The 144,179-nt window shown below is 37.7% G+C and overlaps 5 protein-coding genes, 4 long non-coding RNA genes and 3 pseudogenes across 10 annotated transcripts in view; 10 read left to right on the top strand and 2 right to left on the bottom strand.

The window, feature by feature from the left end:
• Nucleotides 1–1,922, top strand: part of LOC143887516 (double-stranded RNA-binding protein 1-like) — a 21,645-nt gene extending 19,723 nt beyond the window's left edge. Inside the window, exons 6-8 of the mRNA XM_077391598.1 lie at nucleotides 441–623; nucleotides 878–970; nucleotides 1,297–1,922. Of these exons, the coding sequence (XP_077247713.1) occupies nucleotides 441–623; nucleotides 878–970; nucleotides 1,297–1,670 (650 nt within the window). The 3' untranslated portion in view covers nucleotides 1,671–1,922. The remainder of the gene's footprint in view (nucleotides 1–440; nucleotides 624–877; nucleotides 971–1,296) is intronic.
• Nucleotides 1,923–16,761: 14,839 nt separating this feature from the next.
• LOC143887005 (uncharacterized) lies at nucleotides 16,762–26,547 on the top strand. The gene is made up of 3 exons (XR_013253976.1): nucleotides 16,762–16,853; nucleotides 25,637–26,102; nucleotides 26,196–26,547. It is a non-coding gene; the product is annotated as an uncharacterized LOC143887005 (long non-coding RNA).
• A 16,629-nt stretch (nucleotides 26,548–43,176) lies between these two features.
• On the top strand, nucleotides 43,177–45,578 carry LOC143887004 (putative F-box protein At5g55150). Its single transcript, XM_077391132.1, has 3 exons — nucleotides 43,177–43,389; nucleotides 44,220–44,672; nucleotides 44,768–45,578. The coding sequence occupies exons 1-3, from the start codon at nucleotides 43,244–43,246 to the stop codon at nucleotides 45,471–45,473; spliced, it is 1,305 nt and encodes a 434-aa protein (XP_077247247.1). The 5' UTR covers nucleotides 43,177–43,243; the 3' UTR covers nucleotides 45,474–45,578.
• Nucleotides 45,579–62,503: 16,925 nt separating this feature from the next.
• Nucleotides 62,504–64,181, top strand: LOC143887996 (protein FAR1-RELATED SEQUENCE 5-like). Its single transcript, XM_077392261.1, has 2 exons — nucleotides 62,504–64,021; nucleotides 64,113–64,181. Exons 1-2 carry the CDS (start codon nucleotides 62,504–62,506, stop codon nucleotides 64,179–64,181), a joined length of 1,587 nt encoding a protein of 528 aa, XP_077248376.1.
• A 1,762-nt stretch (nucleotides 64,182–65,943) lies between these two features.
• On the bottom strand, nucleotides 65,944–68,049 carry LOC143887486 (uncharacterized). Its single transcript, XR_013254200.1, has 3 exons — nucleotides 67,850–68,049; nucleotides 66,426–66,589; nucleotides 65,944–66,340 (listed from the first exon to the last, which is right to left on the bottom strand). It is a non-coding gene; the product is annotated as an uncharacterized LOC143887486 (long non-coding RNA).
• Nucleotides 68,050–69,017: 968 nt separating this feature from the next.
• LOC143887493 (uncharacterized) lies at nucleotides 69,018–71,622 on the top strand. The gene is made up of 3 exons (XR_013254205.1): nucleotides 69,018–69,094; nucleotides 69,418–69,512; nucleotides 71,195–71,622. It is a non-coding gene; the product is annotated as an uncharacterized LOC143887493 (long non-coding RNA).
• A 3,735-nt stretch (nucleotides 71,623–75,357) lies between these two features.
• LOC143887991 (phosphoglucan phosphatase DSP4, amyloplastic-like) lies at nucleotides 75,358–104,877 on the top strand. Its single transcript, XM_077392255.1, has 7 exons — nucleotides 75,358–75,460; nucleotides 75,751–75,920; nucleotides 95,046–95,102; nucleotides 97,797–97,892; nucleotides 101,756–101,815; nucleotides 104,071–104,178; nucleotides 104,411–104,877. The coding sequence occupies exons 1-7, from the start codon at nucleotides 75,358–75,360 to the stop codon at nucleotides 104,543–104,545; spliced, it is 729 nt and encodes a 242-aa protein (XP_077248370.1). The 3' UTR covers nucleotides 104,546–104,877.
• Nucleotides 104,878–107,696: 2,819 nt separating this feature from the next.
• LOC143887003 (uncharacterized) lies at nucleotides 107,697–108,405 on the bottom strand. Its single transcript, XR_013253975.1, has 2 exons — nucleotides 108,199–108,405; nucleotides 107,697–108,084 (listed from the first exon to the last, which is right to left on the bottom strand). It is a non-coding gene; the product is annotated as an uncharacterized LOC143887003 (long non-coding RNA).
• A 446-nt stretch (nucleotides 108,406–108,851) lies between these two features.
• On the top strand, nucleotides 108,852–111,728 carry LOC143887002 (flotillin-like protein 4; annotated as a pseudogene). The gene is made up of 2 exons (XR_013253974.1): nucleotides 108,852–110,016; nucleotides 111,219–111,728. The product of XR_013253974.1 is annotated as a flotillin-like protein 4 (transcript).
• Nucleotides 111,729–112,893: 1,165 nt separating this feature from the next.
• LOC143887001 (flotillin-like protein 4 pseudogene) lies at nucleotides 112,894–116,164 on the top strand (annotated as a pseudogene).
• Nucleotides 116,165–117,194: 1,030 nt separating this feature from the next.
• On the top strand, nucleotides 117,195–119,715 carry LOC143887988 (flotillin-like protein 4 pseudogene; annotated as a pseudogene).
• A 6,591-nt stretch (nucleotides 119,716–126,306) lies between these two features.
• LOC143887985 (blue copper protein 1a-like) lies at nucleotides 126,307–127,096 on the top strand. The gene is made up of 2 exons (XM_077392246.1): nucleotides 126,307–126,436; nucleotides 126,801–127,096. The coding sequence occupies exons 1-2, from the start codon at nucleotides 126,307–126,309 to the stop codon at nucleotides 127,094–127,096; spliced, it is 426 nt and encodes a 141-aa protein (XP_077248361.1).
• Nucleotides 127,097–144,179: the final 17,083 nt, after the last annotated feature.

Below are 144,179 nucleotides of genomic sequence, written 5' to 3'. Positions count from 1 at the left end.
TAGCCGATCCACAGAGTTTCTAGTAGTTTTCCTTAAAAAAAACACTTAAAAATTTACAAAAAAATGGCATTGATTAGCGGGGCGTAGCGGGGCGGGGCGGGGCGGGGCGGGGCGGGGACAACTCCATCCCCTTCCCCTTCCCCTCCCCGCACCGGGGAATTTTTATAATCCCCTTCCCCTTCCCCTTCCCCTTTCAAATCGGGGAATCCCCTCCTCAAACGGGGCGGGGCGGGGCGGATCCCCGCTTTTTCGGGTGAAATTGCCAGCCCTAATTGAGTACTGTCAACAAAAACCAATCTGTTTAAAAAAGAAGAAGAAATAATCGATGCGAAGCAAAAACCAATCTGATAAACCAGAGCTTATAGGGCCTAATGGTTTTGCTTGAATGTGCTGCAATTGAAAAAAGTGTTGCTATACTTACTGTGTCTTATCTTTTTCAGGTAGATTGAATGCGACCACTGCATGTTCTTCTATGAATTGCCAACCACAGGAAGCTTTTGAGTGCACTTCTTCCACCTCACACCCGATCATCACCGTTGATTTGTTGCAGAGCCCTGAGCCCCGAGCTAAGTCCTTGATGACTCCAAACTCTGGAGCTGAGGATGACACTGAAGAAAAAACAGGTGACATCTTGCTCTACGACCAAATGCAATGCATGTTGCTTGGAATTCCTAATCCCATGTATGGATATGGTGGTCAATGTGTACATGTTATGCTTTTCGGGTCAAACCTAGGTGAATGCTGCTCAGGGAGCTTAGGTGGTAGGGACCATAAGGCACTGTAATTCATTGGATTGCTGCTATGAATTGTTATAAATATGCATCAGCTTAATCTGCATTTTTGCGATATGATTAATAATGGTATCTGTAACTCTCAGATGAAGATCAAGATGATGGTTCATCCAAACCAGACGCAAAGGCTGCACCAAAATGCTCGGGCTTATCGTCCTCATCATTCATCTCTCGTCTGGGTATGAGCATGTTGAGACAGTCGCTGTAATTAATTGCATTGCTGATATGAATTATTATAAGAGGAACGCTAAACTCAGGGGCGCCCTTGCAAAAAACAGCTCAAAGTACGCCCCCATTGGCTGCACGTGACCAAAATGCATTTAATACTCTTGGACTTGCAGCCATTATAAATGCAGTTTGGTCACGTGCAGCCAATGGGGGGTGCCCTTCAAGTTGTTTTTTGCTTGCACCCTTGAGTTTAGCGTATCTCTTATTATAAATATTGAACAGCATAATCTGCATTTACTTACGCAATATGATTTATCATGGCATCCATAATTCTCAGATGAAGATAAAGAAGACCCTACACCCAACAAAATCTTGGACAGTCGCAAAACCACCACTGATCATTTGCCTCCCCCAAAACCAGATGCCAAGGGTACCCCAAAATGCTCAGAATTATCCTCATCTGATGTTACTTATGCACGCCTACGGGACCCATTCCCAGTGGAACCTTCTTGTGAGGATGGAATTTCATCATCTTCGACCCCTTCTGAATGCTCTGATGGTCCCACCGGAAACTGGGGTTCTTCATTACTCTGCAACAGGATCAGGGTGTACCCACGCGTAGCTGACATGGTATTGCCTGAAGGTGCTACCCCATTGCCCATTGACGACAACATGTGGGTTGCCGTTAGCTTGGAATTCCCAAACTCATGAAGGTAATCTCTAATTACACCATCATCTTTAATATAATCGTATTAAAGAGTGTTCTATTCATAAGCCAAGAACATCAGTCTCAATTCAAAAACAAAATCAGGTTCAAGTCTTTTTGAACCTTGGGGTGTTTGGACTTGTTATGCTGTCCTAACTAACGATGTTGAAGCTCGTGAATTTTAGTTTAGGGGATACATGATGGTCAGCACACTGAGAATTTAGTATATTTCGCTTTCTCTGAGTATGTTTTCACTACTTTTAGAAGGATTTGAATGGTTTTACTAAACCCAATAGAAGACAATGCAACATTATACCAAACTAATGGCTAGAAGTGAACCATGAACTGCGAACCCGAACCAAGTACCAGATTTTAAACTGCTGATGATATATCATAGGACTTGCTTTATTGACAAAATTAGTGGCATTGTTGTTATCCGGCAAAGGTTGGATCTCTGGTATGGTGCTGGTATGGTATGTTTTACGAAAATTCAGCTGTCTCCCCCAGCTGAACCACATAGCCAAGAGAAACAATGAATAATAATGTATAATAGTAGCCTCATTAGACCATACATCTCTTTTAATATATCCAGATAATTTGTAAGAGCGTATTTTCGAAAATATCCTAATATTTTACAATTTTTTGATAAAATGACAAAATCTCAAAATTTTACCTATTTCAGTTGATATTTTCATGTCTTTTGTTGGGATTTGCTAAGCGATTTTGCCGAAAGCTATTTTGCAGCTAACTTTTCATAACAGAACAGCCACATCAGATGAATTGAATGGGTAAGACAAAATCTGTTAAAAATTGAGCTTATGTGGCTGTTCTTTCGTGCAAAAGTCAGCCCCTCTAGCAACTCCCTTTAATTTTTATCATAAAAATATCCCTATAAATTCACGATATTTTTTGTTTTCCCAATTTTTTCTTAAATTTCATACTTTTTTATATTTTATAATTGTTTCCTGATTTAAACCCAAAAATTGAATAGTGCAAAAGGTGAAGTAATTACATTTTCAGTCTGAATTTACGGATGGTTGGTAGTCTCAATTCTATTAATCCACTCTTTTCAGTGCTACACTTTGCAAAAATCAACCAATTGGAGCGCCCTTCATTCTATCATTCCTCATAAATTAAACTTCCAACTATGTCGGTTCAAGTTACCTTTTTTCATATGTAACCAAACAATGGAAAAGCAAGAAATTCTGGAATTTTTTTTTTTTTTTAATCTTTTCTGCTATCTTAGTTCCATTTCTTTTTAGACCTGAAAATTTGCCCTGAGGCCCGGGCGGTCCTTAAATTTTTTTTTATTAGGTAAGTAGATGATACAAAAGATTTAATAAACACGGAAAGCTATTGGGTGCTTAAGAGGGAAGAAGAAGAGAAATTAGAAATCAAGAACACAACTTAGAGAAGAAGAAAATGGGAGCAAAGCTCAACCCAATTAATATTCCATCAATTACATAAGTTTATCAACATCGAAAATTCCCTCTAAAGATGGTTTTTAACTCGTTAAATAAAAGAAAACCAAAACAAATTCGTTCAAGATCCTCCACTAGCTAGCTTAGGGACTAACATAACATTAATTGCATTAGAACTCACTAACTTTGACTGTTTTGGGAACCCACAGACACAGTCCACAAAAACTGCCATAACTTTCTGCTCTCTTATCCAATTTTCAAGCACAAATACTTGTTGGAAAGATCTCAAAGAGACCTACAACTTTGTAGTTTACCACTTTCCATAATTCTTCCATTTAGAAGCTCAAAAATCAGGTTTAAAACGGGCCAGCAACATTAATGAGGGACTGCACTTTGGAACTCCACCAAAACCACCTAGGCATGACATGACTGCCATGTTGGCACTGCATCATAGCGAATCTATTACATCCGCTCGCAACTCTAGGGGCTGTTTGTTTTGGATTTTGAGAAACAATGGTGAGTCCAAAACTCATTATTGGACCCAATATGGGTCCAAAACTGATTATTGGGTACAATAATCAGTTTTGGATTCGCAATCAATCAATTCTCATTCTCATTCATAATCAATCAATTCTCATTCTCAAGAGCATTGCCTCAATGCTGTTGGATCAAGTATCAAGCATGGGATGATGAGTACGTCTTTATACAGCCCTTCGCCATATAATTTCTCACATCCATTATTTTAAATTGTAAACCACATTATTGCCCGTTTTCTTGGAAAGGATAAATCAGTTCGATTCGATTAAGGGTGATCTATGACTGAGATTTATCCCTTTAAAAGAGATTTGATGTGTTTTAAAACTTAATAAAATAATCATTTCAGCATTTGTTTTTCTCCTAAGTCTTTTTCTTTCGACATAAAATGAGCGAAAAACATGTTTTACACATATTTTCAACTTAAATATGGGTGTAAATGTTTTTGAAGTCCATTGAAATTGTCAAAGATTATTGAAACTGATATAAAGATGCCTTATAACTTGAGTTCTTATATGGTGTAAGTACATTGGAGCCCACTTTGTAGGATGATCGAAACCGTTCATTTGTTGGGCACAAAGTTGAGTTGCCCGACATATGAACGGTTTGGATCATCCTATGAAGTGGTCCCACTGTACTTTTTGAAAAAATATTAGATTTTCTTATTAGCATTCTTGGCCAATGCTATGCATAGGTGTAAAGTAATGACCCAACCCCATCAAAACATAAAACAGGAGGTGCAAAATGGTGGGCCCCACCCTATGCATAGGCTTGGGTTTGAGATCGTGGGACCCGCACATCAAAACACGAGGTAAATTGTCCGCCCCACCTGATGCATGGGTTTGAGTGGAGCTCATGTGACCCACCCTATCAAAACATGGGCCTTAGCATATGGATGGATTTGGGTGGAGATGGTGGGGCTGCCCACTCATGAGCCATGCTAAACATGATGTGTATGTAAAAAAGAGAATTTATATGATGGGTGGCCGAGAAAACACGTGAAGTCTGAAAAGTTTGGTACGGCTCACTTCATATGATGATCCAAACCGTCCATCTGTTAGGCCAGAACTTAAATAGGTTAGTATATATTATAGGAGGAATGATTGATGCAAGGAAATGCCCTTGAATAGATCCACGTCATTTTAAAAGTTGGTTGAGAAACTGAATTTGATTGCAATCAATGACGTGGATCTATTCAAAGGCCCAGGCCCTTGCATAAAGAGGGCCCTTGCATCTATCATTCCTCTGATGAGATCATTCCTTTAAGAGGGGAGAAACCTGGGACATCAACAAGCCACCATCATAGAAACCCCATAGATACTAATACATCAGCTTCTTCAGACCAACTTTTTTGTTGTTGTTGTTGTTGTTGGGTAAGCTGGGGTTAGGCAAGACCCCTACCAGATATCATTAAAAAGAGATTCTAGAAGATCAAGAAATTGATTCTCTCTCCTACAACTCCAGAATCCATTTATTAGGTGGGTGAAATGCCTTCCTTAGCAAATCCCTTCATAAAATTACCAAAATAACTTAGATCTAATAAAATGACCAAAATACTTTTATATCATAAGAAAATAACAAAAATATCATCGCCCTATCAATATCTCATGGGAAATTATCAAAGTACGCCATATCATAAAATGACCAAAGTACCCTTAACTCGTGGATAATGTCCCAAATACCAAAGTACCCTATCTTACAGAAAACTGCCAAATAGAAATAAGTGTTTCCCTATCGTATAGAAAAGGACCAAAGTCCCTCCACATCATAGAAAATTATGAGCATTTTGGTCATTTTCCATGTGATAGGGGCTCTCTGGTCATTTTATGTGACAAGGGGCTCTCTAGTCATTGTTTATTTTCCGACGCAATGGGAAAAAATAAAACACTGGAATTGACCAAATCGTTATGTTTAGGTTAATATTAAGGATCAATTACCAATGGGGGACAAAATCTATGTGGAATTATCAACAGGACCCATGCTTTTTGAAATTATCAACGAGGGACAAAAGAGGTCTTGTCATTAAAAGCTGGACGAAAATGCCCTTTTCTTAAGCAACACGTTCTCCTTTTCCACTTTTCCCTCTTCTCTTCTTTCCCTCTTTTTTTTTTTTTTTTTTTACTTTTTCATTTTCAACTTTGTTTTTTTTACCTTACCAGTCATCTTCTTCATTGTTTAGCCACCATTGGAGGTGGGAAAACTCAAAAATTTGAAACGTGAGTTCATTCCCATCTATCTCTCAATATCTAGGTTTTGTTTTTCATTTGTTTTAGCGTTTTGCACTTCTTCTTCTCCCTTTCAATGGAGGATGAGGAAGATGAATCGTAGGGTAGAAAGAAAAAACCGTGAGAAAAAACGAGTGATAAAAAACAGAAAGTAAAAACATATTCATAAGGGACTTCATAAGCCCATTCGGAATTTGGTAACCCCATTTTGATACTGGATAACCCCAACCCCAATGACTTGAAAACTCCCCTCCAAAACTCCAGTACCCTTGGGCAATTTTAAGGGACTTGATAAGCCCATTCGTAAATTGGTAACCCCATTTTGATATTAGATAACCCTAATCCCAAATACTTGAAAACCCCGTTCCAAAATTCTAGTACCCTCCGCCAATTTTCAGGAACTTAATAAGCCCATTCGGAAATTGGTAACCCCATTATGATACTTGATAACCCCAATCCCAGAGACTTGAAAACCCCATTCCAAAACTCCACTACCCTTGGCTAATTTTCAAGGACTTGATAAGCCCATTCAGAAATTGGTAACCCCATTTTTGATACTAGATAACCCCAATCCCAGAGACTTGAAAACCCCCTTCCAAAACTCACCCCATTCGGAAATTGGTAACCCGATTTTTATACTAGATAACCCCAATCCTAGAGATTTGAAAACCCCCTTCCAAAACTCCAGTACCTTCGGCCAATTTTCAACCACTTGATAAGCCCCTTCAAAAATTGGTAACCCTACTTTTGAGAGTTACTAACCCCCTTCCAGAGAGTTGATAAACCTCTTCAGCTACAAAACCCCTTGCCTATAGCAACTCTTCTAATGGCATTACAATTCTGCTCATGATAGAAATAACAAAAGAAATGGATGTTGTTTTTATTAAATGTGCTTCATATATTACATCCCAATTTGTGTATTACAAAAAAGAAAATTTTTGAGTAAATCAAAAAATGTGTAGCCATCAATGTATTACATCAACTTTTTCTTATACAACCACTTGTCTTCCAAAAAAGTGAGTGAAGCCATCCATGAATTATCTCCAGAACTCACCCCAAAATACAAATCGCTTAAACCCTAAACAAGATAAATCAGAAATAAATGAATGAAAAATAGTGCAGAACCCTAAAAAAAAAAGAAAAACAAAACCTAAATACAAAGAGATAAATGGTAAGAACTCAACATTCAAGTTTTCAATATTTGCCAGCAACAATGGTGGCTGAACAAAGAGAAAGATGACTTGTAGGGTAAAAAATAAAAAAAAGGTGATAATGGAAAAGCAAAAGAAGAGGGAAGAAGGAAAAAACATGGTCAAAATGTGTTGTAAATACCAAAAGGCATTTTCGTCCAGCTTTTACTGATAAGACCTCTTTTGTCCTTCGTTGATAAGTTTTGAAAAGCATGGGTTTTGAAAAGCATGGGTCTGTTGATAATTTTGCCTACTGTTTGTCCCCCATTGGTAATTGTTGCTAATATTAACTAGTCCCGCAAAACTCTTCCCCACCAAATACTAAAAAATGTATGTGGAATTGATCAAATCGTTGGTCAATTCCACTCTCGTCTTCATTTTCCAAACGAAATCCTTTTTTGGAAGTCTTTTCATATATATAGTTTAGTTCAAGATTTACAAGTCCTACAAAACTCTTCTTCTCCCTCTGTTTCCAAAAACTCTTACCCCAATCTCTGTCTTACGCTTTCACAAGAATTCCAAGAGAAAGCCAAGGTGAGTTCCGTTTCCTCCATTAGAACCTCTTTTTTTTAATGGTGTCTACTATTTTAGTTACCATAAAACCCTAACCCAATTTCCCTAAGATACACAAAAGAAACAAAAAACAAAAAACCCCAAAAACCCAAAGCCCTCCAACAAAATAAATCTCTGTATTATTTTTTCTTTTATGCTCTGGTGTTTACTTTGGCATTCTTATGTGTTTCTTTTATTTCACCTGGTTGATCTTGTGCACAATATTTCGTTGATTTCTCTAGTTGAAGTTCTAAACGTGACCAGCAAAGTCATAGACCCCATACACAGTATTCAAAACTTTTTCTCAACCCACAATCTTTTCATGAAACTTTAAATCCATATGTATAAATAATGGTTTTGGTGGACAAAGTTTGCTTGTTATTATAGTTCTAATATAGAACAATATGCAGTTCCTTTTCAGTTTTCATGTAAAGAAAAGAAGGCCTTTTCCAAATTTTCATCCTTTCAATAACATTTGATCATGAGCTGTCTCTGTTTCTTTGAATGTAAAATGGACTCAAAAGAAATTTTATGCTCATTTTTAGTCTAAAAATGGGTGTAAAAGTTGTTTTTATACCCATTTTATGTTGAAAGAAACATAGCCCAAATTAAAACTTAATTGTTGTGGTCCACTATGGCCGAATTTCGGACTAATGCTTTATATTATTTAAAAAAAAAGCAGATTTTTGAGTTAAAATGTTTGTGATTTCGCCAATTCGGGCCGAAATAAAAAATTTTGGGCGAAATTACCGAAATTTCGGCAAAATCCTGTAACGTTTCAGGTATAGTAGATTTCTGTTTCCGTCGAAATTTAAAACCATGCACATGATGAACACATATTACTTCAGTTACATATATAATTTTTAAAGAGTATCTAAAGAGTCTCTAAATCTCCCACTTCGACATGTTGGAATTTGGTGACTTCAAACGGACATTTACCTATTTTTTCGACGTCATTTGGAAAATTTTCCTAGACGGAAAAGAACCAACAGGTAAAAAGGCACTTCTCACGAAAAAAAATGACCAAAATATCATCAAATAAAAGATAACCAAAATACCCCTGTCTCATAGAAAATGACAAAAAGATTTGCATCTCACGATAAATAGTTAAAGTGCTCCATCGTATAAGAAATATCTAAACTACTCATATAGCATGAAAATGATGAAAATACCCTTGTCTAGTGAAATTATATGATGTCTAAGATACTTACTAAATGCCTTATGTAATGGTTCCTAGCAAATCTCTCAATACTAAAGTAATACATTAACGGACATAATTCCCTTATCCCATGAAAGCAGCTGAAAATATAAAATATCCATATCTCACAAAAAATGTATCATATCTCATAGAAATTGACAAAAATATTCATATATCATGAGAAATTATCAAAGTGCGACATCATATGACAATGGTGTAAAATACTCAGTTCTGATAAAAATGATGAAAACACCCTTAAATCGTAAAATTATATGGTGTGTGCGCATACATGCATATAATGGGTGCACACCCTTCATATTTGATCTAACAAATGCCTTCTATAAAGTCCATTTCTGTTGGATGAAATATAGAGGGCACCGCCTTGGTTAGGAGCAGGTATGCCCAGAGACCATATAAAAACTCTCCTTATCTCATAGAAAACGACCAAAATATCCTTTTCTTGTGGAAAAATGGCGACTATACCTCAATCTAATAGAAAATTTTGAAAATATTCGTATCTCATGAAAAATCATCAAATTACACATTTTTATGAAATAAATCAAAATACCACCATCATGAATAATGTCAAAATGCCCTTATCATTTATGAAATTACCAAAATACCCTTGAGTGAGTAGAAAATGACCAAAATACTTTTATATCGTAAAAAAATAACAAAAATATCTATATCTCAGGAGAAATTATCAAAGTATCCCATTTCATAAAAATACTAGTGTACCCCTAATAAAAATTGACCAAAGTACCCTTTAACTCATAGAAAATGACCAAAATACCCCAATTGCATTATAATTTACCAGAATATTCCTACCTAATAGGAAAAGACTTAAATACTCTATCGTATAGAAAATGACCAAAACAGTATTATCGAATAGAAAATAACCGAAGTCCCTCTAAATCATGGGTATGTTGGTCATTTTCCATGAGATAAGGGCATTCTGGCTGTTTTATGTGTAAGTGTTTTTTGTTTATTTTCATGAGATAGGGTTGGTTTGGTCAACTTTCATGAGATGGGAGATCACCTTCATCGCAATCGATGCCATGGGAACCTAAGTCGAGAGGATGACATTGGAGAAGGGAAATATAAATGATCTTGGTAAGGTTTTCTCCACAAAACGAGAATACCCATTTTCTGTAGTCATGGTCTTCTTGGTAGGGCTGCAACTCGGGTCGGGCGGGTCGGGTTTTGGAGAACCCAACCCTACCCGAGAAATATCTCGGGTCGGGTCGGGTCGGGTTTTTTTTTCGGAAAACCCACGATTCCTAAACCCGGCCCTACCCATGATAAATCTCGGGTCGGTTCGGGTCGGGTCGGGTTTTTTCACGTTCACGCAAATTTTTAAGGAAAATTCTTGTTTGGCAAGGCAACTCAACTCATAGAAGCAGAAATTACACTCACATTACACTTGAATCAAACAATGATGTAATTACACTCACATCACACTTAATCAAACAATGTTGTAATCAAACAATGTTGTAATTACAATCAAACAATGCTGAATCAAACACTTGAATCAACTCAACTCATAGAAGCAGAAATTACACTCACATACAGTAACAGTGGGTGCGTGGGTTTTTACTTTTAACTTTGGGATAATTACATCTACACCCCCTCTAGTTTCTGACACATCCACTTCCACCCCTATAGTTTAAAACGTGACAAATACACCCCTGTAGTTTCAATTTGTTTAAGGTTTGCCCCCTCAGCTGAAGGTTCGTCCATAGATTGAAGGGTTAGGATGATCCGATGGAGCTGATTTTTTGGGCACACCATATCTATGTCAGGACCCATCAAATGAACGCTTTGGATCATCCAAATAATGTGGGCCCCTACCCGAATCCAAACACTACCAAAAAATCATCCAAATAATGTGGGCCCACATTGTTTGGATGATCCAAAGCATTCATTTGATGGGTCCTGACATAGTTAGGGTGTGCCCAAAAAATTAGCTCCATCGGATCATCCTAACCCTTCAATCTATGGACGAACCTTCAGCTGAGGGGGTCTACCTTAAACAAATTGAAACTACAAGGATGTATTTGTCACGTTTTAAACTATAGGGGTGGAAGTGGATGTGTCAGAAACTAGAGGGGGTGTAAATGTAATTATCCCTTTAACTTTTAACTAACAATAGAAAAAAATGTACATACTATAACTTATGTAACTCGGGTCGGGTCGGGTCGGGCCCCTTCAAACCCGGCTCGACCCGAGATTCATGCGGGCTTTTGAATGCTGAACCCGGCTCGACCCGAAACCCATGAAACCTAAACCCGACCCAGGCTATTTTCGGGTCGGGTCGATGCGGGTCGGGTTTTACCCGGCTCGAGTTGCAGCCCTACTTCTTGGGGTGAGCTAAGAGCGTGTAAGAGAGATACAAAGGAGTGGAAGTCAAAGGAACAGTCTTACACAGGAGGATTCCCTTTGGAATCTCTACATTGTCCATTGATTTGCTCATTAGCATAAGTTTTATATGTTTTCATTAGTATTAATGATGTGGGGGTAGCTTCGTTATTTCATTAGTGCTCTTGTCCTTCTTCTTTTAGGTCATTTTTGTTAAGGTTAGATACGTCATTTGTCATTGTAATTGACTATAAATAGCAGCTTTCTTTCCATATACTGATTTTATTTGAATTTTGAAGGGAAAATTTAGATCTCTGATCCAACTTTGAAATTGGGAGGGAATTTCGTCTTTGAGAAGAAGAAAATTCCATGTATTGGAAATTCGTAAAAGCAAGTGGAATCTGGGATGAGATTTCAGGCTCCTTCCTCTTTTGCCTTCATCCTCTTCATTGAGTTCAAGGAAGTCACCAATCTTTGATTTTGGCATCTCCTTGCCAAAGTAAATCTCTTTTACGTTGTTAAAAATCTAAATGAAGTAGCTCTTGAAGTTGTTATAACAAGTCGTGCAAGCTTTAAGCCTAGTTTGGATTGTTTCCTACAAGCGAAAAAGATAATTGGAATCGACCCTATTCAATTTTTGTTTAGAAGGACCTTTTATTTATAATGGTGTCCCTCTAAATTAACCAAAATCATATAATTTCCTTCTAAAAAGTGGAAAGAAAAAATTGTCCCGAGAAAATTTCTTTTGGAAACTAGACCCTTGCTATTGTCTAAGGCCTAGAAGTGAGGAAAATTCCGACAGACATCAATTTGTAAACTCTTACTTTGGAAACTAGACCCTTGCTATTGTCTAAGGCCTAGAATTGAGGAAAATTCCCACAGCCATCAATTTGTAAACTCTTACTTTCTGGTCACTTTATTAGCCTTCAAAAGTTTCCTTCTATAAAGTCACGGGTTTGCTCCCTGTTGACGAGTGTTCGAATCCCGCCCCCGACTTACCTGGTACATGTGGTGAGTGGGTCGTTGCGTGTATCCGTAGGGACTAGTCCTACTCTCGAAGGGCGTGGGGACATCCTACGTCATCAAAAAAAAAAAAGTAGCCTAGCTTCATAATTGTTCTTAATGACTTATGTCATACAAAACTTTAAGTGGACTGTTTCATTTAGTTGAAAATATCAAATATGGACATTCTACAAGTTATAATGTTTGAGGGCTGTGAAAGTAGTTTCCTACACTATCTGCTCCACAGGCACATTTTCCATTAGATTGTGAACGGGAGGTCTCTAGTTTTTCACAATCTCAATTGTTGCTGCCATAGAGATTTTCCAGTTGAACCACACCCCCTGGGCATTATTTTGTGGCGAACAACCTTTCGAGTCCATCCTTGCAACACTCAAGCTTTCTTCAGGGGTTACCGAGATCTTCTACAAGGGAATTTCACCATCCTCGAAGGTACACCAGAGTTGCAGACATCTTCCCCGAGGGAATTTTACCATCCTCGAGGGCACACTGGGGTTACCACACCCCGTAGGACTGTCAATCGGGCCAAGCTTGGGTGGGCCTGAGGTGCTCAAGCTCAGCCCATGTCTATACAACAGGCTATGAGCCGAGTTCGGGCCTGACTAAATTAGAAAATTTGCTTGCCCAAAGTCAGCCCAAACTCCACAGCTGGCTTCGAGCCGAATTCGGGCTTGCCCATCCCCTCTTATTTTCTGCACGAGAAAAGACTAGAAGGCAAGCATTAGGGAGCTGTACACCCCCTCCCCCCAACACACAAACACAGAGAAGGAATCGAAGGATTACCTTTACCGAAGCCAAAGCCCAAAGGTGTAGAGAGAACAAAGCATATGGTCGTGTCTTTGGAGGTGGGGAGAGGCGCTCGAACTGATAGCATTAATTGTGTATTTGTGCCTTGCATGCTTGCTGCTTGGGAATGACTAAACTAGAGAGCCAGAGATAGGCAGCTGCTTTGGAAAATGAACAACTGTAAATGATTCGTTGAGACTCATTTAAAGATCATCTTAAGGGTGATCCTTGGGCTACCTCTATTCTGTTAATGTTTAAGTACCTATTTAATTAATATCTACTGTTATTTTTAAGGGCATAAAAAATCCTGAAAAATTATATAGTAAATATATTATCGGGCCCGGGCCTATAACAGGCTGGACGACCCTTGATCTCAGCCAAATTAGAGTTCGGGCTTCAACTTTTGACCAAGCTTGGTCTGGCTTGTTCTCATTTTAATTATGGGCGGGCTTTTAGCGGCCCAAACGGGCAGGCTTCGAGCTTGCCCATCTCGATTGACAGTCCTAACGCTCCGGCTCTAATACCACTTGTTGGGACTCTGGTAGATCTCACCCTTAAAAGCTAGCCGTTAAGGGGAGGGTGCCCACATCCTTACAAGTCCATCCACACCCTCCAACTTTTCCCATGTGGGATCTTTGCTTTTGCTTGGAACCCCTTGAAATTTCAGTTTCACTACCGGTTTTGCCCCCCTCCCAAACCGAAATTTCGAAATTTTGCTCGAAATCCCTTATAGCCCGTAAAAATTTTGGTTTTTTGGAATATAAAATTTCCACCGAAATGTACGAAATTTCGACCTAAATTTCGGAAATTTTGGTAATTTAGGTCGAAGTTTAATATACAATTAAAAAAAAAATAAAATCTGAGTAGGACATTTCGGTCGAACTTTGACCGAAATTTCATGATTTTCTGGAATTTCGTTTGAAATTTCCGAAATTTCATCCAAAATTTTGCGAAAAAGTGATTTTTTTTTAAAATTTTAAACCCATTTTCGAAATTTGAAGCCATATCTGAATGAGTAATTCTCACCACAATATCACAACTCACAAGTGACATGTGCCGGCCCATAGATTTAGGAAAATCACCAAAAGTAGATTTTTTTGTGTACACATGTCACATTTTCATTGCAGATCCCATGGGTCTCCTATCATTTTCCTATCTTAAATCCACCGCCTATGGTTATTTTCGAAGGGGTAAAACTTACTTACATTGTCGCCCAACAAATGAACGGTTTGAATCATTCTATGAAGTGGGCTCTCCATTAGTTTTTTGAAAAAAAACCAGACAACATATGTTGTGTGGCTGCATAGTCCACCATTTTACGGGAAGGATTGTATGGCCCACTTCACAGGATGATCCAAACCGTTCATTTGTTTGGCCACAATGTAGATAGGTTGTGCCCCAAAACTCATTTCCATTCAAGGATCCTAACCTATAGAGGTTGTCCCTTTATTGATCACAGGGTTAGTATCATCCTATGAAAATGATTTTTGGGGCAAAACTTACACTGTGGCCCAATAAATGAATGATCTGGATCATCCCATGAAAATGGGTTTCAAACGTTATTGTGGCCCAATAAATGAATGATCTGGATCATCCCATGAAAATGGGTTTCAAACTTTTTTTGGAAAATACATACTGCCACAAACCATATAATCAAACCTCTATAGATCGGACGGCTAGGATCATCCTATGGAAATGATTTTTGGGGCAAAACCTATTTACATTGTGGCCCATCAAATGGACGGTTTGGATCATCCTATCGTGTGTGGGCTGTGCAGTCCATTTTCACAAATAAGGGGTGAATATGGTAATAGAAGGGGTGAATTTATCATTGCCCAAACTCTCCCAACCCCCCAAAACGGTTTATGTGAAAATTTATCACAAGAATTGAGGATAAAATCACTCCTTTAACGTCTTCCTTTGCCTTTTTACCCAATTTTCTCTCAAAATCTCTGAAATTTCAGGCGAAATTTTCAAAATTTCGGTTGAGATTTTGTCAGATTTCATCGAAATTTTGACCTTGGAATTAAATAATATATATTCTCTCGAAATCCCATTAATTTCGGATGAAATTAGAAAATACCGAAATTTCGGGCGAAATTAACAAAATGTCGCCCGAAATAATATACCGTTTCGATTATGTGTAATTTCGGTGTTGTTCGGATATCGGTCGAAATTTAAAACCATGCCCCCAACAAGTACAAGTACAAAGATAGGGCCAAATCATCCACCCATTCACCCACTTACATGACACAAGCAATAACCAACACAACTCTAAAATGCATACTCACAACCACATAATAATTATTTACTAACTAACCTTATGTACATCACTAAGATGAACATATCACTGTCCCCTAGTTGAAAAAGGTCAATACAAAAAAAGAGGCTATGTCTACATTATTTAACTAAAGAAGGAAAAGCAATCTCCCCCGAAATTGTCCAGTTGAAGGGGAGCGAATTTATCAGGTCCCTTATAAAAATTTCAAGGGTTCATGCAAGCTGGAACCTTGCATTTGAAGGTAAAATTATATTAAAAGTCTCTAAACAGTTATTAACAACCAATCTAGAAAGTGTTTAATTAAGGCCCTGTTTGGATTGCGGGAAAAACATTTCTGATGGAAATCTTTTTCTTGGATTTTTTTGTTTACACGATTTAGTAAGAAATGATAGGACCATAGTTAATTTCAAGGAATAAAAATTGAATAGGGTTGTTTCAAATCATTCTTTTATGCGTGTGAAAAAAGTAGAAAATTTTAGAAATATTTTTCCTTCACAAACTTTTCCAGAAAATTACTGCAATCCAAACATCTAAGTGAAGAGTTTTTTTTTTTTAAACAACAGAATTTGAGTTTTCTACATGATAGAGGGCCCTCATAAATAGTCCATGTCCAAGACAATGTGGGTCGTTGGATGATCCTAAACCGATCCTTCAATTTCGGCGCGATTTATTTTTTTCATTTTTTTCCAATACATAAGATACGCGAATTTTAGAATCTTGGATTTCCTCAAAATTGTAGATGGAAGACGAGAGAAGAAAGAGAACAGCCGTCGTTTTCTTATTTCTCGCCCTTCTTTCCGACAGTAAGAGAGCAGGAGATCGTCCCATGTTTCCAGATTTTAAAAATCTCAGAATGGGGAAGAGATTTTTAAAACCTGTATTTCTTACTTAAAATCCAAGAAACGCTATCAGGACAACATACAACAGCTTGATCATAAACCCTCTTTTAAACTATTTTCAAACTAAAACCTTGATCCTAAAATCCTCGTATCCAAACGGCCTGGAAACTTTTTTTTTTTTTTTTTTTTTAAACCAGAAAATCCTAAGAAGTGTTTGTCATGTTAAAAATGAATTTTAGCGTTTCAATAAAAAGAAGCAATGAGCTCTGTTTGGTTGCCAGTAAATTTTTTATCCTAGGGAGTTTTTAATCCAAATAGTGAAGTCAACTGGATTTGCTAGGTTTTTTTTTTTCTTACAATTCCTAAAATTCCCTCCAAAATTTAGGGATGTCATTACCAAATATGGGAAGGGAGGAGAGAGAGGGAAGAAAGAGAGAGAGAAAGAGAGAGAACATCATTCCCTAGGGAAGAAAAAGATAGGACAAGGTGTCAATGTCACCACAGAAGCAATCATTACAAGAGTGAGATTAAAAAATTTCTAGTGTTAAAAAGCAACCAAACATGCGACGACAAAAAGTTTACTAAAAACTTCCTCGGACAAAATTTTTACTCGCAACCCGACAGAGCATGAAGGAACGAATTGCTTTATCTAAAGGACTCTTACTTAACACGTCTCCTCAATACCCCCTCGTCCCTATCTCTCATGTCTCTCCCCTCTCCTAAAAAACACCCTCTTCTCTTCTAAAAAACCCCACTGAACTCCTCCAGCAGTCTAACAGGCCAGGTAAAGTCCCTTCTACCTCCCTCTCTTCCTCACACTCTCAGTCCCTTATAATCCTTTCAACTCTTCTCTCTTTTTTTATTTTTATGTTGTTACAATTCCTCTTTTACAAACCCAGTTCGATTCTTCATGCCCGAGCCAACAATGTTACAATTTGGTGATTCCTGTTCATTGAAACAACTTCCAATACCTGCAAGCATCACAAATTGGCTTTCATCAATACCCTCCTTCTTCAGATTTTTCACATTCCCATTCCTTTTGCTATTGTTTTTCTTCAGATTGAGGGAATTTTAGGGCATCCTGAATTTGATATTTTCTTATATTTTTTTTGTTGAATTGATGCCATCTTTAAGGCTTTTATCTGTGATTTTGATTAGTTGGTATTGTTTATGTTAGTTTGCATGTGGGTTCTTAATTTTATGTAATACTGCTCCAAGTAAAAGAACGATAGGTTTTCATACAATTTCTCCTCCCTTAGGACAATGAACACTTGTCTGAGGTGAAACATATGTTCATTCGTGGTGCGACTGTGTATTGAAATATCATCAAATTTTTTGACCAAGAATCTCTCTATGAACGGCCAAAGCACTTGGGTCGTAATTCTCTTGGAGGTGCTAGGTGCATGGATCAAACCAAAGGCATGACCAACCACTCATATTGTTGGAAAAATCCATATCTTAAGAACCCCAAATATTATGATTCTTAAGATGGTTGGATAAAATGGATGGATCAGATTTCTACAGATCTTATAAAAAAATAATGAAGAAATGATATATGGCTTAGTCGAACCCAAAACAGAAAGTCGAAGTTTAAACAAGTTATTTGAACCCAAACAATGTTACTTGACCTCAAAATAGTGCAACTCGAAGCCAAAAATCCATGCACTGTAAATCAAACCATAATTGAATTAAAACATGGAAAATAAATTGCACCTATCTCTTTTGATAAAAACCATTTGGAAAAAAAACTAGATTCGAAGAGAGAAGGCTGAGTCGGGCCACATGGTCACTCTCCTTAAGAATCGTATTTGCCCCCTACTGGTGCAGTCAGGATCCGTGAATCGATTCTCTAAGATAAAACAATAAAATATGGCTCAATTCCACGTGCACTCGCTGACTGGTCCACCCAGAACCACCTTAGAACTGTGCTCAGATACAGAAGAAACGGATGGAAGGAGATGAAATAAATCTCTTTCTTTTTCTGTTGGCAAAAGCCACCTCAAAAAGTCTGTCCAGATTCTTAAGCTCACAGAATTGTAGTTTAGCAAAGATGTTTCTTCCCTTTATAAAGACCCACTAATGTGACTGTTGGGAGGGAAAAGCCACCATTAAAGCCATGAAACGTTTCTCTCCCAACATTCACATTTGTGACTGTTGGAGATGAAACAGTTTTTTAACTTTAATGGGTGTTATCACAATTGTTTGGGGTGTCAATATAAAAAACGTTTATGCAATTAATGGGGTGTTCATAACAAAACGTGTGGTAAAAAATTAAACCGTTTTGGTAATTAAAAATATCTATTTTCATTTAAACCCAAACCCAAACCTGGACCTCAGACCACGGGCCACGGCTCGGCTCGGCGTGCGCGCGCGCGTGTTTTTACACATGGCTTGTGCTCTTCTAAGAGCTTAGGATCCAACAAATTCTAAAGCCCCTTGAAGGCCCAAGCTTTTCTCCAACTCTTCATCTTATATGGATGAGAAGCATTTCCTTTTAAAGCGATGTGGGACTATTATTTTGCCATTGGTTTAGAGAATACAACAAGCATTCACACTCCTAGGTTTTGGGTTCAAGTCCCCAAAAAAGCACTCAAAAGTCACTAGCTTTTGAAATAAGAGGGAATCCAAATTTTGAATCGTTCCCTCCAAATTTTAAAGACAAGGCAAAAGCCAATTTTGACTATTCAAATTCTTTAAAATTTCCATCAATCCCCCATAAGATTCAAAATACAGTTAGAATTTGAAAACGGAAGCATCTGAGCACATTAGAAAAATAGAGTGAATTCATACCGGTGTCTTTTGAACTTCAACCGATATTTAGGATAAACAGATTACGTTACTGAGTACGGGTAGAATTAGACTCCTTCAACCTTTCATCGTAGGTATAACTGGCTAACCTGTTACCCACACCCTACCTTCGATTCTTTGGTGATTCATTCACAGTATTGGAACATTTTGGCCTTGTTGCCCCCTTGGTTCTCATGAATGTTTTAGAGAATTACCCGTTAAATTCTCATAGGAAGCGGCCTCACCTCCACATTCACCTAGGTCAGTCATCAAGTGTGCACTGCAAGTAACACATCACCCAATTCAGGTTATGAACTAATTAAGAGTCTCAAACTCATCCTACCGCATTTGCAGTGAACACTATCCTTCAACATTTTGCATCCAGGAGTAGGGGGTGATAGTGTTAACAAACCATCCGGTGACTTGTTAGTACCCATTGAACCTAATTCCAGGGATCTCCTTTCACATAGGTTGGGTGTCCATCACTAATGGTTAATGCCTCGGGCTTTAACTCCATTCCTTTCAGATGGCTTATACACCACTTTATGTGGCTTTACTAGAGGATCTGCAGACTCCTCTCCGACCTTACAAAGTCGAGTGTTATTGCCCCTTATATGCTCTACCAACTTATGCCTTAGGAAAACATGCCCTTTTTGCCATTTAAGGTCTTACATTTGGCCTTGGCTAAAGAATTTTTGGCAGTCACTATATAAAATTACCGAGGGAACTGGTCTTGGCCATAACAGCTCATCTGCGATAAAAAATATAACTTGAGCCATTTGGCTCCACCTCCTGCTATGGATATGGCTATAATCTTTCTATCATAATGGGCCTTTTACAACACATTTGTTTAACATATTCTCATGAAATCGATCCACCACTTAAGATGAATAAGTACCCACCCACTGGTATACCTGGATTCTCTTAATTAGAGATCCAATTAGCACAACCTAGCCTTCTTGAACAACAGGACCCCCACAATTTGAACAATTACCTCTCAATTCTGAGTTACAAGGTACTATCCATCCCAATCTGATGTACACAAGTACCTCCATGAAATACTTCGGAGCTCGATCGCGTCGGACTCTGCAGCCACTCTGTCGGCCAACGCCTTTGTCTTTGCACAGTAGAAGAGGCAGATCTTCTTTGAACTCTTAGAAGAAGAGGGATTCAAAGAAGCTGCTGCCATTGTAGTAGCAATGGAGTTATGAGTGAATTGAATATGATCTCTGGTTTCTGATATGCTATTCAAATGCCATTGCCTACAGTTTTCGAAGCTCGATAACTCTGATCGAATCTGATTTTTCGATCTCATAAAACAGAGCTCTGATTTTCAAAGAATATGTACATGTGATGGGGTTTTTAGGGTTTGGAGGAGGTGAGATTCAAGGCTAGGGTTTCCAAAGTGAGACGCACGTGACGAAGTTGCCGCCATTTGCTCCTTCCTTGACTGCGGAGAATCATTTTCTTCTGCACGGAAAGATTCAAAATTTGGATTCCCTCTTATTTCAAAAGCTAGTGACTTTTGAGTGTGACTTGAACCCAAGACCTAGGAGTGTGTGTGCTTGTTGTGTTCTCTAAACCAATGGCAAAATAATAGTCCCACATTGCTTTGAAAGGAAATGCTTCTCATCCATATAAGATGGAGAGTTGGAGAAAGGCTTGGGCCTTCAAGGGGCTTTAGAATTTATTGGATCCTAGGCTTTTAGAAGAGCACAAGCCCATGTGTAAAAATACACGCGCGCGCCGGGCCGGGCCGTGGCCGTGGCCCGAGGTCCGGGTTTGGGTTTAAATGAAAAAAGATCTTTTTAATTCCCAAAACGGTTTAATCTTTTACCCCACGTTTTGTTATGAACACCCCATTAATTGCATAAACGTTTTTTATATTGACACCTCAAACGGTTGTGATAATAACACCCATTAAAGTTGAAAAATCGTTTCATCTCCAACGGTCACAAATGTGAATGTTGGGAGATAAACGTTTCATAGCTTTAATGGTGGCTTTTCCCTCTCCAACAGTCACATCCGTGGGTCTTTATAAGTGGAAGAAACATCTTTGCTAAAATACAATTCTGTGAGCTTAAGAATCTGGACAGACGTTTTGGGGTGGCTTTTGCCAACAGAAAAAGAAAGAGATTTAGACAGAAAAAGGGTTTTGTTTTTCTGGTTTTACTTCATCTCCTTCTATCCGTTCCTTCCGTGTCTGAGCATAGTTTTAAGATGGTTCTGGGTGGACCAGTCAGCAAGTGCACGTGGACTGGAGCCATATTTGGCTGTTTTATCTTGGAGCGCCGATTCGCGGATCCCGGCGGCACCGGTAGGGGGCAAATACGATTCTTAAGGAGAGTGACCATGTGGCACGATTCAGCCTTCTCTCTTTGAATTTGGTTTTTTCCAAATGGTTTTCATCAAAAGAGATAAGTGCAATCTATTTTCCATGTTTTATTTCAATTATGGTTTGATTTACAGTACATGGATTTTTGGCTTCGAGTTGCACTATTTTGAGGTCGAGTAACATGTTTTGGGTTCAAATAACTTGTTTTAACTTCGACTTTCTGTTTTGGGTTCAACTAAGCCATATATCATTTCTTCATTATTTGTTTGTAAGATCTGTAGAAATCTGATCCGTCAATTTTATCCAACAATCTTAAGAATCATAATATTTGGGCTTCTTAAGATATGGCTTTTCCAACACATATAAATCATCCTTTGTCTTGAAGGCGATTTTCCATTCGCCCCTTGCTCGATGCGGATTTGTTGGTACTGCTCTTCAAATAAGTTTTCGAGAAAATCTCGGAGTCGGCCATCATGTCGATCATGTCGTCAAGTCTAGGTATTGGAAACCTATATATAATCGTAATCTTATTAATAGTTTGACTATCTCTGAACATATGCCAATTTCCGTCCTCCTTTGGCATAAGTAATGCAGGTACAACACATGGGCTACGGCTTTCTCTGATAAAGCCCTTTCACAACAGTTCAGCAATTAGCTTCTTTAATTCGGTGTGCTCGATGGAGTTCAACCTGTAACGAGGATGATTAGGGAGGGTTGATCATGGGACTAAATCAATAGCATGATATTGATTCTGGGACTAAATCAATAGCGTGCTAAATATCATGCATAGGAGGAAGTTCATCTTAGATTTCTTCAGTAATAACGTAAAGATTCATCAATTAGTGGTACAACCTCTTTCGGAATTTCAACAAGCGATTCTTGTGGAACATCCTTGTTTTTTTCACCACTAGAGCATATATAACCTCAGACTCTTTACACTCAAATTCAAATTGTTTCTGATTGAGATGATGAAGGGGCTTCTTTGAATTCCCATTTGGTTTGAGGTTTTTCTTCTTCTCTTGCCTTCATCTCTTTAGGTTGACAAGGAAACAACCTTATCTTTTTCCTGTCATGATAAAAACGTAAGTATTTAGTGTACCATAATGGATGACATCTCAATGAAACAACCAGGACCTACTGAGGATGGTATGGGCTGTATCCATGGTTAGGACATCCCACTAAATACAGTCCTTGAAGATATCAAATTGCAATGGTACAATGCATCTTTTAGTTACCGGAACAGTATGATCAACCCAAGCAACCTTATATGGACGGGGATGGGGTTCGGGCTTAAGTCCCATTCTAGACATTGTGCTGTGGGACACAACATTCGTCCAACTTCCATTGTCTATGATCACCCTACAATTCTTATCCCCATGTTTGGTGTAGGTGTAGAACATGTTGGTTCTCCTCCGGTCATCTTTGCCTTTAGGTTGTGAGACCATGCACCATACCACGCTCACTCTGGGAAGATCCTCTCCAGTTTCCTGATTGTCTTCATCCCTAATTCTCTCATCAGGTATATAGTTTTTTTTTCTCCTTGTTCCTCGTCTATCTTTTCAACTTCTACAAGTAGATTGCGAGTAGGACATTGATAGGCATAATGGCGTGCGCCTTGACATTTAAAGTACACTGGCTACCCTTCTTTCTTAGAATTTCCAGTCGCCACTCCCTTTCCTTTTTTTTTATCCCTTAACTTTTCTTTCGTCTCATCCCAATGAACTATAAGTGGTTGTCCTATCTTTAGCATTTGTCGCTCCAAATTGATCCAGAATAACTTGGAATGACCCGTGAGTTTCATTTTCGCAAACCTAACCTATCGATCTTCAGACATCTCATCCAGTCCAGGAAAACTTTAGGGTCAAGTCGACCATCAAAAGAAGGGACTTCGACTTTAACCTTCTTAGTGTTGTCTTGATGTAGGGACACCCAGTGCTAGTGACTTGGCTGAGGCAATGGCCGAAGGATTCCGACACGTGGATCACCCGAAGCAAGTCCGGTGCTCTGAAAGTCTCCAAAAGCAAGGCAAGAGGACAGTACGAGGACCCAGTCCAGAGTTAGCATGAAACAGGTCATGTTACCACTTATGTCATTCATGTCTTGGACTAGTTTAGTCCTTTCTGCTGTAAATGAGCTAGCCTACCTATGTAAGAGGGGATTTTTTTCTTTTTTAGGGTTTCTTTACGTCATGTTTAGGGGCTAATGACGTTTTTGGTTTTTTTTTTGGAGGAAAACTGTTTGCTCGTTGGAGCAGCTGATATCAGTAATGGTGAGTTGTCTATGAAGGACCGTTCATTGCAGGCTAGAGTGCTAGCCTTTTGATCCATCTTCGGGTCTAGAAACACTAGGCTAGTGAGTTATGTAAAGCAAGCTCTATATTGTGCCATACTTCCGGTACCATCTGATCCTATTTGTATTGCTCGGTAATGATACTATCATCTCTTACTAGTAGTATGACATATATTTCCAAAAGTGGGCTTCTATTTTCTAGGGGAGCAGGCAGTGTTGGCAAATGGCCCCTTGGAGGAAAAAAGTAGGATATTGTGGACTATTTCATTCCTTGCAGTATGGGGTTGTTGTGGAAAGAGATGAATGCTAGAATATTTAAGGGGGGGGGGGGGGGGGGGGGGGTCGTGAAGAGCGTCCCTTACTTATCTACTAGGGTGTTGGCTCTAACTATCTTTTGGGCTAAATCCATTCAAAGCTTCAGTTTTGTCTCTGCTTTTGACTTGTGGAACAGATGGAGGGAGGTTTGTTCTAGTTCGGATCAAGACCTTCGATCGTTGAGGCTTGGGGGACCTCCAGTTATTGGTTTCCTTAAGTTTAATTTTGACAGATCAAGTTTTGGAAATCCGGGTCCGGCTGGAATTGGGGGGTGTCCTTAGGGATGAAGAGGGAGTGGTGAGGTGGGCCTTTGCGGGTCCTATTGGTGTCACAGACGCTAGTGAGGCGGAGGTGTATGCGCGGTTCACCTAGGAATGAAACTTCTAGTGAGAGAAGATCTAAATTGTGTGGTGGTTGAGCTCTTTCTCTTCATGGAGGGTCGCACACTCTTGGAGAGAAGCAAATGCGGTAGCTGACCTCTTATCTAAGAGATCCTTCTACTATAAAGGAGAAGACACCCAATGCCGCTTTCTCCCCCTCCTTTACTTGATTCTCTCCACTCGGACAGAATTGGCACTGAATATATCAGATTGTAGTCTGATTGCGATTCTCTCCTTGGCGCAACTGATGATGCTGGGAATGGGCAGATCTGCTTCAGAGAAGAATGTGACTGGGCCTGATTTTTTGTTTTCATCTTGTTTTTATGTCACTGTAAGCATAGACATGCTATTTTCCTTGTTCTTGGAGATCCTTTGATCTCTTGGCTTCTTTCTTGCTGGGAGCTTGTTCCCTTTCTGCTGGCCTTTGAACCTCCTTGAGTTCTTGTAATCTCTTTCTTTTTTAATGCATCTGTTGGGGGTCTGCCTAACCTCAGCTTGCTCATCAAAAAAAGAAAAAAAAAAGAAAAAATTGGCTATCCGGTTCTCATATTTTGCCTTGGAGATTTGCAGATCCTTTCAATGAGTTGAAAGACATAGTGGGCATCTCCTCTGTCTCCTTCCACCATATTAGGAGATCTACTAATGGTAAGGCAGATAAACTTGCTAGGGCCGGGGTTTGAATGGAGGCATTTGAGCAGTTCGACTCCCTACCGCAGTACCGCCTTGATTTTCTCTTCCCTATGTTGTATTGTTACTTTATTGTATAGCTTTGTGGTATCTTTTCCTTGTATTTGTTCTTGACCATGTCTGTCTTTTCCCTAGTGAAATCTTTGACGATTCAAAAAAAAAATAAAAAATCAAGTAGTTCCGGTGTAGGTCATTCTATTATGCGCAATGTCATATGTCCCTTATGAATCTGTAATGGCTATGGTGCAAGTCAATGTTGTCAATGTCTTCTTAAAAAACCAATATAATCCCACATACTTTCATATAATTACTTTATAATGGGCACACGTGTGTAGATTTTCTTCTGTAGTGAATGAGTATGGCCTGCATGCCCATATATTTTATCCGTGTTTCCTCAATCACATAAGGGTGACAATCTTTAAGAGCCTTCTTCATTCAAACTCTAGCAGAACATTCCCGGTAACACATGTTGGGCCAAATATCCATCGACAGGTCTCATTGTCTTTGTCTTCGTCTAATTAGGTCAATATGCATTCTTGACACAACACTCACTGTGGAAACATATGTACCAACAAACTAATAGGATTTTAAATAATTCCACCATTCACTTGATGCTCATATACTACTGCAGTTATCTATATAATTTTTTGGGAATACCTGAAGGGGCTCCAAATTTCCTTCGCATCTGTACATATATTACAGCAGTTACATATTTTTTTGAATGATACTGCAGTTACATATTGTCTCTCATAATTCTTTTTCTTCTTTTCTTAGATTCCAATCCAATCAATAGCAAGAAGATACACAAGAACAGTGACATGGATAAGTGGTCTGAACTTCCAAATGACCTCTTAGTGATTGTCTTGGATTGTTTACCTCTCTTCATCGATTATATCCGGGTTGGTGCTGTGTGCTCATCCTGGTATCAGGTCACCAAGGAAAATCGCAACTGGTTGGACTTTCAAGACCAACTTCCACTTGTGATGCTCCCTGATAAAGAGCGTACTGAAACACGTAGCTTCTATAGTATCACTAAAAATAAGGTTTACGATATTCAATTACCAGAATTTCATGGAAAATGGTGTTTAGTGTCTTCTAAAGGATGGGTGGTCACGGTAGATGAGAGCAATAACGTTCATCTATTAAACCCCTTCACAAGTACCCAAATTCAGCTTCCCTCACTTGATAAATTTCCTGACAACCAAAATACTACTGATCCAGAAGTACCAAGGAACTACAGGTAATTGTCAATACTTTTTTATCGGTAAATTCTATTTCAACACTAGACTATGTTGTTACAATTTTCACTAATTAGCTGAAATTTTCCTTAAAGGTATATTGTCAAGACTGTTTTATCAGCAAATCCTATTTCAACAGAAGACTACATCATTGTTACCATTGTCACTTATGATTGGTAATTGTCCTTCTATAAACCCGGGGATGGAAAATGGACTACTCTAAACAATGAATTGATTCATTATGAAGATGTCATATCTTACAAGGAAAAATTCTATGCAATCACCAATCACAATGCCGTTGTGACTTATGACTTTGCGTCCAATGATTTTCCCAAATTTTCCATACTTACACATCCATTTGAAGAAGAAACTGCTGACAGGAGGTATTTAGTGGAATCTTCTGGGAGGTTGTTGAAGGTTTTAAGATATTATGAATGGAATCCTGATCATATGAACGATGACGATGGAAATGTAGTCCAACCTTGTCCAGAATGGGCTTATAAAACGGATTGGTTTGATGTTTTTGAATTGGACGAAAAGACAGGAAAGTGGATCGAGATTGAAAGCTTAGGCAATCAAATTTTGTTCTTGGGATATGGTAACTCTCTCTCTCTCTCTCTCAGCTTCTGACTTTCCCCAGTGCAAGGGAAATTGCATCTACTTCACAGACAATTGGGACGATTTACCAACGTGGGGTCTTGACAATGGCGTTTTCAACTTGGAGGATAAGAGTGTAAAACCATTTTATCCCAGTTCTTCGACTTGGATTACGAAGCCTATTTGGGTCCCTCCATATTTTAGTAAGTGAATACCATTTAATTATGATTAGCTTCCCCTTTATTCTTAGTTTGCCAAGTAGTATTTTGATCATAATGTAACCATAGGTACTAGGTTTGAATTCTTTAATAATTTTGTGAGCCAATTGTTAAAGTAGCTTATTTATTTTCTAAATAGGGATTAACTAGGCAATTTCGCCCTTGACTTTTGCAAGCGATAACAGCCACCTCATATGAATTAAATGAATCTGAAACTTTTCTTTCATGGAAACATTGAAGCTGGTCGTAATTTTAGAACTTTGTGAATTTTAGTCAATTCATGTGAAAAACACATACAAATCACATTTATTTAATAAAATTTCTAATTGTACTTTCAATTTGGTAGATATAGATTTAATAAGAAATGCCAAGGCCTCTCCGAATTTGAGTTTATTCATGTAATGTATTATTTGTAGGGTGTATGAAATTGTCCATTAAAATTGATGAGTTGTGATTGAGGTTTTTGTAAGTTGCATTCTAGATTTTTGCTTTTTGTCTAAAACATATAAATATCATCCCATTAGATCCTTTTTGTTTTGAATTTTGAAAATTGATTTTGATCCAGGACTCAAAATTACGTTCAGGCCATGTTTGGAAATGTTGAAAAAAATATTCTAATGGAATATTTGTGGGGCCAATTGTGGGAAATAGGTGGTAAGGGCAAACTTGAGAGGTGGGAGTGAGTGAAGAAAACAAAATACCAATTTCATGTAGGTATTACTTTCTCACTCACTCCCAGCTACTCTAGTTTGTATTAAAAGTGGTAGTGTTTTCTTCTCACTCCAACCTCTCAAGTTTGCCCCTCTCCCACCTATCTCTCACAATTGGCCCCACAATTATTCCATGGTTGCCAAACATGGCCATAATTTTGAGTCCAATGATAAGTTTTCGAATCAAAATTATATCTCAGAATCTTAAACAAGCTGAGCCTTAATATGCCCCTAGTACCTTGACGAATGCAATGTAATGTACTGAGCTAAACTTTTTTTGTTTGTTTGAACAACCATTTATTCGCTGAGGACACAGCACCGTACACATGAACAGGCCACCATGTGTTTGATGATCAATGGCCTAGAGACTGATGATGACCTAGATCACCATCATTAAAGTATTATTAGTGGGAATTTAGATATGGGTTTTGCTAAGGAGTGCCCTTAAGGTGTATCATTTCACTTCCTTTTGAGAGTTTTATACATGTTTTGAGGCTTTGTTATCAGAGTTTTTATATGGTGTCCCACCGTCAAGTACAGTCAAAATGGTACCACCCTTGACATTTGATCCAAGAACAGCACACTTTTTAAGATGCTGTTGTTGGATTAAATATCAAGGGTGGTACGTTTGACGTGCCACCTTGACAGGACTTCACGGTCGGCCACTATATGATTTCTCTTGTTATCAAAACATGTGTAAAATTAACTTTCCAATGCACCTTAATGGGCACTCATTAGCAAAAGTGAGATATCCATTCAACATTCAACACTAAACCAAGATCATTTACTCTCAGATCATGTTTCTACCAAATAATAAATGCTAATGTTTTGGTCCGTCCTAAGCGTAAGGTGAAAGACAACAACAATCGGCGGTTAAATTTTCTTTTGGTGGGATCCTAAACGGATCTGATTGTATAAACAAGCCAAAATGGGGCCGTAAAAGTGACCGGCCTCTAAAGCTCTTTTTGTACTTTTTTAAGTAAAAATTTAGAAATCCTAAGTAGCAATTTCTCCCCCGTAAGGTAACTCCAGCTTCTCAACTGAAATCCTATCATCCAATTCCTATAAAACCAACCAAAAGTCCCAGTCCTATGACTCAAATGCACAGACCATTGGGTGGGGGCACATTTTTGGGGGATCCAAAGCATTCATTTGGAAGGCCCTTCCATGGATAGGGTGTGTACCAAAAATCAGCCCTTTAGGATCATCCTAACCCTGCCATTTGTGGAGGGAAAAAATGGGCAAAAATAGTGTCTGCCCTTTTCCCCTCCAACTTTGATTGGGTTAGGATGATCCTATAGAGCTGATTTTTGGTACACACCCTTTCCATGGATGGGCCTTCCAAATGAATGCTTTGGATCCCCAAAAAAATGTGGCCCCAATATGGTTTGTGCAACCATACACATATAGCTTATCTGTGCAGCTGCACACAAACCATTTCCTCTAAAAGAAAACCCAAAAAGAAAATAAACCATACAAATGTCGAATATCAACCAAAATCCATAAAATCTCAGACCTTGTCTCCATGGAGTCGCACGGTGGGGATTCCCTTGTTAACCGGGAACTATTGCCCTATTACAAGGGAAACAAGTGATCCCTCTTTGACATGAAGCTCGATGAAATTTCTCCAGGAACTCATCAGATTCGAGCATGGACAGTTCGACATCTTCTCGCTAATCACCATAGATGAGTGCCTAAACATATTTTGCGGAGGAGATCGATGTTGAAATCTACCTCCTTTTCGATGAATTTCACCGCCCCAAGACTAAAGAGGGAAGTCATTGACACACCTTTTTCTTGAAGCATACTTATGGGAAAGAATAGAAGAGGAAAAGAGAATGAAGAGAAAGGAAGAAAGTTGTGATAGCCCCCATAAATGAGAAATTTACTTTATTGAAAAGGAAAATCATGTCTAAAGAGAGTTTTCTACTTTCGCTATTTTATGCAAAAAAATTATCCTAGAATTTAAAAATCACCATTAAAATAGTTAACCAAACATTGAATTTTTCATCTTATGGGAAAAATTATTTCTAAGAAACATTTGCTAAATACATAAAATCTCAAACCTTGGCCCTCGCTTTTTACAGCAAACACAACATCATGAAGATCCATACAACAAAAGTCAGCAAATGCTCTACCAGAAGCCATTTTTGGGAACCGGAACCACCTTTCAGTCATCAGAAACCACCTTTTGGAAACCGAAAAACCGCTTTGGCTACCAAGAACAACCTTCCTAAATCCAAAAACCACTTGTCAAGCAACCCAGACGCCCAAGCCAAGATTTGACAACTTCAAGGGACCCGGAACCCATTTTCAGGATCCGAAAACCAGTTTTGGTCACCAGAAACCACTTTCTGGGAACCAGAAACCAATCCCGGTTATCAATAAATGTTCCTTAAAATTCAAGGAATATTTTTGGTCACCACCAGCATTTCATTAGGAATAAAAAACCACTCACCAGTCTCCAAAAACAAGAAAACAACTACAAAAAGTTATTTTCAGGTCTCCAAAAACCATAAGGAGCCGTTTGGATACGCGGATTTTAGAATCCTGGATTTCCTCAAAATTGTAGTTGGGAGACAAGAGAAGAAAGAGGGCAACCGTAGTTTTCTGATTTCTAGCCCTTCTTTTCGACTGCAAGAGAGCTGGCGATCGTCCCATGTTTCCAGGTTTTAGAAATCGCAGGATGCCTGGAAAATTTCTAAAACCTAGTTTTCTTACTTAAAATCTAAGAAACACTGCCATGACAGCATACCAGCAGCTTGATCATGACCCTATTTTACACTGTTTTCAAACCAAAACCTGGATTCTAAAATCTGCATATCCAAACAGCCCCTAAAGTAACTACAAAAAGTTACATTTCACACCTTCGATCAATTTTCCGGAAACTGGACATCAATTTGGGATTTCGAAACTGATCTCCAATTTTATGATTTCAAATACTAAGAAGTAAGCCGATTGAAAAACAACTTACGGGCAGTAGAGAGGGTGTCCCCGGGATGAAAAGGGGTGGATATATCAGCTCCCTAATAAAAATAGTAGTATACCCCTAGTGAAAATGACTAAAGTACCCTTAACTCGTGGAAAATGTCCCAAAAACTTCAATTACATTAAAATTACCAGAATACCTGTAAGCCCAAGGATGTTCCTAGGTTAATCATTCACCTTACCTTCTTGTTTTGATGCTAGCAAACTAAATTTATTAGCATTTATGGACTGACGTGTTGCTTTGAGGTGTTGTGTTGTATATAAGAATTTCATGTCACAATCGCTATTATACAACTCTTCACAACACATGACTTGGGGATCAAGGATCAAAGGAACCAAGAACTTGTACCTACATTGGAGTCATCTTCATTTGAAGATGCTCAAGTAAAGAAGCTCATCATGAAGATCCCACAAGTTCCTAAGCAAGTGTCAAGAAGGAGCTGGAGTTGAACATGCCATGGTGACACCTCATGTACCTCAACATGCATTGAGGATTGGAGGACAAGTCACAAGAGCCAAGATGTTCACCCAAGCAGAAGAAGTCCAAGAAAGTGCAAAGGAGCCAAGACATTCCAAGAAAACTCAAGATTCTTATTTTTAGAATGTATTTGGAGTCCTCTTGATTTTATGTAAAATGCAATTTCAAAAGGTTTTCAAATGGTTTTCATACTTAATTTTTTACACCTTTGAAAACAATACACACATCCAAAAATGTGTTTGAAAACCTTGGACTTAAGCCCAAAGACCATAGCCCAAAAGTCCCTGATATTTAAAGTTAAAATGGAATTTTTACCAGGGCCGGTCGACCGGGGTAGGTCGGGCGACTGCGGGATGGAAGCTGGAAATCCAAGCCATCTCGAATTTTCTCGGGCTGGTCGACCGTGGATATGTGTCTGTTTCAAAACAGAACAATCCTACATGGTTTGGGAGGGCGACCGTCGTGGGTTGGTCGACCAAGATAAGTTTTTGAGCCAAATTTTTTTGAGCAAACAGTAAGCCCTCGCCGGGCGACCGCCATGTGGCCGGTCGACCTCAACGGTAAGAAATTCGAAAATAGAATAGGGCGCCAGATAGGGGCGGGTGACCGCTGTAGCTCGGTCGACCGCCGCGGTCGAGCAAACTAGCCGTTGGGGCATTTTCTGCTTGACTTTTTCAAGCCGTTTATTTACAGTTTTATCCCAAACGGTCAAATTTCCAAATACACTATATATACATGATTAAAACCTGTCTCTACAAGCTTTTGAATATTAGAGAAAAGATCAAATCCCATTTCTCTTTGAGCTTCAACATTTTATTTCAAAAGCTAAAAACCTCTTTGATTTTCCATTTCTACATGTTATCAGGAAGTACTCCATAGGGCTTTACATTTGTATATTCTTGGAGTGAATGTGAGCTATCAATATTGTAATCCGCCTATTAAGAGGCAAGAGAGTTTTTTTTTTCTTTGTTCTTCATGTGAGGGTCTCCTCTTGGGCCCGTAAATAAAGGTGAAGTCAAGGTTCTCCGATTCGGCCTGTGAAGAAAGGTGAATCATGTGCGATGGTGTGTCACCTCGCCAAGGCTTCGTGAGAAGGGCTTCACTTTGGCCCTTGAGAATGGAAAAGCAGGGGTTTGTTCCCTTTGGAGATGAAGGAGTCGGGTGTACGTCTTCATAATTTTAGTGGAGATCCCAAGGAGGTAAACTTGGAAGAATGGAGTAGGTCAAGTTATGACCGAACCACTATAAATCTTGTGCCTTGTGGATGCTTGCTCTCTTCTCTCTCTCTCTCGCACGTGTGGTGATTGGTAATCTCTAACCTTACTTATGTTTATGCTTTAATTGAACAAGGGTTAGTGAATGCACTTAAGTTAAATGTCTAAATTGCATTATAATATCTATTTGAACAAGGGTTAGCTAAATATGCATGATTAGAAAGTCTAAACCCTAGATTTTATTGATATATCTATTTGAACAAGGGTTAGACTAATTAGTGCTTAATTAAATTGATTAATTTTTAATCTCCCTTAATTAAGCCTAAAATTTCTAATTGACCAATTCACCCCCCTCTTAGATTGTTACACCTGTATTTCATTTGGTATCAGCTTAGGCTTAAAGAGGTTTTAAATCTTAAAAATCTCTAAGAGAAAAGATCTGTGACAATCCATATGGATTTTGAGAAAGGCGGATCCACCTTAATTCCGCCATTCTTTGATGTAATGAATTATGGAGCTTGGAAAAGCAAAACAGCAAGCCTATCTCAAATCCATAGATAATGACATTTTAGATGCCATTAAAGAAGGAATTTCTTTTTTAAGGAAATGCACTGAAGGTGATATAAAATTGTTTTCCTTGAACTCAAAGGCAATGATCTTATTGTGTTGTGGTTTAACTCCTAACATTTTTAACAATATTTCAAATTGCATCAATGCAAAAGATATTTGGACTTCATTAGAAAACACTTGTGAGAAAAATGTTTCTCTTTTCAAATGATAAAATTTCTAGACAAAAAGAGATTTCTGAAAAATCTTTTGCAAACGAAAATTCTTTGAAACATTCTATTTCCGATTTTGAAATTCAAATTGAAAATCTTAAATTGGAAATAAATGAAAGTTTGAAAAGAATTGAGAAATTAAGTCAATTGAGCATATTTTTTATAAAAAAAAATGTTGACTTATTTCAAAGATGCAATGCCTTTGAGAAAGAAATTAAAAGCCTTGAATCACAAACATTGAACTTGTTTAAAATATAAATATGTTTGTGAAAATAAAGAACAAATGAAAGAAGAACTCTCCATTAAGAATCAAAGACTTCATGAAGAAAAAGATAAACAACCTTCAAAGTCTTATGATTCTAATTGCTTCTCTTCTACCAATCATAATTATTGTGGTAGAGTTGAGCATCACAATTCTGAGTGTAAGCTTGGAATTGTGAAATATAACAAGTTTGTTTGGATAAGAAAATGTACACTCCCACAAACAAACTTGGACGGAACCAAATGAATTTTGGTTCCAAAGGAATCCCTTTAAACTAATTAGTAAATGAGTTAGTTTAGGGCTTGTGCTAAAATGCTTATATCATTCATTCATGCTAGATACTCTAAATTCATTGAATACATTTTGTATCTAGTTTCTTGTGCTTGATCACATCCTTTTATTTCTATAATCTAAGTATAATTCAATGATATATTTTATCCTAGATTATAGTTTTTTACTTATTGAATATCTTTTAGAAAAGCCTATCTAAGTGCAAATCACATCACTTGTGCACTTAGCATCCACATAGCAAATCCACAATAGAAAATTCAAATGTGAGAACCATATGTGTGCCTCCATGAAAATTAACCATCCTTTTTGCTCTTGAGCTGAAATTGATCTTTCAAGTTCATTCATTTCATTCTTGAACTCTATTTAGAATAATTTTGACATTTGCTAGATCTTTGTATATTCAACTTAGGAAGAATATCATTTCTAGCAAAATTGATTGTTAAAAGCCATATCTAAGGAAATCCACTCAAATCCGTTCTTAGACATCTCTCTTGCCCTAGGTGAGTAAGTATGTTTACTACTATGCACCTAGTTGTCCTTCTAACCCACTCTTATGTGCCTAATGATTATCATTAAATGCATAAGAAATTTTGAAGGGTTAAATTGATGCATTCCAAAAAGGCTTAAAATGAATATCCTCTCATGACTAAGACAAAATTATCTAGTCATAGTAGTTCTTTTTGGAATGCATGTCTCCAAGGTGTTCATCACTTGACAATCTCTAGAAATCCTTGGATTATTCTCTACAGTCCTGCATGAATATCTTTGTTTGTGTAGAGAATTGAAAATGAGTCTAGATTCAATGTATGAAACTCAATTGAGTAAAATTAAAAATGTCATAGGAATCTAGTACCATTGTTGGGCAGTTTCTCATTATTATGGTTATCATGTAACACATTGTGTTGGGAACACTTGTTTCCTACACATCTTGGTTTTCCATTGGCCTTTTGCACTTTGTGCTTAAATGCCCTATTTTAATATGGTGGTTTGTGGATATAGGCATAGATGTTTGGACAATGATTCGTGTGTCCAAACATGGTAGACTATCCATGAATGCTCTCTTAGACATGGGATTCTATTAATCCCTTTTATAATGTCTAAGTTCTATAGAATTGTGCTTAATTGATATTATATATATATTCTATATTTTTTCCCTTGTATGTTACTGATACATGGCAAAGATGGTAAACTTAAACTTAAAAATCACTTAATTTGTACTCTTAGTCCTCTTATCCTGTAAGATGGAGAGTATACACTCATTTTTAATTAAAACATCGAATTCCTTTGGCTTTTAGCCAGCATCTTAACCATAATAAGCCATATGTGCCTTGTGTGATATATATATATATATATATATATATATATATATTATTTGCACATATTTAGGGGGAGCATGGTTTGCTAGGTTGTCATCTCTTTGGATATCATATGACTAACTGTAACAATCATGCATTAGTGGCCCAAGGGTGGTTTGAAAATCATTTACCTTTAAATCCCTTGGTGTCTATGTGGTTGGACAACCCTTTGGATTCATACATTGTATGAGTCACTTACAAAGGGAGAGCTATACATGCTCAATGTCTATCCATCCACCTTATCATATGATGTGTGATGTGCATCACATATGATAAGTACACTCATGTGGAGCCACATTGCTCCATGTGTGTTGTAGTTGGGTCTTGTACTATTCTATAAATTTGAGATCATCTCTCATCTTTTGACAAGATCCCTTTCAATTTGCTTCAGTGCCATATCTTCTCTGGCCTTATACTTATCTTGGATAGACTTATATGTTTCTATCTCTGCCAATGATAAGTATCTTATTCTAGAGTTTGAAAAATCTTTAGAACCCTTCTTTACTGGACAATGCTTGAGATGATCATCTCATTGTCTATGAAGTAATCTCTTATCATGTGCTCTTAATCCTAAGAACATCTTTTTCCATGATAAGTTCCAATGGCTGTCCTTTTACATTCTTATCTATAGCTATTGTATATTTTCAGGCCTTGCATTATAAGAATTATCAAAGGCCAATGACAATATCTTGGAAGAGGGTTTATTTAAAATATTTTTGAGTTTGTCATGTCCCATCATCTCTTCCAAGATTTTAGCTTCGGAGGACTCAACTCAAATCATGTCCTTCGCAGCTTGTCTATGGTACTTGTCTCCTTCCATCGTGCCAGATGTAATAAGATGGTAGATCTACTCAATTTTCCTCTATCCAACTTTACATTCTTCCACAGTGAAGGATGAATAGAGACTAAGGAAATTGAAGACTCTGTCTAAAGGCTGGCATGTGCACTTCATGATCATCCTCTCAAGGATGACCCTTTGTTGAAGGAGAAGAATTAAAACAAGTATCCAATCTCTCATCTAGAATGATTTGTCAAAAGATGCTCCCTTACATGGAAGAAAGGGTCAAGCATTGATCTAAGCTCTTCTAAGCATTCATCAGTAGAAGAGTGCCGGATAGAAGAAAAAGAAGTTTAGTTTTACTTCTTTTGAGAGATTTTCAAATACCACTTTTATAATTTCTTGAAGTGATAAAAGAAATGTGGTATTAATCTTCCATTTGATCATGTATATTGAGCTTTATAGCTCGTATATCTCTATACATGATCTTTTAGTTGCCATGGATATGTACCTCATTGGTTTCATTATCTTATCCATGTGTTTATTAGACCATCTGCCTTAAACTCATATTCTATGTCTAATAATCATCCATTTATATTCAAAATGTGATTGGTTTATGAAATGAGCAATCCGAATGGTTAAAGGTGATTAATTAAATCATGGGTTCTATGTGCCTTGATCTATTACATTTAAATTAGATGCACATAGTTAGGGGGGCTTTCAGTTGCAAATATACAATTCTCTGAGGGCAAGCAACTGAAACTCAAAAGTTATTTTATAGTTCTGAGCATGTCCATGCTCAGGAAGAGACTTCTTTGCCCTATGACAAGAAAACCCCCATTCATGAAACTTGTGAACCTAAATGGTTATGTCATCAATCTGAGCATATTCTTGCTCAGGTAGAGACTCATCTTCTTGCAAGTTGCAAATGAAGCCCAAGTGTTTAAATCACTCACCTTTTAAACCATTCTGTCTTGTCATGCCCTTTCACATAGGTTTCACCTAGGGCTAATGACAAATAAATAGGGGAGAGCCAAATGGTTGCTTTTTCATGTTTATATAGACCATTGTGATATGCTCACATAGTGTATTGCCCCCATAACTGTGCTTAACTTACATATCTTTTGTAACAAAAAAAAATTGCTTCTCATGCTCTTTACTTTGTTTTACATTTTGATAAGCATCATATGGGCTTCATTGACACATCATATACACTTTGAATAACTCTTATGAGTTGTTCTTCATCTTGACACCCCACTTGCATTTTCACTTGCAAATCCCTACCTTTTTGCTCTTCCCAAAAGGGGGAGAGTTTTTGGGAATTGATTAGGTAGTCCATATTGTATATGCACCATATGCTTTACATTCATATATTACACTTGTGCATATAGTGAGGGGAGCATTGCTTTATTGTTTATAGTATTTAATGCTCATTCATATATTTGTTTAATATCTCCTACCTCCGTAATCAATTTGTTTGCCATCATAAAAAAGGGGATAATGTAAGCCCAAGGGTTTCCCTGGGTTAATCATTCACCTTACCTTCTTGTTTTGATGCTAGCAAACTAAATTGATTAGCATTTATGGACTGTTGTGTTGCTTTGAGGTGTTGTGTTGTATACAGAAATTTCATGTCATAATCGCCATTGCATAACTCTTCACAATACATGACTTGTGGATCAAGGATCAAAGGAACCAAAAGCTTGTACGTACATTGGAGTAATCCTCATTTGAAGATGCTCAAGTAAAGAAACTCATCATGAAGATCCCACAAGTTCCTAAGCAAGTGTCAAGAAGGAGCTTGGAGTTGAAGATGCCATGGTGACACCTCATGTACCTCAACATGCATTGAGGATTGGAGGACAAGTCGCAAGAGCCAAGACAAGGACAAGATGTTCACCCAAGCTGAAGAAGCCTAAGAAAGTGCAAAGGAGCCAAGAGATTCCAATAAGACTCAATGTTCTTATTTTTAGAATGTATTTGGAGTCCTCTTGATTTTATGTAAAATGCACTTTCAAAAGGTTTTCATACTTAATTTTTTATATATTTGAAAACCATACACACACCCAAAAATGTGTTTAAAAACCTTGGACTTAAGCCCAAAGTCCATAGCCCAAAAGTCCCTCATCTTTAAAGTTAAAATGAAATTTTTACCAGGGCCGGTCGACCGGGCTAGGCCGGGCGACCGCGGGATGGAATCTCGAAATCCAGGCCATCTCGAATTTTATTGGGCCGGTCGACCGGATTAAGCTGGGTGACCGCGGATATATGTCTGTTTCAAAACAGAACAATCCTGCATGGTTTGGGCGGGAGACCGTCGTGGGACGATCGACCGAGATAGGTTTTTCAGCCAAATTTTTTTAACCAAACAGTGAGCCCTCGCCGGGCGACCGCCATGTGGCCGGTCGACCGCGACGGTAAGAAATTTGAAAATAGAATAGGGCGCCCGATAGGGGCCGCTATGCCGGTGGGTCATTTTCTGCTTGACTTTTTCAAGTCGTTTATTTACAGTTTTACTCCAAACGGTCATATTTTCAAATACACTATATATACATGATTACATGTCTCTACAAGCTTTTGAACATTAGAGAATGATCAAATCTCATTTCTTTTTAAGCTTCAACATTTTATTTCAAAAGCTAAAAACCTCTTTGATCTTCCATTTCTACATGTTATCAAGAGGCACTCCATAGGGCTTTACATTTGTATATTCTTAGAGTGAATGTGAGCTATCAATGTTGTAATCCGCCTATTAAGAGGCAAGAGAGTTTTTATTTATTTTTGTTCTTCATGTGAGGGTCTCCTCTTCGGCCCGTAAAGAAAGGTGAAGACAAGAGTCTCCGATTCGGTCCGTGAAGAAAGGTGAATCATGTGATATGGTGTGTCACCTCGCAAAGGTTTCGTGCGAAGGGCTTCGCTTTGGCACTTGAGAATGGAAAAGCATGGGTTTATTGCCTTTGGAGATGAAAGAGTTGGGTGTACGGCTTCATCATTTTAGTGGAGATCCAAAGGAGGTAAACTTGGAAGAGTGGAGTAGGTCAAGTTGTGACCGAACCACTATAAATCTTGTGCCTTGTGGATGCTTGCTCTTCTCTCTCTCTCTCTCTCTCTCTCTATCGCACGTGTGGTGATTGGTAATCTCTAACCTTACTTATGTTTATGCTTTAATTGAACAAGGGTTAGTGAATGCACTTAAGTTAAATGTCTAAACCCTAAATTGCATTATAATATCTATTTGAACAAAGGGTTAGCTAAATGTGCATGATTAGAAAGTCTAAACCCTAGATTTTATTGATATATCTATTTGAACAAGGGTTAGACTAATTACTGATTAATTAAATGGATTAATTTTTAATCTCCCTTAATTAAGCCTAAAATTTCTAATTGACCAATTCACCCCCCTCTTGGATTGTCACACCTGTATTTCAATACCCTTACCTAATAGAAAAAGACTCAAGTACCCCATCTTGTAGAAAATTACCAAAGCCCCTCGACATGATAGAAAATTATGAGCATTTTGGTCATTTTCCATGAGATAGCGGCACTCTGGGCATTTTATGTGACAAGGATATTGTAAGCCCAATGGTTCTCACCTTGGCAATCTTCTATGTTTTAATGATTCCAAACACAAGTTGAAATGTGTTGTATTTCTAACGTGTTTGATGTTTAAGTGCATGTATTGAAGATTCAAACATTTCAAATACTTAGATCAAGAAAATCGGCATGGATTGAGGCTTGTACATCCTTGAACACCATTTGAAGCCAAAGGATGATGAAGGCTTGGAGCGTTCAAGGAAAGATCTTGAAGAGCCAAAGAAAAGGAAGTGATCCATGCAAGAGTTCAAGACTTGAAGATGTGCTTCAAAAGTAGAAGATTTGAAGGCTTAAGTCTTGTGTTAGATTGTACATCTAATCCCTATTAGGTACCCCACTTTGAGGCATAATGGAGTCACCAAATAACTGACCCTAATTGGAATGACAATCCCATCTATGTGTAATTTGGAAGCCCTTGAAGCCCAAAAACTATCAGCTAAAAAAATCTAGAAAATCTGTTGATTTAGGCTTCTCGGAACTCCGAGAATATTCTCGGAGCTCCGAGATTTGGTCCAGTAGCATTCTTCCAAATTCTGTTTGTATTCCCGGAACTCTGAGAGAAATTCTCGGAACTCCGAGACCATTATGTCGGGAACAAAATTATGACCGTTGGGAAAATTCACAGAATTACGACTATGCCCCTGTAACGGTCATATTTGGGTTTTCTCTCTCTCTCTCTCTATATATATATATATATATATATATATGTGTGTGTGTGTGTGTGTGTGTTCTCTATGCTTTAGAACACATCTCTCTCATTACAAAACATGTTCTAAACATATTAGAGAGTGGTAATCACCCTTGTGCCTCAATTTGGGATATCTAAAGGGATTAGACCTAGGCTTGAATTTGTACATCATTTCAAGAGTGGAATTTGTGTGAGCTTGAGAGCTACCTACCCTTGAAGAGGGAAGTTTTATTTTTCTATTTTCTTGGATTGTATTTGGGCGAGTGTTCGGAGAAGTGTAGCCCTCTCTCCGTGGTGAGGATTGCCACCAAGGTTGAAGCGATTGTAATTGGCACCGGTCTTCGCCGAAGTTAAGAAGATCAAATAGTGAAGCCATCAACAGGTTTGGTTGGTGGAGTGGAGTAGGCCTTGTGTGTTTGAAGACCGAACCACTTTAAATCTCGGGTGCACTCTTTCTTGTCTCTTGCTCTATATTTGCATTGCACTTTAGATTTAACTCACTTGCTTAAATTGTGTTATTCTTTGATCTCTTAATCCTTCATTGGAGAGTTTAAATATTTTAGGTTAAAATTTCAAAAGGTAAATTTTATTTGTATCAACCTAATCTCCTTTTAGGTTGCCGCTTGGGCCTACCCATGGAATTTCACTTGGTGTCTATTTTCCCCACGAAATGGGAAAAAAACATTGGAATTGACCAAATCGTTTAGGTCATGATTGACTAGTCCTATGAAACTCTTGCCCACCAAATACTAAAAAAATGTCTGTGGAATTGATCAAATCGTTGGTCAATTCCACTCATGTCTTCATTTTCCAAACGAAATCCTTTTTTGGAAGTCTTTTCATATATACTAGTTGCATACCCGTGTGATGCACGGGGCGGCATGAAATTGTTTTCCTTTCTCGATTGGTGGGCGACATGACAAATTTGTCTAATTCACTCTCTAATTTGCAAATTAAAAAAATGGGAGAGACATATATTTGCAAATGCGTCTAATTCTATTGGTGGGTGACATGGCAAATTTAGAGACGAGACTACTGAATGTTACCGTTGTTAATATTTTACATTACTGGAGACATAAGATGTAGGCTCTTGTAATCTGTCCTTGAGAAGCACAATTAGCACCAGCATCCTTCATTGGTTAGTAGATGCTTCAAGTGTCCTTTATATTCTTTAAACCCTCTTTCGGTAGTAGAGAGGTGGGTGTTTTTTTTAATTATTTATTTTTTTGTCGCATCAACCAAAATCCATAAAATCTCAGACCTTGTCTACATGGAGTCGCACGGTGGGGATTCCCTTGTTAACCGGAAACTATTGTCCTATTACAAGGGAAACGAGTGATCCCTCTTCGACATGAAGCTTGAGCTGAGCGTGATGAAATTTCTCTAGGAACTCATCAGATTCGAGCATGGACAGTTCGACATCTTCTCGCTAATCACCATAGAGTGCCTAAACATATTTTGCGGGGAGATCGACGTTGAAATCTACCTCCTTTTCGACGGATTTCACCGCCCCAAGACTAAAGAGGGAAGTCATTGACAACACCTTTTTCTTCAAGCATACTTATGGGAAAGAATGGAGGAGGAAAAGAGAATGAAGAGAAGGGAAGAAAGTTGTGATAGCCCCGATAAATTGACAAATTTATTTTATTGAAAAGGAAAATCATGTCTAAGAGAGTTTTCTACTTTCGCTATTTTATGCAAAAAAATTATCCTAGAATTTAAAAATCACCATTAAAATAGTTAACCAAACATTGAATTTTTCATCTTATGGGAAAAATTATTTCTAAGAAACATTTGCTAAATACATAAAATCTCAAACCTTGGCACCCGCTTTTTACAGCAAACACAACATCATGAAGATCCAAACAACAAAAGTCAGCAAATGCTCTACCAGAAGCCATTTTTGGGAACCAGAACCACCTTTCGGTCATCAGAAACTACCTTTTGGAAACCAAAAAACCACTTTGGCTGCCAAGCATAAATCCAAAAACCACTTGTCAAGCAACCCGTCAGCCCAAGCCAAAATCTGGTAACCCAGTACCAACTTCCAGGGACCCGGAACCAAATTCCAGGACCCGAAAACCACATTCTGGGAACCAGAAACCAACCCCGGTTATCAATAAATGTTCCTTAAAATTCAAGGAATATTTTTGGTCACCACCAGCATTTCATTAGGAATCAAAAATCACTCACCAGCAACCGAGACCCAAAAATCATTTTTGGGTCTCCAAAAACCATAAACAACTACAAAAAGTTATTTTCGGGTCTCCAAAAACCATAAGGAGACGTTTGGATACGAGGATTTTAGAATCCTGGATTTCCTCAAAATTGTAGTTGGGAGACAAAGGAAGAAAGAGAGCAGCCATCGTTTTCTGATTTCTAGCCCTTCTTTCCGATTGCAAGAGAGCTGGCGATCGTCCCATGTTTCCAGGTTTTAGAAATCGCAGGATGTGTGGAAAATTTCTAAAACATGGTTTTCTTACTTAAAATCTAAGAAACACTGTCATGACAGCATACCAGCAGCTTGATCATGACCCTCTTTTACACTGTTTTCAAACCAAAATCTGCATATCCAAAGGCCCCTAAAGTAACTACAAAAAGTTACATTTTCGCAGCTCGGATCATTTTTCTGGAAACTGGAGATCAATTTGGTACTTCGAAACTGATCTCCAATTTTGAGATTTCAAATACTAAGAAGTTAGCCGATTGAAAAACCGGTTAGAGGCGGTAGAGAGGGTGTCCCTGGGATGAAAAGGGGCGGAAATATCAGCTCCCTAATAAAATTACTAGTACACCCGTAGTGAAAATGACTAAAGTGCCCTTAACTCGTAGAAAATGTCCCAAAGACTTCAATTACAATAAAATTACCAAATTACCCCTACCAAATAGAAAAAGACTCAAGTACCCCATCTGATAGAAAATTACCAAAGTCCCTCGACATGATAGAAAATTATGAGCATTTTGGTCATTTTCCATGAGACATTTTGGCACTCTGGGCATTTTATGTGACAAGGGTATTTTGTTTATTTTCCCCACGAAATGGGAAAAAAACACTGGAATTGACCAAATCGGTCAGGTCATGATTGACTAGTCCTACGAAACTCTTCCCCACCAAATACTAAAAAAAGGTCTGTGGAATTGATCAAATCGTTGGTCAATTCCACTCTCGTCTTCATTTTCCAAACGAAATCATGTTTTGGAAGTGTTTTCATGAGTATATAGAGCTTAGTTCAAGATTTACAAAGTCCTACAAAACTCTTCTCCTCCCTCTGTTTCCAAAAACTCTTTCTCCAATCTCTGTCTTACCCTTTCACAAGAATTCCAAGAGAAAGCCAAGGTGAGTTCCGTTTCCTCCATTAGAACCTCTTTTTTTTAATGGTGTCTACAATTTTAGTTACCATAAAACCCTAACCCAATTTCCCTAAGATACACAAAAGAAACAAAAAACCCCAGAAACCCAAAGCCCTCCAACAAAATAAATCTCGGTATTATTTTTTCTTTTATGCTCTGCTCTTTTCATGAAACTTTAAATCCATATGTATAAATAATGGTTTTGGTGGACAAAGTTTGCTTGTTATTATAGTTCTAATATAGAACAATATGCAGTTCCTTTTCATGTAAAGAAAAGAAGGCCTTTTCCAAATTTTCATCCTTTCAATAACATTTGATCATGAGCTGTCTCTGTTTCTTTGAATGTAAAATGGACTCAAAAGAAATTTTATGCTCATTTTAGTGTAAAAATGGGTGTAAAAGTTGTTTTTATACCCATTTTATGTTGAAAGAAACATAGCCCAAATTAAAACTTAATTGTTGTGGTCCACTATGGCCGAATTTCGGACTAATGCTTTATATTATTTAAAAAAAAAGTAGATTTTTGAGTTAAAATTTTTGTGATTTCGCCAATTCGGGCCGAAATAAAAAATTTTGGGCGAAATTACCGAAATTTCGGCAAAATCCTGTAACGTTTCAGGTATAGTAGATTTCTGTTTCGGTTGAAATTTAAAACCATGCACATGATGAACACATATTACTTCAGTTAAAATATATAATTTTTAGAGAGTATCTAAAGAGTCTCTAAATCTCCTACACATATTTACATATATTGCTGCAGTTACGTGTATAATTTGTTCTGATTGAATATCATAATTTTTTTTCTTCTTTTCTTAGCTTCCAATCCAAGGTACACATGAGCAGTGACATGGGTAAGTGGTCTGAACTTCCGAATGAGCTCTTAGCGATGGTCTTGGATTGTCTACCTCTCTTCATCGATTGTATCCGGTTTGGTGCTGTGTGCTCATCCTGGTATGATGTCACCAAGGAAAATAGCCACTGGTTGGATTTTCAAGGCCAATTTCCACTTATGATGGTCCCTGATAAAGAGCGTACTGAAACTCGTGGCTTCTACAGTATCACGAAAAATAAGCTTTACAATATTCAGTTACCAGAATTCCATGGAAAATGGTGTTGTGGGTCTTCTATGGGATGGGTGGTCACAGTAGATGAGAACGCTAACGTTCATCTATTACATCCCTTCACAAGTACCCAAATTCAGCTTCCCTCGCTTGATAAATTTCCTGACAACCAAAATCATACTCGTGATGATAAGCCAAGGGACTACAGGTAGTCGTCAAGACTCTTTTATTTGCAAATCTATTTCAACACTAGACTACGTTGTTGTTTCCATTGTCACTAATTAGCTGAAATTGTCCTTACAGGTATCTTGTCAAGACCGTTTTATCTGCAAATCCTATTTCAACACCAGACTACATTGTTGCTGCCATTGTCGATAATGGTCGGAAATTGGCCTTCTATAAACCGGGTGATGAAAAATGGACCACTATAAACAATGAATGGGCTCATACTGTAAGCCAATGGGTTCATTATTATGATGTCATATATTACAAGTACAAATTCTATGCAATCACCAATCGCAATACTGTTGTAACTCTTGACTTTGCCTCCAATGATTTTCCCAAGTTAACGATGATTACACATCCAGTTAATGAATGTGCTGAGATGAGGTATCTAGTGGAATCTTCCGGGAGGTTGTTGAAGGTTTTAAGATATCAGGATTGGAATCCATATTATGATGATGAAGTCGAACCAGAATCTGCGTATGAGACCACGGGGTTCGAGGTTTTTGAGTTGGAACAAGAAACAGGAAAGTGGATCAAGATTGAAAGCTTAGGCGATCAAATGTTGTTCTTGGGATATAATAGCTCTCTCTCTCTCTCAGCTCTTGACTTTCCCCAGTGCAAGGGAAACTGCATCTACTTCACAGACGACTTTGAAAATTTATGTAATTGGGGTTATGATAATGGTGTCTTCAACTTAGAGGATGAGAGTTTAAAATCATTTTATCCCTGCTCTTCGACTTGGACTACGAAGCCCATTTGGGTCCCTCCATATTTTAGTAAGTGAATCCCATTTAAGACTGAATTTTTAGCATATTCATGTGTTTTTGAAGTTTGAAAAATACATACAAATCACATTTCTTTAATTAAATTTCCAATTATTCGCCAAATGTTGTTGATGTAGAAGTAATAACATGGTCCAAGCTTCTCCTAATTTGAGTTTCCTTGTAGGATGTATATGATTTTGTCAAATGTCCATTAAAATTGATGAGTTGTGATTGAGGTTTTTGTAAGTTGCATTCTAGATGTATGCTTTACGTCTAAAGCCTATAAATGTAACCTCTTGGGCCCTTTTGGCAACGTTGAAAAAAATTCCATGGAATATTTGTGGGGCCAATTGTGAGTGATAAGCAGAAGAAGGACAGACATGAGAGGTGGGAGTGGAGAGAAAACAAATTACCAATTTTAAGGAGGTATTATTTCTTCACACTCCCAACAACTCAAGCCTCTCCCTCGTTCAGTCCTCTGCCCAACACTCAAAAAGTCCTAAACAAACAAACTTAATATGCCCTGCACTGAGTTTCTGAACGACCATTATTTGTTAAGGACACCATCTGTTTCATGATCAATGAACGAGATCGATGACCAAGATCACCACCAAGATAATACTTTACCTTGGTGCCACCAAGGTAAAGTATTATCCATTCAAGGCTAAACCAAGACATACACGGATAAAAAATGGTAATGTTGATTAGGATAGAAGTGAAGGGAATAGACGGAAAAGAACCAATATGCTAAAAGGCACTTCTCACCCAAAAAATGACCAAAATATCATCAAATAAAAGATAACCAAAATACCCCTCTATCTCATAGAAAATCACAAAAAATATTCGCATCTCACGATAAATAGTTAGAGTGCTCCATCATTTAAGAAATATCTAAATTACTCATATAGCATGAAAATGATGAAAATACCCTTGTCTAGTGTCTAAGATACTTATTAAATGCCTTATGCAATGGTCCCTAGCAATCTCTCAACAGTTAAGTAATACATTAACGAACATAATACCTTTATCCCATGAAAGCAAATGAAAATATCCTTATCTCACAAAAAATGACCCAAATATCATCAATTAAAAAGTAACCAAAGCACCCTTATCTCATAGAAAATGACAAAATTATTCATATATCACCAGAAATTATCAAAGTGCGCGACGTCACAAGGCAATTGTCTAAAATACTCATCTCTCATAAAAATGATGAAAATACCCTTATCTAGTAAAATTATAGCGCACGCCTAATGAAAATGGACCAAAGTACCGTTAACTCATAGAAAATGACCAAAATACCCCAAATTGCATTAAAATTTACCAAAACATTCCTACCTAATAGAAAAGGACGTAAATACCCCATCTTAAAGAAAATGACTAAAATAGTATTATTGAATAAAAATAACCAAAGTCCCTCTAAATCACAGGAAATTATGGGTACTTTGGTCATTTTTCATGAGATAAGTGCATCCTGGCTGTTTTATGGGATATGGGTATTTTGTTTATTTTCATGAGATAGGGTTTGTTTGGTCAACTTTCTGTTACGAACCCGGATCGGTTCGTAACGTGATTGATCTTCTTAGAGGGAAGATTAGCCTCTTGATCCACTTCGAGGGAAGGATCAGTCCTCCTTTGTGTGCAAAGACACTGTTTAGGGTGTAAAATTCTTCATTAATGGTGATAAAAGAAACATTACAATTAATAAGCTTGAAACAAAGGACAAAACATATCACTCCTAAAAACAAGGACCAAAAGCCAATGAAAACTAACCCAAATCTTTATCACAAAGAGTCTTGCTAACCAACTACTCTTATCCTATCTTCCTATAAGATCTTATTAAATAACAAATAACTAATTTATTCTCTATTTTAGGTACGTATCACTTTCATGAGATGGGAGATCACCTTCATTGCAATCGATGCCATGGGAACCCAAGTCGAGAGGATGACATTGGAGAAGGAAAATATAATCTTGGTAAGGTCTTCACTCCAAAAAGAGAATACCCTTTTTTTGTAGTCATGGTCTTCTTGGGGTGAGCTAAGAGCAAGTGTAAGAGAGATACAATGGAGTGGAAGTCAAAGGAGCAGTCTTACACACGAGGAATCTTTTGCAATCTCTACATTGCCCATTGATTTGCTCATTAGCATAAGTTTTATATATTTTCATTAGTGTTAATGATGTAGGGTAGCTTGGTTATTCCATTAGTGCTCTTGTCCTTTGTGGGCTTTTACCTAAGTACGGGTAATTTGGATATTTATAAGTTGTCCATCTTCTTTTAGGTCATTTTTGTTAAGGGTAGATAGGTCATTTGTCATTGTAATTGGCTATAAATTGCCATTTTCTCTCCACTTGCATTAGATATTGTTTTATTTGAATTTGAAGGGGAAATTTAGATCCCCAATATAACTTTGGAATTGGGAGGGAATTTCTACTTTGCGAAGAAGAAAATTCCATATATTGGAAATTCATCCAAGCTGTAGTAAAATTGACGGACAATGGTCCTATCAAAATCCGTGATCTAATGCAAGATAAAATAAACCACGCAAAGGCCACAAGAACACACAAATTTTACGTGGTTCGGCAAAGCCTACGTCTACGGGCTATCCAAGAGAAAAATCCACTAATCAAGAAGTAACAAAGATTACAATAGATTCCTCAATCGATCCAACGCTTAATCGATTCTCAAAAACCCTTCTCTTGTAACCCTTTACAAAACCCCTTCTTGAAACGTTGCCGTAGTTGACTTTATTCTTCTCTACAAGCCAAGAAAATCCCTTCTTTTTTGTCCCTTGTATTCAAGAGGCACAAAAAACCCTTGTTTTTGTTCTCCGCAGTTCCCAAGAGACACAAAGCAACAAAACTTCTTTTCTCTTTTTGTTAGTCTTAGAGAAATGTCACTTTTTCTCTCTCTAAAAAAGTCATGTGCCGCATGGGTTTTCTAATAAACCCAAACTCCTTTCTATTTTAGGTTTTCCACTAAAATAGCAAATCTACTATACTCTTTTAAGAGCCTTGGGAAACAAGGCAACATCCCAACAATCTCCACCTTTGACTTGTTTCATAGCCACGATAAGATCAACTGTACCATCTACTGTGCACCTAAAGAACATAGCTCCGCACCTCCTGTACATGAGGTGCCCACCCCACTCGTTGGGGTGCCCACCAATCATCAATGTCTGGTGATATTGGCCAAGTCCAAGCAATGCTTGAACTTAGTCGTTGTAACAGGCTTAGTCAACATATCCGCTGCATTGTCATCTGTATGTACTTTCTTCAAGTGAATACTTTCATCTGCCACCCACTCTCTTATCTTGTGGTGTCTCACATGAATGTGCTTAGTCTTGGCATGATACACTTGATTCTTCGCTAAATAAATAACACTCTGACTGTCACAATGCAACAACACACTTCCTTGCTTCAGTCTCATCTGGCGAACAAGACCACCCAACCAAATGGCCTCCTTGGCTACCTCACCTGCTGCCATATATTCTGCCTCTGTCGTAGACAAAGCAATCGTAGTTTGAAATGTTGCCTTTCATGAAATAGGTCCATTGGCTAATGTAAACATATAACCTGTAGTAGACCTCCTCATCTAAATCACCAGCATAATCGGCATCCACATATCCTACTAACTGTGTAGAAGTACAATGCCCATCAAACATGATGCCCAGAGCCGTCGTTCTTTTCAAGTAATATTTGGAATATTATTGCTAGATTTATTTTTACAAATTAAAGCAACACATGTGATGAAATTGGAAAGAGAGAGAGAAAAAAATAATTTACCAAACAAAATTAGAAACTAGGAAATCACATGAGGCAACCCAAGGTTGCTTGGGTAGCAAGTGACGCCCTCCTTGGGCGTCCCATGTGGGTTTCCTAAGGGGGTTGGTGCTTTCCCAATTGGTGCTTCCAATTTTCACTAGTTTCCTTAGTTTTTTAGATTCTCTAGAAACTTTGGATTGTGTCAAAGGCAATTGAAAACTCTATATATACAAGACAAAATGGTAGAGTTTTTTAGAGCTCTCCAGTAATTTCATGTGCTGGAAATTGGTAGAGAGACCCCAAAGTCTTTCTCTTATTCTTCTCTCTCAATTCCATCAACTAGTTTTGTCTTTTCAAGGTCAAAGACAATCATCCAACCAAGCTTCATTGATCTAAACATATATTCTCATATTATAATCTGATTTAGATCAGATTATAAAGTGAACAAAGAGTTGTACACAAGCTCCTTTGTGCAACAAGAGGAATTCATCGATTCAACTTGCGATTTCACGTCGATTAGATCGCCGACGGATTTTCGAGGAGTAGATCAAGCAGACTAGTTGTTCTCTACAGCAACTAAAGGTATTTGATTTATATTTGTGTTTATTAAATCACCATAAAATCAATTAGTCCCTAGGAATCCTGGATTAGAGCAAAATTTTTGTTCTACACGGTTTATTCTTCCGCTATATGTAGCGATTTTCCTCGGGAGTTTTCAACCTTTCTAACACTCCCACCCGCCCTACCCCTCTCGCACCCCTTAGGCCATGTCTGGCAGCCATGATTTTTTTTTCATGATAAATTAGTGTCTCCAAGTGTTAACAGAGGGGTAGGACGGGTGGGAGAGGGAGAGAGATTTGAGAGGGCACAATTGATATGAGGTTGAGAAGTGGCTAAAAATCTAGAAAAAAGTCAATCCTATTTTGAGTAGAGTTTTTTGTTTCCTGGTTTTTAGCCACTTCTCACCACTTGAGAAATTAGTTTCCTGATTTTTAGCCACTTCACCATTTGGAGACACTAATTTATCATTAAAAAAGATTCATAGTAGCCAAACTTGCCCTTAGAGACACTAATTTATCATGAAATAAAATTCCTAGTTGCTAGACATGGCCTTGGAGGAATTTTCTCCCATAAATTTGGTTGTGGCTATTCTTTAATATTTTATTTTATCTCATAAAGAAATAAAAGAAAAAAAAATCCATTGTCTTGGTGTTTACTTTGATGTTCTAATGTGTTTCTTTTATTTCACCTAGTTGATCTTGTGCACTATATTTGGCTAATTTCACTTGGTGTAGTTCATAGTGGACGATAAAGTCATAAACCCGACAATATTCAGGACATTGTCTCTAGCCACAATGTTTTCTTGAAACAGAAACATAATTCCTAATGTTAGTTTCATATGTATAAAAAATGGTTTGGGTGGACAAAGTTTGCTTATTATTATAGTTCTAATATAAACAATACATAGTTGTTTATTATGTAAAAAAGGCCATTTCATCCTTTCAATAACATTTGGTCATGAACATGAAAAACTTTACTAAATGGAAACTTTAACAGTGTGGTCTAGTATCATATTCAGGTATAGTTGACGACTACTATCACCGCATTAGATTCTACTTGATAAGAGAATTGTAAATCATGATCTATGGAAAATAGATCAACAATAAAAAAGAGCACAAAAGAAAGCCCCTCCGTAATTGGTACTGTTTTTAGACTATTTGAATACCAAATATAATGACTCAAACATAGGTGGTATAACCTACCCATGATAAATAACTTTAAAATGACGCATATTAAAGACTTACTTTAACAGGAAAAAGTGATTTTCCAAAGTCTTTTTCTTTCTCTTTTCTCCTTCTCTACCTCTTTCTCTTTTCCTCGCTCTCTCTACTTTCCTTCACACTCTTTCTTTTTCTTTCTTTTCTCTCTCTTTTCTCTCTCTCTCTTTCTCTGTTTTTTTTCTTCTTCTCTTTCTCTATTTATAGGGAAAGTTGGAGTGAATAGTGACGTGAATAGTATTTGAATAGTGACCTTTGAATAGTGACTGAATAGTGAATGGATAGTGACACTGAATAGGGAACGATAACTTTCGTAACTTTCTTCAACTTTTTCAACTACTGTCTTAAATGCATTTACGAAAATATATAAATAGTCAAGGTATAAATAAATGAATAGTAATGGCTGCTTGAATAGTAACCGAATGATTAATATTATTTAATTATTATTTTCGTCGGTAAAGGGCAACTACTCATTAATGATAGTGGTTGTGGCGTTCACCCGCTTAGTCAATGAGTTAATGAAAGTGGTTGCGGTGTGTCCTTCTTGCAGTAGTTCCTACTAGTGATGGGTCCCGCTGGCGGTAGGTCCCGCTTGTGGTAGATCCCACTGGTGGTAGGACCTGCTTGTGTGGGACCCGCTAGTGAATAGTACTTGGTGGGTCCTACTGTGAATAGTAAATATGAATAGTGATGTAAATAGTGTCAATGCATAGTAATTTTGAATCGTGACTATTGTGAATATTCAATATATGTAACTATATCTACTCATTTCTAATTGACATCTGGGGCAGTGGCTTAGTGGTAGGAAGCCGTTCAATCCACGCTCAGCGTCGGGTTCGAATCACGTAAGCCCCATTATGCCAGATGTCCTCATGCCCGATTAACTTGGGGAAAAATGAGTAATGATCAATGATTACCCACCTATGAGGCCATTTTTATTTATTATATATATATTTACCGGTTATTACATTTTTGCTCTCATGCATGATTAACATAAATCAGAAATAAAATCGTATTACTCGGTCTAATCCATACAAAAAAGCCTAAACATACGAAAAACTCTTTGAAAAACCATTGTAGAAACTCAAAACAATGACAAAAAAGTCATATAGGGTTTCACAAAAACCCCAAATAGGGTGTGACATCCACAAATAAGAAACCCTTGAAGAAACCCTACTTCGTAGATACTAATTTAATCCAAAGAGAACAAAAAGAAACCCTAGATAGGTTTTTTCCCAAAAAAAAAGACCAAATCACATACCTGTGGAGGCCCATCGGAGGAGGTAATGGCGGAGCAATTTGGGGCGACGTCGGAGAGCAGAGTCAGAGAGAGAGAGAGAGAGAGAGAGAGAGAGAGAGAGAGAGAAGAGTCGGAGAGAGAGAGAGAGAGAGCGAGAGAGAGCAGAGTCGGAGAGAGAGGTTTAAGGGACGAGAGAAGAGAGGGTTCGTGAATATCGTTTTTGGGTTTTTTTTTTGTTTGCATCAAACGATATAGGTGGGGCCCATTCAAACAGCCAATACGATCTCTTTTAAAACCTCAAGCGTACCATTCAAAGAAACGGTTGAGCGTATAATCTTTTTTCTCATATATATATATATATAGATATATATATATATATATATATAGAGAGAGAGAGAGAGAGAGAGAGAGAGAGAGAGAACGGTTCCTACACATGTGTGTAGATAAGTTATCTACACACTAGCTTAAAATACAGTGGGGCCACATTATTTGGGTGATCCAAACCATTCATTTTTAAGGCCCTCACATAGATAGGGTGTTGTGGACCCCGATCCGAGAGAGAGGCGGGAGACGTGCCCCCACACTGCAGTCTCAGGATCATCCACGTGAATGGAGAGCTCTACCAAGGAACTCTCGAAAGAAGTGCCTCTCACAGCATGAGTGGCGATAAAAAGTGAGATACCTCTCGATTCGGGGACTAGCCCAGATTCGAGGCGTACCTTAAACAAAGAAGAGTCGCCATCCAAGGAAGTGGGCCAAGGATCCCATACTATGCTCTGTTGCAACGGATAACTAGAGATTATAAAAGAAAGGTTCGTGCCTGGTTACGAATTTGGAAGGTCTAAAGAGCACCTCGTCCGCCCAAGTGCAAGCATCTGGTCTCTTATGCCATTTATTATTGATTTGAAGAGTTTTGGACGAAAGTCATATGAAATAGGAACGAATATCTCCGAGAAGACGTCTATCTGATCATGCATGTCTCGGAGATGAAAAATAAGCACACATAAAAAAGAAATGAAAGAAGTGTCGCCTAAGAATAACTAGGTTATGAGTGTCATACCTAATTGGTGTCTGAGTTCTGGTGTGCAAACACATGCATGCTACAGCTAAAGGTATAGGATCTGTACATGAAAGTAAGAAAACACAACAAAACACACAACACAATTCAATTCTATACATGACTGGACAAAATGAGTCCTAACTTTAATGCGATTTGACTCGGACCAAGATGGTCGTCCATCCCAGCTGCTCTACGTATCCCGGCCTCGGGAAGAATCAAAGTCAACGTAGTTCGATGCCCTATTTTAAACTACTATGCCTAACCATCTAGAACCGTTATCCTAGACTCGATCCACTAGACTCGACTGATTTTTAAAGCTTTTTTGTACAATTGCTTAAGTTCATGTGAATTGTAATTTTTAGGACTCTCTATATGCCATAACTAATGCAAGTTGATTAGCCTTAAGCTAATGTAGGTGGGCCCTATATCCTATGTGTAACTAGGCTGTGCAACCTAAGGAAAACCATGGGCTGACTATATGCTTCCTAGTCTAGCCATCGGTTCGACTGAATGTCTAACCGATCGACTTGAGGCCTCCTAACTCTAGGGACACTCACACGACAAGACATACAATATCAACACAAATCAGGACAGCCTCCTAACTCTAAAACCAATCCAAACAAATAGGATAGACTCCTAACTCTAGGGGAAGATCTTTTGAAAAGGTTTTGAAGAAGTTTTTATATTTTTGGAAGGTTTGACAAATTTATTTTTAAAGGTTTGGCTGGACCTGGGATGTGGATCCCAAGCTGCACTACGTACCCTATGGAAAGGGATCAAGCCAACGTAGTTCGGAACAGAATTCCTAACTACTCTCTTAATGACTCGAGATTTTTGAGATTTTTGATGTTTTTGACTCAAGAGGACATAATCATATCATCATAAGGGTAAGACAGATTCTTGATATCCGGCAAAGGTTGGACAGCATCCTATGCTTTGCGGGGGAATGAACATAATAACAACTCTGCAAGGGTTGGACAACATCCTATACCTTGCAGGAGTGGATAAAAATCACATGATTTGACGAGAGGTTGGACAGAACCCTAACCCCTATGATGATAGTACAGACTCCTGAAAGATTGACTCTCTAACTAAAGACAGACTCTCTAGCTAAAGGACTGACTCCTAGTGCACAACCCTAAGAAATGAGTGCCAATGAGACTAGGCTAGTCTCCTAAAAGAAGAGGAGATAAGAAGGTGCTAGTGAGACTAGGCTAGTCTCTTAAACACAGAGATGGGCTCCATTGCCCTTACAAAGACAAGATGAGTACGGTTTTTAACAGACCAAGTCGGTCTTTATCCTAAAGGAGGGAGTTTCTAATGATGAGGCTAAGCAAGCCTCCTATGTGTGACTCACAAATGAGACAAAGCCTGTCTCTTAAAGGTTTGATTTTCTGCCGAGACATAGCCTGTCTCCTAAAAGAGAGCTATAGATGACTCTTTCATCGCCCTTGCAATGAGAAGGACTTTATGTTTTAAAGGATACAAAAGACTGGGCAAGTCTTAAAAATAAATGAGGGGAGTGCTACTTGGACTAAGCGAGTCCCCTATGGATGGGCTTGGGCTATCGCCTTCATCGCCCTTATAATGAAAAGGCTTAATTTCTGAAGGTATACACGTATACAAGTGATAGCTATATGCTTTTAGACCAAACATAGATCATAGCTATAAGGTGCAAGAATCTATTAGACAGAAATTATATACTTTTAAGCAGACACAAACCAAAGTTGTAGAGTACAGGAACCTGTAGAACAGCAACTATAAAACACATTATAAAGGGTAAGAATTCGTAGGACATCAGTTATGTGCTTTTAACCCAATATAAATCTAACTGTAAAGTAATAGGGTCGGGTCAGGTAGAGGCAAACTTGAGGCATGCTTCAAGGCAATACAAATGTCTCATTTACATAAACCCACTAAGGGAATGAAAAGTGATGCTACACTGACCCTGTGTTCTAATCATATGATACAATTCCCTACCACTATCAACACAAGCATTATATTATTGTCACAACAGAATGATTATTAAATAAAGGTATAAATTGAACATGCTAGTTTCCTTTGGTAAAAATCTCCAACAGACTAGAATATAAATCCTTATATCACACCTTCCAACTGGAAAACATCTGATATAAACTAGGAATCTCACCTAAAACAGGGCCTGAAACACAGTTGACATAAGCTGAACTATAAGGGGTTGAGTTAATTTATAGACTCGCAGACATGGGCTGTACCACAAATGGCATGGGCTGAACTAGAAAGGGATGAGTTGCACACAAGACATGAGCTAAATGAACTACTCACAATACAAGGGCTGAAGGAAAAATGAACTTATCATTACAATCTAATAAATTAAAAGGATGAATAAGGAAGCCAATAGCAGAATTAAAATTAAATTAGAGTATATGGCTGCTATTTAAACAAGGCAAGCATTTGAGCAGGTCCTTATGTCTTGTACATACACAAAAATGATCATATGTCAGCATATTCTTCATAAATAGATTAAAAGAATAATATAATCACAAACAACTTAAGTAGTGGCTAAAAATAGTAACACACATCTCTGTGAACCAAGGTATTCATATGATCAATACATCATTCTAATAACATGAAACCCTTCTTGATCAGCAACTTCAAATGATCCATTCTAACAATTATCTAAACTTCCAAGATTATAAAACAAAAGTCTTAATATAAAAAATCATGTCAGAATCTAGACATACCAGCACTATGACTAAGAATTCATAGTCTGAACCAAGATACATACAGGATCCAAGTCTTTATGTAGAGGCGTAAAAGTACTCCCGAAATTATAAGCACACAAAAAAAATCACAGGCCAATGACCATGTTCAATAACTCTAAACCTATCATTCACATGCCCAATCATAGGATGATTATGAACTTTACTATGGGCTATGACATTCTCTGATAATAACTACACAAGTAGTAATGAGGGTAAAACTATACAAAAGTCAAATTCAAGTTCAGCACAGGGAGTTTCTGACCATTAGCTACATCTGAAATATTTCAGAAACATATAGACGTCAAAATGACCTCAAATATTAACCACAAATATATTACATATTGATAATACATACATAAAAATTTGGGATTCAACTTCACTGTACAAAGAAACCAGAAATTCAATGAATATGGACCAATTTTTAGCACTGTACAGTAAAACAGATTCTGTCTTTAAACTTGAGTTGAGTCGAACCTATAGCAAATAGTGTCCAAAAGTTATAAAATTGGTGCCATTTCAAAGATATTTTCGTGTACTAAAAATGTTGTGAAGACATTATTTTCATTTATCAATCATAGAATTTACGATAATAGAAATACTACACAGATATCAGATTTCAATGAATTCTGCGGATCGATCATAACAAAATTTCTACAGACAAATCCTATTATCCAAGTACTCTGAAATTTTTACCACATGTCTAGATCTCATGTATTAAATTCTGTTCAAATTTTCAGAGTACAATTCATACGAAAACTATTTTTCCAATGTTTTAAGAAAAACGGGTAAAAACAGGGATCTTTGTAAAGTAGATTTAGAGTAGGGGAAACCATAGGACTTTAAGATTAAAATCATACCAAATTTTCATTTCTATTCAAAAATATACTCAAATCTGAGAGGAAGTTAAGAACCTAAATTAAATCTTTGACTGCACAACCATTAAAATTAGCAATAAAAACTCAGATCAACAGAAAAAATGATAAAATTACCTCAGATCCCTAAGATTATAAACAATAAATGGCTAAATAAACATAAATTTGTCTATCACAACAGATCAATGAGAAAATTGAGTTCAACTACTTAATCAGTGGCATAAATCAGTGCTATAACGTAATTTTTCATGAAAATAACTATAGGATATAAAAGAAATGAAAAATATTGAAATTGACAAAAACATTTACCTCTTTTCTGCCTTCTGTCTTTCTTTTTTTACCTTCTCTTTTGAATCCAAATGACACTCTTTGCCTTGCTTTTTCTCAAACTCTGATCCTTGCTCTTCTATTGGATTTTCACTTTGAGAATAACGATCTTCTTCTCGTGACTTGACAAACAGAAATTGAGAAGAAGAAGAAAAACAAATCTGAACTGAAAATGATCTAATCTTCCTCGAAAAAAACTTCAATTTAAGAGAACTATATAGCCTTAGGATTTTTAAGAGGAATAACAGCAAATCTAGGGTTTTGAGAAAGAAAAGATAAGGTTTTTCCTAGGGTTTGAGGTCGAAATCAACAAATCTAAGAAATCTGAAGGTTTATAAAACTGAGAAATTCATCACAGAATGAAGAAAGGAGGCCGGAGCTTCACCGGAGTATGGCCGGAGAAGAGGATCTCGGAAGTGGTGAATTTAGGTTAGAGATAATGGATCTAAGGTTAGGGTTTAGAAATTTGGGGCTGTTCTTTCTCTCTAATCTCAGATCTAATTTTTTTCTTTTGCCATTTCTCTTCCGCCGATGAGAATTGGCTGTAATTCGGCCAAGCTTGCCTGAGAAGAAGAAGAAGGTAATGGATCTAGGGTTTCATAAGCTAGGGTTTGGCCAAGGAAGAAGAAATTCAAAAACTTAAAATAAGTAAAGCTAGGGCAGCAACACAATCAAACAAAGGGAAAATCCGGTTGGAGTTTTTGGCCGGATCTCTGACAAAATTCTCGAAGAAGACGAATGGGAAAGCTAGGGTTTCGCATAGAGATCTCTCGTTCTCTTTCTCTTTCTCTCTCTGTTAGATCTGTTTTTTGCAAAAATCCCTCAGACCCTAAAATGAGACGATAAAATCGATATTTATTAGGCATTTTCGAGGGATGATAATGGCACTACCATTTTTGATTGGCGCGCGGTTGCGTGATTTTTGATGAGCGCACCATGCTATCGTGTCTTATTCTGATTTAAATCGCACCGTTCCAAGATAAATTCGCCCCCCCTTCAAGATAAAATCACCCCCCTTTCCAGCTTATACTACGACACTTACCTCGGCTCATTCGCTAGGCAATGCGCTAGGATTTTGATGAAATTTTGCAGGGACCTTGCTGGGACCCTAACCTACCTTGGGGCGAAATTTGGGGTCCTAAAGCATTCATTTGATGGGGTTTTGCATAAAATTGGAAGGTGACGGGCACGGTCAAAATGGGGTGTCTACAGGTGTCCACAAAAAATCAGATCCATAGGATCATCCTAACCATTCGAACTGTTGAGGCAAAAAATGGACTAATTTGTGAAGGTTTAAAGACATCCATTTTACCTCCACAAATCTTAGGGTTGGGATGATCCTATGGATCTAATTTTTTGTAGACACCCTATCTATGTGAGGGCCTTTAAAATGGATGGCTTGGATCACCCAAACAATGTGGGCCCCCACTGTATTTTAAGCTAGTGTGTAGAGAACTCTCTACACATATGTGTAGGAACCGTTTTCTCATATATATATATATATATATAAGGAATTGCTAGTGTCCATTGCAAAAGGCATATTGCGGCTGGTCTGTCGCATGTCAGACTAGCCACCTAGTGAATGGAGACAAAAGCTGTTGTCTCCATTCATGAGGTGGCCGGTCTGATATGCGACAGGCCAACCGCAAAATGCCTTTTGCAATGGATCCTAGCAAATCATCCCCCCCCCCCCCCCCCCCACACACACACACACATAGGGGTTGGATGACTCAACCAATTATGGGATATATGGTTTGTGAGCTCTAGCTCACAAACCATATATCCATATACATATATATAGTTGTATAAACAGGGAATAAATAATACCTCGCATATAGTGTCCTCCGGTCCTCAAACTGGAAATGATGAGGAGATGTCTTGACACAGATCTCGAGTTGGACCCAAAGCAATACATTGACATCACTTTTGAGGATTTCAGAGATTATAAAAACAGTTGCTTTAAAGGATTTCTCCACTTGGAGACGCCAATTTATTGCAGGGACTCGAGTAGAACTCACTCTTAAAAGCTAGCTATTAAGGGGAGGGTGTTCATCATATATATATATATATATATATATATATATATATATATATATATATATATATATATATATATATATATGTACTAGTGGGGCCAACCGTGCGATGCACGGGTACGAAGAAATCGAAAAGAAAATGTGAGAAATTGATAGTTGCAAATTTTCGTATATGGAGTGTTAATTATAATCATTTTATAAAATATATTAAAAAACTGTGTCATAGTGTAGACACCCCATTTTGACTAGTCCCTAAAGCTCCAAAGTCGAATAAATTTTTGAAATCGAATAAAGTCCCGAAGTTGAGTCGAAGTCCCGAAGTCAAATAAATTCCCGAAGTGCTGAATCCCCAAATTTTTGAAGAATTGAGCCCCGAAAAAAAAATAAAAAAAAATGCCCATTTTCAGATTATTTTGAAATCTTTGGAAAGCCAGAGCGACCCTAGAACCCTGTTAGAAACGTTCATTTTGATGTCCCGTTCTTTTCTCTCGGTTTCCCAAAAAATTAGAAAAATTACAAAATACCCCTGAGTTCTTGGTATTGGCAATACTTATTTGCACCCCTAAGCTTCGATGCTTGATCGCAACCATATTTTGATATTTTCGCTAACTTGTCTTGTACTACCAAGGTGTTGTTACTACTCCCAGGAATGTGCCCGCAAAATTTCGGAGGGGATGGATGAAAAATGTTGAAAAAGACGAGCTGAGTTTGTGCCATTCTCAAAACATTGTAGTGCTAATATCAATGGCCTTTTCTATAAGAAAAGACAAGATGAGATTGTGCAAATATCGAGACATGGTGGTGCTAATCAGGCAAGGCGAGAAGAGTTGGCGTGGTCATCAAAATATGGTGGTACTAATCAAACAAGACAAGAGGAGTTGGTGTAATTATCAAAAAATGGTAGTGCTGACATCATTTGCAAAATGGGCAATGAATATATCCCTCCTTTTCTTACCGAGATCCTCCTGTAGTGTAAGAAGGTAGTTAAAAGACATGTGAAAGGGGCTGTCTAAGGAAGGAAGGAGGGGTGCAAGTTTATCCTTTACTTTAACCCCTTTTATTGTCCAAACCACCCCTCCACTAAAAGAGCAGCCATAAATACACTATGAGGGGGGCTGTTCCAAGAGAGGAAAGGGGTGTGATATATCATTTCCTTTTTGGGCCTGTACCCCATTTTCTCCCTAGCCACCCCTTGGTAGTATAAAAGAGTAGTCATGGCTGCAAATGAACCAAGCCGGCTCGCGAACATGTTTAGGTTCAGCTCGTTAAAAGCTTGGCTCGGGCTCGTTCGTTTACTAAACGAGCCGAACCCGAGCCCAAAAATTAGGCTCACCAAATAAACGAGCCGAACTTGAGCTTTGTATAGTTCGGCTCGGAAAAGCTCGTGAGCTTTTTAGGCTCGGTTCATAAACGAGCCGAACCGAGCCGAGCTTTAAAGCTGGGATTATGTTTGTTTTTTATATATAAAATAAAAGAATGTGGGTTGTTTATCACAAATGAAAGTTTGGCCGAGTGGTTAAGGCGCTGGATTTAGAGGGGGCTTGGGTTCAAATCCCACAAATGTATGTTTGGCCGAGCTTTCTCGAATATTTCACGAGCCGAGCCGAGCCGAACACGAGCCTTCATAAATACTAAACGAGTCGAGCCCGAACACCCTAAAGCTCGGCTCGGCTCAGCTTGGCTCGTTTGCAGCCACTCATGAATACACTTAAGAAGGGGCTGTGTAGAAGAGCAAAAAGGGGCTGAAATATGTCATGGTTTTTTTAAAAGAAGACTCGGATTAGGCTTGAGGGAGGAATTTTTAATTTAGAAAAGGGGTTTTTCCTACATTTTTCAGAACAAGGGAGAGAGGGGGAGGAGTAAGAGCATTGAGGGAGAGAGAGAGAGAGAGAGAGAGAGAGAGAGAGAGAGAGAGAGAGAGAGAGAGAGAGAGAGAGAGAGTTGCAGGGAGAAGGGAGGAGCTCCCATCGCTACCACCATTGGCTAACCCCACCCATCTCCACGACCCAGCTCCCCTATTGCCGCCATCTCGACCTTGCTTTGACCCATTTTCTTATTTCAACCCTCTCTTCTCCATTGCTTTGACTCAAACCAGCCCCAAACACATTTCATTTTCATCACCATCTCAACCTAATTTTACCACCAGCAGCCCATCCACTACTATCTCCTACCAGTAGCAGTTCATCCGCCACCATTGCCGCCGTTATCTCCGACACGAAATCCGGTGATCTCTGCGGAATCCGGCGATCGCTATCCCTTGATCTTTAATTGTTGGGTTATTCTCATTTTGGCCTTCGGATATCAACTTAGGTAATTGTTATCCCTTGATCTTTAATTCATATATCTAATAATTTGATGGTTTCCCTCTCTTGCCATTGCTTGTTGCCATGCTGATTGTGTTTTATTGGATCACTAGCTGACTGATTACAAAATCGATAGGGTCAGATCTTACTCTCGATCCATGCTCTTAATTTTTCAGTGATGATCTGCTAGCAAACCCTGTTTCTAATGTTTTCTTCAGGCCTGCTATCGGTATGACCATGTTTCAATGAATACACATGTTGGTTGATCTTTTATTGTTTGAAGGATTGTGATAGTTTCTCTTTTCCGTTATATGTCTGACAAATGAATGAGGAGTTGTGGTTGCTATTAAAAACATGGTAATATCAATGTTAAGGGACTAAGGATGAGGACATGATAGCAGCACCACCACTGTTTATTAATCATATGAGATCAATTTATCCCTTATTCTAACTGGGCGAGGCTTTAATTGTAGCAGATAGGACAAATTGGATGACTATCAAAATAGAGTAGCACCTATACCAGTGTTTTGTGGTTCCTGTTCTTGCTGTAGACATCGCTGTATTGTGTTGGTTGCACCAGTTTAGCTTGCCCATTCTGTTTCGATGATTCCTCCTTGCAATTATGTTTCCCTTGAACCATTTCAGTTTTGCAGACACATCTTAACTCTTTCATTTTGTTATTCCTGGTAGTTAATTCAATCCTCTTTATCTGTTGTAAAGGTCGAATGTAAAATGATTGAATGTGATTTTGTGAATTTGATGGTGTTGATATCAGTTCTGGTCATTGATAATAGCACCAGATTGACTCGTATTGCTTAATCAATACAACCTAATTTTGATAAGAATTTGGTAAGGTATTGAATCCGTCAGTCATACTTTGTATTTGAGAGAGAAACAAGCTGAAGACCCAAATTTTTATTTTGCGATGGAGATGGATGACATTGGGAACTTGAGATCTATGGTTTGGGCAGATTCAAGGGCGAGGAATGCTTACCTCACCTTCGCTGACGTAATTGTATTCGATGTCACATATAAGACGAATAGGTTTCTGATGCCATTCGCACCATTCACTGGAGTTAACCACCACAGGCAGTCTACTCTATTCGGATGTGCGTTGCTAGCAGATGAGAAAGAGAAGACATTTACATGGTTATTTCAACAATGGTTGAAATGTATGTTTGGGGTAGCTCCGGGTTGTATAATTACACATATGGATGTGGCGATGAGAAATGGTCTTAGAAATATTTTTCCGAAAACCTGTCATAGGTTTTGCTCGTGGCACATTCATAGGCATCTGATTGAGCATTGTGCAGGGATGCGAGATTCTGAATCTGACTTCTGTAAGGATTATAATAAGTGGTTTTATAAGAGAGAAATACCCGATTGTGAGAAAGAATGGGAAAATTTTGTCGATAAATATGGGATTTCTGAAAACAATTGGCTAGCGAAAATGTGGGAGCTACGAAGTCATTGGGTGCCAGCATATTTTAGAGAGACTTTCACTGCTGGCATGACTTCTAGTTCGCGTAGCGAAAGCATAAATTTATTCTTTGATGGATATGTTAATCTGAGCACTACTCTACCAGAATTTGTGAAACAATATGCTAAGGCGCTTGCTGATCGTCGTAAAAAAGAATCTGAAGAAGATTTCAGGACTAAATCTTCAAATGTTGTATTGATTTCAAGGAACAAATTGGAAGCACAAGGTGGGAAATGTTATACGAGGACAATGTTTAACATTTTCCAATCGGAGTTTAAGGATAGCAACGACTGTTGGTATGAATTATTGGGTGAGAATGGCAATGTCACAGAATACAGTGTTGGATTGAGTGATGATGAGCCTTGGAAATGGTGCAAAGTTGTCTATGAAGAATCTGACGAAGGTGTAAAGGCCACATGTGCGTGTGCGAAGTTTGAGACCGTAGGGATTTTATGCAAACATATCCTTCGCATAATGTCCCTGAAGCGTTTAAGTTGCATTCCCGAGCGATATATCCTAAATAGGTGGACAATTGGGGCAAGATTTCATATAGATGGTGGGGTGGGCATAGGCGAAGATGATAATGATGACGTAACTCCAGTTGAGAAATGGTACATAATATCAAAGTGTCAGAGAGTAGTAGAAGTACTTGAGAGTAGAAAAATTGTTTACAAGAAGATGGATGAGACTTTAGATGCGTGGTTGGAGGAATGTGAACAGGAGAAGAGAGAGAAGCAAAATGCGTTGTCAAGTAGTGGCAGCAAAGTGCAATCTAATTTTATAACTGAATCCCTTGATATATCTATTCGCGACCTCCTAGTTGTGAAGACCAAGGGTCGGCCGAAAGCTGCATCACGGTTTAAGTCTCCGTTGGAGGTCTCCCAGTCCGAATTAAAGAAACGAACGTGTAAAAAATGTGGAGGAAAAGGCCACTATTCAACAACCTGTAACAAAAAGAAAAAGGTTTGGACTTCTGCTTACTTATGTATTCATTTTTAAATCACATGAGTTAACATATATCACTTATTTGTTCTTACTGTGTGTGTGCCAATAGATGACCACACCAAAATTTGAAGGGGAAGAAGGGGAACAACAACACGAAGAGGAGCGTATGGAAGATTGAAATAGGTTAGTGTATTTTCTTGATACATTCCTCACTGTACTTGTTCTTATGAAGTTTAAGTGATACTCTAGCAGTTGTATGTACTTGAGTTTATGTTTCCCTTAAAATGCATCACTTGTTCAACCTTTTTTTTTTTTTCGAAATTTCAGCCATGATTGTGTGTGGTTCTTGTTACTAATTTTGTCTTGTCCATGTAATATTTTCAGGGTGCTTTTGAACTTGATTGCACTGTCTGCCCAATAGCAATCAAGTAGAAAAGATTTTTTGTCGATGCTTTCTGGAATCGTAGAGAAGATGCTTTTTGGAATTGCTTTGGAATTGCAGAGGAGAGATGGTGCCATCAGAAACAATGTCATGCTCATGCTCAATTGGGAGTTGTATTTGTTGGAAACATTGTCATGGTGCCATCAGTCTTAAAGACATTTGAGTAGATGGCATTGTTTTGTTCAAGAGATTATGTTTACCTCTAGTTCTTGTAGTTAACAACAGTTTTTTTTATCCTACGGTCCATCAAGGTGTGGGTTCAAATTCCAGTATAAAAGATAAGATGTGTTTTACAATCTTTGAATGATCTTCCTCAATAATAATTTAGAATTCATTAAGAAAATCACTAAGGGGCACTAAGGGGCCCTTTGGATAGATGAATTTTATAAGCCATGATTGTAAAATCCTGGATTTTACAAGCTAAAACCAGGATTTTTGTACAGGATTTTACAATCCTAGATTATAAAATCCATCTATCCAAACGGCTAACAAGGAAAATAATTATTTTAGAAGCTTAATCAAGAGACTGGTTAAATCGACTCGTGTGGAACTGGCTCGTTTAGCAACTTAATTGTGGTGCCTCCCTTATCAATGCCCATGACCAGCATGCACATGTGCCACATTTACATTGGGCCCACAAAGTCTCAGAAAAAAAAACAATGCAAGGTGAGAGTGAAACTATCAAATCCTCATGAAAGGAGATCATTGTAATTTTGCTAAACAGAAGGACCACAACTTTATGTATTTCTCAACCCCTACTGTCAACTAGATAAGAACATGGTAGTAGCCCCTTTCCACCAAAAGGACATGATTCTCTGAAATTGTATTGTTTATAGATCTGGGAAAAATTTAGCATTTGTTCTTAATTCTTTAACATTAGTCCAAAGTTGACACCAGGGAGGTTAGCTATTGTTGTGAGACAATGGGTGATAGTTATTTTTAATGATCAATGTCCATAGAATTTTACAGTTATATGTTACATGGATTCCAGTGAAAACAGCTTACATTCCAAAAAGAAAAAAAATGAACCTAGCATATTTATACAGGTGATGATTGAGGTGTTGAGTCCCATACAAGATGCAAATTCATAGATGTGTTTCTCAAAAAATGCCAAAAAACAATAGCTGATATATGATTCGAAAACTAATCTGATTATCTGATCCTCTTCTTCCTCTGAAAATGTGCCTCTTTTAAGATCAGGCCTCAAGTAGTTTATCCACATCAACCTGCAACTCTTACCACACCTCTGCAAACCTTCAAGATGGAAACTGTCATTTAACAAAACTAACAAAAAAACATAACCCAAATGCAGAGACTAGTTTGTCGCCAAAAGCTGAATTGTCAGCAAAAGCAGAATTATAATAACTTGAGTTTGACTACTTTCAAAAATGGCAAAAACAATCGCCATTTTAAAACATCAAATATAAGACGATAAGTGCACTAACATCGCTGTAAACATAATTCAAAAGAAAGATACATTTAGTGCCAGATACATGCACGAGACGCTCCAAATATACATTCACTGTCAGATACACTTCTACTCTCACTTAGTACTTCGAAGGAAAAAGAAAAAAAAAGAAGAAAACCCCTACTACTACACAAACTTTAAACATGGAATTTTCATTCTTTAGCATCATAACATCATTCTTAAGTTCGTTGTTGTGGTCTTTAAGTATGGAATTTTCAGTCTTCAGCATCATAACATCATTCTTAAGTTCGTTGATGCGGTCTTTAAGCATGATTTCATTCTTCAGCATCGTTACATCATTCTCAAGTACGCTGATGCGGTCTTCCATTGTTCTGCCTTCGCGTCTATGGTGAAAACTCGACTCCCAGCCTGGCTCGTTCCCATCAAACGGAAGGTCAGCCCAGAGGAAATATTTACACGTGTGGCCCTGCATGTTATTGACGTTTTTTTAGAATTTCAACAACTTACCAAAAAACTTATCAAAACAATGAAAATCTCATCTGTAACTCAACTAGGTATCCAGCACATTTGAAGTATGGCCGGCCTTGGTTATTATTTATGTTGGTCCGTGTAAGTTTTTGAACTGCTGGCTTATTACAAGGACAATTTATGGCTGTTGATTGTACGCCATGTGAGATACCACTAGTGTTGCTTGAAGATGCCATGTTTTATGCTTCTGTAATTAAACAAAAAAGATTTCAGAGAGTAAAAGAATAATTTAAGCATAAAGCAACAGAACACCAATAAAAAAAAACACGAGGATTCACAGAGAGTAAATGATAAATGACTTAACTCTGTTTTTTACTCCCCTTTTACTCCCCTTTCTAGAATCACAGATAAATCCTAGACAGAACCCCAATTGATGTAATTTAAGATTTTTTTCTCCACCTACTTCATTTTTCAGTGTTGTAAATGGGTTTTGATCAAGAGGTTGTACAAGAAGCAATGAGACATCACCTACCACACTTTAGATGGGTTTTCACCATCCACAATCCAAACTAGCAAATTAAAGGAATCCAAACAAACCCTAGTTTTAGGTTAGGGTTTCGGGTTTAAAAGATGTGGGTAATCTTTGCTCGGAACTAGGGTCTCTGAACTCAAAACCCTACTTTTGAAGCAAAAAAACCGACAGCTCTTGTATTACATAGCTAGGGAAAAAATTGGTTAAATCTGAAAATGGATCAAATGCCCTTAAAATTCAAAACCCCATCCTATTACAATGAACTTCATCAGTCAATAGCCCATAAAGAAACAAAAAACAAACCCCAAAACCCTACTTTCAAAGCAAAAAAACCGACAGCTCTTGTATTACATAGCTAGGGGGAAATTTTTTAAGCAATATCTTTAACTCAAAACCCTACTTTCGAAGCAAAAAAACCGACAGCTCTTGTATTACATAGCTGGGGAAAAAAATTGGTTAAATCTGAAAATGGATCAAATGCCCTTAAAATTCAAAACCCCATCCTATTACAATGAACTTCATCAGTCAATAGCCCATAAAGAAACAAAAAACAAACCCCAAAACCCTACTTTCAAAGCAAAAAAACCGACAGCTCTTGTATTACATAGCTGGGGGAAATTTTTTTAAGCAATATCTTTAACTCAAAACCCTACTTTCGAAGCAAAAAAACCTACAGCTCTTGTAATACATAGCTGGGGGAAAAAATTGGTTAAATCTGAAAATGGATCAAATGCCCTTACAAAAACCAACCTCTCTTGTTTTCCATGGCTGGGGAGAAAAAAATCATTGCCTTGAAATTCAACATCCCATGAGAATTCAAAAAAACAAACCCCAAATCCTAGTTCTAGATTTTTCTCCCTTGTAAAAGATGTGGGTTTTCTTGGTTTTGAACCAAAAAAAACCCACATCTCTTACTTTCCATGGCTGGGGAGAAGAGAAAAGAAGAAGAGTAAATCAGAGTTTTTTAGGACTCACCAGCGAGGGTCGGATTTTCGGTTCACCAGCGAAGGAGAGAATGCAGCGACGGAGAGATTTGATGTTGAAATGGAGTACGGTTCAGAAACCCAGTGAGGGAGATAAGCGAAAAGCTGAAACCCTAGTTTTTCTCCCTGGTTCAAACCCATAAAGAGAACTCGTTTTTCATTTTTTCATTTTTTATCTTGGGCGATTGATTGAGAGAGAGGGAAAACCCAGCGTTCGTGATTGAGAGAGAGGGAAAACAGACGCCTCTTTTGTTAACGTTTTCTTTTTTTATCTTGAACGGTTGGGATCATTCCACTTAAAATCTGACGGCTCTTAATAAGGGTGGAGTAGATAGCCTTATCTAGTCGGTAGACTAGAATCACTAACCTCATATATATATATATATATATATATAATGAGAATTTATACATACCGTTTGGAATTCTAGAAGTTGCTTAAGAAAAAAAAACTGTTCCATATTCCACCGAATGAGGGCTTTATTTTTCCTCCATTAAATAATCCAATTACTGTCAGATTGGGCTTCAAAAACAGTACGTTTCCTATTCCAAAAGAGGTTTCTTAGTCACCGTAAAGTTTCCACTTCCAAACAAGTTATTCCTTCACGTCTCTTTTTCTTCTTCCCATTTTTACTGCCCCAATTAACAAACTCACGAAGGCCGGGCAGCTGAGGCGACTTCTTTTTTCAATTTTTTTCTGGCCCACATGAAATTCCACGAAAACTGAGGTATCTATCTTATTTTTCTTCCCTGTAAGCAACACAGGCCACGCCCAGTCTCTTCTCCCTCCCTCATTGTAATGTTTTCCGGGCTATCTGCGTTTGTTTTCTTATATTTCCTTCTTTTTCACTTTGCTTTTTTGGATTTGAATATTTTGATGTGAGATTTTTTTTCCATATCACTCTATAAGATTTTTTTATATTTCTTTCATACTAATATGTTCTCATTAAAACGCCCCCTCTATTCTCTGAGATTTCTCTGTGGTTATATTATACTATCGGTGGGTTTGGAAAGAACAATAAACTAATCATTGCTCTGATTGCAGCAAAATCTTTCACCAAGGGTATGAGTTTTAATGATTTCACACAAGTGAAATTCCCTCTCTTGCCTTTTGAATGCTTTGGTTCGGCTCAAATATCTGTCATTTCTGCTATTGTTGGTGCAGGGGATGGTTCTACGCCCTGTCTCCTTAATTGAGGATATAGCTGAGGAGTGCAACTTACAACATCTATCTTATCATGTAATTTTGGAAACTCAGGTCTTCAAATGTTGTTTAGATTATTAAGCTAAGCAATGTATCCGATCTTATTGGTTTTTTAAAAAAAAAACAGTTCAATGAAATCATAATTAAGGCCATGTTCATTTTGGATATTCAAAATTAATTTTGTGTCTAAAACTGATTTACTGGATACAAATGTGGCCCTCTGTCCCGCCTGTGTAACCGTATTATAATACTAACTGCCTCTGCTATTTAGTGCTCTGTCATTTATTTTTTGTGAATAAAGAGTTCTAATAGCATTCTATATGAACTAGAATCTGACTTCCCTATGGCGGTGCATGTAGGATGTTGCCATATTAGAATTTTTGGCCTTCTATGGAGATGATAATTGTATTGATCAACACAGATGTGGTTGGGAATAGATGACATGCCTTATGAGGTAAAAAGGACAGACTCCTATATGTTTATTTTGTTTTTTCTCTTCTGAATTTCTCTGTGTTTATGAATTTATCCTTCAAGTCTGAAGGATGAAAAGATTAGAGTGGGTCTTTGTATCCTCCTTCCTTCTACTTTGTTCTACTTATTCATCTGGACAAATGATTTTTTGATATGCGGTAATCCTATATATTTAATGGAATTTCATTGGGATTAGAAGAATCATTTGCTTTTTTCCCAGGACAAACAGTAGGTTCACTTTCAAAAAATACAAAAGACAGCAGGTTCACTTCCAAAATAAGTGGAAGCAAAGTGATCAGTAGCAGTAATCTTGGGTATTTCATATCTTCTTCTTCCTCATTCCTTTTTCTTTTGAAAATTCAAGGAGTTGGTGAAGCATTAAGGTCTCTTTGGAAACCATTGATTATATCATTTCAAAAGCATTAAGGTCTCTTTGAAAAAAAATGCATTTAAAAATATTTTTAGCATTGTGGAATAACAAAGAAAACACGAAACAGGAATATCACATCTTCTACTTCCAAGACAACCTGGGGTCCCCAAGTTTCATGTGGTATTTCCATGTCAATCCCTCAACTCAAATCCATTCATCTATACACAAATTCAGTTACAAAGTTGGTAGGTTTTCTTTGGTTATTCCTTTTCTTTTCACTTTTTAGGCTGATTAGTATTTGGGGAGTTTCATGGATATTTAAGTTTTGCTTTTTTATATTTATTGTATTAAATATTTTAAATTTTCTGTTGGAGGGCTTTTTTGGATTCATATCTGATAATATATTAATAGCTAAAAATATCTAATAATATTTTATTTTTTTGTTTCTTTTAGTGGTGCTATTAATAGCTAATAAATCTGCAATAAATCAAAGATTTGAAAACCAAACGATTTTGTTCCTTTTAGGTCTGCTATTAATAGCTTATAAATCTGCGATAAATCAGAGAATGGAAAAACAAATGATTTTAGGGAAGTAGAATGGCTATAGAAATGGCAAAACTGACTGATCTTATTTCCTTTTTTCTCTTCGATTTGATATTCCTGGATTTCCTTTAAATCTATGTTTTGACTTTTTTATTTAATATTAGTTACCCATTCCATATTGATTATTAGTTCTTTTCATCTGCTTCATTTGGTTCTTTGTTTTTCGTTCCCGTGCAATGCACGGGTCTGCAACTAGTATATATAAGTAAAGCGGAATCCTCTAAGCCGTGGTGGTGCCACGTGTCAGCCCCTCTCTATCACTGCTGATGCAGCAGCCCCTCTCTATTGGCATTTCCAAAACATAAATTGAAATTCCAACTAAAATCCCGTAATGGCAGATTTTGCCCAAAATGTTTGCAATAATTCCAGGAGTAGTTTTGCATGATAATAAGATGGATATTAATGTAGATTCATTTCCAAATTCGGGTATGCCACGTAGCACCCCTTCTTTTTCATCCATTGTTTGTTGCTTCATTTCCTGATTTTCCTCCATAAATCAGGTTTTAAAATCTCCATTATTTCAAAACGCCTTTTCCTATTCCCAGAAGAAGACAATATTTCAAACGGCATTTCATATTCCTTCATTCAGACTAACTTGCCAATTAAGTATATAACGTTTCCCATTATTAACTTTTGAACGCTTCCAGTAATTCCAAATCAGCCCCATTAAAGCCTCTTCTCTCAATATATAGGACTTTTACATGGCCAAAGAGTGACGCTGCCTTCTCCGCTGCCCCACCAATCATGTCCTCTACACCAACTTCCTACGCCTCCATCCACCGCTAGGCTGAAGCCTCCAACCACGCCAAGAAGTCCAGCGGTGCAGGGCTGAATCAAGGACCGCCCAATGATTCTCTCAATTCCAGATTTCATTAGTTGTTGCTGGAAATTTTGAATTTCTTTTTCTTTATTTCAGTTTTGTTTCCTTATGTTGATTGGTTTTTACAGAGCAGGTAGAACCCAATTGTTGTTTCATTATTCATGATGCTGTCACCATCCAACCAGAATTAGTGGTACCATTATCAAAATTTGGTATAGTAGGATGGGCGATGATTTCTTAGCTATTTACAACTCAGTTGTCTGTGGTTGTTGGTTTCTGGAGAGGAACAATTTTACCAGATGTGTTTGATTTCTAAGAGGGCTGAAATATTAAAACCCTCCTTTTTCATTTCTTTTAGTGACAACCATATTTTTTTCTTCTACTATGGGACTGTCGGAGTTCTGGGTCATATGATGGGCTTTCCTATATGGTGCTGTCCAAAACATGTGCCCACAAAATCAAAGGGTTAGGATCATCCTATGGCACTCATTTGTGCACTATCTATCTACATTGGGACCCAAAATGAATGGTTTATATCATCCGTTCATATAGGCTATTATGTATATTTTATACCGGACGCACGTACATCATATAAAAACTCCCATTTAATTGCCATATTTTCGAAGATTTTAGTCATCCAATAGAGGCAGATTTTGGTGCACAACATGTAACTGGTTATATCAAAAGCAACTATCAAAACGATAGTATTCCAAGTCATTAAAACAAAATGAATTAGTAATCCAAGAATGATTGTCAATTCCTTCTCCGGGCTTCTTCACACGATAATTATTTATGGCAAAGGGGTTTTCCCTCCCCAGCTGTTGGAATTCACCCGACTTCTAGCATCTTTCCACGATAAATATAAGGAATTTACCTTTTTCATTGAATAACGGAACAAGGAGCATTTTTAGGGCAGATAATCAACTGCAAATTCTCCATCGTTGAGATTTTTCATCACATTTGCTTGTCTTTTCCTGAATATGCAAACGTATGGGAGTACACATGCAATCTTTTTTATAAATTTTTAAGCAAACGGGAGTTGAATATGATTTTCTTAAACTTATATACAACTGTTTTGAAGTTAAACAAAAGACTAAATTACAGTGTTCTTATATGCGGTGCCAAAAAAAAGGTCCTAAGGTGTTAGTTATGTTTTCTCGACAAATACTTAACAAGGTGCCTTCTTGATCACTCTAGGAAGGGACTACTATTAATTACCTGATGATGATGGGCCTCCTACTCAATGGTTGAGGGTTTGTATCTTAAACTTGAGGTCGCAGGTTCAATCCCAACTTACCTACCAAAAAAATGATGGGGCCAGTGAGGGGTTTGTATCTTAAACTTGAGGTCGCAGGTTCATTCCCAGCTTACCTACCAAAAAAGTGAGGGGGCCAGTGAGGGGGCAAACACATGTTGCATCATCATACCAAGATTCAAGGGATTTCAATTTTCAACTACAAATATTTAAATTGAATAGAACTTTCTTCCATAATGTATGGAAGATCTCGGAAAGAAACGTTATTGCACTTGAATTGTTACATACCATCTCAAGTACATCTTGCTTTAGTTAAATTTCATTTTTTCAGATAAAAACACCATGAAAACCAACATGGATGAATGACGTATGTTCTTTGAATGTAAATTTAGAGGTTTATGATTGCATTCCCCTTCAAAATTTCAAGAAGTACTAAAATGAAACTTTATTGTTGTGATTCATAGTTTTGTTCCAGCCATTTTTTTATTTATTAATTTTTCTGTTTTGTGACTTCCATTATGTAGCAAGAATTATACTATTGAATCGTTGATAGATTATATTCTTTGTTCCCTTAGGATTAGCGATTACTTATACAATACTTATCCTTTTCCTTCATGCTCTTGCTAACTTTTAGATGGTAGAAGTCTATTTTGTTCTTTATCCTTCTCTCACATGACCATATATATATATATATATATAAAGCTGAATGTGGTAAGCTGGGGTGGCGCCACGTGGCACCCACTGCATTCCGAAATTTAAAAACGCTTGAAGGGGATGCTGCACACCGTTTTACACTTTTGGAATTCCAAATTCTTTCTAGAAAAATAAATCGCTCTATATTCCACGTTGCAACCCCTTTTTACCGTACTCCATTTTTTATTAAAGATAAATGCTAAAATCTCTCATTTGTATCTATAAACGGAATTCTACACTAATATTTTGCATTCTACACCTATAAAAAAGGACATAATTTTTGGTCGCCCCGTGCATCGCACGGGACTGCAACTAGTTTCAATAATACTTTAGTAGATTGTATTGGCTTTAATAGGCACTGCATATCCTGTGTATTCGTCTCTGTTTTGAACTGTGGTTTTTTATCATTAGTAATTTAGAGAAGCAGTCTTGGTTGATGACTGGATGGGATAAAAAAGAAGTTCAATTCATCAAACAAGAAGAAGGATGTCTAAAGAGCTGATAATTACACCCCTTATTACACACACCCCCTAGTTTTCAAACTCGTCCATGGATTCCTACAATCTCCAATATAACTCTTAAGTACCAATGAAAGAGGGGGGAATTATGAGACCAAAATATGTGGGCACAAAGAGAAACTCCACATCTGAGAAAAAGAAAAAGAAAAAAAAGGAGAAGGGATGTCACCTCTGAAAAAAACTTGAATGGTACTTGTTCTAGTTTGAGTCAAGTTGCAAAGCTGCAGTTACAGAGAAAACAGAAAGAAAAAAGGGAGATATGAATCATTCAAAAAAGAAAAAAATCAAGGAGATATGATTGATAATCTTTTTGCTGGGGGAGATAGTTCATTTATTGATTTACCCAGTTGGTGATATCGCTTTCAAATGGCATCTATTCCGAAGCTCTGATCTATCGGTTGAAGCCACATAAATCATAAAATGAGAATTCTTAATCAAGCTCATAAACCAGTAAAAATATGAATTTGAAATTGAATGCCAAAGTTGGTTAAAACATGCACTTTAAAGAAGATACCAATCGATGAATTAACGGATACATCATTCAACTATCATTAAGGTGTCAAGCAAAGCCCATATATCAGCCAACCAATATACCACTTGGTCAGACACTCTTGATGGTTTGCCTAACTATCGATGAGAAAAAAGCACCACCAATAGTTGTATCAACCAATATACCACTTGATCAGACACAGTGTAAACCGCATGCCAATAAACATGAGGAAAAAGCACCACCAATATATCAGCCAAACTTATTAATGGCCTAACCATTGGTACCCGTATTCCAAGAACTATCCTTCTTAAGTGTTACTAAGGCCGGCCGGCACAAAACATGGACTCATGCTCTCTCGAATTAGTAGGCTGCCATATTCAGTAACCTTGAGCCCGAAACAAGGTCTATATGATGTTCAATGTCCTTCATTGATGGTAATCCAGCCAATAGTTCAGGTCGGCCAATTGTAAAGATGAGCTAAATTTCAGATGAGCTACACTTTTGTCTTTTAGAGATTGCGCCATATCCAGGTCGACTGAAATGTGGGACAAGCTAGATTTCAGACGAGCTAAAATTTTGTCGTTTAGCGATTGCGTCATATCCAGATTGGCTAGAATGTGGGACGGGCTGGATTTCAAACGAGCTAAACTTTTGTCGTTTAGCAATTGCGCCATATCCAGGTCGGCTAGAATGTGAGACGAGCTGGATTTCAGTCGAGCTAAACTTTTGTCGTTTAGCGATTGGGTCATATCCAGGTCAGCTGGAATGTGGGACGAGCTGGATTTCAGACGAGCTAAACTTTTGTCGTTTAGCAATTGCGTCATATCCAGGTCTTTGGAGGTGGCACACTCTGCCAATCTGTCCTCCTGCCCACAAGTCAAAACTAAAACAAATAAAGAAAAAAAAAAAAAAACGAGTAGAAACCAAGGTAATGTTTGGCGGTCATTAAAGTTTTTTCATGAAATACTAATTTATCAAGTGGTGGGAGAGGGACAACGAGGAGAGAATTGAGAAGGCACAGGTTAGGAGAGGGTGAGAAGTGGCAGGAAAAACAGGGAAAAGAAAAAAATCTACTTGAAATGGAGGTTCTGTTGACCATATTTTTCAGTCAGTTCGCAACCTCTCCTCACTCATGCCCTCGCAATTCTCTCCTCCTACTCTCCCTACCCTCTCTGGACACCGGTAAGCTAATATTCCATGAAAAAAAAAATTATTCATGGTTTCCAAACATTAGTAATTGGAATCAAGGAGGCTGTAGGCTAAGTAGTTTGGGTAGGTTAAGAAGTAGGAGGAAGGGCGTCGGTTACATAGGTTTTGGGTCAACTAAAAGGAAGAGTGAAAGCGGCTCTCGGGTAGGTATTTAAAGAGGGTTTTGTGGTGTCAATAAGAAGAGTTTATCTACAGGTTGCAATATGGGAAGTAAGGGATGGTTTGTGGGCTTTGCAAGCTGTTATGGTAATCTGTTTCTGCAGGTTTAGGAGTGGTATGTGGGCTGCAAAATACCCATGTTTTAGATTATTCTCGAGTGGCAGATTTGGAGGTTATGGGTGCAGTTGTATGGGGTTTGCAAATCTGCCGACCCCAACTAGTTTGGGACAAAGGCTTTGTTGAGTTGTTGAGTAGACTTGAGAACGGGCTAACAGTAAGATGGGTTTGGGGTGAGAAGTAGGGAGGTATATGGAACTGCTGGCTGTAATTTTCTGGGTGCAAAATTCAGCAAAGGGAATGGAGTTTTCTGGGCAGTTTTGATTATTAAAAAAGGAAGAAGAAGTGCATCAGCTAAGTTGAGGAGGAATAAAAGGTTGAATGTGGATGAAGAATATGGCTGATTGTTTGGATAAATACATCTAGCTAAACCCAAATCATTTGCCCACAAGAAACAAAAAAAAAAAGAATGGTAGGTTGGAAGAAAAGAGAGGGGAACTAATAAACACATAATCATACATTAGATAAATACATCTAGCGAAACCCAAATCATTTGCATACAAGAAACAAAAAAAATGGTGGGTTGGAAGAAAAGGGAGAGTAAAGCCATGATAGCGAAACCCAAATCAATTGCACAGAAGAAACAAAAAAAATGGTGGGTTGGAAGAAAAGAGAGAGTAAACCCATGATCATACATTAGATAAATACATCTAGCGAAACCCAAATCATTTGCACACAAGAAACAAAAAAATGGTGGGTTGGAAGAAAAGAGAAACTACTAAACCAATGATCATGGTCATACAATGGATAAATCCTCACTTTATGAAAAAATTGGGTGAGAGTTTGTAAATTTGGACAGTGAAACAGTGCCAACGTCAATGATCACGGTCATACAATGGATACACCTTTGCAACAAAGAGTGCGATGAGAAACAGTGCCAACAAAGGATTTGGATTAAAAAAAGTCAATCAGTGGCATGGGATGAGAAACAATGGACTGGGCTTGTGAACAAAGGGAAGAACTAACCACAAAGTCCAAACCAACTTAAAAGACACAAAAAATGTCATAATGAACTCTATCTCAAAGTACGATTGCAATAATTCATCATCATCAAAGTCAAATTATCCTTCTAGCTCTGTGCAGCTTGCTTTTCCTTTGCCTTTTGGATCTTCAAAACCTTCTTGGCAATCTTCTGTTCTTCCACTAAGGAAGCTCAAATGATCCTGCAAAACCAGGAGTAAAACAACACATTATAAGAAACAAATCACGTGTATAAAAACATGTAGAAACATGAAAAACAGGATTCCACAAACAACCACTGACAAGAGACAATGGCAACATTCTCTCAAAGATGGAAGGATCAAATTCTGAAGAAACTAAAAAGGAAATCATTAGCTTTTGAAGCAACTACGACCGAGTTGGAATGTTGTCTATCTACGACCAAGTTAGAATCATCAACATTTGAAGCAACTAAAATGGAAATCCAAAGATAGATTACCTCAAAGATGAAGATGGAGGGATGAGCTCCTCGGGTTGGAATTCTGATTAGAACATACAAACAAATAGACTTAATGAGGAGCCCTTTTATCTTGGAGCTTCACACTTATCATATGGTGCCTTTCTCAAAGATAAAAACATTTCACATGTCATAAATGGTCTTTACAGCCCTTGATTACAATTCCCAAACAGTTGCGACGATTCTTATTTTCAGAACAAAATTTAATATGGGTAAAAATTGGACTAATCTGTGAATATGACTAATACGGACACGTGTGTGTGTGTGTAATTTGACATATTTACAATACAATTGTGATAGTCATATATGTGTGTGTTTGCGTCACTAAAAGGGGTTCACTCATAAAAAAATGCTTTGATGGTATACACAGAAGCTGTAATGACCATTGTGAATTGTCACTGTGACTACTTCAAGTGACATGTCTATTGGGTGTCCTTGTTAGCCACATGTGAACTATTAGCAGGCCAGGAGCTATATTTGTAGCCCTGAATACAAAGAAAGAATCAAGTAACTACGCAATTCATTACATGTTTCACCTGTCCTTGAAGAAAAAGGTGTGCTCCTCTAACCTTAATGATAGTGCCTCATATGCTATTGTTGCCTTCCTGTAAATCTGTCAATGAAGAGAATTCAATTGGTCAATTATTCAAAGACGTCGAGTCCATCCGTCTACACTCTTCTAGCAACAACACATAAAAGCTAACATAAAAGAAAGAGAATAGTAACCATTCAAGAGAGAGAGAGAGAGAGAGAGAGAGAGAGAGAGAGATAACAATAAAGCACAACATTCTTCCTACAGATTTAGCGCATTTCTGTCCTTCATGGTACAGGGGATTTTGATGTGAACGGCCTTATTAATTCACAATAACTACACTCATTAATTCTAATTAGATCCCTGTTCAAGATTCTACCCTCCACATCTATGTTCTTGATATTGGTTTATTTGGAAAAAAAAATGTTCTTGATATTAGTTACCCATGGTATTGACCACATCTTTGTTCTTTATTCTCTGTCCTTCCATTTGCAAGTTTCCATACCTAAAACTGATACAAGTTTCCATTTGCAAGTTTGCATGTCTATATTGGCCTTCTCAAAGTTTCCATGCCGGAAACTAAGAAGATGTTGACTTGATACAACAAATTCCTATTACATTTACATGTTAGTCTGCTAAAAAGGGCACTTATTGACAACTGTAAGAACGATAAGTACAGCAACTGAACATCAGCTCTTTGTTGAATTAACATGATGACTAAGAAATAGTTGATAAACTGAATAGAAAACATTACAAAAGGGGCAGCAATTGAACCATAATAAAATCAGAAATTTCACCAATGATATCAGCTAAGTCACATCCCCCAGATTATGATGAAGAGTCCATAATGTTACAATAGTACAACCAGTGCAATGCAAAGGTATAATTAAAATCGAGATAACACAGATGTAGGATGTAGATGTTTGGCCCTTGCACATCATTTGTCATGATTATCTTGTCCAAACATTGTGGACTATCCATGGATGCTTTGATATGCATCATATCTCTCTCATGAGGTTTACTCTCACCTTCATGAGCCATGGATGTCTCTCCTAGACATTAGAACTTATAGTCCATCTTCTATGTCCAAGTTCTATAGAATTGAGTCTTATTGGATGTCAAACCTTAACCTTAAAAGCTACTCAATTGGTACCCTTAGCCTTCTTAGTTCCTAAGATGGAGACGGTACCTTCATCGAATTAAAACACTTAATCATATGGCCTTGTGCCATCATCTCAAACATGGATAGGTATATGTTGTTGTATGATCTTCCTATCTAGTATATATGATACATACTTAAGGAAAGCAAAAAATTGAACTTATAGAAATCATATCACACTTAGGGGGAGCATGAGCAAAAATTGAAAATCCTTTGTGCTATACTTGTTTATCATGATGAGCTAGACTATGGCTATAATTTTATTCATGATAAATCGACACTTAGAGAGTAGAGTGTCTTTGTAGCCCAAGGGTTGAGTTTAACTTGGTATCCTTTGGAAAATATATCTAAAATCTCTTGGAGTCTATATGTAAGGACAACCCTTTAGATTTATGCATTGCATGATTTTTTCTCAAAGGGGGAGCTTTAAAGTTAATCTTGTCTTTTATGTCTTATCATATGATTCTAAATGTGTATATCATTCCTCATATGATAAGTTTACTCACTTGGAGCATTGTTGCTCCATATAGGTTGTTTAGCATTGTATTGTGCTTGTTTGTATATTTTGAGTTTAATACAAGTAAGCCTATAGCCTAGACTTTAAGGTAATATCCTATTAGGCTTCATATTTACCTTGGATCATCTATTTTATTTCATTTGGTATCATTTTGGTATCAATATGTGGTAATTGTCATTCCAAGGCTAAGTTTCCATTCTAGTGGTCTACCTTGTGTATTCCCTAGAATCTCTTTCATAGGATCTTTCTTAGAGTTGTTTATCTTATTTCCTATGATTAAAAATCTTTATCATGTGTTTCAAAAGTTATTTAGTATATCTAATCATGATAAGTTTCTTTGTTGGCCATATATTCACTTTCATACCTTTGGCCAATTGTATCATGTCATGTCTTGCAATATAGGTTACACCTAAGACCAATGACAAAGACAAAGGGGAGAGCTTACCAGTGTTATATTTAGAATCATATGGACCATAATGACTTGTGTGCATTGTCTATTTTAATATTCTCCACATATTTGTGCTTTAACTTGGATATCTTTAATAAAAATAAAAAATGGGTTTCATGATCAACTTTTTGAGTTTTGTGCTAAAACCTTAATATCATTGTTGATCATCATTCATAAATGTATATTACACTTACTCATCCTAATTTCTATGAAGTTGAGTAGTTATCATGTGTGCTTTTACCTTTTCACTCATGTACCCATGATATACCTCACTGTCATGTCATGAAATGTGCTAAAAGTTAACCATATGCTTGACAATTCAAAAGGGGGGGTTCTTAACTTTCATTAGATCTATTCTTGCTTATCATTATTAGTCTATAACTACACATGACCTCATGATAAGATTCTAATAAGAATTCAAATAATTAGGGGCTTACCATGCTAAACTTGAAATTTTGATTATTTCCTTCAAGATAAGTATATTATAAGCCTTATAATGCCATATTATTCATGTTTGATTGGGTCTTGGGTGTATATGAATATTTTTCATGTTTTATGTATTATCACACCCCAAAATTGTACTAAAATGTCAAGTCTCTTTGAATTTTTTCAACATAGACTAAATGTATATTTGATATCTTGTTTCTATGTTGTTGTGCTCTTGTCATGTATGCTATGCATTGTTTATCTTGTATTCATGATAAGAACCTAGGGGGAGCATCTAGTTTGATTGAAAATCTTTGATGCTATATGTATTGTGCTTAAATGCTTAATCCTTCCATTTTTGCCGATGCCAAAAGGGGGAGAATTTGTGTAATTGGATAGATCCATAATCATATGCATTCTTGTACAATAATTTGTTAAATATAACTTATTCATATGTTAAGGGGGAGTAGTTGCACTCATCTTGCTTATCTAATCCTCATAAGAGGATCCTTCCACCTCTCTAATCAATTTGGTTTGTCATCATAAAAAAGGGGGAGATTGTTTGCCCAAGGGTTCCCCATGGGTTTACTCAATCACCTTGTTTTGATGATTAACAAATTCAAATTAATTAGTCATTTATGGACTAATTGTTTGCCTTGAGTGTTGTAGCTTTTATACCTTAAAATGGCGTCAGAAGTGGAAATTGTCATAAAAGTAGCGGCAATTGCAATATTATTTTCTATGATTTTATGAGGGTTGTTTTTATCCCATAAACCTACTATATTTTAACATGAGAAAAACTTCTAAAGAAGAAAAAATAAAGACTGCCAATTAATGACCTAAATACTCCTGGTTAAGGATTATATATTTAAACAAATATATAATCCCGCCCATTTGCCAGGTCTACATGTGCCCATACATTGAAAATTGTTTTGACGGTCGGGCATCATAAAAAAACTCTTTCCCGACTCCCTATCGGTGAAAAGAACAACCACAATTGCTCACTTTTTAGCAGATTTTGTCTTATTCGTTTCCGGCTCCCAAAAAACTGGTTTTTTGGGTGAAATTTCGAAAAAAACGAAATTTCGGCTGAAATAAAATACGGTTTCAATTAAAGGTGATTTTGGTCGAAATTTAAAACCATGGTTAGGGAAGAGTCCACACGACACAAATGGACCATAAATAATAGTTAGGGACATGGTTTCAAATTTTGACTGAAATTCGAAATTTCGGATTTCGGTCAACACCGAAACCGAAATTTCCGAAATATACCTCGGAAATTTCGGCTAAATTTCAAAAAAAAAATTATTAATTTTTAATCCTTTACCAAATTCCATCCAAAATTACCGAAATTTCGGCCCAAAAAACAGACATTTCATGTGACTTTATTGAATTTCGGCTGAAATTTTGGTTTCAGCTAGCTCTGAAATTTATGCCGAAACCGAAATTTCAAACCATGGTCAGGGAAGAGTCACAATAACACAATTTGGCCAATAATAATTAGGAAATGTTATCAGCAGTGGTGTATTTTGATGAGGGCACTCTTCACTTTATTAAAAGTATGGTATGGCCCAACCCAGAGGATGATCCAAACCGTCCATTAGATGGGCCACAACCTAAATAGGTTGTGCCCCAAATATCATTTCCATAGGTTGATCCTAACCCTCCGATCTGAATGTTAGAGGGTTGATCCTAACCCTCTTTAGATTGGAGGGTTAGGATCAACCTATGGAAATGATTTTTGGGGCACAACCTATTTAGGTTGTGGCCCATCTAATGGATGGTTTGGATCATCCTATGGTGCGGGCCATCCCATACTTTTAAAATAGTGAGAGTGCCCTCATCAAAATACAGTAGTGCTGATAACATTTTCCTAATAATTTTAGGGAAGAGTCCAAAAAACTACAACCCAAGAACCACGGTGTGACAGACCCGCATCCCATAGGATCCCGCTTGGCTTGTGACCCACATTACCTCCCTAAAGTGAGATGTGATGATGCAAGGAAGCCTCAGGTACTGAATTGAATAAGATGATGTCATCCTGAATTTTATAATCTCCTCAAAGTCCCGAATGTCACTCAGACTTTAACATGAGCCAACCCAAACTCCCAATGTGAGTATGTCTCTAACATGAGACCGAGCGGCCTGGTTGCGAGATTACATTCTTAAAAAAAGTTGTGCAAAGTACATATAGGTAAACGCTAATACTGCTCAATGCATATGCTCTATGTACTTCATGTAGGTACATAGAAAACATTTTTTAGTCTCTTTGGTGAAATTCGTGTCGTGATGGCTCCAGTAGCTATGAACTTTGGTATAGCATTTGCAGCAGTACCAATAGCACTTGTTTTCTCGCTGGATAGATAGAAAACATGGTGCAACAGGAATGTGGGTAGGGCAATGACAAAAAGTTAGACAAAGGTAGTGCAACTTCGCTAGAGATAAAGTGCGGGAGACGAAGTACAATATATATTATTAATACTCTCTAATACCTTATATAAAATACGCTTTTTGCTAATAATGGTTGAGGATTGTTGGAATAGTGGTTAAAACTGTATGTTTAGGGTATGAATAGCGGTTGCATCACTGTCAATAGTCGTTAATATGCGTAAGTAGTTGTTCAAACTTAGAGTAACACTGGTTCAGGGTTGTCCAATTGTTGTTCATTGGATTGAATTCCATCTAGTTCATATTGTGTCATTGGATTGGATTTCAGCTACTTTAATAGTGGTTGAAGACTGTTGGAATAGTGGTTAAAACTGTGTAATTAGTGGTTGAAAGAGTATGAATAGTGGTTGTAACACTGTGAATAATGGTTAATGTGTGTCAGGAGTTGTTCAAACTCTTCTCGTTCTGGTTCAAGGTTGTCCAAATGTTGTTCAATGGATTGGATTCCATCTAGTTCATATTGACTAATTGGATTGGATATCATCTACTTTACTAGTGGTTGAGGATTGTTGGAATAGCGGTTAAAACTGTGCAATTAGTAGTTGAAAGGGTATCAATAGTGGTTGCAACACTGTGAATAGCGGTTAGTGTGTATAAGGAGTTGTCCAAATATTGTTTATTGGATTGAATTCCATCTAGTTCATTTTGAGTTATTGGATTAGATTTCATCTAATTTACTGGTGGTTGAGGATTGTTGGAATAGCGGTTAAAACTGTGTAATTAGTAGTTGAAAGGGTATCAATAGTTGTTGCAACACTGTGAATAGTAGTTGGTGTATAAGGAGTTGTCCAAATATTGTTCATTGGATTGGATTCCATCTAGTTCATATTGAGTTATTGGATTGGATTTCATCTACTTTACTAGTGGTTGAGGATTGTTGAAATAACAGTTAAAACTGTGTAATTAGTGGTTGAAACAGTATCAATAGTGATTGCAACACTGTGAATAGTGGTTAGTGTCTATAAGGAGTTGTTCAAACTCTCCCCACATTGGTTCATGGTTGTCCAAATGATGTTAAATGGATTGGATTCCATCTGGTTCATATTGAGTCATTGGATTGGATTTCATGTACTTTACTAGTGGTTAGGATTGTTGGAATAGTGGGTCAAATTGTGTAATTATTGGTTGAAAGAGTATCAATAGTGGTTGAGGATTGTTGGAATAGTGGTTAAAGTTGTGTCATTACTGGTTGAAAGGGTATCAATAGTGGTTGCAACACTGTGAATAGTAGTTAATGTGTGTCAGGAGTTGTTCAAACCCTTCCCACACTGGTTCAAGGTTGTCCAAATGTTCTTCATTGGATTGGTTTCCAACTATTCATATTTTGTCATTGGATTGGATTTCATCTGCTTAATAATGGTTCATAGTGTTTGAATAGTGTTTCGTAGTTTTAAAGTGATGGTTTAAAGTGGCTTTTCATCCCGCAAGGACTGTGCAAATGGTAGGGGCAAAGGCTTCCTTTATCTACTTGAAGGATGCTGTGTCATTCGAATATGTTGGGGGGACGAAGATGTGTTTAATTGTGAATCGCGAAATAAATTTCTTAGAATTTCAGTCTCTAATGCACACAAAAAAATGAGACCAAAGCGACTAAGGTTTCGTTATCTTTAAAATGTCGATATGTTGTAGATCCATATCAGATTCAATACGACCTTTTGGTTTCCAGTTTGTTTTTTAAAAATCGCTAAAGTTGACTCTACTTTAAACCTACTGTTTAACTTAGAGTCGACTCTCAACCTACTGTTTACGTTAAAGTCAACTCCGGAGTCAACTTTGGCTCTACTGTTTCAAAAAAATAAATCAAAGTCGACACCAGAGTCAACTTTGACTCTACTGTTTCTAAAAAAATAAATTACACTTTAAATTGTGTCCGAATTACATTATACAAAGTGATTCGTTTACAAGGTCGTTTACAATCAGTTACAAAATTTCAAGCCCATTTCCAACAATAAGTACAGAGTACAGTTTTCAACTACTATTTCAACCACCAAAACAGATTTCAACCACTAATTTAACAAATTTCAACCACTAAAACAAATTTCAATCACTATTTCAATCAATTTCAACAAGTAAAACATAATTCAACCACTATGTCAACACATCTCAACCGCTACAACATTTTTCAAACACTAATTCCTCACTACAAAGAAGACACAAACAACAACTAAAACATATTTCAACCAAATTCAACTAAAATTCAACCAAAATTTTAAGCCCATTTCAACCAGTAAGTAAAGAGTACAGATTTCAACTACTATTTCAACCACTAAAACAGATTTCAACCACTATTTCAACACATTTCAACCACTAGAATAGCTTTCAACCATAAATAGGGTTCTTCTCCGTCGAAGGGGATTGATCGGTGTGGCGAAATGGGGTTTTCTTCTCCGTCGATTGGGATATAATTTTCGTAGGTTGATCCTAGCTCTCCGATCTAAATAGAAACTACATATTATGCAACATCTATAGATTGGAGGGTTGCGATCATCCTGTGGAAATGATTTTTGGCGCACAACCTATTTACATTGCAGCCCATTAAATGAATGGTTTGGATCATCCTATGGAGTTGGTCGTAGAGTAACATTACGGCCCAATTGTAGGCCCCACCCATATTTTTCAAAATAAAGTGTATGGTCCACACTATAGGATGATCCAACCTCTATAGATTGGAGGGTTGTGATCATCCTATAGAAATGATATTTTAGGGCGCAACATATTTACATTGTGGCCCATCAAATGGATGGTTTGGATCATCCTATGGTGAGGGTCGTACATTAACATTAAGGCCCAATTGTAGACCCTACCAGTGGAAATGATATTTTGGGGTCAACTCGCCGCAACCCTCCATTCTTTAGAGGTTGCATAATATGTAGTTTCTATTTAGATTGAAGGGCTAGGATCAGCCTATGGAAATGATATTTTGGGATGCAAACTTTGTGGCCCATCAAATGGACGGTTTGGATCATCCTATGGTTGTTTATTGTAAAAAGTATGGGTAGGGTTCAAATGATGGGCCCACCAAAGGTTGCTGTTAGGAGAGAGAGAGAGAGAGAGAGAGAGAGAGTTGGGAAACGTGTATACTTCCCCCCCTAAAAAACTGCTTTTTAATAGGTGAAAAGATGTGTGTTAGAGGGAATGTGCAGGAGGGGTAGTTTCTATTTAGATTGAAGGGCTAGGATCAGCCTATGGGAATGATATTTTGGGATGCAAACTTTGTGGCCCATCAAATGAACGGTTTCGATCATCCTATGGTTGTTCATTGTAAAAAGTATGGGTAGGGTTCAAATGATGGGCCAACCAAAGGTTGTTGTTAGGAGAGAAAGAGAGGGAGAGTGAGAGAGTTGGGAAACGTGTATACTTTCCCCCTAAAAAATGCTTTTTAATAGGTGAAAAGATGTGTGCAAGAGGGAATGTGCAGGAGGGGTAATTCAGTCCTTAACAAAAATGTGAACAGTGAAAGCACTTCTTTTTGGTCGTTTTAAACTTCTCACTGCTTTTTCAATAATAGTCCAAAAAACAGCTTTTTTTTTGTCATTTTCCTTTTTTTTTTTGCTTGGGACAACCCCCTCTAATGTAATTTTATGAATTTTCTTTTACACTATAGGGGCTGTCCCAAGTAAAAAGAGGGGGTGGATATATCATTTCACTTGAACTTTATGTTTTGTACTGGAAAATGATATATTCAGCCCCTTTTTAAAAACCCACGATTCCCAAACCCGGCCCTACCCATGATAATTCCCGGGTAGAGTCGGGTCGGGTTTTTTCACGTTGACGCATTGTTTTTCATTATCTAACGTCAACTTATTGAGATTAAATGCAGAGAGAAACAAACTCAGTGGCAAGGGATAACATAAAGGTATATATAGGTGTATGAGTGCTTAGATGCTTGCATTTAACTTTTTCTATACAAAACATTGGTTCTGTGCTTATTAAGCAAGGACTCACTAGCAACAAAATGCAAACATGCATCAATCGTAAAGCAAACTAAAGAGGGTAACCATAAACTTCATATAACCACATAAACAATTCATTTAAACATGCAACAACAATAGCCTTGATGTTAAATTCAATGATACATACTAACGCGTATAGTACTCAATTTATCTATTTCGAGTCAGGTTGGGTTTTGGGTTTTTCAACATGAAACCCGACCCTACCCGATATTGAGTTTGGTTTTTCAACCTGAAACCCTACCGTACCCAAGACCCATGATTTAAGAACCCGAACCAAGGTATTTTCGGGTCGGGTAGATGCGGGACGGGTAAAACCCGACCCAAGTTGCACCCCTACCAAACACTATGTTTAAAAACTATTTTTTTTTTTATCAAAAATGTCCACTTGTTTTATAAAATAATAAGATCCCTTATTTCGGCACAAGCGACCACCATGAATTTGATAGGTGTCCAAAAAAAGTCCAACCAAGTTAAACTCATTTTCCTGCACCTAAAAACTATTTTTTTATTAAAAAATGTCCACTTGTTTTATAAAATAATAATAAGATCCCTTATTTTGGCACAAGCGACAGCCATGAAGTTGATAGGTGTCCAAAAGTCTCAACTCATTTTCCATATATTCTTTTCAAAAATGCTATAATTTGCTTTGTTTATAAGTAAAATTTCAAAGATTTTTTAGGGATTTGCTCGACAATTTTGCGGAGAGACATTTCCCGAATCACTATCGGTGGAAAGAGCAACCACAGTGGCTCACTTTTTAGAAGATTTTGTCTTAATCATTTGTTAGGCATGAGATGGCGTGTCTACCGGTGTAAAAATAATGGGCCCCATCCCATCAAAACATGAAGGAAAATTATGGATCCCACTGTTCAAATGGGTGAGATGGCGGGCTCACTCGTGTGTAAAAATGTAAAATGTAGGGAACCATGTTGATGCAATGGGTTTGGGTAGATATGGTGGGCACTATCATGTCAAAACATGAGGCATAAATTGGTGCCCTACACCTATGTTGGTGCAATGGTGTAAAATGATGGGTCTCACCTTCGGCATGGAGAATGAGTAAGGTGAAGGTATTTCAAAAAATCTCGTTTGGCTAACTGGCCCACTAAGGCCCTTTCTGAAATTTTTTTCTAACTTTTTATGCTAAAAGCTAGGATTCCATGGAGCGACTAATAGGCCCTTATGAGGACAGCTCAAAAAGAAAGGGGACTTAAATCGACTTTGGATCGCACTCCTCAGATTGCTAGACAGCCATGTCATTACCACTGGCTACGTGCTTCTCGAGAAGGAAGGCAGGAAGGGATAGATGAAGGGTAATTCCTAAAATTAATTAACAAATTAAAACTAAAAGCAAATCTAATTTATGAAAATGAACACCAAGATGCAAATAAAGATAAAGAGAAGAGTGCATCCGTAGGGAATACTCCCACCCTAAAAATTGGGCTGGGGATACGCTATATCATGGCTCTTGCGTAGGGTCGGGTTTTAGTTTAGAAACCAGGCTCAATCTTGGGTAGGGTCGGGTTTAAAGAAAAAAAACCCGAAACCCGACCCAACTTATGTAGGTGTACTATGACGTTTTTAATTATATATCTCTTGAATAACAAAGCAAATTATTTTTCAATATATTGATATAATTGTTTTCATTGAGGTGATCATGTCTGTGATGTGGAAATATAATTTCCTTCTTAAACTTATACACATGATTACATAAATTTAGAGATTTTTGATGTGAAGATTTGTTTTGTTTTTTTCTACAACACGTCAACATGAAAAAACCCAACCCGGCCTGAGATATTTCTCTGGTAGGGTAGGTTTCTTCAAAACCCAACCCACCAGACCCGCCCGACCCGAGTTGCACCCCTAGCTGCGAGCATCCATACACCGTTTACAAAGAAGTAAAAGCAAGATGAAAAGCAATGCCTTCTCACATGGCAAATACAACAAGAAAGCTCACTACAATTTTTTCTCTTTTGAAAGGTATACTATTTGACGTCTGAGATCCAATCCCTCAAATATTATCCAGATTCCAAAGCAGCTCAAGATGTGAAATCACTCAATAAATATGTTCCAAGGATCTTTTAGAGTGAGTGAAAAGTGATTAAGCGGTGGAATACCTTTATATAGAGAAAATGACCCAAAACTAATCATTTGTAGGCTCTAACGGCTGGTGCGGGCAACCCTCGGTCGACTAGGACACTAGTAGTTACGGCTTCACAAAAAAATCCCGGAGTTCTCTAGCAATCGACCACGGTCAACTTATTGGTTTTTAAAGTTTTGTGTAGTTATCTTTGACAATTCATAACTCGCTCATTTCTTATCAGATTTTGATGATCTTTTGCTCTATGGAAATAAGGGTGTTCGTTCGGTTATAACCGAACCGAATAGATCGAAATTTGAAACCGAACCGATTAAAAATTCTGTTATTCGGTTATAACCGAATAGTGGGAGAAAAAGAGGGAAAAACCAAAATCTCAGTATGGATCGGAGGGCTAGGATCATCCTATCGAAATGATTTTTTGAGCACAACCTAATTAAGTTGTGATCAATCAAATGGACGGTTTTGATCATCCTACGGAGTGCCCATATAACACTTTTTTTTTGAAAAACTAATGGTTTTTATCATAATTTTGGTTATTCGGTTTCCAATTGTTTTTTTTTGAGATAACTGAAACCGAAACCGAATAACCGAATTTCCAAAAAAAAATTGCCGAAACCAAAACGAAAAGGACAAAAACCGAACCGAACCGACGAAACCAATTCGGTTCGGTTATTCGGTTATAACCGAATAATGAACACCCCTATACGGAAAGCTAAGAGAGCTTACTTTCTGTCAAAAATAATTTCAAAAATATTTGAAAATTATCTATTCATTATCTATAAGATAATGGACTTTGGTCAACTAAGCAAGTGCCAATATTTTTTTTTTTTTTTTTTTTAAATGGCAAATATTATAAAAGAATCATAAGGGACACCCCAAAGGGAGTACCCGAAGATATGGAACAAAAAATATAAAAAAACTAATTATACAATGGATAGGACATCAAGTAGGTAATTAGTCAGACCAATTCATCGAGTTGCATACCACCCCTCTTCTTGCCAGCTCATCTGCCTTCTCGTTAGCAGACCTTCTAACATGAATCAACTCAATATCTGATTCCGGCAATATGTGTTCTTTTTCACATTTAACCTATCTTTGGCACTAGGGCTTTGGGTCCACATGATTTTCTTTATATATTTAACTTATTTAGGATTATTTTAAATGCCTCTTGACGCCTCTTGTGGATTCTACTTAATGGATTGGACTTTTTACAATCTAACAACACGAAGACTTGGTTTTTGTTCTTCCATTTGAACTTTAACTTAAAATCTTAACATCTTCATTAATTCTCTTGTATTCTTTTGGCTTCCTTGATCTTCAAGCTTGCATCAGTGGTTTGGATCCATCTTTGCTTCATTGCTCCTTGACTTTTGTAGTTCGGAGTTTGCTAAAACACTTTCACTTAAACAAATACACAATTAGAAGATTGCCAAGGGTTGAACGATTGGGCTTACACACTGATTGTCATTCATGGGTGATCAACCGGGATGCGGTCTGTACTGGCATGACAATCAGCTGGACTGAGTCAATAATTCGGGCAGATGTCCATCGCAGAATACCAGAGCCACCCTAATATTTGACAAATTCAACATGATATCCATGCCGAGATTCCAATCGACACTCGTACTTGTACTGATGCGCGTAAGATGTAATGCTATTCCTGAACTCTGCAACAAATCCAAAATGTAAAATTCTCTTTCATTAACAATGTTAGATTTGAAAATAGTTTATGTCATATATAATTACATGGTAGAACTCATAATGCTTGAGAAATTTGACAAAGAACCCTACCGCTCCAATGGGTTATGGATTTGCAACTCTAAAAGTCTTTCTTCACAGCTATTCTCTTAAGCGCATATCTTTCACTCTTCTTCCAAAAATGGAAATCTATACGTTGGAAAAATTCTATAAAAGTAAAAAGTGCTGGTTTTCATTTAAGCCCATTCTTAGAGGAAGGACACTACAAATACAAGTATATTGAAGATGGCGAATGGACATGCAATAAATACAAGTTGACAACGCGTCCCAACTAGACCTGGCAAACTCGACCCGTGCCCGCGGGTCGACCCGACCCACCCGCAAATTTGCAGGCACGGGTCTGAGTTTTAGTGACCCGTCAAAACTAACCCGCGGGTGACCCAACCCGCAAAAACACGGAGATTGGATAACCGTCTATTCCCTGAGTTTTTTAAACCACCTTAAGGGGGTTGGATAACCGTCTTGAGCATACTATGAATATGGGTTTTTGTTTTGGGGCAACAGAACATTCATGAGAAAATAGGTTTTTGGTCTATTGGCTACATTCAACTCATGAAGAAGAGGTTTGGGGGCTGCATTTAAGTTGGAAAATGTGAGAGAAGGGGTTTTGGGGGTTGAATGACAGTCATGAATCTTAAGAAAGAAAGGTTATGGGGGCTACATAACAACTGTGAGAATCGAAACGGAGATTTGATGCAATTCTTGAAAGAGAGGGAATAGAGGTGGAGAGGAAAGGAGAAAAAATAACAGGCAGTGAAGAAGAAAAGGAATTAGAAAATGTTGGCATAATGAATCTCCTAGGTACTTGTTATTGTCTTAAAATGCAAAATGAGGCTTCAGACATTTTTCTATGGTTAATTTGAGGAGATATATTTATCTGAACTTCGAAATTATAGAATAGTAACATCCTTTTTTTCCCTAAGATATGCTGGGCAGACATTTGCCTTTGTTTGTGGCTTTGGTAGTATTATGTTCTTTAGATTTTGTTTGAAGCCTTATGTCGCGACTGCTCATAGAAGTTTTAAATGACAAAGCAGGCCTTTGAAGTGACAAGCGACTCTTCACCACCAGGATAAGAAAAAGAGAAAATGACCAAAAAAAAGGGCTTTGATATGACAATCACCTGTCAAGGGGGGAGACTTGGAAATGACCAATCCAAAGTGATGGTGACTGGTTTGGGTAGGTTTAGGACAAAACTACCCTTAAAGTCATTCAAGTATACTGTTTTTACATCTCTCTCTCTCTCTCTCTCTCTCTCTCTCTCTCTCTCTCTCTCTCTCGCGACGGCCCTCTCTCGTCGTTCCTCTCTCGCCGGCTCTCACTCGCTCTCGCTGGTCATCTCTCTCTCTCTGTCGTCGGCACCCTCTCTCTCCCCCTCTTTGGTGTGATTCTCTCCGACCCTCTCTCTCGCGGCCCTCTCTCTCTCGTCGGCATCTTCTCTCCCGCTCTCTCCGGCCCTCTGTCTCTCCAGCAGCCTCTGATTCTGAGAGGACCTCCTTTTCACAGGTTGGTACTCAGTTTAGAAACAAAAAATTAGGGGTTTTGAGAAAATCAGTTTAGGAACAAAAAATTAGGGGTTTTGAAAAGATCAGTTTAGACTCAAACAAATAAGTTAGGGTTGGTACTCTCTCTCTCTCTCTCTCTCTCTCTCTCTCTCTTTCTCTCAGTTGGAAAAATCAGAGAGAGAGAGTAATCAAACCCCTAATTATTTTTAGAAATCTAAGGTTCAAAGCCCTAAAGTTTGGTTTAAACCCCTAATTTGTTTAGAAAACCTATGGTTTAAACCCCTAATTTTTTTAGAAAACATATGGTTTAAACCCCTAAAGATTGGTTTAAACCCCTAATTTTTCCATAATTTGTCAGAAATTATAGTTTTAAACCCTTAAAGCTTGGTTTAAACCAATAATTTGTTAGAAATAATTGGTTTAAAGTTGAGAAAATCAGTTTGGCAAAACCCTATATTTTTCCAAATCAGTTGAGAAAACCCTATATTTCGAAAAATCAGCAACTAAACCCCTAATTTTTTAATAAATCTAGGGTTTAAACCAATAATTTCTCACAAATTATTGGTTTAAACCTCTAAGTTTGGGTTAAGCCATTGGTTTAAACCCCACTCTCACACTGTCACTCTCTCCCTCTCAGTTTTAAGTTAGGGTTTTGAGAAAATCCGTTTAGAATTTTCCCTATATTTTCCCAAATCAGTTGACTGAACCCTATAGTTGGAAACATCAGCAACTGAACCCCTAATTTTTGTATAAATCTATGGTTTAAACCAATAATTTCTCAAAAACTATTTGTTTAAACCTCTAAAGTTTGGTTTAAACCAATAATTTGATAGAAATCATTGATTTAAACTCCGTTTTGTCAGAAATTATTGGTTTAAATCCCTAAATCTTGAACAATTAATGGTTTAAACCAATAATTTGTGAGAAAGCATTGGTTTAAACCCTTAATAATTCGAAATCAGTTACTTTAAACCCTTAATTGGTCTAAAATGTATGGTTTAAACCTATAAATTCTCACAGATTAGTGGTTTAAATCCCTAAATGTTGAAAATCAATGGTTTAAACCAATTATTTGTGAGAAATCATTGGTTTAAACCCCTACTATTTCCAAAATTAGCCCCTAAGTTTTGAAAAATAATGGTTTAAACTAATATTTTGGTAGAAATCAGTGTCTATAACCCCTAATTTTTGAGAAATATATGCTTTAAACCTATAGTTTCTCAAAAATTATTGGTTTAAACCTCTATGTTTTGAAAAACCTATAGTTTCCATATGGTTGGCATCACAGTTAAGAAGAATGTTGGGTTTTGAAAAGTCATTGGTTTGAATTCCTTCTATTTCGGAAAACAGCTTCTATCCCTTGTATTTCGAAAAACAGCTGTTAAGTTATGAAAAATGATGGTTTAAACCAATATTATTTGTAAATCAATGGTTAAAACCTCTATTTTTTCGAAAATTAGTTGAGAAAACCGTTAATATTTTGACAATATATGGTTTAAACCAATAATTTCTCCCACCTTATTGGTTTAAACCCCTAAATCTTGAATAATAAATGGTTTAAATCAATAATTTTTGACAAATCATTTGTTTAAACCCCTTCTATTTCGGAAATCAGCCCCTAAGTTTTGAAAAATAATGGTTTAAACCAATATTTGATATAAAGCATTGGTTTAAACCCCTAATTCTTGAAAAATCAATAGTTTAAACCAATAATTTCTGAGCAATCATTGGTTTAAACCCCTAAATCTTGAATAAAAAATGGTTTAAATCAATAATTTTTGACAAATCATTTGTTTAAACCCCTTCTATTTCGAAAATCAGCTCCTAAGTTTTGAAAAAAAATTGTTTAAACCAATATTTGATATAAAGCATTGGTTTAAACCAAAAAAAACAACGTCCAAACTCTACTGCGGAATTCCGACGAACTTCTCGGAATTCCGCACCCGGAATTCCGAGAAAAGCTTCGGAATTCCGCAGTAGCCATATACAGAACCCCAACAGATGAATATGTTACTGCGGAATTCCGCCGAATTCTCGGAATTCCGCAATAACCCAATTACGCAAAAAAAATTGTGTCGGAATTCCGATTTTTTTTTCGGAATTCCGAGAGTCGGCCCAGGCGCGCATAATGTCTGGACCGACTCGTTGAACTTATTTTAATTTCTTTCTCCCTTTTTCTCCTCCATCTCAGAAACCTCATTTGTTTTTGTTTTTTTCTTCCCTAAATCCACCATCCATCCTCCCTCCATCCTCGATCCTCTTCTTCCTTAGCAAACCCTACATTTCTCTCCTAAACCCTACCCACATCATTTTTCTTGAAACCCTTTCCCCTTTCTCTCATTTTTTCATCTTTTAGGTGTCCCTTCCCCTTCCTCTTCTTTTCCCCTTTCTCAATTAAGTCACAGTGAGAGGGGTACCGACCTCTTTTGTGCCGGTGGCGGGGAGAGAGAGGACCGGCGAGAGAGGTAGAGAGAGTGCCGGAGAAGACCGCCGGAGAGAGAGAGAGAGAGAGAGAGAGAGAGAGAGAGAGAGAGAGAGGTGGGTGGGTGTATACTGTTAAGTGCTTTGGGTTTCTCAAATTAAAAAAATCTAACAGCTGAAAGTAATCATCATAGCCTGTAATTTGATTTGATAGGGGGAGAGAGAGTGGGAAAGAGAGAGAGGGAGAGGGAGAGGGAAAGAGAAAAACGTAGAGTGAGGGGCATTCTCGTCCTAAAGACTTTATATTAGTCATTTCCAACTCTCTCTCCTTGACAGGTCATTGTCATATCAAAGCCCTTTTTCTTGGTCATTTTCTCTAAGAAAAAATTAATGAACCTCATCCATATTAATTTGTTTTAAACTTTTATTTTGTTTTCATTTTCTCTTTTAGTAGCAAATTTTTGGTAATAAATTGTTATCTTTAATCAGTTGTGTTCTTGAATATTTGATTCACAACAGGTTTATGGGTATTTCATTAATTTTTCTCTATGCTTGCAGAGTAAACGTTCATGCTTTCCAAAACTGGAAGCCATAAAGAGTGCTACTGCTGACATTGTGAATTACAATCATGGTTTTAAATTTCGTCCGAAATCCGAAATTTCAGATTTCAGTTGGGACTAAAACCGTAGTTTTGCGAAATCCAAAACAACTTATTGTTATAGAGAGACATCCAGTTTTATACTGTTTTAGTGTGCTACTGGTCATCAAGTTCATTTAATAATGACCACTTTTAAACGTGAGATTTTATATGGTGTAAGCCCTTATAGTCCCATATTTTTTCAAAAAGTCTTGTACGGACCACATCATAGGATGATCCAAACCGTCCATGTGATGGAACACAACGTAAATAGGTTGTTCCCCAAAAATCATTTCCATAGGATGATCCTAGCCCTCCGATCTATAGAGGTTTCCATAATATGCAGTTCCTCAATAGATCGGAGGGTTGGGATCATCCTATATAAATGATTTTTTGGGCACAACCTATTTGCGTACATGGACGGTTTGGATCATCCTATGATTTGGTCCGTATAAGACTTTGAAAAAATACAGGTCTATAAGGGGTTACACCATATAAATTCTCTTTAAACGTTTAGTCTATTTAATGACTACATGTCGAACATGGATATGGGATGTTGGGTCTTCTTTTTTTTTTAATAGACTTGTTTCTCTCCTTAGGCTTCAACTACTGACTTGAAATGGAGCTTTCTTTGCTGGATTTTGATGCTTTTCCTTTTAGTAAATTTCTGTTGCTCCTCTACTAGTTGATTACTCTTGTTTAGTTCTTATATATCTGCCCTAGATATGTGCTTGTGGTTTCATGACTATTTCATGCTCTGGAGGTCGTTGTTACAGATTACATCAGATATGTAATTTTTTGGACTATCTGGAAATCATCATAGACTGTGGTTAGACTGGTTTGAGATTTGGCTCAAAAAAAAATTGGCTGCAAGAAGAGATCAGGCCAGAGGTAGAAATTTCTAGATTTGCCCATTTTGTGGAAAGGGTCCGTATGGATTTGATATCCTACATTTTGAAGTGAGGAAGGAACCAGAAGATTTTATTGATTAGTTGAACATTGTAAAACAAGTGTTCGATTATAAGCATGGATTTTAATTTCGGTTTAGGTTTCGGGCCGAAATTTCGGAAAGATATTATATTTTAGAAAAAAAATCAAAATTTCTAAATTAAAACCGAAATTTCCGAAATTTCGGTTGAAATTTGGGATAATCTGAAATTTCGGATTTCTGTCCCAACTAAAATACGAATTTTTGGTATTTTGGCCTAAATTTAAAAAATGATTATAAGTAGGTGCTGGATCATAAGAAAACTAAAAATTGTTGTCATCAATCCAAGGAAGAATGCCTCGTCATGGTGGGAGCAACTCGCGGGCTTGAATCATTTGATGATCGGCTCTTTGGTGGGGTTGAACATTGCTAAGTTTCACTGCTGAACATAAGATGCTATAGGAAATGAAACATGCTAATGCCTATGCTTGGTCCAAGCATGACTTACCTAGAAAAGAAAATTGTGGGAGCTAATTGGGAATTTAAAATTGTGCATTTGGTATTCATTTCTATGTTCCTAGATCTTGGTAGATGTTACAGGAATTCTTCTAAATAGCAATGTACTCGTGATAGATCTCAACGCTCCATGTATTTTGGCTTGATTCTTGTAAATTTACTTTTTTATATTTTTCTATATCACAACAGACTTAAAATTCTATTTGGCATGGGTTTTTAATTCTACCTCCCAATGGAAAGCTTTTATATGGAAGATGAAGCATTACACATAATGAACTACTAAAGTTCCATTATATATTTTTGCTCAAAAAATTCTGTTTTATGTAATCCTATATTTGCAAATATAATTTTAAAGATTAATTTGAAGAACTTGGTAATCCACAAATCCTTTTTTGGGCCTTTTCCAAGTGCGACACTCCATTCCCATGTCGGAATGCAACGCTTGCGATTTTATTTATGTAACGTAGATTGTTGGGCATTTTACTTGGGAATGAGAGAGTTAAATATTTTTGATATATTGTGGTATATGTCCCATATGAAAAAGAGGGGACTCAAGTCAAATTACTTTCGCTTAATTTTTTGCGGAATAATATCTATTTAAATGTATTTCTGTCTATAATTTGAGGGGAAGTTCAATAACAGGTCTTTACAAGATTAAATTAAAAAGTTGGAATTGTAAGTCTCGATTTTTGATTGACCAACTATAAGTTCAAGAACAGGTCTTTATAAGATTAAATCAAAAGTTGGCAGTGTAAGTTTTGCTTTTGGATTGACCAACTATTAACGAGCGGTTTTCTAAAGTATATTGACAATTAAGAATTTATCATGTCCAGTTATGCACAATTCATCATTCATCTTTAATTGCAAAGGAAGGCTAGCTATGGATGTATTAGATTTTTATTTGTAGATTCTTTGGTTTTGGCTGTTTTTTTGGGATTAATAAAGTTTATTTATGTTTGGCTCCATGGTTTTGGTGTGTCTACTAAAATAAATTGTGGAAATTTCTGTAGTTGATCATCTTCCTTTTCAATCCAAATCCCTGAATTTCAACTCTAAATCCAAACTAGCAAGTCATGGATATGGATTCTCATAGTGCTTGAGGTTATGCATGATCAGTTATTTTTATAATTCACTTAGCATGAATTTTTCCTTGTCTAAGATCCCCTTTTATTCTGGCTTTCATGTCATTCACTTGTCTCACTTGAATGAATTAACTTCTAATTTACAGCTAACAGGCCTAGCCAAGAACCATGTCACTTTGACGTGGAAAGGTCAGAGCTGCTCTTCGGTGGAAATCTCTGGGCTTGATATTGGATGGGGCCAGGTAATGAAGTTTTTAAAAAACAACACCAATTGGTTCAATGATAAGGTCAGTGGATAAAATAAAGGTAGGCATCTAATGGCTTCTAAACTTTATCAAGTCCATGTCCTTGATAACTCCAAGGTATAGTGAAGCCACGTAATAATTACCATCTTCTAAAATTAAGAATGTATATATTCATCAAAAATAAATTAAGAATGTATCTATTCTTAATTACTTATGGCCTCAGACTGTTTGGGCTTGAATTCTTGACAGAAATCCTCATCACTAGCAAAATCTCAGGATTACATGAAAGAAAATAATCCTTCTGTACTCCTGGCAGCATTTTAAGTCAAATGTTTGACTCTCCAACAATCTTTGTTTTACTTTCATCCGGGATTTTCTTCATTAAATGTCTTGTTTTCTTCAGCCCTAGGTTTTGGTTCTGGAACCCAGTCTAAAAATTGAACCACCAAAGAACTAAGGTTAGCTTTAAGAGGGCTTTAACACAGTCTTGGATAAGGGTCTTCCCAATCTTTAGAAATCATCAATCTATAAAACCTAAAACTTAGTGGGCTTTCTTAGCTATTAGACCAAGTGAAATGTGTACCCAAGGAAGGTCAAGAAATTTGTACCTAAGGGTAAGATAGGAGAAATTGCGCAGTATGTTGATTTTATTCTGCCCAATCTTTTCTTGGGAAAAACCAAGGGTGTTGAAATCTCCACCCAAACACCATTGGATGGACAAACGCTCCTCCGTTGGCCTCATCCATATCAGCTAAAAATCTCTAACGAATATTGGGGTACATACATCCCTGATAATACCAACTGGATATCACTCTCAACTGTTAAAAAAATTTACAGAAACATGGTACTCTCAACCATTGTTCCTTCTACCAAGTTTGACAAACAATATTGCTTTCAATAGACTTCAACTTGGATTCTAGGATAATACAAAGGTCCAATTTTCTCTGGCAACCTATTTATCACAGAGCTTTTTTCTTCTTCCTAACCCCTAATTCTCTTATATGCCAAGCAACAACCTTCACTAGGAACATATTTTTTTGCCTCCACTCTTTTATATAATTTTTCTTCCCATCATAATTTTCATCAATTTTTCTTCTCATTATAATTTTCATTAGAACCAAGTGTTTTAACTTTTATTCTCTCTTACCATTACTTCTACCTGAAACATTTTATCTTTAACAAAAAAAAAAACTCTCTACCATGTCCCTCAGATCCAACTAGTTCAACAAATCAATTCTTTGGTCTTCCATGGCTACGAAGTTAACTCAATGAAAACTCATTTTCAACCAAAATTAAGTATCAAGATTCCACATCACAACCTTAATTTCCAACCCCTTCCTTTTTGAAGTTGATGAACTGCCTCTTGAACCATTGGGACATGGGTCTTATCTCGATTTTTATGCTTCCAACTTCAACCTCTTTTAGACACCATTGTCATTCTTATTGGGGTAAAGATCACTTATTAGGGTAAAGATCAATAGAAAATCACTACTAGATGGAGGAGCAATAGAGGTGGAGGGAGACACCGAGTCATCATTGGACAAGTCATCAACTTCCTCCTCTGTCTCCAATGCGCGTTCGACTCAAACAGTGAATCATAGAATTACGAGGTAGAACTGTGTGTATTCGGCACTTTGGTGGCAGGTGATTATATAAAATGTGTCGGTACTTGGTATAATTGTTGAAGTGGTTATGTCTATGGTTCGTTCATTTCAAGTGCACAGGCACAAGAGATCAGGAACCTTATCAGCTTTGTAGCAAAGTTGAGTTGACCTAAATGTTGGCCAAGTTCTGCCAGCTTTGTAATCTTGATTGAGAAAAGTGTTTGACACCTAGGAAGGCCAGTGGGTTGGACATAGCTAATGTGGGATTCCTTCCGAAGCGTAAATGAAAGATTTCTGACTGTTGTGTGAGGCATCATTGAACTGTGCATTTGCCATGGGCTGCTTGGAGAGCAGGGTAGTTAAGAGCAGAAGCTTGGAGATCTTATCGAAGTTGATATGGTGGAGGCAAAATGTCAAGAATTCCTAGTGCTATTGTGTTAGTGCTACAAAGAGAATGGTGGTTCTATGTGAACAATGTACTTCTTACTTGAAGTGGCATGAGCGGATTTTTTTCCTTTCAACGACGGTGCTAACATTGTTGAGTATGCTTGAAGAAGTGAAAGAGAAGAGACCTTCAGAGGATTGGTTGGTACATGCCATGCAACCTATGGTTCTGATATAGTTTGGAATTGGCAGATGCGAAGTTGGACGTGGTCCTGCAGTTGAATGATGGGATTATCATATGGCAAAGGGGCTTAGAGATGATTAGATAGTAAGCTTTATGGAGAGGCCTTTCCCTAAGAAATAGTGTTGAACATTTCAACGCTAGAGAAATGTACATAATCAAAAGAGATGGGAATCCTTGTGCAAGGTGACCCTAACATGGCAAGAGGCCAAGAGAGATGACTCTAGTGGGACCAAACATGGAGGTATGTTGGATGGGTTGACGTGTATTGTGCTTTGAGTGCAAGGAAGTGTTTTGCCATATTGATGAAGTCGATGGTCGACAGAGAAGGAGCTCACTCATTAGAAGATGGAGTTGAGTTTGCCTTAGAGAAGGTAGTTATTCAAAGGCATATTTGGTGGGGTCCGTTTGCTAGAAGGCGACTCCACGGGGTCTCATGTTGAGGTGCATGTGCTGATTTGCATTACTCTCGGTCAAGTGGCAGGCTGGGGGAAATCATATTTACAGAACTCTTGCTCAAACAAATCCGCAATACGAGAAGGAAAGATCCAATTAATCCCAAATTTGTTTAAATTTAAAGACCACAATTCTCTAGCAACTCAACAATGAATAAAGTGATGATAAATAGATTTTCCATCCCCCATGCATAAGGCACAATGATTAACAACTAATTGGTTTCGACCAAGGAAGCGGGATTTTTCCCTGGGGGCCTTCGATTCCCGTTTCGATTCCCGCTTTCGATTCCCGCTCTGGCAACCTTGAGTAGGATTCTTCCCTAGGAGCCTTCGATTCCCGCTTTCGATTCCCGCTCTAGCAACCTTGGTTTCTACTACAGGGGTGGTCCACCATCAAGATTTTGTTGAGCCAGGTAGTCCAACAAAACACACAGACCATGTGGTGCATGAATCTTCCAAGCTTTTCTTGCAGAGTATGAAGAAGCAGACATAACAAGGTGTTGGCAGAAGGATTGAATTGAGAACTTCTCATTCAACTCCCATATCCAGATTCTCCAGTCAATATCGCTTCTTCAAATGTAGATTTGAGTCAATCCTACTATAAATAACCGTCACGGTGCACCTCTATCAAACAAGTTCCAAAAAAAATTGAATTTTCCATTCAACCTTCCCATTCCGGCTATCGAAACAATCACAGAGGCATTCCGATTAGAAGCCACACTCTGGACAAGTCGGGGAAATCAGCAAGAACGGCATTCGACCCCCACCAACAGTCCATCAAGAATCTAATTGTCCTCCCACGTCCAACTCTGATTCAAATGATGTTTTGGAACAATGTAGAAATTTTTCATTGTATCTCTCCAAACTGTTAATCCCATCCACCTATAATTTTCCATAGATTCCTAGCCCTCAATGCTCAACCTGTACTTCTCAGCAATCACTGATCCGGAGAAGATTGTCAAAAAAAAAAAAAAAAACAGAGAGAGAGATTGACTTTCTCTCCAAATCTCCTCATCCATTTGTCATAACCAGGGCTCTGTCCAGACTGTCTTCTTCCTTCTACGCCGTGGATCCCCATCATAACCAACTTTAAAATATTTTCACACGAAAATTATTGTCATTTGATTTCATGGTTCCATTTTTATGCCTGTTAATAATTTTCCCACTTTCTTGTAGAGAATTCCTTTGAGATTTGATGAAGAGCAAGGACTGTGGAATCTTGAGAGGGAATTACCGGTAAGTATATTTTGTTGGTATTTGTAGAAATATTTGTTGCTGCATTTTATTTCTGATATCAATGAGCTTGCTACTTCATTTTTATATGTTTATTACAATTGTACAATTTATTTTTGCTTCTAAATGACCACTTGGCATATGTAGATTTTAATTCTAAATTATTGGTGTCAGCCTTCAGCTTTTTACTTTAAACATTATATGGATATTGTTTACCACATTTTCTTGAGATGAGAAGTCATAGAATTTTGAAGTGGAAAAGAAACTAAATAATGATGCATGACATGATAGGGGGAGGGTGGACTGATTTGCGATGATGAGAGAAGATAGATAGAGATTCAAGTGCAAAGGAGAGCTAAAGTAGACCTAGCTTAATGAAGATGGGGCATACCTTTGTTTGTAAGCTCCTTACTTAGGCAGATACTAACATGAGCATTGAGTAGTAAGATACTAATGTGAGCAAGGAAGGTAGAGAATAATAAGAAAAGAAAGAGATGTCCTAGAGAAAATTCATAGGGTTGGAGTTGAGGATGATTTGTAATGAATATTTGGGCAAAGAAAAAGGACCTAGGGTTTAAGAGATGAAAAATAGATAAATACTAATTATATGAGTAGAATAACAGAGAATGTCTTTAGGAGAGAATAAAAGAGAAAAGACGACCAAACATATGGGAGAGTGTATTATCATTCATACAAAATATGAGTAGAATGTCTTATTTACTACATGTTTCAAATGACTAAAATACCCTTAATGAGGATTATGTAGCCTTTTCTAACTGAAACAAAATGACCCAACTTCCTTAACATGGACTGGAGGATGTGGTTACATTGGTTGTCAACTGGTATAGGAGTAAACCAACAATATAATTAAACCTTTCAATTAAAAGTAAACCCGGATTATAATACAACCTATGAAAAATGATGTTGAGTTTGTATTCTCAAGACTTTTAACTCACTATGGACACAACATGACATCTATAGTCTTCAATTTCCTTTCTGTTTGGTATCAAGTGTCCTTGTAGTGCAAATCTGCTAATCTTTTACAGGCCTAATTATGATTTTACAACCCAGTCATCCTTTAGGCAGATTAGCCAATACACATGCACTTCGCTCTATCATGGCTTTGTTTATTCATGCCTAGTTGGAAAGGGTGTGAAGATATCTGTTACCTAATAATCATAGAGGTCTCCAATGTTAGAAATGCCCCAATTAGCCCAATATTCTAATACATATTGATCCATCTTAATCTCCAACAAAAAAGCATGACTTGGAAATGTTGAAAAGGGTTTTGTTACTGGGCAAAGTATTGTGATATCTAGTATCAATGTTCATTATAAAACTACAATCCTAAAACCATTAAGGAATAGTTTTGATTATATTGTGGAATAGAGTATAATGGTATAATATCATCATTGAAATTATGCTATGACTATCTTTAAAAAAAGAAATTGTCTATGATTAGTGTGTTGTGTGCATGCACATATATTGTTTGTCAGCTATGTTACACGGATTCTTTTGAACGTGTCAGATTCCAATGCTTCAACATTCTCTGCGACACTTCTAGATCTCAGTTTTATATGCTTTTTCTGAGTATTACCACAACTTCACAATTACCACATGTTTTGAGTTTTAACCATCCTAATAGTAAGGTTTTATATGGTAATTATTGAAGTATAAAAGATTAATTAACGCAATCTCTAACGACTTAAGCTTTTGAAGTAATTGGTTGTTTCACATAAATAAAACATTATATTTACTCAATCTTTCTAAATTTTAATATATTAATTGTCATAACCATAATATAATGTAAAAAAATTAAAATTTCAGAACTGATTAAAATATTTTGATGAAGCCACAAACCTTTCTTTCTTAGGCTTGCTGAATTCGACACTTGATTTCCGTGTCGGATTCCGACACTCGTACTCATACTCCTACTGATGCAATTACCGATAAACATCAGATGTAATGATATTCTTGAAATTGTGCAACAAATCGAAATGTAAAATTCTTTTTCATTATGCATGTTAGATCTCAAAATTAATTATGTCATATAATTACATGGTAGAAATCATAATGCTTGAGAAATTTTACAATGAGCTCTACCACTCAATTGGGTTATGGACCTCCAACAGTCACTCTTCACAGCTATTCCCTAAAGCACATACACGTCACTCTTCTTCCAAAAATGGAAATTTGTACATAGGAAAAATCCTATAAAAGTAAAAATTGCTGGTTTTCACTGAAGCCCATTCTTACAGGAAGGACCCTACGAATACAAGTATATTGTAGATGGCGAATGGACATGCAATAAATACGAGTTGATAACGCGTCCCAACAAAGATGGCCATGTCAACAATTATGTCTATGTAAGATCTTCTTTCTAAAGCTCCAATTCACTTAGGCCCTGTTTGTTTTGGATTTTGAGAACCGATTGTGAGTCCAAAACTGATTATTGGACTCAATTTTAAGTTTAATTTTCAGTTCCAATGATCCCTTTTGGACTCACAATTGGTTCTAAAAAAGACGAGAAAAAAAATAGGGCCTTCATTGACAAATCTTGAACAACTTATGTTTCTTGTTTGCTCTTGCTTTTTGCAGGTTAATAGCAATGATTCTAGTGATCTAAATAAGGAGGTTAGGAACCGTTTGATGGATGATGGTGCTGATCTCACGAACGAAGAAAGGTTAACGATCAGACAATGTTTGGAAGCATATGTGGATGATCAAGTGTAGAGTTTCATTGTATGCTACCATTCATGGGTGGATGCAATATTAATTATAGGTGAATTAGAACAACAAGTATCAGAATTCAGAATTCAGTAATAAAAGAATGCCATGACCTTGGCATTTTATACTTGTAAGCTTCCTTCGGGTTATTCCAGTTCTCAACCTGATTTGATGCAAATGCAATCATGGTCACAAATATTTGCCTCAGGTATTTCTCAGGTGTAGATTTTGATTTTTTTTGTTACTTTTGTGTTTATAGTGGGAAAGAATGGAATATTTAAAAATATCTGAAAATATATAATGGAAGGAAAATAAATAATATCGTATATTTGTTGCGATATTTTGAAAAAGTTGGGAATAGTTGTAGGGAAATGGTATCTGCACCAAGTGTTTCGATAAACAAGCGCTCCACTTGTTTGTCGTGTAGTATTTAAAGGGTTTAAAGAGCTTTTTGAGAACCGTAAAATCCTCTGAAATCCCTTTAAATACTACACGACAAACAAGTGGTGCTATCGAAACACCTTGGCGCAGATATCATTTCCCTATTTGTAATTATGGATGCAATTCTCACATACCTATCATTGTGCAGTACTATTGTTTGGAAACTTGAAAGCATCACTCAACTCAAAAATGGGCCTAATCAAATTGACTGACTGAGTGACTCAAAGAAAAAACTGGAGTTCTTGGTCCATTTGAGTCAACTCAACAGAGTTTCAGGTCAAGTTGATGGCCCCTAGTTAACTGAGTCAACTCGCTAGGTTTCTGTACTTTGGATAGGATTGAGATAAGTTAATTTACACCAAAACTTTGGTGTAGAGTTCTGCATTCCATTGCCTAAATTTAATTTGTTTGATCATTCTTTTTTAGGCTCTCTTAAGCGGGCAGTTAAGAGAATTGGACTAAAATGCTGTTCTTTGAACCATTTGATATATAAGGTGGAACCCACAATGTGAAACAATACATATTGTAAGACACATGAGATTATGAAAGTAGTGTTTGAAATGGACTGCACGTCATAAAGTAGTCCTCTTCACGTTGTCCCCTTTGATTCTAAACCCACTTCTACCTACATAAATTTATGCAGGCAACTGATGTTGGCACTACCATATTTTGATAATTGCACTAACTCATCTTGTCTTTTGGTATTTAAACAGCTGCCAAAGGTTATTTCAATTCCCAAAAAGCACTCATAAGCCAATTAAAACAGAAAAGGCAAGATGAGTTAATGCAAGTAACAAAACATGGTTGCATATCAACAGCCAATCTGAAAAGTATTCAATGAAGTGAGGAAGTGCCATTATCAAGAGAAGGGAGTGCAGATACCATTTCCCTATATAAGATGTGCAGATTCTCACTAGAGAGAGAGAGAGAGAGAGAGAGAGAGATGGGAAGCGCATTTCTGCCTGTTATTGTTGTATTTCTTTTGATGGGGTGCAAAGTCATGGAAGCTTGGAAAGATGAGACAAAATTTATCCTTGTGGGAGGAAAGGTGATGTGCCAAGACTGCACCCAAGGCTGGAACGAGTGGGCCCATGGGACCCGGCCTATCCAGGGTACTCTCTGTTCTTCTTCTTTCTTTCTTTTTTCGTCATTTTTTATGCCCAGAATTTATATAGGACCCTGCACACTTCAAATTTTATTGATGAATAAAAGAAGTACACGAGGGCTCATACCACCTTACCTCAAAACTAAAATAAGAAAAATTACTTACAAGGAATACGAGGGATGCCCAAAGAGTCACATCAATTTGAACTCATTCTTCTTGAATTTTCACCGGGTTTGAGAATTTTTTCATTTGGAAACTGATTATAATCTTGAGTGAAAAATGGATGTAAAATTTGTTTTACCTCCATTTTACGTAGAAAGAAACAAAGCCTAACGAAAACAATGATACGTTCAAAAAACAATTCTCTGCTTATAATTTACCAAAAATAATGTTATGGATCATCGAAATTTGCATTAATAACACCCATCAATTAAGCTTGCGAAATGATTACAAGTATATTACATGTAGGCTGCAGGGTTGCCTTAACATGCATGGACGAGCGGGGAAGAGTGGTTTACTATGCAAATGATGAGACCGACGAAGAGGGCGAGTTTGAAATGAGTGTTGAGAGATACATCAATGGGAAGGAATTGAAAGCTGGAGATTGCTCCGCGAGGCTTGTGTCATCGCCTGAACCCTCCTGTAACATCCTCTCCGACTTTGCCGGAGGCCGGTCGGGGGTGAAGCTCAGTCGGCCCTCTCATGTTTATAGAGATCAGATCAAGTACACACTTGGGCCCTTCTACTTCACATCTCCAATTTGTGATGAACCTGATACCACTGAATTGCCTAGCCAAAGAGGAAACCATTGATTATAGTGTGTTTGTTTTGTTGTTGATGGGAGACTTACATTCTTATGTCTTCTTAATTTTTTGTACCTTCTATTGAATAATAAGAGCAAGATGTTTTGTTTAGGCCACTGGTATTGGCATTACCATGTTTTAGTAATTGCACAAACTTAGATTAGTCTTTTCTGTTTTAATTGGTTTTGAGAGCGTTTTGCGAACTGTAATAACCTTTGACAGCTGTTTAAATAATAAAAGAAGATAAGTAGATAACTAAAATAAGAAGAATGCTAGAGTCACAATTGGTCCTCATTGGACAAAACTGCTTTATGGCAGTAATGACTGATTTTCTGCGCATCCTAAATTGGTTTTGACCAATGAGGGCGCCCTTTCCCTGTTTTTTTGCATGGGCTCCTGTGAGTGTAGCATTCCTCCTAAAATAAAATTTGATTAGAATGAATTAAATCAACCTGATTGGACTGCAGGAAAAACATTTCTCATGGGATTTCTTTTCCTCATTTTTTTTTCCATTTCCCTGATTCAGAGGGAAATCATACGATTACGGCTTATTTAAAAGGATATCACTATAAATTGAACATCCCTCTATATATTGAACTGCGGTGGCTCAAGTTATTTTTTTAATTTTTAATCAAATGATTTAAAAAACAAGAAATTTTGGAAAATCTTTTCTTTTCCAAACAATTCATGCAATCCAAACAGTGCCTAAAGGGTAAAACTACACTAAAAGTTCCAACTCATTACAAATTTTAACTAGGTAAAGCAATAATAGGATTCAACACAATTCGAAACACACACAAAAAATAGAGAGACAACAGAGAGTAGATAATTTAGTGATAATAATCGGCATCAACAGAGAGTAGATAATTTAGTGATAATTTGAAACAGAGATAATGTTTATCAGAAATACATTTCACTAGATTTTGATGAAGAAAGCCTTCATAAACCACAATCTCCACACTAGAATCCACATCTGAAATCTATTGAAAAATCCAAGAGGAGGACTAGCCAAGAGGCAGCCCTTATTAAAACTACCCCAACAGAGGCTTAGTAGATATAACTGAAAATAGAAGCAAAAACCAAATAGCAATCCCATGCCCCAAGAGCAGACCACAACCTCAAGAAACATACAAAAACCACCATAGAAAAGAGCAAATCCCGAACAGAGAATTCTACCCCCAAACTCAGCCACAAATCTGCAGAAAATCCTCCAAATTTGGTAAAAATTGGTTAGATAGATGAAGGAAAATTAAAGAAAGAAAGTACGTTATATAATTAAAAGCTAAAGAGGGGATTATGAAATAACGAACCTGGGATGGTAGAGTGAGTCGGAGAAGGGTACGGTTGAGAGATAAAATCACCGTTTCAGTGGCCACGGTAGCATTGGAGTAGGGTATGGATGCATCTGCTTTTCTTCTCCGTTGTTGGGTGTGGGTCAATGGTGATATCCGGTACATGGGCTATCTTGTGCCAATCCTCTCCTCTCTCCCTTTCTCATCGTCTCCCCAAATTTGGACAATCGATCCCTTTCTCATCGTCTCCCCAAATTTGGACAATCGAAAATACACAAGTTTTGGAGTGCGGTGAGGCGTTGTAGTCCGGCGGGCAATGAAGTCATTTTACCACAATTAGAGATCCACAAACATTGAAGTGATGTGAGCTTTTCGACCCACTCTGCCAATGATGCCAACTCATCACAACCACGAATTTCCAGTGTTTTTAGGGCAGTAAGGTACTGCAAGTCATCCAGCAAAGAAACCATCTTTTTACAGCAAGAAATCTCCAATGACTCAAGAGATTTCAAACGCCGCCCATCTAGCGATGATGCCAACTCATCACAACCACTAATTGCAGTGTTTTTAGGGCAGTAAGGTACTGCAAGTCATCCGGCAAAGAAACCATCTTTTTACGGGTCCATGGCAAGAGGTATTTCGCAGCTGGTCTGTCTCATGTTACACCAGCCACCTCCTGAATGGAGCAACTCCCTTAAAAAAATATCGTTTCCCATTCAATTTGCCCACTACACAACAACAACCTCTGCATAAGCATTCTCCTCTCTCCTTCTACCAAACCCCCTTCTTCCCTCCTTTATAATCCCCCCACCTCCTCTTCTCCTTCTCCACATCTCTCTCCTCCTCTCCTTCTCCACATCTCTCTCTCTCTCTCTCTCTCTCTCTCTCTCTCTCATTTTCTCTCTCATTTTCTAACCATGGTGTGGTGGTACAAAGTTGCCAAGGCAACTGAGTACTTAGTAATCACTGGCTACAAAGTTAAGGACATAAAACTAGCCAAGAAAGCATATATCCTCCCCGGCCAATCCTACACCGTCTTCGACATCTCCCCCGTAAACTACACGTTCGAAGTCCAAGCAATGAGCGCTGAGAAGCTCCCCTTCCTCCTCCCCGCCGTCTTCACCATCGGCCCACGAGTCGATGACTACGATAGCCTCCTCAAATACGCCAAACTCATGTCGTCCCACGACAAGCTCTCCCCCCACATCAAAGAGCTAGTTCAAGGCGTAATCGAAGGAGAGACCCGCGTCCTCGCCGCATCTATGACCATGGAGGAAATCTTCAAAGGAACTCATGTTTGAGAAAGTTCAGCTTGAATTGAACCAATTTGGGTTGTTAATTTATAACGCGAATGTTAAGCAACTTGTGGATGTTCAAGGCCATGAGTACTTTTCATACTTGGGGCAAAAGACCCAGATGGAGGCTGCAAACCAAGCTAAGGTGGATGTGGCTGAGGCCAGGATGAAAGGGGAGATTGGGTCTAAGCTTAGGGAGGGACAGACGACGCAAAATGCGGCGAAGATCGATGCGGAGACGAAGATTTTTTTGACGAAAAGGCAAGGGGAGGGGAAGAAGGAGGAGATTAAGGTGAAAGCTGAGGTGAAGATCTTTGAGAATGAGAGGGAGGCTGATGTGGCAGAGGCGAATTCTGAGTTGGCGACGAAGAAGGCTTTGTGGGCCCAACAGGTTCAGATGGCGGAGGTTGAGGCGACGAAGGCGGTGGCGATTAGAGAGGCTGAGTTGCAGAGGGAGGTGGAGAGCAGGAATGCTTTAACTCGGACAGAGAAGCTCAAGGCTGAGTTACTTAGCAAGGCTAGTGTTGAATATGAAACCAGGGTATGTATGGTTTTTTTTTTTGTTTGCAAAGATTGCTTGTTTACAATAAGAGGTTTGCTAGGGACTTTCACAGAACGGCATTTCACAGCTGGCTGTTGCATGAGAGAGCAGCCACGGAGGCTTACTTTTCAACAAAGTTTGTCTTATTCATTTATTTTATCTGAGGTGGCCACTCTCTAATGCAACAGCCAGACAAGAAATGCCTTTCTAATAAAGTCCCTAGCAAATCCCTTACAATAATAATTATTTGGTGGATAGAAAGATAACTATTAGTTGTTTAGAAATATATCACACTCTTTTAGAGACATTTTTGTTTCAACTTGTTACAGAAATGAGTTCATGCTCCTCCATAATGTTCTAATAAGCCTTTAATTATGACAAGGTTTTATAAAAAGTAAGAGAGCTTTGCTTTATGTATGGTATAGAAGTATAGTTAGATAATACAGATAATGACCTCCAAGGAGGCCTTAATCTTAATCTGTTTGTAAATTTCATTAGATTAACATAATTTTATTTGAAAATAAGGTTCTTTTTGTTGGTATACAAATAATCCCTTAATCTTTAAAATTATTTTCAAAAATCAGGTGCAAGGGGCAAATTGGGTCAGTTTACCAATCTTCTATTTAGCATTCATCTGTTTTAATTGTCATCTGAAAAGCAGGAGACCTTTGCTTTGGAAAATGTTATCAGCACTACCATATTTTGATAGATGCACAAACCCAGCTGCCTTTTCTTCTTTAATTGTCTCTTGAGAGCGGGAAATGTAATTACCTTTTGACAGCTCTTTAAATACTAAAAGTGAAAGATGGTTTGTGAAAATATCAAAATATGGTTGTGCTGATATCATTTCCCTTTGCTTTATGTATAGGATTAAAATAGGGATCTGCTAGCAGCCATTGCAGAGGGCATTTCGTGGATGGGTTGTTGCATGTGAGAGCAGCACATCATGAAGGAAGACAAAATCGGCTGAAAAGTGAGCCTATGTGGCTTCTCTCACATGCAACAGCCCATCCGCGAAACCCCTTTTGCAATGGACGCTAGCAAATCCCAATATAGATAGATGCTATAGATAATGCCCTCCAAGGAGGCTTAATCTTCTTTTTGTAAATATCATTAGCTTAAAACAATTTTATTTGAAAACAAGACCTTTTTTTAGGGTCTCCAAAAATTCCCTTATTATTTGAAATTATTTTCAAAACCAGGTGCAAGAGGCAAATTGGGAGCTCTACAAGAAGCAAAAGGCTGCAGAGGCAGAGCTCTATCAGAGGGAGAAGGAGGCCGAAGCCCGGCGAGTGGCCGCAGAGGCAGCTCTCTTCGCTCGTTAGCAAGCGGCTTTAGGGGAACTTTACGCAAAGCAAAAGGAGGCAGAGGGAGTAGTGGCACTCGCGCAGGCACAAGGCGTCTATGTTAGCACATTGCTCAAGGCCTTGGATGGAAATTATGCCAATTTGAGGGATTACATGATGATCAATGGGGGATTATTTCAAGAGATCGCGAAGATCAATGCTGGGGCAATACAAGGATTACAACCAAAGATCAGTGTTTGGACTAATGGCAATGGTGGTGAGGTTGCGAGTGGTGGCATGAAGGAGGTCGCGGGTGTGTATAAGATGTTACCGCCATTATTTAAGACCTTGCACGAGCAGACGGGGATGCTGCCTCCGACATGGATGGGGACGCTCGAAAATTCATCAGCTAAATAAAATGAAATTATAAATAGGTTCATGTGTTGAAAATAGGTGTAATTATCGTATTTTATTTTATTTTGTGTGATGCTTTTGTTTTTAATTAATTATGTATTTTTAACAATGTAACTCTTTTTACGCTTATTAAGGTTTGAAGAAAATTGTGTCAATCAGCCCAGTTGGATTGATCTTAGCCACAAGAAATATACATCTTTAACATAGGGACACTATAGAGTGTGAAATTTTTTAAGAGGGTGTTTGGATTTATGGGGATAAAGTTTCTACGGCAAAAATAATATTACATGGCAAACAATTCTAGGGTCTATAGTAGGTTTGCAATTTTCCTAAAATACAAGTAAACTATTCAATTTTTGAAAAATCATTTCATGGAAAATAGGTGTGTTCTTCAGTGAAATTCTTGATAAAATATTAATTTTTTATTCCTTTACAAAATTTCAGCCGAAATTATGTAAATTTAGGTAATTTCGGGCGAAATTTTGGCCCAAGGAAACGGCATTTCGAGCGCCTCTACCTAATTTCAGTCGGAATTTCAGGATTTTGGCTAAAATTTCGGTTTCGGTGAGGACCGAAATTACCCCGAAATTGAAATTTAAAACCTTGTCCACAACTAATAAGGAAAGTGTAAAAGAAAGAGATGAATTATATGAATAAGACAAAAATTAATATCTTATTACTTTGGAGGGATTTGCTAGGCAATTTCATGGAAAGCCATATGATGGAATCGGTGGACATGGTTTGGTTTGGTTCGGTTCGGTTCTGGGGTATAGCTAGAACCAAGCCGAGTGCAATCGGTTCCTAGAATTTGGAACTAGAACCGAACCACTTATCTTTGGAACCGAAGCGAACCAGAACCGAACTTGATTGGTTCAGTTATGGGTTTACCCAACCTTTATATTATAAATTTTTTCCCATTTATTGGATGAATTAATGGAATGCATGGGCTCAGTTATCATACTATAGAAATGAAGCTGAAGATTGGCCCATCAAAGTTTAATGCATGCTCTATACTGATGCTCAACATTGCATGCTCTATACTGATGCTCTATACTGATGCCCATCAAAGTTTAATGCATGCTCTCTCTCTCTCTCTCTCTCTCTCTCTCTCTCTCTCTCTCTCTCTCTCTCACACACACACACACACACACACACACATTTTCTAACCATATTGTGGTGGTACAAAGTTGCCAAGGCAACTGAGTACTTAGTAATCACTGGTTACAAAATTAAGGATATCAAACTAGCCAAGAAAGCAGGGATCCTCCCTGGCCAATCCTACACCGTATTCGATATCTCCCCATAAACTACACATTCAATGTCCAAGCAAAGAGCGCCGAGAAGCTCCCCTTCCTCCTCCCCGCCGTCTTCACCATCGGCCCACGAGGAGACGACTTCGATAGCCTTCTCAAATACGCCAAACTCATGTTGTCCCACGACAAGCTATCCCACCACGTCAAAGAGCTCGTTCAAGGCGTAATCGAAGGAGAGACCCGCGTCCTAACCGCATCCATGACAATGGAGGAAATCTTCAGAGGCACCAAAGATTTTAAACAAGAAGTGTTTGAGAAGGTTCAACTTGAATTGAACCAATTTGGGTTGTTGATTTATAACGCGAATGTCAAGCAACTTGTGGATGTTCGAGGCCATGAGTACTTTTCGTACTTGGGGCAAAAGACCCAGGTGGAAGCTGCGAACCAAGCCAAGGTGGATGTGGCTGAGGCTAGGATGAAAGGGGAGATTGGGTCTAAGCTAAGGGAGGGGCAGACCACGCAAAATGGCGAAGATCGATGCGGAGACAAAGATTTTCTCGATGAAAAGGCAAGGGGAGGGGAAGGAGGAGGAGATTAAGGTGAAGTCCGAGGTGAAGATTTTTGAGAACGAGAGGGATGTTGATGTGGCAAAGGCAAATGCTGAGTTGGCGACGAAGAAGGCTTTGTGGTCCCAACAGACACAGATGGCGGAGGTTGAAGCGGCAAAGGCGGTGGCGATTAGAGAGGCTGAGTTGCAGAGGGAGGTGGAGAGGAGGAATGCTTTAACTCGGACAGAGAAGCTCAAGGCTGAGTTACTTAGTAAGGCTAGTGTTGAGTATGAGACCAGGGTATGTATGATTTTGTTATCTTATCATGGAAAAATGATATTCCAACCCCTCTTGTTTTCCCTTGTTTCCAACCTAGGCCTTGCTTAAGAATAAAATTAGGCTCTATAAGGATTGCGAGGAAAACATTTCTGATGAAATGTATTTTCTTGGAAAGTTGTTTCTTTCCAATATTTAGAGGGAAATAATATGATTGTGGTTAATTTAGAGGGTTATTATCATAAATTGAATGTCCCTCTCACTAAAAGTAGAATAGGGTAGGTTCAAGTTAGGGCTGCAACTTGGGTTGGGTAAAACCCGACCCGCATTGACCCGACCCGAAATTAGCTTGGGTTGGGTTTATGTTTCTCGGCTCGACCATTTCTCGGGTCGAGCTGGGTCTATGATCCAAAAGCCCGCATGAATCTCGGGTTGAGCCGGGTTTGAAGGGGCCCGATCCGACCCGACCCGAGTTACTTAAGTTATAGTATGTTTTTTTTCTTCTAAAACTTTGTTACTTTAAAAGTGAAAACTTAAAAGTAAAACTCACGCACGCACGCAATCACAGGGACTCTTTCCATGTTCTGTTTGTTTCCCTCCTTTACCTCTAGGGCTTCAAGTTTCAACTAAATAGTTAATGCACTAAATAGTTTGTTGTTTATCTCATATAAGTATAATCATTTTCACTTGGTAATGCATCAATTTATTCTCTTTGGACTAGTTATTAGTTTGCCATGTTGGAGTTTTTCTACTTCTTATGAGTTGAGTTGCCTTGCCAAACAAGAGTTTTCCTTAAAAAATTGCGTCAACGTAAAAAAACCCGACCCGAGATTTATCATGGGTAGGGCCGGGTTTGGGAATTTTGGGTTTTCCGGAAAAAAACCCGACCCGACCCGAGAGATATTTCTCGGGTAGGGTTGGGTTCTTCAAAACCCGACCCGCCCGACCCGAGTTGCAGCCCTAGTTCAAGTTATCTTTTGTGTGTGTTTAAAAAAAAGTGACAAATTTTAGAATTATTTTTCCCTTCTAAACTTTTTTAAAAACTTCCCACAATCCATACAGGGGCATTAGGGAAATGATATTTCCACCCCTTATTCTACCCGACCACCCCTCTTACCTTTTTATTCCTTTTTTTCCCAAAGCTTTTTAAGAATAACTAAGATACCTAGGAATTTTTTAAGGCTACTGATGTTGGCACTACCATGTTCTGATAATTACACAAACCCAGCTTGTATTTTATCTTTTAAACAGCAATAAAAAGTTAATACAGTTTCCAAAACAAAAAACAAAAAAGCTCTCAAAAGAGAAGCTGAGTTTATGCAAGCAATTGTTAAAACTCCGTAGTGCAAATATCAGCAGCTCACTTTTTAAGAAGCTGCTGTTGGATTAAATATCAAGGGTGGTACCTCCACCGTACAAGAGCCTTCTTGTTGTAAGGCCCAACACCATATAATTTCTCTCTAAAAGGTAAGAGTTTTGATTTATGTGAAGTATAGAAGTATAAGTAGATAGTATAGATAATGGCTTCAAAATAGGCCTTAATGTTATATTTGTCAATAGAGGAATGATAAACTGAAGGGTGCCCTTTGCAAAAACCACCTGCAAGGGTGCCCCCATTGGACCATCTATGAAAGTGAATTTCTAATGGCCAAAAAATATAAAATTAAATGAATAATAAATGCAGTTTGGTGAGATGGTCCAATGGAGGCGCCCTTGTAGTTGGGTTTTTGTAAGCACACCCTTCAGTTTAGCATTCTTCTTGTAAATATTATTTGCTTTAAAAAACTTTATTTCAATATAGGCCCCCCTTTTTGGTTGTATCAAAATACCCCCTTAATCTTTTGGTTTTTTTCAAAACAAAAAATAACATGTGCAAGAGGCAAATTGGGAGCTCTATAAGAAACAAAAGGCTGCTGAGGCAGTGCTCTATGAGAAGGAGAAAGAGGCCGACGGCCGGCGAGTGGCCGCAGAGGCAGCCCTCTTCGCTCATCAACAAGCGGCTTTAGGGGAGCTTTACGCCAAGCAAAAGGAGGCAGAGGGACTAGTGGCACTCGCGCAGGCACAAGGCGTCTATGTTAGCACATTGCTAAAGGCCTTGGACGGAAATTATGCCAGTTTGAGGGATTACTTGATGATCAACGGGGGATTATTTCAAGAGATCGAGAAGATTAATGCTGGGGCTATACAAGGATTACAACCAAAGATTAGTGTTTGGACAAATGGCAATGGTGGTGAGATTGCGGGTGGTGGTATGAATGAGGTGGCAGGCATGTATAAGATGTTACCACCATTATTTAAGACATTGAACGAGCAGACAAGGATGCTTCCTCCGGCATGGATGGGGACGCTCAAAAATTCATTAGCTAATTAAAATGAAATTATAAATAGGTGAATGCTAATGGGGAGGCGGATGGGTTGGCTAGAAGTGGGGTTGACCGTTTGGAGTTGGAGTGGTTCGATTTTCTCCCTCCGTAGTTGATTATGTTGTTTTTTGTTATTTTGTTTCTTTTTTCTTTTTCTTTCCGTGTAATTTTGGGTGCTGTCCATCTTGGTCCCCTTCCCTTTCATAATATACTTCTGCCATTTCAAAAAAAAAGGTTCATGTGTGTCGAAAATGGGTGTAATTATCGTATTTTATTTTATTTTGTGTGATGCTAATTTTGTTTTTAATTAATTATGTATTTTTATCAATGCTACTCTTTTTACGCTTATTAAGTATTGAAGAAAATTTTGTCAATCAGCCCAGTTGGATGGATCTTAGCCGCAAGAAATATGTCTCTTTAACATAGGCATACTATAGAGTTTGAAATTTTTTAAGGGCGTGTTTGGATTTAGGGGGGGGGGGGGGAGGATTGGGAAATTTATGGCATAAAGTTTCCATGGAAAATAATATTGCATGGAAAACAATTCTAGGGCCTATAGTAGGTTTGCAATTTTCTCAATTTTTGAAAAATCATTTCATGGAAAATAGGTGTAAATAAAGTAACCTAAAGGCATGTTTGGGTCTAGGGATTGTTTTTTGTTCGAAAGAAAAACTTTTCTCAATTTTCCCAACTTTTCTAGAACTTTTCTAAAATCATCACAACCGGTTTTGTGATGGGCGGTTTCTTATTTTCCTTTTGGTTTCTTAGTCCTCCTTCTATTAGGAAACATGGTAAGAGTTATGTTAAGTTGGGAAGCCTGATTCTAGTTAGATTAGCGGTGGAGTTTAAATAGAAAGAGGAAACTTGGGAGAGTATGGGTTTTATTCTATAAATATGGGTCGTGTATCAAACAAAAAAAATATAACAAACCTAGACGTTCTTCACTCTCCATCTAAGAAACCACCTTCTTGTTCCCTTCTTCTTGTCCTTCACATCTTCACATCACCTTTTATTCTTCTTCTTCTTCATCTTCCAACCATGGTGTGGTGGTACAAAGTAGCCAAGGCTAGTGAGTACCTAGTCATCACTGGTTTCAATATTAAGGATATCAAGCTAGCCAAGAAAGCATGGGTCCTTCCCGGCCAATCGTATACTGTCATCGAAAGCTCCCCAGTAAATTATACCTTCGAAGTACAAGCCATGAGCGCGGAGAAGCTCCCTTTCCTCCTCCCCGCCGTCTTCACCATTGGCCCGCGGGTCGAGGACCATGAAAGCCTTCTCAAATACGCCAAGCTCATGTCCTCCCATAACAAGCTCTCCAAGCATGTCACAGAGCTCGTTCAAGGCGTAATTGAAGGCGGGACCCGTGTCGTCGCCGCGTCCATGACCATGGAACAAATTTTCAAAGGTAACATGCTCTAACATGCTCTCTCAAACATATGTGGATTAAAAATTGATATACGTTTGATTACAATAAAATTGTCAAATCTTCTAATCTTAATGCATGCTGATGAAGATCTCACATATTCTAACAGGTACCAAAGAATTCAAACAAAAAGTTCTTGAGAAAGTCCAGCTCGAATTGAACCAATTTGGGTTGTTGATTTATAACGCGAATGTTAAGCAACTTGTGGATGTTCAAGGCCATGAGTACTTTTCTTACTTGGGGCAAAAGACCCAGATGGAAGCTGCAAACCAAGCCAAGGTGGATGTGGCCGAGGCTAGGATGAAAGGGGAGATTGGGTCTAAGCTAAGGGAGGGGCAGACCAAGCAGAATGCGGCGAAGATTGATGCGGAGACAAAGATTTTCTCTACGAATAGGCAAGGGGAAGGGAAGAAAGAGGAGATTAAGGTGAAGTCTGAGGTAGAGATTTTTGAGAACCAAAGGGAGGCTGATGTGGCAAAGATGAATGCTGAGTTGGCGACGAAGAAGGCTTCGTGGGCCCAACAGGCACAGATGGCGGAGGTTGAGGCCGCGAAGGCGGTGGCGATTAGAGAGGCTGAGTTGCAGAGGGAGGTGGAGAGTAGGAATGCTTTAACTCGGACAGAGAAGCTAAAGGCTGAGTTTCTTAGCAAGGCTACTGTTGAGTATGAGACCAAGGTAAGTATGATTTTGTTAATTTATCATTCGATATTGTTATTTCCTCCCCTTTTGGTTTGTCTTCTTCCCAACCTACCTAGGCCTTTGCTTAAGAATAAGATTAGTAGCTCTGTTTGGATTGCAAGTAAAAATTTCTGATGCAGTTATTTTTCTTGGTTAAGTTTTTTCTTTCCATGATTTAGAGGTGAATAATATGATTCTGGTTAATTATGTTCCACCCTTTCTAAACTTTCCTGCAATCCATACAGGGCCTGAAATTATGTTCCACCCTTTCTAGTCAACCACCCCTGTTACCTTTTCTCTTCAGTTCTCTATGGATTTTTTTAATGCTATTTATATTGGTACTACCATGTTGTGATAATTGCACAAACTCAGCTTGTCTTTTGTTATTTAATCAGTGATCAAAAGTTATTATAGTTCCCAATATGCTCGTAAAAGCTAATAAAAAATGAAAAGACAAGTTGAGATTGTACAATTATTGAAACATAAATTGCAGTGCAAATATCACTAGCCTTCTTATTTGCTATATAAAAAGTAAACTGTAAGTATAGTATAGATGTATAAGTAGATGATATAGTAATGGCCTCCAAAGAGACCTCAATGTTCTATTTGCAAATAGAGTGCTAAATGGAAGGGCGCCCTTGCAGCTGGGTTTTTGGAAGGGCCTTATAAAAATTATTAGCTTTACAAAACTTTATTTGCATATAGAGCCCTTCTTAGCTTGTATACAAATACCTCCTTCATCTTTGAATTTTGTTTATAAAAAAGCAGGTGCAAGAGGCAAATTGGAAGCTCTACAAGAAGCAAAAGGCTGCAGAGGCAGAGCTCTATCAGAGGGAGAAGGAGGCCAAAGCCCACCGAGTGGCCGCAGAGGCAGCCCTCTTCGCTCATCAGGAAACGGCTTTAGGGGAGCTCTACGCAAAGCAAAAGGAGGCAGAGGGAGTAGTGGCACTCGCGCAGGCACATGGCGTCTATGTTAACACATTGCTCAAGGCCTTAGATGGAAATTATGCGAACTTGAGGGATTACTTGATGATCAATGGGGGATTGTTTCAAGAGATGGCTAAGATCAATGCTGGGGCCATACAAGGATTACAACCAAAGATCAGTATTTGGACTAATGGCAATGGCGGTGAGGTTGCGGGTGGTGGTATGAGTGAAGTGGCGGGCGTGTATAAGATGTTACCGCCATTATTTAAGACCGTGCACGAGCAGACGGGAATGCTGCCTCCGGCATGGATGGGCACGCTAGAAGATTCATCAGAATGATTAATGATTCATCAGCTATATTTTTTTTTTCATTTTTTTATTGATTTCGTGGGAGTTAAATGTTTAGTCAGATAGTTTCTTTCTTATCTTGATATAGAAGAACAAAAGAGTAGAAATTTAGTTTGCATCTTTTCTACATTTTTTGTAGCATGTTCTCTAGATTTTGATTCTACTTGGTTGCTATTTTAGTTGGGTTTTTAAGAGTTTCTGTATTTAGTTGGCTGGATGTATACTAGTGGAATTAGGAATGCACTGAGTGGAAGTTATTTTAGAACGAAAAAAAAAAACAGCTAGAAATTAAAAGTTGCTGAGTGGGAATGTAATAGCCAGTGAGTGGATAGGAATAAAATGAGGGCTGATAATGATAGATAAAAACATGTCTAACTAGTAAAAATAATTTAAATTCTCTTTATAACTACATTAAGGCCCTGTTTATTTCTAATTTTGAGATCCGATTGTGAGTCCAAAACTGATTATTGTACTCAAAGCTAAACATAAATTTGAGTCCAATAATCAGTCTGGGACTCCCAATCGATTTCCAAAATCCAAAACAAACAGGGCCTTAAGTATAGTGCAGATGTAGTGGGGGGGGTGTGGTTGGTTGAAGTATAGATGTTAAATACCACCAATTCTGTCATCCTATGCTTTTGGTGTAATTGGGTCTTTCACAAAGAAGTACACAACAAATTTATTAAAACTATAATGCCAAATCAAATATAAGCAAATTTTCATCTGCTTACCCTCTCATCAAACACTTTTCCACCTCTAACAATGTTCCCCTCTAGAAAATACATTGGATTACATCCTAATTGTATTTAACATCATGGATCATGGTACTCGAAGGGCAACAAATGCACTCTCTCTGAGCCTATCCCAATCACATGATCACAGCTACTTCTCTTCTAACTTCGAAGTGGGAGATACAGAGCCACTTCAATCAAATGATCAAATGCTTTTGAGTTCACTACCTGGAATTCCTAGTGAATGATTTGCGGAAGGAATTCCCAAGTAATATAATTTGCAGGGACTACAATGCTTTTATAACTTCTCTGACTAACTAGGCAAATCACGAGATCTAGACAGCTAATTGTGTCAAAGGACTGTCACACAACTCCAAAGGCACTTCACATGCAGCTAGGTGGGCTTTCTAAAGATCACTTTGATTTTCCATGAGAGATGGATAATGACCAAAGATAACCTTGGCGAAGAATGGCTATATCAAAATAAGAAAAATGAACTTATCAAAAAAATAATAATAACAATAAGAAAAATGAACTGCATCTTGTTATGTGGAAATAAACAACCCAACCTACACAAAATTTGTGTGTGTGAGGTGGTGGCAGATGGGGTCCCTGGTAATTAGTCTAAGCAGATATAAAATGCTCGCAAGTTCGGTAGATTTGACATATGAGGTTGAGAATAATCAACCCATGGACAGTGCCCTAAAAGAGAGAATTGTACATGACTCTGTAAAGAAGATGAAACCTTTGTATCACCAAGACAGCAATAAGAACAGAGATGCATCCAAATACTTCTTTTTTCCTTGAATCATGGCAATTATATTAAGAAAAGGGAGCCGAGATGGTCAATACAGAAAAAAGCAGAAAGAAGAAAAAATACAATTATCCAGATACTCAACAAAACGATAAAAAAATGCATTCCTCAAAATCAAAACTCGTGAGTTCAAGATCTTTCATCAAAGTTGAAATAAGAATTGCAGATAGCCAGATACCCAATCATAATGAAAATTTCTTGATTGTTTAAATTTTTATGTTTTGCTTTTGTTTTTCTCGATCAAATAACCGTTTCGAGGCATATTTCTCGGTGTTCCAAAACATGGATGTGGGTTAAAATGTGGCCAAAGCAAATCCTAGTCAACTTGGCATGACGTAACCGACTACTTTGTTGACACGGATGAGTACTTAGTTGACGTGGTCATTAACTGTTAGAATATGTGTTCTAACAATAACTTGGGAGAGTCAAAGGAGTTTGGATTAACCTTTTCTTCTTTTTAAAAATTAACAAAGAATTTTATTGAATCAGAAGGAGAGACAAGATGTCCCAGTACATAAGCAAAAAAAGAGAGATCTGACAGTACAGTGTCTATAAAGACCCTGGATTTACAATACAAATGACATTTGTTCCCGTCACATACACCCCATCTTTGGCTAGAGGGCTGCCATTGAATTGGCCGTCCTTCTCCTGTGAGCAAGATGTGGTCTTAGACATCTAACCAGATCTCGTATCTCGTCGATAATGTTCCGTAGTCTCCAAGGCCCTCTGCCTTGATTGGTAGCCCAAGCTATCACATTGGTGGAGGCCCCCTCCACAATCAGAGGGCCCAACTTGTTGGCAGAATACCACTGTAATCCAAATAGCAATCCCCTTGCCTCAGCTTGTAAAATGGGGTCGACTCGGGGGAGTTTTGAAACTACGTTATTTCTACCAAATTCAAAAGCTCTAAAAGTGGAAATAACAGAAGATTGAATTTCTGATGAAAATTGAAGAATGACAGACATCTTTGCAGAAGAAAACTGAAGGGATCAAGATCTTTGCAAAGATAACTACAAACCAAGAGACAGTTTTCCCTAGAAGAAAATACTCTCTACAAGAGTTCATTCAAGAGAGTGGTAAAAAAATGGTAGATTGTATCACCTATCTCTCTTGTGTTTTCTCTAGTCAAGACACATCTTGAACCCCTTAAAAATATATTTTTCAAAGAGACTAACACACCCTTTAATGACTTAAATGGATAAGTGAATGGCCATGGTGGTGTACCAACATGTTGGGACCCATATGGCATTCGACACAACATTGAACAAAACAGAGTTCCGAAGAAACAACCTGGACCAGCAACTAAATCCTATCAAAACTTGTTTAAAATATTTTTAAATATTTTAAAATTTTTTTTAACAGATAGCTCTCATTTTTCTTATATCCGTAGAATATAAGAATATCGAAATCCGATAAGAAACAAAGGAGATATGAATTTTACAAAATTGAAAAATCTTGCTGGAAATCCAGTTTCGGAATTCCCAGAATTGTTCTCGGAACTCCGAGAAGCCCCTGGACTAAAAAAAAGTCGTTGGGGGTCCAACGGCCAGTTGACTATTTGACCCGAAAATAACCGTTTTGCCCCTGAAACGGTCATATTGAGTTGGGACATTATATATACCCATCTAATAGGTCTAAAAAATATCATGAGCATGCTCCAACTCTAAAGAACCCTAAAAAACTACTTGCAACCATTTTTTGGGTTAATTTTCTCTCACCAACCTCTTGATCCTTGATTTGAGAAAATCATTTGAGATTGGTTTAGGCATTACTTGTAATCATCTTTGAGAGTGCATTGTAAGCTTTACTTTGTATTGCCTATCTAGAGGCAAGTGAACAACACCTTCTTCTCTTCATTGTATTTGGCAACAAAGGGCGTCGTATTTAAGACCTTTAGAGCTTGAACACTCGGATTGTACAATGCGAAAGGAACGCCGTATTTAAGTTCCTTGAAAGATAGTGGATACCTCAAGGAGAGCAAACTTGAGAAGAGTGGAGTAGGTCTTGGGTTTAAGACCGAACCACTATAAAAGCCCTTGTGTCAAAGCCTCGTGTCTCTCTACCTCCTTCTCTTGATTGGTGATTGGTACATATCTCTCTTACTCTCTCTTGTATGTGCTTTAATATTCATATCCTTGCTTGAGTGAGTGATTAGCACTTAAATTGAAATTGCATATTCATCTCTTGCTAATTAAGCCTCTCATCATTCTAATCAAGTTATAAAATCAACTAGGGAATAAAGTTTACATCATTACTATTAAGCTTAATTAATCAATCTAACTTGATTGAGAAAAGTTAAAACTAGGGTAATTATGGTGAAGAGTTTTTAAAGAGGATAAACATTTTAAAGAAACCCAATTCACCCCCCTCTTGGGTTGCTTATTGAAATTTCAAAGAGAGAGAGAGAGAGAGATGAAGAAAAAGCATCATTCTGGAAAAAATCCAAGCAAAGTCCCACCTTTTTGTGATTTTGGCTTGGATATCATCGAGCAGGACAAGGAATAAGGATGACATATCAGTAGACATCCAATGATTAACCAAGAGACATCCCTCGTAGTCTCTAGAGATTTCAATGCTATATTAACTGGCAAATAAGGAATTTTGCTGACATGGCACCCAAATGCGAAGAAAAATACTAGGGGTGCAAAACCCGACCCGCTTCAACCCGACCCGAAAATAACATGGGCCGGGTTTAGAAATCATAGGTCTTCGGTAGGGTCGGGTTTAGATTGAAAAACCCGACTCAATCTTGCGTAGGGAGGGTTTAAAGAAAAACAACCCAAAACCCGAAACTTGACACCCGAACCGACTCATATAGGTGTACTACGACTTTTTTAAATATCTCTTGAATAACTTTGTGAATTATTTTCTAATATATTTGTATAATTGTTTTCATTGAGGTGATCATGTTTGTGATATGAAAATATAGTTTCCTTCTTAAATTTATACACTTGATCACATAAATTTAGAGATTTTTGGTGTGAATATTTTTTTTTCCTACCATCTTTAAAATTAGTCACTATCCTAGGCCAAAAAAAAAAGACCCGAACCGGCCCGAGAAACTATCTTGTGTAGGGTCAGGCTTACGAATCTTAGGTTTACATATAAAAATTTAGACCCGACCAGACCCGAGATAACTTCTTGGTAGGGTCTGGCTTACGAATCTTAGGTTTTCCTATAAAAATATAGACCTGACCCGCCTGACCCGAGTTTCACCCCTACAAGATACGTAAGCTATCCTGGGTGCTCAAAAAATAGAAAATATAGGCAAAAGAAGGGGAATGAATCCCCCTCTGACGGATAAAATCCCCCTCTTAACGTTATTAAAAGTTTTAAAGGCAAAGAAAACATTCAAGGGGGTGAATTTATCCCAAGCAGTGAACCATTCTCACATTCTCACAGAAAAGAAGGCCCGGGGGGGAGGGGGGGGAGAGATTTTATCCGTTTAAGGAGGGGGGTGGATATCATTTCCCCAGAAGAAAATATAAAAATTGATACTTTAAATTATACAGCTCATTTACAGCCATAAAAAAAAAAAAAAAAAAAACCAAACCTATTGAAATGTGAGAGAACATTTCCTACACACTTGTAGGTAAGTTACCTACGCACTACCTTAAAATACAGTGGGGGCCCACATTGTTTGGGTGATCCAAACAATTCATTTGAATGGTCCTCACATAGATAGGGTGTCCACAAAAAATCAGATCCATAGGATCATCCTAACCATTCAAACTATGGAGGCAAAAAATGGACTAATTTGTGAAGGTTTATACACGTCCATTTTACCTCCACAAATCGTAGGGTTGGGATGATCCTATGGATCTGATTTTTTGTGGACACCCTATCTATGGAGGACCATTCAAATGAATTGTTTGGATCACCCAAACAATGTGGGCCCCCACTGTATTTTAAGGTAGTGCGTAGGTAACTTACCTACAAGTGTGTAGGAAATGTTCTCTCTTGAAATGTTGTGCTAACCGGAAGGATTTACATTTAATTACTGTACATGGGTATTTTGGTCATTTGACATAAGGGTGGACTTATAAATAATTAGAAGCCTTCAGAAGGATTTGAATCTGTTTCTAGGACCAGTGACCATGTGGGAAGTCCTCGTATGCCCCAAAAAGAAGTCTTCATAAGTAAATAATTACATTTTAGTAGGAAATACAACTTGGGAAGGTGAAGAAGGAAATCGTCTTTTATTGTTTTTAAAATTATTTTCCATTAGAGCTGGCTTACCCGCCGGATATGAGTCAAAGGAGTGGAATGGTTAAAAACGGACTGAAATATGCCAAAGAGGGTGTCATTTACAAGATCGAGGTAGGCAAAGAGTGTTCAGTATTTTTCAAAAATTATTGTGGGCCCACTTCATAGGATGATCCAAACTGTTCACTTGTTGGGCCACAACGTAAATAGGTTGTACCCAGAAAATCATCTCCATAGGCTGATGCTAACGCTCCGATCTGTAGAGGGACTGCACATTATAGAAACCTTTACAATTCTGAGGGTAAGGATCATCCTATGGAAATTATCGATAGGTACAACCTATTTAAGTTGTGGCCAAACAAATGAACTGTTTGAATCATGACATGAAGTGGGCTTCACATTATTTTTTTGAAATGAAAACATTTGCAAAATAGGATTTCGTTTAATTGGAATATAAAGACAAAAGTGATATATTGAACAACAATTTGGTTATTTCCGACGTATTTTTCTCTTGTGAATTCCAACTCACTTTCTTGCTTTCTTGTGCATGTCTCACAACATGGGATTTCATCTTTATTTTCTAATCGAAATTCAGTTCTGCTAGCAGTTCTCTATTTGAAAATATATAAAATCTCCTTGTGTCATCATCCTTGATCGAGGGTCTAGCCGTCTAGAATCATTCGGGTCAGATTCATTGACTAAGTAACAATACACATGGGGTGGTGAACCTATGCCATAAGCACTATTATCTTTCTTATTATTCTTCTTCTTTTCTTTTTTCCTCAAACAACTATACATTGCAGAACACAACTGATTCATTGACAAGGTAATAGAAAAATATCACCGGCCAGCCGATGCTCGTTTTCTGATTGGATTATGATCGGGTCTAAATAAAAAAAAACAAAGGCTTATAAATAAACCCTATAGAGGTACTTTCCATTCACCTTCTTCATTCTTCATAAGTTGATTGAAGCATCTTCAATGGCTAATATGCAAATATATATAATTCTTGCCATTGCCATGACCGTACTTCCAGCGGTCGCTCTGGCAACTGAATTCATAGCGGGAGACGGGCAAGGGTGGTGGACACTTGGCTTCGATTATGAAGCTTGGGCCAAGGGCTTGGATTTCTGGGTGGGAGAAAAACTAGGTATGTTAGCTAACTTTTTCTCTCTCTTTTTGAAACGGTAGTGTAGAGGTAAAACAGACAGACAATCCATTTTTGGGGGATTTGCTTGACAATTTCATGGAAAGATAACCCGGGCCTGTTCCTCCTATTTCTACAAATATTCTTTTAAATGCCGTTATTTTCTTCTTTTTTTGGAACAAAGTGGAATGGCTCCTCCCATTTGTCGCACCTTTGGTGAAAACAAAATGCATGTGAAGAGTTGAAGATAGTCTAAAATAAATTGTGCCTTAGGTTGGGAAATATTATTTTCTTTTTCTCTTTGAAAATCCAAATTAGGAACATATTTTTTTCATATTTAAATGCTTACAAATGAATTCCTTTGCAGCTTTAAAATACCCAATTGGAAATTACAACATCTTCAAAGGGCGACTGGCGAAAAAGGCTCTCGCGGCCACTGGAAATGAAGTAATTACATTTGCAACCCCGGGAGAGAAGTGGTACATATATGGAATAGGCCAACACTTTGTGAAGGGCCAAAAGCTAACTATCAATGTGCAATCGGCCCTGCAAGCTCCGGCATCAGGAGCTAAGATGCCTAGCTTGGCAAATTGTATTGTAACATGTGGATTTCAAGTAGTCATGGTGGCAATAGTTGAATTCACACTGATGGTCATGGCTTAATATGGGAATATCATTCATAAACTTAAATTTTGTTTCTACATAGGGCCTCATTCTTTTGTAATCAATGATCATTAACTTGTTTTTTCTTTTATTCCATTAAATTATATGTCTCATTTGTTAAGTTTCATTATTTGTAACCAATTTTACTTGGGGGATTGATATATTTGCCATGCCCCCATTGTAATTTTTCAAAGAAATAATTGGGTTACATCAGAAACAATTGGGTTACATCTCTCTCTCTCTCTCTCTCTCTCTCTCTTCAAACGTTGGAGATATTTTTTCACTAGGCCTACTCAAAAACAATTCCTTTGGCAGCGAGAAAGAAATTACTGTGTGAGTCACTATTCATTTTCTACCTATATGCTACTTCTTGATGAAGTTTACCATAGTTTCATAAAAGAAAAAGATCAAGTTGAAACCTTGAAGAGTCATAATATTTTTCACAAAGATTAGAACATCAAGTTAAAGATGAAGAATTCAAATTGTACAGATGGTCTTACGAATGATGAATAAAGTTTCATGATATTTTTTTACATCAGTTTTGGTTTAATGGGAAGTTGGAATTCTTAAATCAAAATTTATAACATTTTGAAAAGAGGATTTTTTGTGTGTGTGTGATAGCTAACCTGGGGTTTGGCGTTGAAGCCTACCGGTTTATTAGATTAAGAGAAAGATAAAACATGCAAGATTACAAAACCACGCAATCTTACTGTGTGGTTTGGCCATAGTCCGTTTTAGACCCTGAGGTCTCAAAGTCATCAAACACACCCCCTGTGGTTCCCATGGGTTTTTTAACGTAGCGGAGCTGACGGATTGGATGAAATGGCTACTATAACCTTTCGTTATAAGTCAAAAAAAAAAAAAAAAAACCCATTTCGTCTATTTCCTCATTTCTATCGAACGAAGCTAGGGTTTTTCATGTTAGAAAAATGATGTACAAATCTGTAATTTAGGATTCGAGAATACCTTATAACAAATTAACCTTACAACTTGAAGACAGAGATCAATAATACTATTTTCTGCAATAATAATCTGTAAAAGAAAAAAGAAATCGTTAGATCACTTATCGAGTTGAGGCACGAAGAATCTTCGTTGTCCTTAAGGCAAATCTCGCCCCCACTATGACGAATCAACGGTGCAGATGGGCGTCTCGGCGTATGCCTCCAGGATACAACAACTCTCGCTCCAGGGATGTGCACTCACGCAGCCCGGATGCCTAAGAACTCGCTTATATTTGCTAAAAGCCTTGAGCAGAAAACCAGAGAGAAAACCAGAGAAGAGAAAGAGCAGAAGAAGAATTCGTCAAGGATATCTTTCTGTTTTCTCTAAAACCGATTTATATAGAAAGGTAATAGACACGTTAGGGTGAAACGTCGCACTCTTTTAGTGCGTGAGAGACGTTTTCCAAACGGTCACTAAACCACGATTAAGGAATCTCAAACGGTAAAAAAAGAGTTAAAACAAAAATAAATAAATTCTTGACCGTTAAAAGGAAAAAATAAATAAATAAATAAATAAGCCTTAGGTCCACGCGCGCGGCCGGCCGAGCCGCGCCGGGCCGGGCGGCGCGCGTGTGTGGTAAGATCAAAAGCCCACCGGACCCAAGTGGGTGATCCGTGCGCGTAGGATCCCCATGACCTCTTGCTTATTCACAAGGTTAAGAGAGTGAAAGTATATATATGGACACTCTCATCCTCTCACACTTCCCATCTAGGACTAAAGTTTTCTCATGACTTTAGTCTTTTTGGAGGGAAGCCCAAAAGCATACATATAAAGACTAAAAACACCTCATTGTAAGTTTGAATTACAAAAAGACTTTTTTCACATAAAAAGTCAACAATCCCCCACTAATTCAAAATTATAAGAAATAAATAAATCATAAATGTAAATAGATTTGATCAAGGCAAGATGTGTTATGCATCAGTAGAGGTGTCTTTTGGACTTGAACCTTTACTTGTGTAGGTATATCGAGTTTATCAAGTACTCGGTGAACATACGTCTTGAACCAAGCACTTTTAGTAATAAACTGAGACAACATACCACACACACAACACAGTAGGCATAAGCAAGTTCATACGGTGTTGCACTTTTCGGCCATGTGCTATGTCCTGTTTTCATGAGCGCTGTAGAGAAATTAGCCCATTCTCATAGGAAGCGGCCACACTTCCACACTCATATAGGTGTATCTATCAGGAGTGCCCTGTAACTACGCACCCGACTGACAATCAGCTAGTTAGCTAGTCAGCTATAGATAACATTAAGAGTCCTACAACTCATCCTCTTTTTGTTACAGGTTGCACCCACACCATAGGGATAGGCTTAGTGAACTTAATTCACATACAACTTGGTGCAAAACAGATCACTCAAATAACTTGTTTTTCCCATTGAACCTACTTCTTGGGATCTCCAGTCAGATAGGTTGGGTTCCTGTTATAGGTGATCTAAACAGTGGGCTTCAGCCCCATCCCCCTCGATATGATCATGACTAAATTTTTATTTAGTCCTTTTGTAAGACAATCTGATATATTATCACTTGATCTTACATAATCAATGGTTATCACTCCATTTTTCAACAACTATCTTATGGAGTTATGCCTCCGACGTATGTGTCGGGATTTACCATTATATACATTATTACCTGCTCTTCCAATAGCAGCTTGACAATCGCAGTGGATTGTAATACCCGGTACTGGCTTATTCCAAAATAGAATATCAGTTAGAAGGTTTCTAAGCCATTCAGCTTCCTCACTTGCTTTCTCTAAAGCAATAAACTCAGACTCCATAGTCGATCTGGCTATACACGTTTGCTTGGTTGATTTCCAAGAAACGGCTGCACTTCCTAGAGTAAAAACATATCCACTCCTTGATTTGGTCTCAAATCCAGATACCGAATTTGCATCGCTATACCCTTCTAGTACAACAGGATATTTAGTAAAATGCAAACCATAGTCTATGGTTCCTTTAAGATATTTCAATACTCTAATTAGAGCTTCCCAGTGATCACTACCAGGATTACTGGTATAGCTACTGAGTCTACCCACTGCATAGGCTATGTCTGGCCTAATGCAGTTCATCAAATACATTAGACTCCCTATAACTCTAGAGTATTCAAGTCGATTTACTCCACTTCCTTTATTCTTACATAATCTTATACTAGAATCATATGGGTAGCCACAGGTTTACAATCAAATTGATTAAACTTTCTAAGAATTTTTTCTACATAATGAGACTGAGATAGAATTATTTCTTCTGTGTTTCTATTAATTTTGATACCCAGGATTACATCTGCCTTTCCCAGATCTTTCATATCAAAATTATTTGATAAAAAAATTTTAGTGCCTTTAATTACACTAATGTCTGTTCTGATGATTAACATATCATCTACATACAGACAAACAATAACACCACTATCCCCACTAAATTTGCTGTATACATACTTATCTGATTCATTTATTATGAATCCATTTGATAGCATCACACTATCAAACTTCTCATGCCATTATTTTGGGGCTTGTTTCAAACCATATAGAGATTTTATAAGTTTACACACCTTTTGCTCTTGGCCTTGGATTACAAAGCCTTCAGGTTGAACCATATAGATCTCCTCATCTAATTCAACATTTAGAAATGCAGTTTTGACATCCATTTGATGGATTTCCAGGTTATAGATTGCAGCTATGGCAATTAAAATTCTTATTGTAGTTATTCTGGTTGCAGGTGAATAAGTATCAAAGAAGTCCATTCCTTCTTTTTGCTTGAACCCTTTAGCTACTAATCTAGCTTTATATTTATCTATAGTTCCATCAGTTTTTAATTTCTTCCTAAAGCTCCACTTGCAACCAATAGGTTTGCAACCAGGAGGCAGATCTGTCAAGATCCATGTCCCATTACTCAAAATAGAGTCTATTTCACTCTTAACAGCTTCTTTCCAGAATGAAGAATCTGGAAGGTACATTGCCTCTTTATATGTCTTTGGATCTCCTTCTAGAAGATAGGCAATGAACTCTGGACCAAAGTTTTTCTCTACTCTTGCCATTTTACTTCTTCTAGGCTCTACTGATTCTTCAGACACTAGATGGTCTTTATCTATAGATTCAAAGGGTCTTTTAATTGTGTTCTCACTTCGACTAGTCTTATAAGGGAATAAGGTTTCAAAGAATTCAGCATCTCTGGATTCTATTATGGTGTTAGGTTGCATATCAACATGATCTGACCTATAAATCAAGAACCTATATGCACTACTGTTTGCGCATATCCAATGAATGCACAATCAACAGTCTTAGGACCTAACTTAGTACTCTTAGGATCTGGAATCCTAACTTTAGCTAAGCACCCCCACATTTTAAGGTATTTAAAATGTGATTTTCTATTCTTCCATAACTCGTAAGGAGTTTTGTCAGAATCTTTAAAAGATATCTTGTTCAGAATATAACAAGCACAGAGAAGAGCCTCTCCCCATAAATTTTGAGGTAATCCTGAACTTCATAACATAGAATTTACCATGTTCATTAGAGTTCTGTTTTTACGTTCAGCAACTCCATTTTGCTGTGGAGAGTATGGTGCAGTAACTTGATGTATTATGCCTTGGTTTTCACAAAATTCACTAAAAGCATTAGAAGTGTATTCACCACCTCTATCAGATCTTAAAATTTTGATCTTCTTTTCTAACTGATTTTCTACTTCAGTTTTATATGTAATGAATTTATCAAAAGATTCATCTTTATTTCTAATAAGATAAACAGTACAATATCTAGAGAAATCATCTATAAATGTTAAAATGCCTTTTACCTCCTCTAGTTAAAACATTGTTTAAGTCACATACATCACTGTGAATTAAATTTAATAGTTCTGTTTTTCTTTCTTCTACTTTGTGAAAAGGCTTCTTAGAGTACTTTGATTGCACACATACTTCATATTTCTCTACTACTTGATCACTTTTAGGAATTAAACCTATGGTCATCACTTTCTTTAAAGATGCATAGTTAACATGACCTAGTCTACGATGCCATAAACAAGAAGAATCAGTAATATAAGCAGAAGAAGATGAAGCTTTATTCATAATGTTCTCAGTTACATTCAGTTTGAATAAGCCCTCACTAGAGTAACCATTTCCCACAAATTCACCACTTTTAGTGATTACAAATTTATCAGCCTCAAAAACCAGTTTGAAACCTTTCTTGATCAGAAGTGACCCAGACACCAGATTCTTTCTTATATCTAGTACATGAAGGACATCACAGAGCTTCAGAACTTTTCCAGATGTAAGCTTCAACAGCACTGTTCCTTTACCCGTCACAACAGATGAGGACGAGTTTCCCATGAAAAGCTGCTCTCCATCCCCTACAAGCTCGTAGGAAGAAAATACACTTATGTCACTACAGATGTGTCTAGTGGCACCAGTGTCCACCCACCAGTCCTTCACGTTACTAACCAGGTTCACTTCAGATACTACGGCCGACAGATATTGATCTTCAGCTACATTAGCCTGAGGCGCATTGTTTCCTTGAGGGTTTTTCTTCTTATCATTTTTCCGACAGTTTTTAGCATAGCGACCTGCTTTCCCACACACAAAGAAGTTACCCTTCTTTTTCTTGAAATCCTTATTATTTTTCTTGAAATGACCTTTTCCTGATCCAGATGCAGGTTTAGAAGAACTTTTCTTTCCAGATGAAGATTCAGTGAGATTTGCCTTAGAGTTAAACTCATAGGCCTTAGATTTCTATTTTCTGAAACGATTTTCATCTTCAGTTCTAAGATAAACAAACAAGTCTTGAAGAGAAAAATCATTTCTGTCATGCAATAATGTGTCTTGGAATTTCTCCCATGAAGGTGGTAGTTTTTCAATAATTGCACCAATTTGTATCTGTTCTTCTATTTTTATTCCTCTAGCAAGAATGTCAGAAACAATCAACTGGATCTCATTCACTTGATCCATAATGGATTTTCCATCTACCATCTAATATCGGAAATATTTTCCAATTAGATGTTTCTTAGAACCAGCTGCTTTGACTAGGTATTTCTTTTCTAGAGTTTCCCACAACACTTTTGCGGACTCAATTCTAAAAAATACATCAAACAATTGATTACTGAGACAACTCAGTTTATGACTTTTACAGAGATAGTTATCTCTTTTTCTTTTCTCAGTGAGATGAGTTCTAGCAGGTTCTTCCTCATCAGGCAATGAGTCAGGATCATTCAAGATATAGTCTAGGTTTAGAAAAGTAAGAAAGAATCTCATTTTTTCCTGCCATCTACCAAAATCCGATCCGTCAAATTTCTCCGGTCTTTCGGTTTAGGAAGCCATGATGATTAATTTCCGATAATCGAAATCCAAAAATTTACAGATCACATATCGGAGATTTACCTTAAGATTGTTGGAAAAATGATGTGCAAATCTGTAATTTAGGATTCGAGAATACTTTATAACAAATTAACCTCACAACTGGAAGACAGAGATCAATAATACTATTTTCTGCAATAATAATCTGTAAAGGAAAAAAGAAATCGTTAGATCACTTATTGAGTTTAGGCACGAAGAATCTTCATTGTCCTTAAGGCAAATCTCGCCCCCACTATGACGAATCAACGATGCAGATAGGCGTCTCGGCGTATGCCTCCAGGATACAACAACTCTTGCTCCAGGGGTGTGCACTCACGCAGCCCAGATGCCTAAGAACTCGCTTATATTTGCCAAAAGCCTTGAGCAGAAAACCAGAGAGAAAACCAGAGAAGAGAAAGAGCAGAAGAAGAATCCGTCAAGGATATCTTTCTGTTTTTTCTAAAACCGATTTATATAGAAAGGTAATAGACACGTTAGGGTGAAACGTCGCACTCTTTTAGTGCGTGAGAGACGTTTTCCAAACGGTCACTAAACCACGATTAAGGAATCTCAAACGGTAAAAAAAGAGTTAAAACAAAAATAAATAAATTCTTGACCCTTAAAAGGAAAAAATAAACAAATAAATAAAAAAGCCTTAGGTCCACGAGTGCGGTCGGCCGAGCCCCGCCGCGCCGGGCGGTGCGCGTGTGTGGTAAGATCAAAAGCCCACCGGACCCAAGTGGGCGATCCGTGCGCGTAGGATCCCCATGACCTCTTGCTTATTCACAAGGTTAAGAGAGTGAAAGTATATATATGGACACTCTCATCCTCTCACACTTTCCATCTAGGACTAAAGTTTTCTCATGACTTTAGTCTTTTTGGAGGGAAGCCCAAAAGCATACATATAAAGACTAAAAACACCCCATTGTAAGTTTGAATTACAAAAAGACTTTTTTCACATAAAAAGTCAACATTTCAGTGGAACGAATCTAGGGTTTTTCGAATGTACTTCATCTTCAACATCGGTCCGCCGTGATTCGTCTTCAATCGTTTGTCGTCTTCAACCTTGAGCGTCTTGAAGCTCTGTTCACTGCAACAACGTGTGGACCCCGATCCGAGAGGGAGACGGTGGAAGGACGTGCCCCACGCGCGAACAGTCTCAGGATCATCCACGTGAATGGAGAGCTCTACCAAAGAACTCTCGAAAGAAGTGCCCCTCACAGCATGAGTGGCGATACAAAGGTGAGATACCTCTCGATTCGGGGACTAGCCCAGATTCAAGGCGTACCTTAAACAAAGAAGAGTCGCCATCCAAGGAAGTGGGCCAAGGATCCCATACTATGCTCTGTTGTAACGGATAACCAGAGATATAAAAGAAGGTTCGTGCCTGGTTACGAATTCGGAAGGTCTAAAGAGCACCTCATCCGCCCAAGTGCAAACACCTGGTCTCTTATGCCATTTATTATTGATTTTGAAGAGTTTTGAGCGAAAGTCATATGAAATGGGAACATATATCTCTGAGAAGACGTCTACCTAATCATGCATGTCTCAGAGATGAAAAATAAACACATACGCAAAATAAATAAAAGAAGTGTCGCCTAAAATGTCTAGGTTATGAATGTCATACCTAATTGGTGTCTGAGTTCTGGTGTGCAAACACATGCATGTTACAGCTAAAAGGCAAAGGATCTGTACATGAAAGTAAGAAAACACATCAAAATACACAATACAAATCAATTATATACATGACTGGACAGACAAATCCTAAAACTCTAATGCAGGACTTGACTCGGACCAAGATGGCCGTCCATCCCAACTGCACTACGTAATCCGGCCTCGGGAAGAATCGAAGTCAACGTAGTTCGATGCCCTATTCTAACTACGATGCCTAACCATCTAGAACTGCTATCTTAGACTCGATTCCACTAGACTCAACTGATTTTTAAAGCTTTTTGTGCGATTGCTTAAGTTCAAGTGAATTGTAATTTTAAAGACTCTCTATATGCCATAACTAATGCAAGTTGTTTAGCCTTAAGCTAATACAGGTGGGCCCTACATCCTATGTGTATCTAGGCTGTGCACCCTAATGAAAACAATGGGCTGACTATATGCTTCCTAGTCTAGCCATCGGTTCGACTAAATGTCTAACCGATCGACTCGAGGCCTCCTAACTCTAGGGACACTCACACGACAGGACACACCACATCAATACAAATCAAGACCGACTCCTAACTCTAAAACACCCTAAATATCTAGGACAGACTCCTAACTCTAAGGGAAGATCTTTTTGAAAAGGTTTTGAAGTTTTTTGTATTTTTGGAAAGTTTGAAATGTTTATTTTTAAAGGTTTGGCTGGACTTGGGATGTGGATCCCAAGCTGCACTACGTACCCTGTTGAAAGGGATCAAGCCAACGTAGTTCGGAATAGATTTTCCTAGGTACTCTCCTATGACTCAAGATTTTTGAGATTTTTGATTTTTTAGATTTTTTGGGATTTTTTTTTATTCAAGATGACAAAATCCTATCATCATAAGGGGAGGACAGACTCCTGATATCCCGCAAAGGTTGGACAGCATCCTATGCTTTGCGGGGGAATGAAAAGAATAACAACTCTGCAAGGGTTGGACATCATCCTATACCTTGCAGGAGCGGATAAAAGAACATGATCTGATGAAAGGTTGGATAAAATCTTAACCCCTATGATGATAGAATTTGATTCCTGAACAAGAGGACTGACTCTCTTGGCTAAGGACGGATTCCTATGCTAGTGGACTATCAAACCAAAATAAAGCTCACAAGTAATAAGGAAAAAAGAGACCCTGTGCATATTTGGCAAAGGAAAAACACCCAGCCGGGCCGGACAGCTACCTAGCCCTAGGGTGCAACAAATGTGCAACCCAATACCCATAAGGGTAGGGGTATGTTGCCAAGCCGAGTAAGGTGTTCTCCCAAAACTAAACGACGCACAAAGAGGAGGTTTAGCAAGAGAATGAGACTGGGTAAGTTGGGTAGGCCTACTAAACAAAAGAGGGGAGTGCTACTTGGATTGAGCGAGTCCCCTAAAGATGGGCTTGAAATGATAAAGGAAAGAAACCTGAAAGACTTAAACAGTCTCATAAAATGAAAAAAAGATTAGAAGGGAAAACACTACTAGGACTCTGCAAGTCCTCTAAAATAATGGGCTCGGGATGACTCCTTCATAGCCCTGGTGGTGAAGGACCCTTGAAAATTAATGACATGTCAAATCTACAGGAGTACAAGTAAACCATGCGCAATGAAAGTAATTATTTGAAGGATTATGACAAACAGACTACATATGACTCTTTATTAAAACAAAAATCAGCTTACATCCAATTAAAGACCTAAAGTGAAAGCAATAATCAATATATCTAAAATTATTCTTCCAAAGATAAATAATCTGTAAAATAGGAACTTAACACATATGAGAACATTTTTCTATAGACAACAACTCCCTACAAATTTCTCTCAAAATCCAATTTTTTTTTATAAAAAAATAAAAATAAAAATGACCCAATATATATTGTACGACAAAAGAATGGATGATTATGATTAACATAAGGAAATGATGAACTACAATTTTAATCTAACACGTAGGTTATCAACTGAAACTTTCAATACTACCTTTCAAATGAACTTGTCATCCAAAAACATAACTGCTCAGACAATTACCTCTGATGGAGTCACCTTTAAAGTATACAAATCGCATACAATAAGAGCATTCTACCCTAAGTGACAATACTCTAAAAAAACTTATTTTGCAGTCAAGCTACTTATAGAAATGACATAACTATAAGGTTAGTAAACATGAGTATAATCCCAGACCCAAAGATGGTGTTGGTATCGACAACGAGGCCTAAGGCTTACATTGAAACATATATTATCTTAGAAATCTAAGGTGAAAAGAAAGAACTAACCTAGGCTAGACAAACGTCAAAACATGACTGAACTGACTATAGAAATGATACGAACACCTTCATGTTAAACTATTTGATGAAACAAATTAAGTTACACAATAAACAAGCTATGCCTGGTCTAATACCATTCCACATCAAATATAAAGTCGAGCAAAACAAAATAAATAACATGGCATGAACACTGAAATATTCATTCAGTTCTTATTATAGCAGTGAACTTCCCTCACTTTACAAAAATAACGACAAACATTCACTAGCAAAAATACATCACCATAACTTGATCCTGATTTCTCTACAAGCTGACCCTACTTATAAGCGACACAACCTATCAAACAAATGTCCAAGGTAATAACCCTCTTTGCAGATAAGACATGAGATACACTTTTATCCAAAGCCTTAAAAAAAAGCATTTTAACATACATATCCACTCATCTCAATTTTTCTTAATTTATTCAAGCCACCAACGTTTTCCTACATCTCTGAGGACATCATTCATTTTCAAAAACTGGATTTAAGATAAAATTTATAGCACTCAAGCGTTTTATCCTTAACAAGATGAAAAACTTCCAAAGCCTACTTCCCTAATACTCACTACTGCCAATGCCACAACAATTATCTAAAGTAAGCTAAGAGAACAATGCTAAATACACAAATTTTATACCTTAGACTGCTACTCGATCACGAAAAATCAAAAGTATAATTAAAACAGAGTAAAATTAGAGAAAATTTTAGGAAAGAGATTGCCAGCAAAATCATAGATGCTAATGCAAAATTACAAAATCCAATCCTTCACTTGCAACCGTACCAGAAAATAATCACCACAGAAATTTAATAACAATCAGCAAGTATTATCGACTCATATTCACTCTAAACCAGAAATTAAATAATATACAAAAAAAAAAAAAACTGATGAGATAAAAAAAAATAATGCAGATCTAAGGTCTCTAGTGAAGAAAATGAGGTTTCAATATAAGAACACAACAAATTTAACATGAATCAAAGGCTAAGAAGCTCGGCTCTTAGTTTTTTTTTTTAAAGGTAAAAGCAAAAATCCGGTAGGGTTTAAGTAGAAAAACAGAAATTCAGAGTAGAAAATGAGAATTTTTTTTGGTCACGATGTGCATAACCTGAGGTGAAGAAGAGATGGCCGGAGCTCAGATCCGCCAGAAAATGGAGATCGGAGAAGAATAAGAAGGCCGGAGCTCAGATCCGCCGGAAAATGAAGATTCGAGAAGAAGATCGAAGGCCGGAGCTCAGATCGGCCGGAAAATGAAGATTGGAGAAGAAGATCGAAGGCCGGAGCTCAGATCCGCCGGAAAATGGAGATCGGAGATGAAGATCGAAGTAAAATGGATCTCTCTCTCTCTCTCTCTCTCTCTCTCTCTCTCTCTCTCTCTCTACTTCCTCTATTTTTTCTCTCTACTTCTTCCCTGAAATTTTTCACTAAAATCTCAGACCCTTACAAGCTCCCTTTAGCCCAATTTATAGATGAGAAGAAGGGTTATTGATTTCAGCACTCCCCTCCTTTGGTAGCCACACACCCCACTTAGTTTATTCCTTTAAATTTCTTGCCCTCAATAACCTGTTTTGGCACACCCTGATTCCAATGAATCACTCCCCTTCTCTCTATGCTATTTCAACGAAAATGGGTATCCTATTTATTTTATCCGATCCCTCTTTTGACAGGAAATGATATAATCAACCCCTCTTTCTTTTCATTTGGACAGCCCCCATCTATCTAATTCACCCACTTCTACTTTAGACAAAAATGAATCGTATGAGTAAAACCATGCTTTGATAGTTGTACCAACTCATCTAGTCTTTTCTTCCTTCACAGGCTTGTGCATGGGGATGAGTGTCGACATGTCTCTGTTGGATGCTTCACCTATATTTAACCCTCTCTGCTTGCTGAATTAGAAAATGATGCTAGCACAACTATATTTGATAGATGCACTCTAATAATTTGTCTTTTCCTTTTAATATTGCCTTAAAAAAAAACTAGGGGCCCAGCATCATAATGTTTTGATAAGTTTCACTCTCTCAACTTTCCTTTGGACAGCCACCCTGCTAGCATATTTGTGACTATGTTTTACCTTATAAGGGGTTGTCCAAGATGAAAAATGGCTCTTTAAAGAAAAGAATATATTTGCACTGAGCTGTGGGTCTTACCTTTGATCAATCGACACCGTTAATCCGAGAGGTAAAATTTAGAATTGGACGATTGGCTTAATTTTTGGGCCATAGGAAATCCAAAGCAAGGACAATCTAGTGGACGGTTCAGATCAACCAAGGGGGACCAACTATACCATACCAAGAGCAATGTATTACATCGACATCCCTTTTACATTGCCTTGGACAACCCCTTGACATGCACTTGATGGCGATTCACTTTATACTACAAGGGGGGTGGCTCGGATATAGATGAGGAGGCGGATAAAAAACAAAGAATAGATATATTTGCACTCCTTTTCTCCCTTGTACAGCCACTTTGAAATGTTATGTACTCCCCTTTTATAGATCAAAGATGATATTTGCACAACCTGCTTTGATATTTGCACATATTTGGCCCATCTTTTTCCCCATTTCTTACCCATTTTCTGCGAAATTTTGTACAGATCTTTCAAGGACAGCAACAACCCTTCGAGTAAAATCTCACACACAAACGAACAAGATGGACTAGTAAAAATTATCTAAGTTAGGCTCTTAGGAAATTTCAAGATTGGACTTCGAAAATTTTATTCGATTTCAAGAATTAGGGTCCGGTCAAAATGGGGTGTCTACACAACGACTGAGGTGAGCAACTCATCTTTTCCTCTTTTTTTGACAAGCAACTCGTCTTTTGTTTTCATTATTAATGAGGTTGATGGTTTGGGAAGAAGGGGCTTTACATTAAAATAGTGTTGTTTTTATACTGTGTAATGATGTTAGGGTTTTATAGGTTTTTGATGACCCCTCCCCATCGTTCTCTATGTAAAAAGGGGTTTTCTTTTAGGGTTTGTTTAGTAGAGAATAAATAGGGGCTTTACATTAAAATAGTGTTTTTATACTATAATAATAGGTCTTTTATACTAAATATTCGCCTTTCAACAGAAACCCTATGAGTTAAAGGTTTTTTTTTTAATCTATCATTATTTTAATACTCGAATCTGGGTTCTGTTTCTACAATGTGTTTAGGGGTTTTTACTACACGAATGTGGGTTTTGTACCAGTCTGTTTAGGATTTTATTTGGAATTTGTGTATTCTACTATTTGAATGTGTGGTTTCAAACATAGATTGGAAATTTGGTGGGGTTAGTTGCGTGTCTTCTTCTAATTTCTGTTTGCAAATGAGGGACATGTGGTCCCCCTTTGCAAACATAGATTGGAAAAAGACACTTCTCAATTACAGTACATATAGCAATGTGGTGGGTTTTCTTGTCTGTGATGTCATTTTCCAATTTCTGTTTGTAAAAAAAGGAAACTTTTACATGATTGTGATGTTTGGTGCCCCCTTTTGCAATCTTTTAAAAATCCTACTTTGTGCTGTATAGATTAGGATTATTTATGGTCTCAAACACTGTGTCGATATGCTAAGTTTGTTTGTTTGTTTCTTCCTCTAACAGTGATGGGCTCCCAATATATTTCCTTTGAGGTCCATCATGGTGGACAATTCCACAGTAAACGTAAGACAAATAAAGGTGGTAAAGTCGACCATGTTGATGATATTGACGCAGACAAACTATCTTTGTTTGAAATACAAGACATGTTGGTAGAAATTGTTGGCATTCCTATCCACCTTTTCATTTACCAGAAGGTGCAAGGAAGGGGTAGGGAAGGTGGCTTCCGCAAGATAGAAAATGACATAGATGTCTTGAAAATGATAGCCATTCATCGAGGGAAGCCTTTTATTCCTATTTATGTTGACACCCCCCTATTCCGCCAAATGAAGGTTCTGTTGGTTTGGTTACACAGGTGGAGACTCCTATGCCAGCAAATGAAGTTTCTAATGATCTGGGTAGACAAGTGGAGACACCTATTTGAACAAATGAAGGCCCTGATGGTTTGGATAGACATGTGGAGACCCCCACCCCAACAGCTGATGGTGGTAAACAATTTGATGTAGAAGTGGATGAAGAGGTAGTTGAAGGTTCTGTAGGTTTGGAGGGAGATGGAGTTAACTGTGGTTTGGAGGGATCTTATGGAAGTTATGGTCTGGAGGGAAGTGATGGTTTTGATGGTTTGGAGGGTCATGAACTAACAGATGATGGCAGTGGAGGTAGTAGTAGCCGTGATGATGATTATTTTGTTGGTAGAAGATCTGCCAGCATAGGCAATGGTGGTGGTGATTCTGATGATTATGTTGATGAAGGAATTGATGTAGGTGACGAGGTATTACCTGACGCAGTTGAGGAGGAGGTTGTAAATGAAAATCCTCCTAACTTTAATTTACTTGAGGAAGATGAAGACCTGAGAATTCTAAGAGGATCTTCTGATGAGGGAGATGAACCGATAAGAGAGTTCAATGAGCTTGTTGACATGCAACACCCAGCTCTAGTTGTGGGGATGGTTTTTAGTTCACCTCAAGTATTCAGAGCTGCTTTGAAGGAGTATGCCATAGCACATGAGTTCGACTACGTATTGAAGAAGAATGAGAGTACAAGAGTTACTGCTGTTTGCAAGAACAATTGCAATTGTGGTTGGAGGTTACATGCCTCTCCTATGCAGAAGGGGGAGGGTTTCCAACTTAAGAGCTTCATTCCAAAGCATACATGCACAAGAACATTTAGAAACCACCAAGTTACTGCATCTTGGCTTTCTTTGAAATACATGGAGAAGAGAAGAGATGACCCTCATTGGAAAGGAACTGCGATCCAAAGGAGTGTGAGAAGAGACTTCAAGGTGGATGTTACGAAGTCTAAAATATACAGCGCAAAGAGGAAAGCTGTTGACAACATTGAGGGAGGATATATGGAACAGTATGGAAGAATTTGGGATTATTGTGACCTCGTAAGGGCTAGAAATCCCGGAAGTTGTTTAAAGCTAAAGGTTGATAGGCCGTCATTAGACGTGTTACCTACGTTTCAAAGACTATACGTCAGTCTGCATACGACGAGGACAGGTTTTTTGGCTGCCTGTAGACCTTTCATAGGTCTAGATGGCTGCCATTTAAAAGGTCCTTGTGGTGGTCAACTCTTATTTGCAGTTGGAAAAGATGGCAATGACCAAATGTTCCATATTGCCTATGCTATTGTAGAGGCGGAACTGAAGGAATCATGGACTTGGTTCTTGACAACACTACTAAATGACATTGGTTCAATTGAGATTCATGGTTGGACTTTCATATCTGACAGACAGAAGGTATGAGTTCAAACCAAAGCTTGTTGACATTGCTTTTTCATGGTGCTCTTTATTTATGTCATCCAATATCAACTAACCTAACATGTTTATCCTTTTCTTACAGAGACTTTTTTGAGACATTTGAGGAGATCTTGCCTAATGCAGCCCATAGGTTTTGTGTGAGGCATTTGTATGCTAATTTCAAGGCGGAGTATAAAGGGAAGATCCTCAAAGACACTGTGGGCAACGGCCTATGCTTCTACTTCGATTGAATTTGAAAAGCATATGACTGCCTCGGAGAAGCTAGATAAGAAAGCATCTGAAGAAGATAAATCCAACATTGTGGTCGAGATCCGCCTTCAGTCCTAAGTCCAAGTGCGGTCTCTTGGTGAACAATTTGTCTGAGACTTTCAATGCATTCATTCTCCCTGCTAGAGATAAGCCGATTTTGACAATGTTGGAAACAATAAGGAGATTACTTATGGGTAGGTTTCAAAAGCAACGATCAGAGATGGAGAAGTACCAGGGTTCCATTTGCCCTAAAATTCAAGAGAAGTTGGAGAAGATAAAGATGTTAGCTTGTCACTGCCATGTGGAGTATTCATGGGCAGAGGAGTATGAGGTTGAGAAATTTGGAAAACAATATGTGGTGAATTTAGACCAACAGTCTTGTCGTTGTCGAAATTGGGATTTAACGGGTATCCCATGCTGCCACGCAGTAGCTGCGATATTCTTCAAGCAAGAGGAGGTAGAAAAATATGTGCATCTTGCTATCATCGAGATGTGTTCCTTAGAAGTTATGCAGAGATCATTCACCCCATGCCTAGCATTGAACAATGGCACAGATTAGACATGGATCCTGTACAACCCCCTCCGTTGAGAAGGCCTCTAGGAAGGCCAAAGAAGTAAAGGAGGAGGGATATAGATGAGCCTCGGAGACCTTTGAATCCTTTCAAAGTGACAAGGAAGCATCTGTCTTTGAAATGCAGTAAGTGTGGGAAGTTTGGCCACAACTCACGTACTTGCAAAGGGCCAATCAAGGGGAAACAAAAGGCTACTTCTAAACGAACAGTTACATTCGAGCAACAGTCGGGGAGGGATACTACACCTAGTGGAAGAACTGATGGAAACAAAGGAGCCCATTCGGAGGGGTGGAACCCATTCATTTAGTGGCAGAGGCAAAGGCAGAGGTAGCTCTGCACATCTAAGTCCCTTTTCATCTGATACTTGTGATTATTCATGTGATGTTAATGGTATATGTATGATATTTTCATGTTAATTGTATATACAGGATCCATTGGTTAATGGAGGAAGAGGAGCTCTATCATATGTTGGCCAAGGCAGAGGTGTTCCTCCTAGCTCTGGACAGGTAATTCACGACTCATGAGATTAATTCACCATGTACTAAACAGTTAATGGTATATGCATGATATTTTCATGTTAATTGTATATACATGATCCATTGGTTAGTGGAGGAAGAGGAGCTCCATCATATGTTGGCAGAGGCAAAGGT

This window comes from Tasmannia lanceolata, unplaced genomic scaffold (assembly GCF_043159265.1).
Source record: "Tasmannia lanceolata isolate RefF3 unplaced genomic scaffold, GAP_Taslan_0.1 ptg000012l, whole genome shotgun sequence".
NCBI classification, from domain to species: domain Eukaryota; kingdom Viridiplantae; phylum Streptophyta; class Magnoliopsida; order Canellales; family Winteraceae; genus Tasmannia; species Tasmannia lanceolata.
Note: the sequence above shows the minus strand (reverse complement) of the source record. Positions and strands in the feature narration are given on the sequence as shown.

Coding starts and splice junctions, on each gene's coding strand:
- LOC143887985 (XM_077392246.1), top strand. CDS start 126,307: ATGACCGTACTTCCAGCGGTCGCTCTGGCAACTGAATTCATAGCGGGA. Junction 126,437..126,800: donor CTGGGTGGGAGAAAAACTAG/GTATGTTAGCTA, acceptor ATTCCTTTGCAG/CTTTAAAATACCCAATTGGA.
- LOC143887991 (XM_077392255.1), top strand. CDS start 75,358: ATGGAGGTTCTGTTGACCATATTTTTCAGTCAGTTCGCAACCTCTCCT. Junction 75,461..75,750: donor CCTACCCTCTCTGGACACCG/GTAAGCTAATAT, acceptor CTGTTTCTGCAG/GTTTAGGAGTGGTATGTGGG. Junction 104,179..104,410: donor ATGTCAACAATTATGTCTAT/GTAAGATCTTCT, acceptor TGCTTTTTGCAG/GTTAATAGCAATGATTCTAG.
- LOC143887004 (XM_077391132.1), top strand. CDS start 43,244: ATGTTTTGGAAGTGTTTTCATGAGTATATAGAGCTTAGTTCAAGATTT. Junction 43,390..44,219: donor AATTCCAAGAGAAAGCCAAG/GTGAGTTCCGTT, acceptor TTCTTTTCTTAG/CTTCCAATCCAAGGTACACA. Junction 44,673..44,767: donor GATAAGCCAAGGGACTACAG/GTAGTCGTCAAG, acceptor TTGTCCTTACAG/GTATCTTGTCAAGACCGTTT.
- LOC143887996 (XM_077392261.1), top strand. CDS start 62,504: ATGGAGATGGATGACATTGGGAACTTGAGATCTATGGTTTGGGCAGAT. Junction 64,022..64,112: donor CCTGTAACAAAAAGAAAAAG/GTTTGGACTTCT, acceptor GTGTGCCAATAG/ATGACCACACCAAAATTTGA.